General features: G+C 38.0%; 2 protein-coding genes across 9 annotated transcripts; one reads left to right on the top strand and one right to left on the bottom strand.

The window, feature by feature from the left end:
• Positions 1–54,767: 54,767 nt before the first annotated feature.
• On the top strand, positions 54,768–142,000 carry ATOSA (atos homolog A). Of its 8 annotated transcripts, none has more exons than XM_082647648.1 (13): positions 54,768–54,927; positions 56,244–56,359; positions 117,094–117,278; positions 118,230–118,432; positions 118,713–118,838; positions 119,616–121,464; positions 123,590–123,709; positions 126,902–126,981; positions 127,702–127,810; positions 131,352–131,510; positions 136,369–136,437; positions 138,756–138,955; positions 140,995–142,000. In XM_082647648.1, exons 2-13 carry the CDS (start codon positions 56,344–56,346, stop codon positions 141,146–141,148), a joined length of 3,270 nt encoding a protein of 1,089 aa, XP_082503774.1. In that variant the 5' UTR covers positions 54,768–54,927; positions 56,244–56,343; the 3' UTR covers positions 141,149–142,000. The 8 variants fall into 8 exon arrangements, with proteins under 8 accessions (XP_082503774.1, XP_082503773.1, XP_082503772.1 ...); XM_082647647.1 differs by lacking the exon at positions 54,768–54,927 and adding an exon at positions 55,381–55,779; XM_082647646.1 differs by lacking the exon at positions 54,768–54,927 and adding an exon at positions 55,381–55,907.
• Positions 83,357–111,736, bottom strand: LOC309818501 (translation machinery-associated protein 7-like; the record flags this gene model as incomplete). Its single annotated transcript, XM_082648243.1, is given in 4 exon segments — positions 83,357–83,403; positions 83,406–83,420; positions 83,423–83,575; positions 111,718–111,736. Coding segments are annotated over 4 exon segments (234 nt in total).
• Positions 142,001–144,179: the final 2,179 nt, after the last annotated feature.

The following is a 144,179-nucleotide window of genomic DNA, read 5'->3' as shown; positions in this document are numbered from 1 at the left end:
TCTTCTTAGCAGGCACTTCAATGTGTGTTGTGAACACTGCCAGGCCCCCCCTCAAAAAATTTGTACATGCCAAAATGGGTGTTTCGAGGTAGTCTTTTTTTTTTTGTCACTTAGAAGAAAGGCATTATTCTTGTTCTTCCTTTAATTTATTAAGTTTTTTTTTTTTTAAGAAAAGATTCCTTTGCAGGTTAGACCTGAAATTCCAAAGAATTTAAGACTTGTTTAATGTTTCAAAGCACCGGCATTTGTGAGAAGCTTTGCTACTTTTTTTTTTTTTTTAACCATTCCCCCGGGTGTGAGAAGTAAAAAGTATAAAAACCCAAAGAGACAAGCTAACTTGAATTTGGAAATCCTCTTAAGTTTCACCAAGTTTCTGAACTGCTTCAAGGCAGGGGACAGGGCATGGAGACACAGTTCCTTTCACAGAGCTAAGAGAGTATCACGGTTCCGTACCATACAGAGAAAGTCAAGCGTAAGGGGCAGCTGACCTGGCCCCTGCCTGTCTAGCCAACCCACGGAAGAAACAAAACATGATTGCTGAGCCCCAATGAGCAATCAAGTTTAAGAAAGATGTTTCAAAGCTATGTATTCCTCCCCACGTTTTTTTCTTGGAATCTACTACCCACAATTACTCCCTTCTCACCCCAAACCACCTCCCCACAACCAGAATTAGAAGAATTCTCAAATGTCAGAGTCCCAGGGGTGAATGAACTTCAGACTTATTTCAGTTCTCACTCTTCATCTTCCCACTAGTTTTCTTGTCCACACTAAAGATGGTCCCTGCCCCAGGCCCCCTTAATTGAGGCTGTTCAGATACTTGGCCCTGCTTCAGATCAGCACACATGAAGAATTCTCAGCTGACTAGGGCATCCTCAGAACACCCGGTGCCCACTATTTCGTTTTGTTTTGCTAAAATAAGTTGCTTCAAGTACATGGCATAAATCCATAGATGTAAATACTTTTTCTCCCAATACAAGAATTTTACCTTATTTTCTTTTGCAGGGGTGTTTGGGGTGGGGAAGGAAAGGGAGGGTTTAGACTTTGGGTCAAATGTTACATTTTCTTAGAAACATTTTTATACTCGTTATGTATTTTAATAGGGCAATAAATCTGCTCTGAGTTGCAGGATCATTCAGTGCTCTGTTGGTAAGCATTGATTAATTACTTGTTTTTAATACAAATGCTGTGCAGTGAATTATAGAAAGCCCAGGAAAATGGTTGAGGGAGTAGACTTTTACCATCAGCAATGAAACGCTGAACAGAGTTATATTCACAAGGTCGTATTTTCTGTTTCTGTGTGAGTCTCGATTTTTTCGTGGTATGTTCTGCATTTATTACATAATCATTGTGGGTTCATTTTACATTTGCCATCTAAACCAAATGACAAGTATTTTTTAACAAAATAAACTTTAAAACATTGTCTTCCACTTGCTTCGGTAGTTGTCTTCATATCTCCCTGTGTTTCCTGTCCCTTCTGAAGTCAGCCCATCTGTCACTCACTTAGACCTGTCTTTTCCCCCTCTTCTATTTTCAGTACCTTTGACCTTAGCTATTGTTTGAGTGTGACTCAGTTTCCCTGTTCAAGTTAGCTTGATGGTTTATTATGTAAGGAGGGTGCCTAAGACAATCATCAGGTAAAAAAAAAAAAAAAATTAAATTAAAAAAAAGATCAGTAGAGTAGAAAATCTTCCAAGAGCAGAGGGAGTTCTTCCTTAGCAATGAAAAAAAGAAAAAAAAAAGGTAAATACATAATTAAATAATAATTTTAAAACCTAACCATGAGGGGCTTAGAAGATTTTTGATAAAAGACAAATGTTGCTGTCATTTTCTTTGTCAATTAGAAAGCAGTGGTAGTTTCTACGTTGCATCTACATTTCAGACTAAATGATTATTGTACCCAGTTATGGTTGTTTGCTGATATTTTGTCTCTCTTTCTCTCTGTCCAATGCTTCTTCTGTATTTTTGTGTGTAGCAACAAAAAGTGTAATGAATTAGGCGTTATTCTGGTTTATGAGTATCTCCTGTACCTCATTAAGGTTTCTTTCATTTGTTTTAAGCTTCGCTACTGTTCTCACTTTATGCCGTGCAATATCAGCTGTGTTTGCTAAGCAAAAAAGAAAAAAAGAAAAAAAAGCAAGTGATGATGCCATCATGCTTTTCAGTGTTAAAATGTTTCAGCATTTATGTAGTCACCAAAATGTAGTAAATAAAATGTTGGATTTTCCAGCACTTTAAATTTAGACAATTCTTGCCTTCTTTTGTTTTTATTCTCTCTGCAATCCTCAGTGAGTGGCTTGTGGGTTTTCTTTGGAGGAAGGGTGAAGTTAAGAGGACAACAGGCTTGAGAACTCAAACCAGTGCCATGATTTAAAGAAAGATTAATTAAGGGGGAAAAACAGAAAGAGGTGTTCTCTAGTGGAGCTGGAGGACGTTTTTAAATGGAAGCGGGACGTTCTATTTATAGATGTTAGCCATTTATATTAACCTGATTGACCCTCGGAAGAAATGAAAATTATTATTAGAGAGGATGGCCTTTAAAATCCTGGCCAATAAAATAACTTGTGCATGTGTGTGTTGTATGTGTGTGGAGCTAGGAGAGGGCTGAGAAATTAGGACCCTCTTGTATTTTAATAGAGTATATACTGACTGAGTAAGAGGCCTGGCTCAGGGAAAAGAGAAACTGGGTTTGGAATTCCTGCTATACTGATTACTAGCTATGTGACTTTGGGCAAATAATTTAATTATTTAACATCCCTAAATCTCAGTTTCCTCATCTGTAAAATGGGGATAAATATCTATATTACAGGGTTGCTGTGAGAATTAGAAATTTGAAGTGAGTTAAGGTTAGCACAGTGTCTGGCATATGACAAATCTTCAATAAATCTTAGCTATTTGTATTATTTTTGGTAAATATCTTAAAATGCAGATTTTTTCCAATTTAAGAAAAACACTACTTTCTAAGTCAGGTTTTTTCATTTTTTAAATATAAGAGCAGGGCTACTTGATTGACATAATCCCAGTAATTCCATCATATTCTCCAAACGTAGGTGGGGAAAGCTGTAGAATGAAATTGTGAATGTGGCCCCTCTCAAGTGGTCCAGTGGGTTGACCCTGAAGAGGTCTCCATCTTAATGTCTATGTACCAGGACACTAGAAAGGAAAAAAGAATTACCTGTTGGGTGGACGTTTTTGAAGGGCAGGTGACTTTGAGCCTTACAAAGGAGGGGGAGACTTCTGTAGGCATCCCAAACACCGTCCCCTAAAGGCCTCAGCTGTAGAGTCCATAAGAGAGTGGAGTTAATTTGGGTAGATTTAGGAAGCTCCACAGGGAGGACCTAGGGGGATTAAAAGTCCCTGAAGAAGGGTTATAAATAAAGCCCAGGGGAGGGAAGCCAGAAGAAACATGGAAGTCTCCAGATGGGGTCAGTATTTCTCTTCGGTTTCACTGAAGCGCTGAAAATAGTGTGTGTACATACTGCTTGCAGATGGCAAACAACTATTTATAAATTTTAATTTATTTAATTTATTTCAATTCCTTCCAAAGCAGTTTTTCCTCTTTCTCCCCTCCTGGGCAGGGTCCTCACTTCCAGTGATTACACTTGTCAAGAGTATGATGCACTCAGTAAATGGGTTCACAGGCGTGAAGGAGGTGATGGGAGAGAATGTGCCTTGTTCTTTTCTCAGGTGTTTAAATTTTACCCAACCTCCAACCCTCTGACATGTTACTGAATCCGTGGGTAACCTTTAGTCAAATCGTTTCACCTGCCTTCACTAATCAAGGTCATTTCAATTGTTGCTACAAAAGACTTTCGTGTCCTCTAGGGGCCCGTAGCCTAAACAGTAAGATGTTTGCCTGAGTTGTTTTCCAGCTGTGTCTAGTTCAAGCTGAGCTGGTGAAGACTGGATAGGACCACCGACCCTCCAACGGGGTATGCAAGGGCGTCCACTCAGTGACCTTTTGACATCAGAGAGCCGAAAACTCCACCTTCAGATCATGCCGAGCACCTCCATTCGTGAAAGTGCTGAGCCCTGTAGTTTAGTTAACGCCTATGCAGACCCACAATTCCCACACCTTTTTCCAATCACCTCTTCCCATGCTACCCAAGCCTCAGACCGCCCTGCTTCATTATTCTTTATCCCATAAATACCACAAGCCCCCTGCTTTCAGGGAAGTGGGTCTGAAATTTGCTTTCCGGTCTCCTAGCTTGGCTGTCTTGTGAGTAAAACCCTCTCTTTGCTGCAAACTTTGGCATCTCAGCCCATCAGGCAAACCAAACTTGGTTCAGCAACAGAGCCACAAGAAGTTTCCACTACCAGGTCATTCACTTTGCTCCACTTGAATTTTAGTCAAGTTGCTGTGGTCAGGACCACAGTGTTTATTACATCAGCCAGTTCCTTAGAAAATGTTAAGCGGGAGTATTTTTGCCTTTGGTGTCTTCTTTAAGGTGTTTTGATTTGGAGTTGGGGGAAGGGATTAGGTCTCAAAAGCCACCTCAAAAAAAAAAAAAAAAGAAGAGGGCATTCCCAGGTGGTGCACTGGTTGAGAGTCTGCCTACCGAGGTAGGGAACACGGGTTCGTGCCCCGGTCCGGGAAGATCCCACATGCCACGGAGCGGCTGGGCCTGTGAGCCATGGCTGCTGAGCCTGCGCGTTCGGAGCCTGTAAAAAGAAAAAAAGCTATCTTTCCAAGACAGCAAGAATTTTGGTCATAGGATATGGCATCTTTTTTTAACCAGCAGCCTAAGAAAACAGCTTTTGAAACCAACACCTGGGGAGTGACATCAGCAAGATGCCCAAATAAGAAGTTCCTCACTCATATCCCCTCTTCAACAATAACAATTTGGCATCCATCCATGGAAAAAAGTGCCTTTGTGGGAGCTGTGGGATCCAGCACCATACACCAAGGAACCTGGGTGGAGTCTCGCCCACCTGTGCATTGGGTAATAGACATACAGACTTCAGTTGCAGCCGCGGACCCTCAATGGACTGTGAGCTGGCTGCACCCCCTCTTGGCTGTGGTCTAGGAGCCCCTGGAGAACACTGTCTTAGGCAGTTACCCATGGACAAGAGGGCTTTTGCTGAAGTCCAGGAGTCCAGCAGAGAAGTTCCAGCACAACATTAGAGCAAAAATAAATGAGATTGGATGCATTGGGGAAGGTAAGAGGTACCGTTTGACTTTAGTGCATCACCCAAAGCAGCAAAGCTCAGGGCCAAGAGATACCTTCTTGGCCTGTGATTTCTTCCACAGGGGAAAATGAGAGTATGTGAGTGAGCACCCATTTTCCCCAGCTGTGCAGGATGCTGCCAAAGAGGTCCATTTCTCTCTCACTCCATCCAGAGTACAGAATTGTGAGCTCACAACTGGGGTAAGAAGTGGCAGGAAGAGTGGCAGATAGGACTCTCAGTGGGCATTAAAATGATGCAGACCCTACTAACTACATCACAGACTCCATCAAGAAGCTCACCCATGATCTACTGGGGATGTCTTGCAGACAGATGGATCCCCTCCAACTGGCCATGGGCACCCCCAGCTTATTAAGGAAAAAATGGCTAAAAACTTACCAAACCTGGGGAGAGATTTAGACATCTCAAGTTCATGGAGCTCATAAGTCCCCAAACAAACTCAAAGAGCTCTTCTCTAGGACACATTATAATAAAACTGTCAAAAATCAAAGACAAATAGAGCATCTTAAAATAGCCAGAGAAAAGCTTGTAACTTACAAGGGAACCACCAGAAGGCTATCAGCGGATTTCTCCACAGAAACCTTACAGGTCAGGAGAGAATAGAATGATACATTCAAAGTGCTGAAAGAAAAAAATATATCAATCCAGAATACACTATCCAGCCAAGTCATCCTTCATAAATGAAGCAGCGATAAAGACTTTTCCGGACAAACAAAAACTAAGGGAGTTCATTACCACTAGACCTGCCTTATAAGAAATGCTGAAAGGCATTCTTCAAGCTGAAATGAAAGGATGCTATTTAGTAATGCGAAAACATATGAAAATATACAACACACCAATAAAGGTAAGTATATATTCAAATTCAGAATACTATAATATATAATATGGTGGTGGGTTAACCAATTACCTCTAGTATAAAGGTTAAAGGATGAAAGTATTAGAAATAACTTACCTATAATAATTTATTAATGAATACACAATATAAAAAGAGGTAAATTGTGACATCAGAAACATAAAAGAGGGGAAGTAAAAAGATAGAGTTTTTGTATGCACTCAAAGTTAAGTTGTTATCAGCTTAAAATAGACCATTGTGTTGATAAAATGTTTTATGTAAGCCTCAGGGTAGCCACAAAGCAAAAACCAACAGTAGATACACAAAAGATAAAGACAAGGGAATCAAAGCATACCACTATAGAAAATCATCAATGCACAAAGGAAGGAAGGGACTTCCCTAGTGGCACAGTGGTTAAGAATCCGCCTGCCAATGCAGGGGACACGGGTTCGAGCCCTGGTCCAGGAAGATCCCACATGCTGCGGAGCAACTAAGCCCATGCACCACAACTACTAAATCTGTGCTCTAGCCCGCATGCCACAACTACTGAAGCCCACATGCCTAGAGCCCGTGCTCCACAACAAGAGAAGCCAATTCAATGAGAAGCCCACGCACTGGAATGGAGAGTAGCCCCTGCTTGCCACAACTAGAGAAAGTCCGTGCACAGCAATGAAGACCCAACACAACCAAAAATTAAAATTAAAAAAAAAGTTAAATAAGTAAATTTAAAAAAAAACAAAGGAAGGGAGAAGAGGAGGAAAGGAACAGGGAACTACAAAATAGCCAGAAAAAATTAGATGGCATTTGTAAGTCCTTACTTTCAATAATTACTCTAATGTAAATGGATTAAATTCTCAAATCATAAGGCACAGAGTGGCTGAACGGATTTAAAAAAAAAAAAAAGACCTAACTATATGCTGCCTACAAAAGATTCATTCCAGCTTTAAGGAAACACATAGGCTCAAATTGAAGAAATGGAAAAAGATATCTCCACACAAGTTGGAACCAAAAGAGAGCAGGGCTACACTTATATCAGAGAAAATAGACTTTAACTCAAAAGCTGTAACAAGAGACAAAGAAGGTCGTTAACTCAAAAGCTGTAACAAGAGACAAAGAAAGTCATTGTATGATAAAGGGTCAACTCATTAAGAGGATATAATCATAAATATACATGCACTCAACATCAGAGCACCTAAATATATTAATCCAATACTAACACATCTGAAGGGAGAATTAGAAATCAATATAATAATTGCTGGGAACTTCAATACCTCACCGTCAAGAATTTGATAAACTCTGTGAAACAGTCCGGCTGGTTATGTAAAACCTTCTGTTATTTTGTGGCCCAATCAATTGTCCTAATCAAGGTTTATCTTCTCCCCAAAACACATGGCTCTCCATTGTAGTTAGGATAAAATTCATATTCTTAACATTCATGTTGTTCACCATAGCCTATAAGTAAGGTAACCATAAAATTTATCATCTAAACCCTATGCCAGGCAAACCAGGACACACAGTCACTTAAGATCCTGTGTGAGTGGGCCCCTTACTGACCTACTAAACATCATGCCATCTTCCCCAGGCTTTCCCTCCCAGCCCCAGCCTGCTTAGACTTTGAAGGTAATTCCTTTTGTCTGCAATGCTGTCCCTCCCTTTATCATGCAGAATTGCTCACTGATCTTCACAGCCCGGATCCTCTTCCTTTAAGTCTCTTAAACATTTTTTCCTCGTGACCAACTAGCTGAAATAGTTGGTTCCCTCCTTCTCATTCTCTAGCACAGCCTCTTGCCCCTTATCTCCATCACTCTTTTCTTAATTTTTTTTTTTTTTTTTTTTTTTTGCGGTACGCGGGCTTCTCACTGCTGTGGCCTCTCCTGTTGCGGAGCACAGGCTCCGGACGCGCAGGCTCAGCAGCCATGGCTCACGGGCCCAGCTGCCCTGCAGCATGTGGGATCCTCCTGGAACCGGGCACGAACCCGTGTCCCCTGCATCGGCAGGCGGACTCTCAACCACTGCGCCACTAGGGAAGCCCTCTTTTCTTAATTTTTATCCATGTATCTATTTGCCTGCTTTTGTCTGCTCCCTCTTCCAGCGCGCGCGCACACACACACACACACACACACACACACACACACACACACACACACACTCGCTCTCCAGGTGGGTGGACACCACATCTGGCTTGCTCTCTTGGGCATATACCATCATTCCTCCCAAAATATCTGACCATCACCATTCTTTCCTGTTGCTTCGATTTTACATTTGCAATCATTTATTTCATGGCCCCCTCTACAGTGAACTGACCAAAAGACAATTTCAGCGTTGAAATGTCTCTTAACTGTCTCAGGAACCTCACATGACACATCATGATGTTCTCAACGTATGAACTCAGAAAAGGGCATGTGACATTCTGATCCTGATCACAATCCACTGTGCCCAATCCAGGCCCTCAGGACCTTAGCATTTTACCCTGAGGAGAAACAGACTTGATAAGACAAAAGTAACAACCATGGAGAAGTTACATGGGTATCGAAAACGCTATGAGTTCTGAATGTTATCACTGGCCTGCATTGGCTGGCTTCTTTGCTAAGAGGGCACCTGGACACACCTCTGTGCTTGTGTCCCTAGGACAGGGGGATGTTAGAGTGAGGATCTCCAAAAAGCCACTCCTTCATAAAAGCAATGACAACACTGGCAAAAACTGTCAAAATTAACTTTCTCAGAACCCTAGAAATTAACTCACAGATTGCAACAATCTGAAGAACGTTTACTTAAGAAAGACAGCTGAATCTCCATAAGAACAGTGAAAACCAACAGCCTAGCAGCCACTGGAGAGGGCAGAAGGGGTTGGAGCTCTCCTCAAATGCCCTTCTTGGAGAATTATCATTATCTGACCTGTTGGGAATTTTCTAAGAAACCTCCTACTTTAGTTCAATAGTATGTAAAACTTTGCTTCCCTATAGCTCTATTCTCTCCTATAATGGTCAGTTTTATGTTTCTGGTCTGCAGTTATCAATCAAACACTAATCTAGGTATTGCTATGAAGGTATTTTGTGGATGCGATTACAGTTCATAATTTGACTCTAAGTAAAAGAGATTATCCCACACCGATGTGCATAGATGTCCAGATTCCCAGGAATCCTTCAGAGCTTTTCAGAACCCTTTATGGATATCTCATTCCCCAGCTTTTCCTTTTAAGTTTTTTAGTCAGCTTCTTTGTTTGCCCCACCTGCTGTCACTACCTCAAGCAGCTGCAACGTTAAACAATTGTACTTGACTCTTTTTGACAAGTGCCCCAGGGAAAAGGTTATTGAAATTGAGTGAGCTCTGAGTCAGGTGAAATTAAAAAAAAAAAAAAAAAATGCCCTGTAAATGGAGTTTTCATCAGCACCAGCACACTAACTGGTACATGGGAGGCTTTTAATACACTTTTGTGGATTTAATTAAATCCACAATGGCTACTCACAAACAACACACACACACACGTAAATACACAATAGGCAGGAGTCAGGAGATATGGGTCCCACTTGTGGCTTTTTTGTGTCTACGATCTTCAACAAGTTTCTCAGCTTGGTGCTTCTCAGACTAACGTGCACACACATCACCTGAGGTTCTTGTTAAAATGCATATTCTGATTCAACCTCTGAAGTGGGATCTGAGATTTAACATTTCCAGCTCCCGGGTGATACACACATTTGATTGTCTCCTCGGCCTATGCCTGACTCAAGGATTGCCCCATCTGTCCTCAGTTCCATAGCATCTATGGCTGCCATATACAGCTGTGCCCACGGGAAGGAGGGGCTGGGAAGTCTTTTTCTTCATATAAAGTCTACGTCTATCAGGCCAAGGCATTGGCTACATACTCTTAGATTTCCTCCTTACATAAATGGTCACTATAAAAAGAATAGAAAGATAATTTAGTCCTTCCTCCAGCAGTGATTTTCAACCAGGCATGATTTTGCTCTCCACGGCAACACCAGCAAGCCAAATTCAGCAACCTATAAAGAGGATGATACACCATGATTGAGGGGGATTTCTCCTGAAAATGCAAGATTAATTTAACATCTGAGTATCAATTCTTAATACAGTAAGGAACAAAATCCACATGATCACCTTAATGGAATGCAGAAAAGGCATTTGACAAAATTCAACACCTTCTCATGATGAAAACTCTCAACAAAGTAGAAGTAGAAGGGAACTTCCTCAACCTGGTAAAACACATCTATGAAAAACTCACGACTAACATCGTACTTAATGGCAAAAGACTGAATGCTTTCCTCCTAAGATCAAGAACAAAACAAGAATGTATAGGATCATCACTTCTATTCAAAATTGTACTGGAGTTTCTAGCTAGGGCAATTAGGCAAGAAAAAGAAAAAGGCATCTAGACTGGAAAGGAAGAGGTAAAACTATCTCTGTTCACAGATGACATGGTCTTGTATTTAGAAAATCCTAAGGGATCTACAAAAAAATTAATAGAACTAATAAGTAAATTCAGCAAGCTTGCAGGATACAAGATCATTATACAAAAATCAACTGTATTTGTATACACTGGCAATGAGCTATCTAAAAATGAAGTTAAGAAAAGAGTTCTATTTACATGAACAACAAAAAGAATAAAATACTTAGCAATAAATTTGATGAAAGTACAAGACTTGTACACTGAAAACTGCAACACATAATTGAAAGAAAAATATGATCTAAGTAAATTAAAATATGATAAATGGCAGGGAAGATGAGCACAGGAAAAGATGCTCAGCATCATTAGTCATAAGGAAAATGCAAATCCAACCCACACGGAAATATTACTTCATGCCTACTAGACTGGCTATATTAAAAAAGATAATAAGTGTTGGCAAAAGATGAGAGAAATTGGAACCCTCCTGCGTTACCAGTGGGGATGTAAGGTACAGCCACTTCAGAAAATGAATTGTCAGTTCCTCGAACTGTAAGTCTTAGAGTTACCATTTGATCCAGCAATTCTACTAGTAGGTATATAACCAGAACAACGGAAAACATATGTTCACACAAAAACCTGTACACAAATGCTCATAGCAGCATTAATCGTAACAGCTAAAAAGTGGGAACAACCCAAATGTTCATTAACTGGATAGATGGATAAACAATGTGTGGTATGTCCATGTATTGAACGGTTATTCAGCTATAAAAAGAATTGATACATGCTACAACATGGATGGACTTCAAAAATGTTATGCTAAGTGAAAGAAGTCAGACACAAAAGGCCAAATATTGTATGATTCCATTTATATGAAATGTCCAGAATAAGCAAGTCCATAGAAAAAGAAAGTGGATTAGTGGTTGCCAGGGCCTGAGAAAAAGGGGAAATGGGGAGTGACTGCTAATGGGTACGGGGTTTCTTGGGGGGGTGATTAGAATGTTCTAGAATTAGACAGTGGTGATGGTTGCACAATATTTTGAATATACGAAAAACCACTGAATTGTACACTATAAAAGGGTAAATTTTATGTGAATTATATCTTAATAATTCTGTTATTTCTAAAATAATGAGGCATGTCGAAGGGCACAGGAGCAGACTTCAGAAGAGCTCCCAAAGGCTTCAGTTTGAACAATCTGAACTACAAAATAAATAATGAGAGTACTGGATTATAACCCATACAATAAAATAAATATCCATGAGTTTATACTAATATAAATACATAACTGAATAAATAAATTAATGGGAGGAAGGGACAGCCTTTCTCTACAGTAGAATTCCAATTAAAAAAATGTAGGAGAGACTGAAATAGATAATCACCACTAGCCAAACTCCACCCCACCGTAATAAGTGCTGCAGACAACAACAATTGATGAATGCTAAAATCAATAGGTAAAAGTATGATGAGAAATTGGATACATGCAAAACCTCGAAGTATCTTCCCAGAAGATGCTTACTAATTACAAAGGGGAAAATAGTAACTTTACAGCAGAGAAACCTGACAGCTCCTTAACCAAGAGATCAAAGTTAGCATCACTATTTATAAATAAGGCATATCAACATCAGTACCCCACCCAAAATATATTTCTTCAATCTAATCATGAGAAAGTATCAGACAAACAGAGGAACATTATACAAAATTAACTGGCCAGTACTCTTCAAAAGTGCCAAGGTTGGGACTTCACTGGTGGCGCACTGGTTAAGAATCCGCCTGCCAGTGCAGGGAGCATGCGTTCGAGCTCTGGTCCGGGAAGATCCCACATGCCACAGAGCATCTAAGCCCATGTGCCACAACTACTGAGCCTGCGCTCTAGAGCCCAGGAGCCACAACTACTGAGCCTGCGAGCCACAACTACTGAAGCCTGCGTGCCTAGAGCCCATGCTCCGCAACAAGAGAAGCCACGGCAATGAGAAGCCCACACCCCGCAACAAAGAGTAGCCCCCGCTCTCTGCAACTAGAGAAAGCCCGCACGTAGCAATGAAGACCCAACGCAGCCATAAATAAATAAACTTTTTTTTTGTTTTTTAAAGTGTTAAGGTCAAGAAAGACTGAGGAATTGTCACTATTGGAGAAGACTCAGAAGACTTGACAATGAGAGCTCCTGGACTGGATTCTGGACAAGAAAAAGGGTATTAGTAGGAAAACAGTCAAAATTCAAATTAGGTCTTTAAAGTAGCTAAAAGTATTGTGTCTATGTTAGTTTCCTGGCTTCAGTAATTGCACTATGGTTATGTAAAATGTGACTATTAGACGTAGCTGAATAAAGGGTAGACAGAACTCCCTGTACTATTTGTGCAACGTTTCTGTAAGTCTCAAATTATTTCAACATAAAAGGTTTAAAAACTTTGCTTTAAACAACTTTGCCCAAATTCATTTTTCTCTGAAAGTGCAGTTGTGGACCCCTTCTTTGCTTTATAGGTTGCTAACAGAGTAACGTGAATAGCAGCAGCCCTGTCACTTACAACAAAGCACCTTGTCTTGGAAACCCTAGGTCTTAACGTTTTCCGGGACACAGCTCCTTAGTTATATACATTTTGGCCAGTAGGTGGCAGCACTTGACCAGTGTCTCATCGGCCAAACCCAGGAAGAACGAGCGATGAGATTGAAGAGAGGGAGGTGAAACAATGAGACGCCCTGGACACAGGAGGTAAAGGTGACATTGTCATTATTTGATGTACAGTCACTCTAGGGTGATCCATTTTTATGGGCACTGAAATGATGAGGCATGGAGGAAAGAACTTGTAAACAGTGATGTAAGGCTTGGAGGCAAAATCATCCACTCCACCCTATCCCTACTGTCTCCCACCCCAGCCTGGAGCATCAGGAAGAAGCCCTCCACACTGCCTCCACCAGGTGCTAATGCCACACTATTGAAAGGACAACAACGGGTGACTTTGCGAGACTTTTAAAGAATGAATTACAAAGAAACTATAAATCATTAATAGTATAAAAGTTTAATAATTTTAAAATAAGACTGTTTACCAAATTTCTTTTTGGTTTTTCTGAGAATGGTGGGCCTGGAAGGAACTCCACTCATTCTCTTTCTTCTCTCTGCCGACTTCTCTCCCAAACCCCAGAACTGCTCCCATCAGAGTCTAACACCTGACTTCAGTGTCTCAGCCATCTTTTGGTAGTCGCCGAACTCCAGGCGGTCAGGAGAGACCACAGGCAGCAAGTGCCAGAACTAGGACTTCAAGCCAAGACTTTGATGAGTCCATTTCTCCTTCCATGCGGTGGAAACTCATCCTAAGGCCCTGCCTTTCATGTGTGAAGGCGTGGGCTCCCAGGTGACAGGGGTGGGATGATTTCCGGTACTGGGCACCAAGGGTCCCCGATGAAGCTGAGCTGTGCTAAGATGAACTCTACCTGTAATTGTTAAAATATATATATATTTTGTTGTTGTTGTTGTTTTGTCTTGTTTTTCTTGGCTGCACGGCATGCGGGATCTTAGTCCCCCGACCAGGGTTCGAACCCGCGCGCCCTGCAGTGGAAGCGCGGCGTCTTAACCACTGGACGGCCAGGGAAGTCCCTAAAATATATATTTTAATAATACTTTAGATTCTGATTTTTCTAGACTGAGAGCTTTTCTTCCTTATTCCACTATCCAACCTGACTAACCTTTTCTTTCCCCCACTGAAGTGGGAGGATGGATAATGGTTGTGAAACATAAAACCCCAAAATTCTGACCAGGGCTTCCTGCTGCTTCTGAAGCTTCTCCCAGAGTGACCTCAATCACTAGGCCTGAAACCAAACAAACAAGAGAAATCTATTTAAAGATACCCTTCATACCACACCTAATCCATAGCCTACTGCTAATGGACAGATGGACATCGTGCTGCCTGCTCGGTGAGCACTCACCACCTGGCCTCCTGCAACTGCCCCCCCCCCCCCGCCTCTTCAGCAAAGCAGCAGGTTAGAAGGATGTGTGGAAGGACATGGCCTTCAGAATCAGCCAGAACCAGCAGGGACCTCAGCCTGAGAGATATTAGGACTGACAAGGATGAGCTTCAGGAATCAGTTCCAGTAGGAGCTGTTCTTGAGTTTCTGGTCCAGTCCAGGTGGAGGCCACCAAGGGCAGCTGTCTCTACGGGAGTCTCAAGGTCTAGTCCAAACCAGCCATCACAGAGCTGGAGGGCCCAGATCACAGGTAATCCATCTCATTGGCGCTGCCTGAGAAAGGACTCCTTACTTAGAATGTCAAGGCGCAGACAATTCTGAGGTCTGTCTGCTTGGGGGACACTGAAGTCCCACACAACTCAGTCCCCGCAGTTCACTTTGACCTACAGCAGACTGAGGCCCAGCGCACAGGTTGCAGTCCCAAGCCTTTTGTGCTGCCTCGGAGCCTCTTGCCACATCTGCAGCTGAATGTGACAGGATGTGGGTAAGAGGGCTTGACGACTGTGATGCAACAATCTCTGGCTTTACATAACACATGCCTGCTCTGCTGAATGTGCAAAACTTAATACAAGAACTCAACCCCGCAAAAAGGCAGCTCAATAAAGGCAGCCATGCTTGGCTGCAAACACAGCCCACAGTGCCCTGGTTGCCAGTGGTGGCACTTGTTTTAACCAGAACAAAAGTGAAAATGTAGCCCAGCCCTATTACCCTACCCTGATCTGGTAACCCTCATTTTAAGAGATTCAAGGTCTGGGGGAAACAAAAAAACAAACAAAGAAAAACAGTTTGTTAACTTCAGTACACATCTTTTAAATATTTTATTATTTAATTTATTTATTTATTGGCTGTGTTGGGTCTTTGTTGCTGCCTGTGGGCTTCCTCTAGTTGCAGCAAGCTAGGGCTACTTATTGCGGTGGCTTCTCTTGTCGCGGAACACAGACTCTAGGTGCACAGGCTTCAGTGCACAGGCTTCGCACGTGGGCTCAGTAGTTGTGGCTTGTGGGCTCTAGAGTGCCGGCTCAGTAGTTGTGACGCATAGGCTTAGTTGTTCCATGGCATGTGGTAGCTTCCTGGACCAGGGCTCGAACCCGTGTCTCCTGCATTGGCAGGCAGATTCTTAACCACTGTGCCACCAGGGAAGTCCTGACATCTTTTTAAAATAATGTTTTTTTATAGTCAAAAGAATATTTTCACATTTAGCCAAATTAAATTATATAATTATATTCCTTAATATATAATTCCCAGTTGAAATTCAAATTTCTCAAATTGTCCTTAAAAATGTCGTTTAAAGCTGGTTTGTCTAAACTAGGATCCAATATAACAGGATCCTACATTGCACCTACTCTTATGTACCTATTGTCTCTTAATCTACAACATTCCCTTTTCTCATGCTACTGACTGACCGTTTGGAGATGTGGGGGTCAGTTGACCTGCAGAATGCTTGCCTCCTGGGTGTGTCTGATAAATTCTTCTAGATGTGGTTTGCTTGTTTCTCTATCCCTCGACTTTCCTGTAACCTGGAAGTTATACCTAAAAGTTAAAGATTCAGGTGAAACCTGAATCTAAATGTATTTTATAAAATGGAGAAAGTGTCCCACAGAAAAGCTGAATGGCATAAATGACAATCATATATTACATAAAGTATCACACGTGTATGAAATGGTACCGCTCAGTTAAGCCACCTTTATCTTAATCTCATGAAACGCAAAACCTACTTACTTATCCATTGTATGGATGGGAATCTACTTATAATTTTACCCCTAAAATCTTGTAAGTCACAAACATGTGGTCAAATATGACTTAGAAGATAACATAAAAGAAATCAGGAGGGCTTCCCTGGTGGTGCAGTGGTGGGAGTCCGCCTGCCAATGCAGGGGACACGGGTTCGTGCCCCGGTCCGGGAAGATCCCACATGCCGTGGAGCGGCTGGGCCCATGAGCCATGGCCGCTGAGCCTGCGCGTCTGGAGCCTGTGCTCTGCAATGGGAGAGGCCACAACAGTGAGAGGCCCGCGTGCTGCAAAAGAGAAAAAAAAAAAAAAGAGGTAGCCACAAGATTGATTCAGAAACCAAAAGTCGTACATTGATAATTTTTGCCTCAAAAATCTTACTGGCATGCTTCCATACTTGAATTTGAATGCTGTTTTAAGTTAACAGTTTATACAGTAATCAATAGTTGGTAGGATTTGCTCCAAGTATTGAAACTACAATGTCCCACTATATTTTTTTCAGATGTAAATTTAAGCAAATCTTCCGATATCATTATATTTTGAGATCACACACCCTAAGTGTGGGACATAAATCTACGTGGCAACAAGCCAGTAGATACATCTACCAGTGGATCCATCACTCCTGGGACGTGGGGTTGGCCCATCCCTGAACTGAAACCCAAATTGCCCTGACTGTATCCCTGCAACCATCTACAGTAGCTTCAACTTCCAGAAATCTGGTTTGGAGCTTGTGCAGATCTCCTCTCTTTCCTCTCCCTCAGGGGTCAAACACTGAGCCAGAGCAGTAACCCATAGACCATCTTTCCTCCTCAAAGCCCTGGGAGAGAGAGAGAGCCAACCTGTGCCTCCCCAGTTTACCTCTAAGAAACCCAAAGCTGCCAGCACAGTCACTAAGCTTCCCAGCTCATTCTCTTCACCAGCATTGTCACTGTCAGTCATGAAGTCAGAGATTTTCGTCTTCCCCACTGAACCTGGTACAGGTCAGATACCACTATTTTTTTACTGAAGTATAATTGATTTACAGTGTTGTGTTAGTTTCAGGTGTACAGCAAAGTGATTTATTTATATATATATATATTCTTTTTAAGATTCTTTCTCATTATAGGTTACTACAAGATATTGACTATACCTTGTATCCCTGTGGTGTACAGTAGGTCCTTGTTGTTTATCTATTTTATATATAGTAGTGTGTATCTGTCAATCCCAAACTCCTAAATTATCCCTCCCAACACCCCCACTATCCCCTTTGGTAACCATAAGTTTGTTTTCTACGTCTATGAGTCTATTTCTGTTTTGTAAATATTGAATAAGTTCATTTATATCATTTTCTTAGATTCCACATATAAGTGATATCATATGATATTTGTCTTTCTTTGACTTCACTTAGTATGATAATCTCTAGTCCATCCATGTTGCTGCAAATGGTATTATTTCATTCTTTTTTATGGCTGAATAGTATTCCATTGTATATATGTACCACATCCTCTTTATCCATTCATCTGTAGATGGACATTTAGGCTGCTTTCATGTGAATGAAAGTGAATAGTGGTGCAATGAACATCGGGGTACATGTATCTTTTCGAATTAGTGTTTTCATCAGATACCACTATTGATGGGAGAGAGGGAGGCAAGGAATTTCAGATCAGATGAGGGCAGGATGCATGTTTCCCAATTAAACTTAATAATGTAGGAACTATGGAGGTGACACATTAAACAGAGATATTTCATTCCTTCCCAACTTTATACCAATAGTGAAGGCCTTTTAGATTACTTATGGTGGCTACCGTCTCAGAGAGCTCCTCCTGTGTGTGGTCTGTGTGTGCCTCATGATCTCCAACACCCAAAGTAAGGTCAAATGGAATCACAGGGCCATGTCCACACTCACACAATGTGCAGGAATATAAACATGTGACCCTCCGCATCATCAACGCAGCATTTTCTAAGCCAAAATTGTGTACTCAAAATTGTGTTCTGGGTGTTGAGAAAATACCATAATGCATGAGATTTTCCCTGCCCTGAAGAAAAGTATAATCTTATCAGAGAACCAAGACTAGCAACAGGAAACTATTTGAAAACAGTGAGAGATAACATTTCATCAGAAATCATAACTTAAATCAGAGAGACCAAAGTGGCAGAAACTATAATGCATCCTGGGGTATATGGTCTAGGGAGAAGCATTTACTCTTTTTGGACCTCAGTTTCCTTGTTGATTTTTGTCTTGTTTTGTTTTTAGGTAAGCATTCTATTAATCCCTTAGCATCTTTTGAATGATCCTGGGATGCACAAATATAACACAGTATGTGTCAGCACTTTGAAAAATTCTTAGTACTATTCTAATGTAGGGCTTTATTATTATTGCTGTGATCGTTGCCATCATGATTATGATTACAATACTTGGAGCTCAGAGAAAGGAGCGGTCCTGGTACTCAGCGAAGCCTGCTCACAGAAGGAAGTGTCTGGAAACCTGAGCCAGCCTGGAAGGATGTGCAGGATTCAGAAGGGGCACGAACACCTCGGGGCGGCAGGACAAACAGTCAGAGCAGAGGCAAGGAGAGAATGTGAAGGATGTGAGACATCAATCAGGTGCCCACTTGGCTGCAGAGGGATTGCTGTGGGGAGGAGCAGAACACATATTTGGATGGATAAGGAGACTGACCCAGGGCAGACCTTACCATCACGGTAGAGCATGAGTCCTGCAGCTAGAAGGGGAGAAGTCAGCATTTCCATCGTTCAAGACTAGGGGTTTGCTTAGAAAAAGCAAAGAATATTTACCAGTTCAGATGTCCAGAGAATTAAAACGCTCATTCTACTACCCTTCCCAAGCACCGTCCTGTTCTTCCAAGTGAGTGTATCCTTTTCCTGTGGCTTTAGTTGTATCCAGCCCAGGGCTTAGCAGATAATTAGTATCCTGAATCTAACTGGCTGAATTGAACCCATGCCACCTGTATTATCTTTCATCATCACTGCCACTGTTGCTCCCTGGTTCCTTTAAGTTACCAATGACCTCATTCGATGCCAACCAAGGGTCACTTCTTTGTCTTCATCCTTGACCTCTGCCGAGTCTGTGCCTGGTCCTTACTCATGCCACGTGTTCACAGAAGACTGTATTGTCTGCTTGGCGCTGGGAACAATTCCATCCCCGATTCCCAGGCAAACAGCTTCAGAATTCTGCCTGAAATTTAAACCACTGAGACATCTACACCTGTAAACTAGTGTTTTCCTTTAAAATTCAAACTCATCCAAGGTAGCTAAGGAGGGCTAAGATTCACACTTCATTGTTAATTATTTTAATTAATTTATTTTTCTCCTACCGTCTACCTATGAGCTGCACTTAAAGGAATGAAGGAATGCTTGTTTTGACAAGTTTAGAAGGAAGGAAAGGACATCTGGAAGATGAAGGAATCACAGGGCAGCAGACTGAAGAGTAGATTGAGGATAACAAAGATGAATGTAATTTTCACAATTTTTCAAACCTCAGCCTTGCCGGTGCACATATATCCAGGTTCCCCCTTCCAGCCCCTCACCCCCACTCCAGGCTTTTCTGCCCCGACAGCCTCAGAAGGGAGAGGCAGCTTCCAATAAAAAGAAATATAAATGACTTTATTCCCTCAAACAAGTCCTGTGGGGTTCTCAGGAGGGACTCCTTGGCTCCTTTTCAAGATTGAGCTCAGAGTTTCAGTTGCAAAGCCTCCAACTACAAATTCCATCTGCCGCCCCCGACTCACTCACCCATGAGCAACAGCGGCTCCTGATTCAAACTTGGGCTCATTTAAAAATATAACTTTCAGGACCCAACTATTCTGGAATGTTCTTCGGAGAGGTTAAGACTGAGTCACATGACAACCGAGGGAACACTTCTCTCCTTCTTCTCATGCTCCATTGTTGACCCCTAAAATAGTGACTTCTGCCCACACTTTGTCCTCTCAGGGAAGCGAGAAAGCTGCTCCCAGCTCTGCCCTTTGGGGAGGAGTGACTGATATGACCTGGCAGATGGGGGTAAAGGTCACGCCACTGGCTTGCTCCCTCTGGCTGAAACCTGCCTGCACATTCTCCTCTCTGCCTCTGTTCCCAAGAGGCAAGCAGAGATGGGCAGGGGCCTGCCTTCTGGAGGCCAAGGTCTCCCGGGCCTCCTGTCTGAGTCTGATAGGGAGTGAGGGCAGAAACTCCCTTTCCTGCAGAGCAGTTCCCTCCACCCACAGGTAGAGCTGAAGGCCCTACCCAGGCCACAGGTGCAAGCTGTGCTCTCTAGTCCAGCTTCAGCATTAGTAAAGGTGTGGTTTTATTCCCACTAGATTTGTGTGCCTATCTCTCAACTGATTCAGAGCCTGAAGGGAGGAAGCATGGGTTTGACTGGCATCCCTAAGATGTCAATGACAACTTGAGGAGACGTGCTTGGCAAAGAATTCTACCCCCTTGCTTCTCAGTGCCCCCTGAAGAACAAGCATCTATTCTGATACATTTTCTTAGCGATCTTGCCCGCCCCCCTCACCTCCACCCCTAGCCTTCACCTTCCCCGTCCCCATTTGGACCTGGGGTTTGTCAAATGTATTCTGTGGGCCAGAGAACACCTACAGGTGGAGATGAGGACCTAGTCATTCACAAGTTATATTCTGTTCCACTCCCTTCCAGTGTCCTACAGGCTTTGATTTGGGGTACACCGTGGATCACCAGGGTATTTCAAATGCTCTAAGAGCCCGCACCCCAAGATAGACTTAAGTCCATGTGGTTTCCTTGCGTAGTTATCAACATTAAGAGAAAGAGTGGACCATTTTAAAAATCCTTACTATCCTTTAGGAAAAACCACTGTGGGAATACCATTATTATTTATCAATGGGACCTTTCATAACCCTAAATATTTTTACCTTTCAAGCAAACATTTGATGGGTTACTTTTAAAGAAAGACACTTTTTGTTTCTCATATTACAAAGTGGGTTTAGAACAATAATTCCAGAATTCAATTACATTGTCAGAGTTGTCTGACACAAACTATTATTGCCATGGCTCATAAAAAGCAATTAAATGAAAAAAAATAACCATTGTTTTTATGACTGAAAGGTTGGCTAGTGAGCTGTCATGACCATTTTCCAATTAGAATAATTATATTCCATCTACATATTTTCCACCTATGATTCAGCTTGGATTGACCTGTAATAGGAAAAGTCATGTCTCAGACTTCTGAGGACTCAGGCTGAGTAAAATACCACCCCATTCTACTCTGGCAGTGGACTTTAAAAATTAATAATAAAGCAATTTCAATAGCCCTATTTTGTAGCTGATCAAATTCTAAGCCATAAAAACTATCAAATGAAGTTAATTTGTATACCTTGAGGTAACATAATATTTAAATAGAAAGCACACATTTTCCTAAAGTCTATTGCTCTAAGATATTGCTGTTAATAAACATTTCTAAGCAAAAGTATTCTTATATCTGATGCTTGGAGCAAATGCTTAAATTTCTGCACTATTATGAGTACATATGAATGGGTGAAAATTCTGGTTGAAAATCTTTGAGGAAGGGTTTTGCTCAGTCACACAAAAAAATCATACATGCTGGACTTCCCTGGTGGCACAGTGGTTAAGAATCCATCTGCCAATGCAGGGGACACAGGTTCAAGCCCTGGTCCAGGAAGATTCCATGTGCCACGGAGCAACGAAGCCTATGTGCCAAAACTACTGAGCCTGCGCTCTAGAGCCCATGAGCCACAACTACTGAGCCCGTGAGCCACAAATACTGAGTCTGTGTGCCACAACTACTGAAGCCCGCACGCCTAGAGCCCGTGCTCCACAGCAAGAGAAGCCACCTCAATGAGAAGCCCGTGCACTGCAACAAAGAATAGCCCCCGCTCGCCGCAACTAGAGAAAGCCTGCGCGCAGTAACAAAGACCCAGCGCAGCCAAAAATAAATAATTAATTTTACAAATATTAAAAAAAAAATCATACATGCTCACAAAAATCTGAGATTTCCTAGGTCAGGGGGTTCGCCCCAGCTCCACCAAGAACCCAGGACTGAAAATCTGGCATCTTCTGTTATCGTCTTTCTTTTTTGTTCTCCCACATCTTGGTAGTTTCTAAGAAGCTGGAAATCTTCCCTGTGTGATCTTCTCAACTGCTGTCTCTTTTTCGTTCCTTTGGTCACAGCCTTGTCACCCTTCACTGCGACTTTTGCAAGAGACTTCTAACTGCAGTGCCCTTCTTGGACCCAGGCAAAAGGGGCCCTTGCCCTGGCCTTCCTCTGGCTGTGCCCTCCTGCACAAAGAGGATACTGCAGAGCTGAGGGAGACACCACTTCAAGTCCCAGCCCCCACTTCCAGGCCACTGTTGGAATGCTATTGTCCTAGAATTTCTTGTCCAAATAGTCCTAAGCCTACTTCCAGAGCCTGTGCAGGCTTTTTCCTGGCATCCATCCTCCTAGCCGTGAATGTTGTAACCAGTATGCACAGCCCTGGATCTAAAGGGTGGCCTGAGGGTAGCTGTTTGAGGGGGGTGTGGATGCGCAGTTTGGATGTGGGAGTGGCAGTCACAGAGCTGGAGCATCTCAGATGAAGAAAAGGGGATGGGTGCTGGGGCAGGGCTGGGAGCCAGGGCCAGCTCTCTCTGCGATACTATATTTTGATATGAGTTTCTGAGAATTTAAACTTCAAACCTGGCTCTTCAGATTGTTATGAATGGGTATTTGTCAAGATCGGAAGATAAAACATAATTTATTTAACAATCGATCAGTTTTATCTGCAACTTTTAAATATTTTGACATATGGTATATGGGTCTCTGGACTCTTACCCCAGTCTTACCAGTATTAGAAACAGGTCTAACTGGTCTCCCTACACCCAGAATTTTTTTTCTTTTTTTTTTTTTTTTTGGTTTTTGTTTTTGTCTTGGTTTTTTTTAGAATTAAAATTTTTTATTTATATTGCAGTATAGTTGATTTATAATGTGTAAGTTTCAGGTGTACAGCAAAGTGATTTTAGTTATATAAATATATATACATATATCTATTCTTTTTCAGATTCTTTTCCCACACAGATTATTACAGAGTATTGAGTAGAGTTCCTTGTGCTATATAGTGGGTCCTTGTTGATTATCTATTTTATATATACTTGTGTATCTGTTAATCCCAATCTCCTAATTTATCCCTCCCCCTCCCCCACCTTTCCCCTTTGGTAACTGTAATTTTGTTTTCTATGTCTGTGAGTCTGTTTCTGTTTTGTAAGTAAGTTCATTTGCATCATTTTTTTAGATTACACATATATGTGATATCATATGATAGATATTTGTCTTTGTCTGACTTACTTCACTTAGTATGATAATCTCTATGTCCATCCATGTTGCTGCAAATGCATTATTTCATTCTTTTAGATGGCTGAGTAATATTCCATTGTATACATGTACCACATCTTCTTTATCCATTCATCTTTCTATGGACATTTAGGTTGCTTCCACGTCTTAGCTGTTATAAATAGTGCTGCAATGACACCCAGAATTTTTCAAGACAAACATTAGATCCTCCAACTCCTAAGCACAATGGTGAGGCATCAGTGGTGTGTTAGGTTTTACCTCTAAGAATCTTTGGAAACGTGCTTTGAGGTTTTGCTCTCAATTATTCATTTTGTGTCATTTACAAAGACGTAAAAAGAAAGCAGCTACTTTAAATGACTAATTGCATTGGTGAGTCCATCAGCATCTCAAACCAATCCAACTACTAAGGAGTCCAGAAAGCTACATGTGAGCAGAGGGCAAGTAAACCAATCGACCAACCACATTTGCATAAGCCTCCGTATAGTACCTTACCTCATTTAACCCGCATAACGCAGCTAGGGTACTATATCAGTCCCATTTGTGGATGAGAAAACAGGCTTGGAGAAGGTGAGTGAATTAGTAAGTTGCCTAAAATCATACAGCTAATAAATGGCAGAGTCTCCTAAGGCCTGATTCCAAACTCTTGCTTCTAAGGGGTACAGGATCCAGACTTACTCTAAGACATACAGTTGCACTTTTTATATTTGGAGAAACTACCCTAGGAAAGTACATTTGGCTTCCACTTCTGGTTTGGCACAGACAAATGTTTCTTGGGAAAGTCATCCAACAGAGGTAGGCCTCAGTTTCCATCTTTGAGATAAAGGAGTTAAAGTAGATAATCGCTAAGGTTTCTTCCAGCTCTGTGGTTCTTTTACAATCTATACCCCAGATTGCTTTTCACATTTGTGAAAGTGGCCCTGAAACCCAGGCGACACGGTTGTGTTATATTAATGAATCTTTATCAAATGGCCCCAGTTGTCCTCCGTGCCCCCAAGTGAATCAGATCAGCTGGCAGCAGTTTAATCAGAAGTTAAAAATGAACATTGAAGACAAAATGACAAACCAACAGTACTTTTTTTGATGCTGTTCCCAAACACTTTTAAGGACAAGACAACAGTGTTACAGTATTACCACAGTGTACTAGTTCCAAGGGATATTAATAGGATTTCCTTGAAAAGCGATTTTTTTGGTCACCGTGTTAAACAATGTCAAACAGGTTTCTTTTGTGGAAATCTTTTAATACTTACATACATTATTAGCTATTAATATCTGGGAAGATTTCTCATCTCCAGGAACTAGTGCTCAGAACGCAGTTTTGCAAAACATCTTTCTAAAGCATTTGGGATCTACTGATTGTTTTCAGCACCCCAGAATTTACCCCCAAAGCAAAGTGTAGCTTTTGGTGACGGCAGTATGTACTAGACGTGATAGAAGATGACCAGGCCATGTGTTTTCTGATAAACCTAAATGCAAGAATGTCTACACAGCAGTTCTTCAAGTACTCCCCTAGGAGATGATATCCTTATGCAACATCCAATCAAATTCACCATGGTAAGTGGTAGAATGATGCTGGTTGTTTTAAAAGTTCTACGAGTGGTCTTTTGAAAATGAATTCTGGATGGGATGTGAGCCACAGAAGGAAATTATTCATCTATTATTATTTGATGGTCATACTCCTCATTTTCTGAATCAAAAACAGCTTCACTCGTGGACATTTTTCATCAAACTTAACCTCTTATGACTCTTAGCTATTTTTGAAGTCGAATCTACAACTGTGGCAGATTGTATTTTCCAAAGATGTCTGCAATAATCCCATCCCACGTGCTTTTCCTGCCATGAGACCTTGAGCCAGATCATAAAAATGTCATACACTTCTGCCTTGCTCTCTGGGGACAAACAAGTCCTGCAGAGAGACCACACTGAGAGACCACGTGTAGGTGTGCCTAGCCAGTGGCCCACATCAACTGCCAGACATATGAGTGATGATGTCTCCATCTGATTCCGGCCTCCAGCCATTGAATCACCTGGGCCTTCTTCCCAGCTGAGGACCCAGAATCACAGAACAAAGACAAGTTGTCCCCGCTCTGCCCTGTCAGAAGCCCTAACCCACAGAATCCACGAGCATAATAAAATCTGCTTCTGCAGATGCAACCAACCACATGTCGAAATATTTGGAAAAACAATTTCCAGAAAGTTCCAAAAAGCAAAACTTGAATTTGCCCCATGCTGGTTAACTATTAGCACAGCACTTACATTGTATTAGGTATAGTAAGTAATATAGAGATAATTTAAAATATACAGGGCTTCCCTGGTGGCGCAGTGGTTGAGAGTCTGCCTGCTGATGCAGGGGACACGGGTTCGTGCCCTGGTCTGGGAAGATTCCACATGCCGCGGAGTGGCTGGGCCTGTGAGCCATGGCTGCTGAGCCTGCGTGTCCGGAGCCTGTGCTCCGCAACGGGAGAGGCCACAACAGTGAGAGGCCCGCGTACCGCAAAAATAAAATAAAATAAAATATACAGAAGATGTGTGTAAGTAATGCCATTATGCCAAATACTATGCCATTTTATGTAAGGGACTTGAGCATCCATGAATTCTGGTACCCTGAGGGGTCCTGGGATCAATCCCCTCTTGGTTAACAAGGAACAACTATATTTTAGGTCTCTAAGGTTCAGGGTGGTTTGTTTGACAGTAACAGTAACTAAACAACTCCCAAAGGATATAATTTGTTCCTGCCAAGGAAATTCAAAAGAATGTGCTAGAGCTTCCCTGGTGGCGCAGTGGTTGAGAGTCCTCCTGCCCATGCAGGGGACGCAGGTTCGTGCCCCGGTCCAGGAAGATCCCACATGCCGCAGAGTGGCTGGCCCTGTGAGCCATGGCCGCTGAGCTTGCACGTCCGGAGACTGTGCTCCGCAATGGGAGAGGCCACAACAGTGAGAGGCCCGCGTACTGCAAAAAAAAAAAAAAAAAAAAAAAAAGAATGTGCTAAAAAAGTTTTACTTTATGAATCTTTAGGATTTGAGATTTATCATCCTAGTATCTTAGACCCCTTTATATTGAGGATTTTTGGATTGGTGCTTAAATCACCAGCATCTTAGCATTTGAATTTCCCCAAATCATAGTTTATTTGTCTAACAGAAAATTTCCAGGGATTTCAGAATACTAAAACTCGTAGCGCGTCCAATTCAATGTCTAGAAGCAGGGCTCATAAAATCAAATGCCTTCAGGGGCCTGAGAGCTGAAAGAAATGAGTCCAGTAGAGACTCGGGAGCCTGGGGGAAACTAGAGAGTTCCAACAAAATTATTGGTTGTAACTTCTCCTAGAGGAAAGTGACCTGTTCCCAACTTCCCTTCTAAAACTTTAAAGTTTACCTATTGCAATGCCTGCCTTATGCCAGATCTCTTTTACAATCTCCAAAGGACACTCAGAGCCCTGGGTCATCCCCAGAATCTGAATTCTTTGGATGTTGAAGCATGGATTCAAAGGTTATTGTCAAATTAAACTCCCTGAGACTGCTAAATACGCTGGTGCCACAGGGCAGTCTTGATCAGACACCTCAGCAGAATATTAGTCTGAGAACTAGAAATGGATTGTTTGCTCCATGGAATTTCATCAAGTTTCCAGGAATAAAATCCTTTTATCAATTCATAAATGTGACTCAGCTTCCTGAGAATTCTGGACTCTGTGACTGACAGCTTACCTCCTCTATCAACACGTCTGGTATGTACATTTATAGCAATCTGTGAACAAACAAGCAATTTCTTGTTTATTGTTTTAAGATACAGTTTCACTCTTTCTGACTTACTTCACTCTGTATGACAGTCTCTAGGTCCATCCACCTCACTACAAATAACTCAGTTTTGTTTCCTTTTATGGCTGAGTAATATTCCATTGTATATATGTGCCACATTTTCTTTATCCATTCATCTGTCGATGGACACTTAGGTTGCTTCCATGTTCTGGCTATTGGAAATAGAGCTGCAATGAATATTGTGGTACATGACTCTTTCTGAATTATGGTTTTCTCAGGGTATATGCCCAGTAGTGGGATTGCTGGATCATATGGTAGTTCTATTTTTAGTTTTTTAAGGAACCTCCATACTGTTCTCCATAGTGGCTGTATCAATTTACATTCCCACCAGCAGTGCAAGAGGGTTCCCTTTTCTCCACACCCTCTCCAGCATTTATTGTTTGTAGATTTTTTGATGATGGCCATTCTGACTGTCATACAGAGTGAAGTAAGTCAGAAAGAGAAAAACAAATACTGTATGCTAACACATATATATGGAATCAAAAAAAAAAAGGTTCTGAAGAGCCTAGGGGCAGGACAGGTATAAAGATGCAGACGTAGAGAATGGACTTGAGGACACGGGGAGGGGGAAGGGTAAGCTGGGACGAAGTGAGAGAGTGGTATGGACATATATACACTACCAAATGTAAAATAGATAGCTAGTGGGAAGCAGCTGCATAGCACAGGGAGATCAGCTCAGTGCTTTGTGACCACCTAGAAGGGTGGGATAGGGAGGGTGGGAGGGAGACACAAGAGGGAGGAGATATGGGGATATATGTATATGTGTAGCTGATTCATTTTGTCATAAAGCAGAAACTAACACACCATTGTAAAGCAATTATACTCCAATAAAGATGTTAAAAAATAAAAGATACAGTTTCAGCACTATTTACAATGGTCAAGACATGGAAACACCCTAAATGTCCATGACAGATAAATGAATAAAGACAATATGGTATATATATATATATATACACACATATATATATATAATGGAATATTACTCAGCCATCAAAAAGAATGAAATAATGCCTTTGCAGCAACACGGATGGACCTAGAAATTATCATACTAAGTGAAGTAAGTCAGAAACAGAAAGACAAATACCATATGATATCACTTATATGTGGAATCTAAAATTTGATACAAATCAACATATCTACGAAACAAAAACAGACTCACACACATAGAGAGCAGACTTGTGGTTGCTGAGGGGGAAGGGGGGAGGGGAGAGAAGGAATGGGAATTTGGGATTAACAGAGGCAAACTATTATGTATAGGATGGATAAGCAACAAGGTCCTACTGTATCACACAGGGAACTATATTCAATATCCTGTGACAAACCATAATGGAAAGGAAAATGAGACTATGAAAAGGAATATATATATATGTATAACTGAGTTTCTTTGCTGTACAGAAGAAATTAACACAATATTGTAAATCAACTATACTTCAATAAATTCTAAAAAAAGATACAGTTTCAATTAATTGATTATTATTTTAATAGTTGTCTTTCCTTCTAGACCTGAAGCCTCCTTGAGGGAACCTTTACCAGTCTTGTTTGCTGTTAATATCTCCTGTGCTCAGCACAGCAGCTGGCACACACCAAGTACACACTAATACTCAGTCAATGAATGAACAGTGTCCCATTCATTTAGCCAGTGAAGGTACATTAAACACCTACTGTGTCAGGTATTAAGCTTGAAGGTGGGGATAATATTATGAGCAATACAGGCCCAGCTCTGCCCTCATGGCACTTAACCATCTAGTGAGGGGAGGGGACTGGAGAAATACCCAAGTAAACAAAGAAACTCGATACTTTCAGGTAGTGCTAATAACGATGAAGAAAATCAAACAGTGTCCTGTGGCTGAGGGGAAAGTCAAGGGAAACCCTTAGAAAGACTGTTACTCAATGAGCTGACTAATGAATGAGGGGGAGCCAGATGTTTACGCAAAGGGAAGAACAGTAGCAGTGGGATGAATGTTCCAGGCACAGAAATAGCCAGTGCAAAGGTCCTGAGGCAGAACTCACTTGGTTTATTTATGGGATATGGTTCATTGAGAACACAGTGTAGCCAGAGCACAGTGGAAGAAGGTCACATGGTAGGGCAACAAGTGGAGATGTTGGCAGAGGCAGAACAGGAAGGACCTTGGAGGCCATGATAGAGTTTGGCTCCAGGGGCTGCAGAACAGCAAGCTGTTAACAAGAGTCAAAGGAGCTGGTCGGCCCAGGCCTGTCCCTCGTGGACCTAAAATGACATATAGATACACATACAACAGGAACAGAAACTACACTAGTTACAGCTGCAATCTCCCAGGTTGCAACCTCTCACACCAGGCCTCTGAACTTTAAGACACCTGACCTCGCTGCTGCCTTTCTTTGGGATCAGCTGCCAGCAATACAACTCACTAGCTCCAGAAATTTAGAGGTCTGAGTTCTTGTGGGGGCATAATTGTCATTATCATTACAACAATAAAAAGCACCCTGAGCTGATTTATTGTAGGTTGAACGAATCAGGCTGAAATATCAGGAACTAGGCATTAACAACAAAACTACTTGGGGTTAGCAGCTGCGACAGTCCAAGAGCCCCCTCCTCCCTCAAGCCAGAGCTCCCAGCCTCTCTAATGAACGGGTCTCCCCCTCCTACACGCTCCGCCCTCTGCCTATTTACAGCTGAAGCAGCAACCTAGGCGGCTGCTCCTGTCTCCAGACTCCCAGATCCTCATCTTATCTTCTGTGGCAGGGAACACTCTGGCCTCTGTGAACAAGACCTAGTGGGTATGTGTCTGGAGAAAGGGGGGAAGAGGAGAGGGGGAATGGGTGTAAAAAGATAAGAGATGGGAGGTTGTGGTTGCGGCGATGTGGTTGAAGAGACTAGGCAAGGTGAAGGGATTTGTAATCAGATGAGGTTAGAGTTATCTGGAATATTCAAGGGGGATAAAGTAGAAATTGGGTACAATCTTTGGAAGGGTGAAAGGGACCTGTATACATTTTATGTTAAAAGGTCAATGTGAAAAATAATCCGTAACTTGTCGTGTTATAACCAATAGCTTGGTCCCTTAAGAGAGACAGCCAAATTCGAGCTTTGGGGCAAAGTTTCACAAATTCGCGAAACATTTTATGTGAACTTTTTATTTGATAGTAACCGCGCTACTGTGCAAAGGCCAATGATTTTGCAATGATAGGTGACCAGCAAGAGCCATGCAGTTTAATACATACTGGGAAAGGGGTTCCAGGCCAGTTACCATGCCAAATGTGAGATTTCAAAATAATCAATCATGAGATTTGGAAGTTAAAAGGGAATTTAGACATCCTTTAATCTAGAGGGAACAAAACTGACCCACTTGCCTGAACATGTTTTGCATGTGAAGGGGTTCAGGCAGGCACGCTGTCTCCATTGGCCCAGTCCTCACTGCTCCCTAACACTCACCTCACATGAGCCAGCTTCAGGAATTGTGGTACTTGGTTGGGCCCTGGAGGATTTGAGGTTGTGACACTGGTCAACTAAGAAAACTCATGTTACTAGGGAGGAAGGGAGAAGTCTCCAGTAATATGTCAGTGAAACAATTAGCTATCTGTGAACAATGGATAATATGGGGGTGAATGACCTAAGGGTTAATTTTAAGGTAAGAGGCTTGAGGAGAATTTGTTCAGACCAATTGGAATAGGAAAAAATTATACAGTTTTAAATCGGTGCTAGTCTTGCTTTCCTAAAGCAGTTTAACAGAAACTCTCTCTTCAGTCCCAACTCTTTTGTGAGGTAGATTTTACAAATATAACTATAGCCACTTTACAGATTAAAAAATGGAGGCAGGGCTTCCCTGGTGGTGCAGTGGTTGAGAGTCCGCCTGCCGATGCTGGGGACACGGGTTCACGCCCCGGTCTGGGAGGATCCCACATGCCGTGGAGCGGCTGGGCCCGTGAGCCATGGCCGCTGAGCCTGCGCGTCCGGAGCCTGTGCTCCGCAACGGGAGCGGCCACAACAGTGAGAGGCCCGCGTACCGCAAAAAAAAAAAAAAAAAAAATGGAGGCAAAGTGCCTTAATTTAATACTCACATCTTGATTCAGAAAATCCTCCAAAACCTGAGATCTGTTATGAAGTCAGTCTGATAAGCTAGCTTCGTAAATCGTGCAAGCAGGAAAGTTAGTGTCCTGCAGTTTAATAGCAATGACCCCGTCAAGTGTTTTGGTCCTGAGAATCCCAGGATTAACTTTCCAGCAAATTATAAAGGTAGTAAAGATCTCTCTTCTCCTGTTTCTTCCCTCTCTTTACATGTCAGGAATTTCTTTCTTTCTTTTTCTTTTTCTCAATGCCTCTCTTTTCCAAAACAAGAAAATCTCTTCCTAGTTTTTTCTTAGTCCTTTAGAGTTGTGGATTGTACTGATTCATGAACTGATTATACAGTAACATGAATGCATTTCCATGTTTGTGTTACTCTGGCCAATTATTTGCATTTGAACACTTTATTTCAAAGAGAAGATTTTTTCTCTACTTAAAGGGTTAAGACTCAGGTGAGAAGTTTATTTTGGGTGAGGAATAGGAATCAGGAAGCGGCCTTTACTCTCAAGTCTATCTGAAAATGTACTTGATTCACTTTTCGGAACCTGAAAGAAAGTCCCCTTCCTCCCTTCCCTCCCTTTTCTGTTGAGAAGAGGCTGGTTAGGACATGTAAGTGAGAGGAGAAGTTTCCGGAAGGGGTATGCTGTTCTGGTTGAAGAGTCATAGTACCCCGAGCTGCTGAACAGGACTGAGAGGCATTAGCCTTCCCTTCCTTTTGTTCATTTTTCATTTTCTCCTATTTAACATTTCTCCTAAATTAACATTCACTAGAATTTCCCGAGGGTAACTACACTCCTTTTTTTTTAAAAAAAATTTTTTTTGAAGTATAGTTGATTTACAATGTTGAGTTAATTTCTGCTGTACAGCAAAGTGATTCAGATATATATACATATACATTCTTTTGTAATATTCTTTTCCATTATGGTTTATCATAGGATATTGAATACAGTTCTTTGTGTTATACGGTAGGACCTTGTTGTTTATCCATTCTATATGTAATAGCTTACATTTGCTAACCCCAAACTACCACTCTACCCCTCCCTCAACCCCTTTTCCCTTGGCAACCACAAGTCTGTCCTCTATGTCCGTGAGTCTGTTTCAGTTCCATAGTTACGTTCATTTGTATCATATATTAGATTCCATAGATAGATAGATAGATTCCATATCTGTGATATCTATGGTATTTGTCTTTCTCTTTCTGACCCCTTTCTTGAAGTCCCAGAAAACATCCCTAGGCCTCCTGTGGTTCCACCCCCTGTTGACAAGGTTTCTATGACACAGAGCTAGTGTAGAGATGGGACTAGGATTTTCCTGGCTATCCAAAGCAAAACTGCTCTCAGGAGTATATGTCAATTCCAATCTCATATACACACTACTGTATTTAAAATAGATAACTAATAATAATCTACTGTATAGCACAGGAAACTCTACTCAATACTGTAATGACCTTTATGGGAATAGAATCTAAAAAAGAGTGGATATATGTATATGTATAACTGATTCACTTTGCTATACAGAAGAAACTAACACAACATTGTAAATCAACCATACTCCAATAAAAATTAATCTAAAAAAAAACTGCTCTCAGGGGCTCACATATGAAAGGCAAATGAATTTAACAATATTAAACAGACTTTTATTTAACTTTTTTTTTTTTTTTACTGAAACGTTGTAAGAATAGTACAGAGAACTTCTGTGTACTCTGTACCCAAATTTACCAGGGTTTCAACATTTGTTTTATCATTCTCTCTCTCTCTTCTCTCCTTCCCTCACAAAGCCCCACCACTATTTTGCAATTTTTTTTCACCCATTGGAGAGCAAGTGGCAAATATCATGGGCCTTCAGTGTTTATTTCCTAAGAACAAGGATATTCTTTTACATAACTACAATATAATTAACAAATTCCAGAAAGTTAATATTGATAAAATAATCTAATCTATAGTCTATATTCCAGTTTTGTCAATTGTCCAAATAATACTTCCTTCACCATATAAGATCATACCATGTCCGTAGTCTCCTTTAATCTGGAATAGTTCTTCAGTCTGTCTTTGTCTTTCATGACACTGACCTTTTTGAAGAATGTAGGCCAATTATGTTATACATTCTTCAATTGCTTTATCTAGTGTTTCCTCACTAGAATTCAAATTATGTATCCCCAGCTAGATCATTACTTGGTGATTTTGTGGTCTCCCCAGACTATCACATCTGGAGACACATGATATCTGTCAGCATTTATTGGGTGATGTTAATTTCAACCACCCAGTCATTGTTTATTTCTTCACTATATATTCATTGCTTGTACCCTTGCAGCCAATCAACAATCTTTGGAGACAATAAGACCATACAAATACCCTGCTCCTCATCAAATTTTCCCACTAGATTTAGCATCCACTCTTTTCCATGATGGTTGCAAAATAGTAATTTCCCAGTTATACCACCACTGACTCTACATTTATTAAATGACATTTGTTGTAAGAAAGAGCTTTCCCTTCTATGACACTCTTTGTTTGTTTACAGCTTTAGTGATATAATTCACCCTTTTGAAGTATACAATTCAGTGGTTTTTCTCCTTTTTTAAAATTATGGTAAAATATACATAATATAAAATTTACCATCTTAACCATTTTTAAGTTATAGTTCAGCGGTATTAAATACATTCACGTTGTTGTGCAACCATCACCATCATCCGTCTCCATAACTCTTTCATCTTATAAAACTGAAACCCTATACCCATTAAACAATAACACCCTTCTCCCCTCCCCTGAGCACTTGGCAACCAACACTAATACTCTCTGACTTTATGACTTCGTCTACTGTAAGTACTCTCAGTGGAATCACATGGTATTTATCTTTTTGTGACTGGCTTATTTAACTTAGCATAACGTCCTCAAGGATCATCCATGTTGTCTCATATTGCAGAATTTCTTTCCTTTTTAAGGCTGAATAATGTTCCTCTGTGTGTGTGTGTGTGTGTATTTACAACTTATACATACCACATTTTCCTTATCTATTCACCCATTGATGGACACTGGGTTGCCTTCAAGTTTTAGCTATTGTGAACAATGCTGCCGTGAACATGAGTATACAAATATATTTTCCAAACCCTGCTTTCAATTCTCTTGACTATACACCCAGAAGTGGAATTCCTGAATCATATGATAATTCTATTTTTAATTGTTTGAGGAACTGCCTTACTGTTTTTCACAGTGACTATGCCATTTTACATTCCCACCAACAGTGCACAAGGTTTCAATTTCTCCACATCCTCACAAACACGTGTTGTTTTCTCTTTCTTTGGTAGCAGCCATCCTAATGCGTGTGAGGTGGTATCTCATCATAGTTTTGATTTGCATTTCCCTAATTATTTGTGATGTTGAGCATCTTTTCATGTGCGTATTGGCCATTTGCATATCTTCTTTGGAGAACTGTCTACTCAGATCTTTACCCATTATTGAACTGGGTTGTTTGGTTTTTTTCTTGTTGAGTTTTAGGGGCTTTCTATATATTTGGGATATTAATCCCTTATCACATATGTGATTTACAAATATTTTCTCCTACTCTGTGGGTCACCTTTTTCTTCTGTGGGTAGTGTCTTTTGATACACAAAATTTTTTTAATTCTCATGAAGTCTAATTTGTCTGTTTTTTCTTTTGTAACCTGTGCCTCTGGTGTCAAAATCTTGCAAGTTCTGAATCTGGCTGGTGGGTAACTGAGTGTACATTGTACCATTTTCTCTATGTGTATGGGATTTTTCTCCTGTTTCACCCTCCTGGGCTCCCCAATCCTGCTCTGCCCACCCTGGCTCAATCTTTCTGGGGATAAGGTCTGTCTCCCCGCTGGAAGATGAACCCCATGAGGGAAAGGCCTGGGCTGTCTCTGTTACCACCTTGTCCTCAGCATCAACCGGCACAGTGTGACAAATTAGATGAACCAGTGAATGAGTACCTTCATTGTGTAGAGAAGTCATCATGTCAATTGAAAAGAAAATACTAAATATTGTGTATCAGATTTCTACTTTGGACCAGACTTATGTTAACTGCATTATATTATTAATAGTTGTGATTAGTAGTAACGACACCAAATAATAGTTAATCATGACAAGCCATGAAATTACTTGCTTTTCTCTAAATGCTCCACCCCCTTCAGTCATACTCCCGCCCCCCATGCTCACCCTCCGGTCATATTCCTTCCACCTCTCCTCCATTTCCAATTCTTCATCCATTACCCTTTCCTCTCCCCCTTAAGAAGTAGAGGATTTAAACAACACAATAAACCAACTTGATCTAACAGACTTACACAGAACACTACCCCAAAACAGTAGAACACACATTCTTCTCAAGTGTACATGGACATCTTCCAGGGTAGACCACATGTTAGGCCACAACTCAAGTCTCAATAGATTTAAAATTAAGATATCATACAAAGTATCTTCTTTGACTACAAATGAGATGAAGTTAGGAATAAATAACAAAAGGAAAGCTGTTTATCTATTCACATGATAATGGGCATTGGGTTTTTCCAGTTTAGAATTACCACAATTAAAGTTGCTATGAACATTTGCACAGAAACTAAGACCCAACACAACCAAAAATAAAAATTAATTAATTAATTAAAAGAAGGTTCAACATAAAAAAAAAAACAAACAACTTCTATTTTCATTCTCCCTTTTACTCATCCAAGAATAACTTTCTTATTTTTTCCACTGGGTCAACCACCAGTTTGTTTTGGACTATATTAAAACCATTTTCCAAATGGCTTTGCCATGGTTTGAGTTTCCCTAAACACTACCACTTCTGCAGATATGACCAACTTTATTTTACTTAGTGAGTGATAACGTACATGCAGCAAAGTGCATAAAGTACACAATCTTAAGCATATAGTTTGAGTTTTTACATACGTATACATCTGAATAACCACCATTGAGGTAAAACTGTAGAATACTTCCTGCAACCTATGAGATTCTTTTGTGTACTTTTCATTCTTTTCCTTGAAGGGTTAATCACTATTCTGACTTCTAAAAACATCTATTAGTTTAGCTTGCTCTTAAACTGTATGTAAATTGAATGACATACTAGAATTTTTTGTGTGTCTGGCTTCTTTCATGCAACACAGTATCTATGAGATTTTTCCATCTTGTGTTGGAGACTTTCATTTTTAATTGATGGGTAGTATTCCGTTACATAAATTATCATAATTTATTTATCTGTGTGATGAATATTTGCATTGTTTCATATTTTGGATATTATAAATAAAGCTGCTTTGAATATAATGTACAAATTAGAGGGCATAGGCATTTCTTTGGGGGATAAAAAATGGAATTGCTAGGGCTTCCCTGGTGGCACAGTGGTTGAGAGTCCGCCTGCCGATGCAAGGGACACGGGTTCGTGCCCCGGTCCGGGAGGATCCCGCATGCCGCGGAGCGGCTGGGCTTGTGAGCCATGGCCGCTGAGCCTGTGAGCCATGGCCGCTGAGCCTGCGCGTCAGGAGCCTGTGCTCCGCAACGAGAGAGGCCACAACAGTGAGAGGCCCGCGTACTGCAAAAAAGAAAAAAAAAAAAAAAAGGAATTGCTATATCCTAAACCAAATGCATATTTAACTCTAGTAGAAACTAACAAATGGTTTTCCAAAGAGATTGCATCATTTTGCAGCTCCCACCGACAGTATATGAGATTTACATCCTTGAAAACCCTTGATATTGTCAGTCTTCTAAATCTTAGCCTTTCTGGGGAGGGAATAGTGGTCTCTCACTGTGGTTTTTTATTTTTATTTTTTATATTGGAATATAGTTGATTAACTATGTTGTGTTAGTTTCAGGTGTACAACAAAGTGATTCAGTTATATATACATATATGTGCGTCTATTCTTTTTCAAATTCTTTTCCCATTTAGGTTATTAGAGAATACTGAGCAGAGTTCCCTGTGCTATACAGTAGGTCCTTGTTGCCTATCTATTTAAAATATAACAGTGTGTACATGTTGATCTCAAACTCCCAATCTATCCCTCCCCACCACCCTTCCCCCCTGGTAATCTTGTTGTGGTTTTAATCTGCATTTCCCTGATGAGGCATATAAATCCCTGTTGAGCTTTACTTATGTTTATTGCCCACATAGATATCCTTGTTTTCCAAATTCCTGTTCAAGTCTTTTGCCCATTTTTTTTTTAATTGAGTTGGTTGCCTTTTTTCTTATTGCTTTATAGGAGTCTTTTTTTTTTTTTTAAGGTGGTCTGAATCCTTTGCCAGATGTATGTATTGCAAATATCTTCTACTCTGTGACTTGCAAGCAAATTTATTTATAAGCAAATGGATTTATGATATGATTAGAACAATAGTTTTAATCTTTTAAATCTTTTCTGGCCTTGAATGCTTTTGGAAGTCTGCCTATGAAGCCTATGAATTCCTAAGAATAAATTCCTAATAATAATAATTTAAAATGTATAAATGAAACTACATAAGAATTCAAAGGAATCCAATAATCTTGAAATACAAAATATTTCTAAATTATGGCATTTGTTCCATTTATTTATTTATTTATTTATTTATGGCTGCGTTGGGTCTCCGTTGCTGTGCGCGGGCTTCTCATTGAGGTGGCTTCTCTTGTTGTGGAGCATGGGCTCTAGGCACGTGGACTTCAGTAGCTGTGGCACAAAGGCTCTAGAGCTCAGGCTCAGTAGTGTGGCGCACGGGCTTAGTTGCTCTGCGGCATGTGGGATCTTCCCAGACTAGGGCTCGAACCCATGTCCCTTGCATTGGCAGGTGGATTCTTAACCGCTGCGCCACCAGTGAAGCCCCATTTGTTCCATTATTGGCATGTAAAAAGACCTAGTGGTAGATCTAATAATTATCATAATTTCAAAGTAGGTATGGCTATAAATGATGTCTTGAGATATATGTTTCAGCTTTAATGTGATACGAAAATGTCTATAATTTCTGTTGACAATAGTCATGGGTTCTACCATTACTATGGTTTGTTGCTTACATTCATAACTGAAAGAAATACTAAATTTCAGTTAGATGTTAGTAAAAATTAAAATGTTCTTTTCTCACCAAGCTCACAGACCCAGTGAGTTCTATGTGTGCATCTCAGATGAAGATTCTTTGTGATCAGAAGGATACCATTGCTGATAGGATAGACTAGAAGAAGGGATAAGCTAGAGGCAGGGAGACCATTTCAATGGTCCAGACTAGTTTGAATGGAGGCCATTGTAGTGGGGTTAAAGGCAGTGTCTACTATTCGGAAATAGAATTGAGGTGTGTGTGTGTTGGGAGTAGGTGGGGCGATGACTGGGAAAGCAGGAGAGAGCCCTGACTAGAGGAGTTCACTGAGGTTCGGAGACTGGGTAAGAGGGCTGTTGGCAGTCCAAGCCACTCTAACTCTTACCTAGATTGCAGTAATAACCTACTAACTGGTTAGTAGTGTCTGTTTTTATCCCCCCCAGTCTGATTTCAACAGAACAGTCAAAGTGGACTTTTAAAATGTAAGTAGGATTACATAACGTCTCTGCTCAAAGCCCTGCAATGACCAAAGTCCTTACAATAGTCCTTAGGGCCCCACATGGTCTGAACCTCCGTCCTCTTTCTGACTTCATCTCCTACTGTCTCCACTTCCTCTCCTCTCCCTCCCTCCCCATTCATTGTTTCAGATACAGCTCCTCTTCTCAAACAAACAAGGGAATGTTCCTGCCTTGGGCTATTGCACTGACTCTTTTTCAGTCTGGGACAGTCTTCTTTAACCACATGCTAATTCCCTTAACTCCTTCAAGTCTTTGCTCAAACCTCTTCAAGTCCTTTCTTCCTTAACCTCCTTCAAATCACACTAGTGAGGCCTACCTTGACAACCCTATTTGAAATAGCATCTCTGTAACCAAGAAGGACCCTATGGGGCCTTTCTGGGACAGACCCCTCCCCCATATCCTCTGCTTTAGCTCCTCTCCGAAATTCCTAGATAATAGTATCTAATACATATTTCCTGAGTTTTTCAGATGTTAAAACCACTACCTCATGGAAGAAATTAACTACTTGATGATCATAAGAATGTAGCCCCCAGGCCTACTGGCACCTAAGAATTGATAATGTTAACCCCTGTGAAACCACTTTGTTACCTCACCATCAACCAATCAGAGAATTGTGCACAAGCTGATCACATACACTGGGACACCCCTCCCTCACCTTGCCTTTAAAAAACGCTTTCTTGAAACCCTTTGGAGAGTTTGAGGGTTTTGAGCATGAGCCACCTGTTCTCTTTGTTTGGCACCATTACAATAAACGCTGCACTTTCCTTCAACATAACCCAGTGTCAGTAGATAGGCTTTACTCCACGTGCGTGAGTGGACCCAAGTTTGGTTTAGTAACATTTCCTCAAATCCCACTTACTCTGATTTATTTTTTTCCTGCCTTTTACATACTGTATCACTTATTCAATTTCTTGTCTATCTTCTCTCACTAGAATGTAAGCTCCATGAGAACAGAGATCTTTGTTTTGGTCACTGTGGTCCCAAATATCAAGAATAGTGGTTGAGAGTCCGCCTGCCGATGCAGGGGACAAGGGTTCGTGCCCCGGTCCGGGAAGATCCCACATGCCGCGGAGCGGCTGTGCCCGTGAGCCATGGCCGCTGAGCCTGCGCGTCCGGAGCCTGTTGCTCCGCAACGGGAGAGGCCACAGCAGTGAGAGGCCCGCGTACCGCAAAAAAAAAAAAAAAAAAAGAATAGTGGTTGGTACACAGCAGATGCTCAACAGATACTGTATGAATGAATAGGGGATGGTGATGCAGCTCTAAAAAAGGAAAGGCAGGAGAGAAGTAGAAGCTTTCAGGAAACAAAGAGAATGTTATTGATTTAATATTTTAAGGAAGGATCCGTGGGTCATCCTGGTGGATACCTGGGTGGTCTGGAGTTCGAGGGAAAGGACTATTGGTACAGAATTTTAGATTTGGAAGTTGATCAGCATGTGGGAGATAGCTGAAACTTGGGCTTGTTCATAGAGTACCTGTTGACTAATGACAGAAGGAATTTGGGAGGAAAAGTAACACTTAAAAAGTAGTCAGAAAAAATGTGACCGCAAAACAAAGAACACTAGAAAGAGCTATCAGAAAACGTACAGTAATTATTAAATTTAGCAGTGGAAAAGTATGGTAATCCAGGGAAATAGGACAAAATATATTTCAAAATTAGATTTTAAAAACGTGTAATGGGTTTTTCTCATTCTGTGAAACAGTGGGGTTTTGTGTATGTTACAAATGTTTTGTTTCAGTATTGTTTGTATTTTGTACCTGACCTAACACAAAGGTGCCATATCAAATTTCTATGAATTCTTGAGTCTCAGAGGAGAAATGTTAATTATATGCTTTAATTCTAAGCAATCACATATTTAAATTGTACTCAGTTGGAGGTTTAAGTGTAAAATGCAAAGAGACTGATGTGAAACGTTGCAAAATTCTAGGTAGTATTTCTTTAGAAAATGTATCAAAGTGACGAGTAGTCACATTATATAGTGCACTTAATTTAGAGAACTCACCTAGAGTCTTTGAATAAGAGAAAGGAGAGTTAGGTATGAGAGAGAAGAGTGCAGGCACTGCTATCTGCCATCCCCCTCAACTAATATCTTTTTCTATGTGAGCATGAGAAGTAAGGCTTGAAGAGGTGATTCCATTAGCTGGTATTAGTTTTCACATGCTCTTAGTGTAAGCATTTCACTGTATTAAGTGTAATTCTAGGGTTTCATGTAAACTTTTGTAATCAACTTGTCAAATTCCATTTAAAAATCTTGTAGAGATTTTGATTGAGGTTGTATTTAACTTATAGATTGAGAAATCTTTGTGCGTGTGTGTGTATGTGTTTGTTTTCATGTTTATTTTACAGGTAATTTGTAACAATTATAGAAAAATCAGAAAATACATACTATAAACATAAAGAAGATAAAAATCACTTAGATTGATTGAGGTATTTTATCTTTAAACATTGAGTCTTCCTATCCAGGAACATGGTCTGTCTTTCCAGCTATTTAAATATTTTATGTCATTTTGGTTTTGCTGTTGTTGTTTTCCCATGTAAATCTTCAACATTTTTCATTGGGTTTATTTCTAAGTGATGTAATGGTTTTGTTGCTGAAATGAATGGCTTTTTCTAATAGATTTTTTTCTAATAGATTTAAATAAATAAATAAAATAGACATTTTCTAATAGATTATTGTTGGAGTGTTAGAAGCTATTAATTTTTCAAATGTTGATCACATATTTGAACATGGTACTAAATTCCCTTATTTGTTCTACTAGTTTAACCATAACCTCTGAAATAGTTTTGTTTCAACCTTTCCATTTACTTGTATCTTATGTCTTTCTTCCTGTTTTAGTGCGTTGACTAAAGCCTCAAATACAATAATGAATAGTAATGGTGGAAGTAGATATTCTTATCTTGTTCTTTCAAGGGGATGCTTGCTTTGAATGTCTCACTATTAGGATGATGCTTGCCATAAGGTTGTGGTAAATTCTCTATAAGGAAGTTTTCCCGTCTTGTTAGCTCTCTCAGGCATTTTGATAGGAAAGGTATTAAATTTTATCAAGTTCTTTTTTCAGCATAAGATGATCATTTGGTTTCTATTTCTTTAATCAGATAGTATGGTGATTTGTATTAATAGACTTCATAATGTTGAAGCAGTTCTGTATTTCCAGAATAAACTCTCTTGTCTTGATGTGTTAGTCCTTTAATATACTGCCATATTCTGTGCTAATACTGTATTTGGGATACTTGCTTCTGTGTTCATAAATGACATTTGTTTCTTGTGGGGTTTTGGGGGGGAAACAGTACTTTCCATTTTGGGTTGTTATCAGGGTTATGTTGGTCTCAGAATGAAATAGGAAGCTTTTTATCCTTTTCTTTGCCCTGGACAGTTTGTATAACAAAAGAATTACCTGTTCTTCAGTGGTTTGGCAGAACTCTCCCAAACTCTTCTGGGCCTGTTATCTTTTTTGAAGAAGTAGATATTTGACTAACTTTTCTATTTCTTAGATGATGATTAGTCTAGTCAGGTTCTCTACCTCTTCTTGATTCCATATTATAAGTTTATATTTTCCGTAAGATTATCCACTTCGTATTAATTTTATAATTAATTATATAAATTATGTAAATAAAATTTTGTGCTAATTAAATTATCTTCTGTAGCTGTGGTTATGTCATCTCTTTAATTTCCATTGTTGTCTGTGTTCTCTGCTTAGAGCTGCAGACCTTTAAACTGCAACCTATTGAATTGAAGACAACAAGAGATAATTTCCATAGCATTACTATAGCAACCAGACTAACTCATACAGCAATTAGAAGTTCAGGGGCTTAGGGGTTTGAGTATCTTGGAAGGTAAACATGAAAAAGTTTTAATGGTAATATATAACTAAGAGTATTTCAGTCCCTTGATGCTCCAAGTAAAATAATAGAGTGCGAGAAACTCTGAAGAACTTAACAGTGTTCCCCCAACTCTCTACTCTCACTGGACCATCTTATCTCCACTGAGAAAGACATTCACTCTTAATTTAGTCAGCCTAAGAAATATAGCATTAAAATTTTTTGCTTGACTATTGAGTTACCAACAGGATGCATCAATGTCAACTCCTTGAGATTTCAGTTTCACCAAGCACCAGATTCCATCTTCTCCATTTTTCTTCAGTCTAGTTTAATGAATCACCTATACCTTTATTTTCAGCCGTGTTATCTTGGGCAATCCATGCCATTAATTTTCAGTTTATCTTTTATTTAAGGCAAAGAAAAATGTTCAGCCTTTCTACTTCAGGACTCACTCTCATTTATAGGTGGCACGTTACCACTGTTGCAAAATACTGGCATACAAATGTCATCACTTTATTCTCTTTGGTTGATTTCTATATACAAGCCTCATCTTGTTACTATACTTCTGGCTCTACTTAGGGGCCAGGTTCTAGTTAATAGTTTATAGTTTTGTTAACCCTGATTTCTGTTGTTTGCTCTGTTTCTAATATGGTAAATCTTAGAAAGCTCTGAACTGTTATTCAGATATAAATGTAAGTATCCTTAGACCAAAGTATTAACACAAGTATTAATGCTATACCCTTATCAACGTCATATACTTGGAAAACCATAAATATTTAAAACAAGAAAAACAACTGTAGATCACAAGCTTGTGAGACATATTAAGTTTAGGTTTGTCCATATAGTACATATTAAGACCCAAGTAGTCTACGTATTGCAGGCTAGACCATAGCACCATACAAGAAGGAGTCATGTCAATCTTGTTTACTACTAAATTCCTAATGCTAGTACACATCTGGCACATAGTAGGTAATCAGTACATATTGTTGATTGAATAATTAATTGATGTGTGTAGGGACCCTAATTCAATAATGTATCTCAACATTGTTACTCACGATAAAAAGCAATGTAAAATTATGTTAGATGCTTTCAAATTTCAAGTATCAGCGATCTTCAGATTGCCTTTGTTATAGGGGTTTATTGGAAGGATTCATGGAGCCATAAAAGGAAGATTAAAAAAAATCCCAACAGGTATACAGCCGACTGACCATCATTTCCATCATTTGGGACTGGCAACACCCCTAGCAGCCTAATTGCAGCTCTTGGGTTAAGAGCAGTTAATGCTCTTTCAGAATTGGGTGTCTGTTGCCCCCTTTCCCATTGTTCACCATTAAGGAGGCCTCTGTGTTTGCTCAGCTGCCACTAACTCTGCATGTCTGAAGTACATCACTACCCTCCCACCACCACCATCATAATGAATATGATTAGCCAGTCATTAACCAATATAATGGTACTCCTGCTGGGCTTAGTTCTCTAGCACTGAACCACTTCACAGGTCACTTGCCAACCTATACAGTGTTGCCTTCAGCTCAGGTAATGATCCTTGGTTCAGTCACCTGTGGCAAAGGGGGTAAGGTCACATGGCAAAAGGGGGGCCACAAATGAGGCAGGTACCCTGAGGCAGTTTGCACGGCCTAGTACTACCTTACTGTTAAAAGCAATAACCGGGGACTGTCCCATATCAATATCTAACAATCCAGACCGCCACACGAGTTGTAGTTTACATTCACATTGCCACATCTTTGCTGTGTGGATTTCATTTACTAGACAAGCCATCAATACCCAATCACGTTTCCTAGAATCACCATGGTGTATTCTGATGAAGAGACAGAAATGAACCATGATTTACTGAGAGAAAAATGTCATGTATATAGCACACTGAAGAGAAATTCAATATATGGGCACTTATGAATAAGAGCTGGGGAGGGTTTTTTCTGGTTTTTCATATGTGACACTCCTATAAATCAGAAAACATTTCTGAAGTACTTACTCTCAGAAAAACAATTTCTGTGAAATCTCTGCATGTTGGATTTTGCTGGTGCACTTCATGAAATCAAGGATAATGGTGTTTCTGGGATATAGCACAAATGATTTTAAATTCCCAAAACATGTGCTCATAGTAAAATATCAACTGTTCTCAGAATTATGCCACACTGACTGACCTGGTGTAAAGTAGTGATCTGATTCAAAGCACTGGTGCTGTGAATTTCCCAACTATGGGTTATTTTCTGAATAGACAATGAGTTTAATTGGACCCAGGCTACTGCTACTGCTGTCCATCTGTTAAAACAGTTTCAAAATTGTTTCTTCTGTTAAGGGTGACGTGATTGCTAAATCAAAAGAATATTTCCCTTACCTTATTTGACTTCTCCGCAGCAGCCACCATTTCTGAGCACCTTCCTTCTTCCATCCCATGATAGCACCTTCTTCTATCCCATGGAGTACCCACCATTCGTTATGGTGATGGTTTCTGAGCACTACGCATTCAGATGAGACCTCATCCCCAAGCTTCAGAGCAGAATTTTCCTCTGCTTTCATACTGTCTGTCTAGATGATTACAGGTTTTTCAAACTTAATGTATCTAAATTAAATACATTATCCCCTGTTGCCCACCCCTACCCCAGCCTTCAGTGGCCATCTGATTTTTCCTGTCTAAAAGTACATGGTGATTCATCAGCTATTCTGAGCCAGGGTAGGATGGCGTGGGAATGCTGCCCTCTCTCTCTGCCTACAACCAGTCACCACCCAAATTCTATCAGTTCTATCACCTAAACCTCTCTCCAGTCTGTCTTCTCTACTTTATTCCCACTGCCAGTGCCTTAGTTCAGGTCTGCATACTCTCGGGGTCGGGCAACTGTAGTAGCTTTTTTTTTTTTTTTTTGCGGTACGCGAGACTCTCACTGTTGTGGCCTCTCCCGTTGTGGAGCACAGGCTCCGGATGCGCAGGCTCAGCGGCCATGGCTCACAGGCCCAGCCGCTCCACGGCACGTGGGATCTTCCCGGACTGGGGCATGAACCCGCGTCCCCTGCATCACAGGCGGACTCTCAACCACTGCGCCACCAGGGAAGCCCTGTAGTAGCTTTTTTGCCACCATCTCTTTCCGTCTCCATCTTCCACTTTGTTGCTGAAGCCATCTTTCTGAAACAATCTAACTATTCATTTAAAAATCCTTTATAGTTTTCTGTCATGCACAAGGTAAGACGCAAATTCATTGCTACGGCTGTATTGGTTTTCTAATGCCTCAAAAATGCTGTGTAACAAACCACTCCAAACCTTAGTGGCTTAAAACAACGATTCATATTCTCGGATGTATGGGTTGGCTATGGTGGTACTGCTAATCAAAGCTGGAATGATCTGTGGGTCATGTGAGGTGGCTAAAGTTCCTTCCATTTGTCTCTCATCTTCCAGGGACCTGCAGGTTAGCCCTGGTATCTGTTTTTCATGGAAATGGTAGAGGCACAAGAGAGCAAACAGCTAAGGCCTCTTAAGGTCTAGCTCAAAACTATCATGTTAGCCTCATTCTATTTGTCAGGGTAAGTAGTGTGGCTGAACCAGGATCTGGGCAATGTATTCTGACCTATTACTGGGAGAGACTGCAAGTTACAAGGGAAAAGCATGGATACCTGGAGGGATGAAGAACTGCGGCCAATGGCAAAAGGGGTGGGGCTGTCTGATATTGTACCTATCACTTTCATTTAACTTTCTTGAATCTGACCTAATATGGCATCTTGAACAAAATATATTCTATCCTGCCTCAGTAACATGCTGGAGTGACATGCTAGGAACAACTTCCCCCATCTGCATCCCACCCCATTTTGCTTGTCTGATGATGACTCCTTCATGCTCCAAAGCATAGCTAATATGTTCCTTTTCCTTCCTAAGCAACTCCTTCTCCTAGAGAGAAGCAACTTTCCTTCTTTGTGACAGCTGTTTTCTTTATGCATGAATTTTTTGCTGCTATCAAATAAATTGCAGTTATTTATTTACATTGCCACCTCCTTTTTAGATTAATAAAGCTTTTGGAGTGTAAGTACTTGCTTTTCTGGCCTCTTTTTCTCTAGAGCCCGGCAAAGTATTTGGCATTCAAAATTCAATGAATGCCAAATTGAATTAAACTTATGTTAGACAGAAATGACGTTTTGGAAATAAAGACCAATTACACTGAGTTGCAAGTACAGAATTTTGCCTGTGAAATTTGGAATAAGAAGGCAGCTAATGTTCTCTTCTCTCTGAAGCATGGCAGAATGAAATTATTAAGATATACACAGCAGGCAAATAAAGGAATCACTTCTAGAATTCTTTTTATGCTGCATTGAGCTTTTTGGTTCTGGCAGAAGCAGCAGAAATTTGATTTGAAAAATTATATTACAAATTGTTCTATCATGCTCTATCAATTGCACGTGAAGAATTTAGTTTCAGTTATGAGTTTTCCCATTTGTAAAAAGGAGTTGGAGATTTTCTGCATTATTTTTGTACAGTCTTACACTCTTTTTTCTTTCTTAAAAACCTAATAGCATAATAACCTAAGATTGCTTCTTTAAAAACTTTTGGAATAATAAGACTCTGCTCAAAATACTTTTTCTGAAATATCTAATCATTTAGTTTATCACATACATTTTTAAAAATTGGAGTATAGTTGCTTTACACTGCTGTGTCTTATCATACACATTTTGAAACAGAGGTCACTGTTGTTGTTTATATCTACATTCAAGTCAAATGGTCTGGATTTTTTTTTTTTTTTTACAGTGAAAAACACTGTCATAGAATTCGCATTAGGATGCAATGAACTGATATATTCTGATGAAAAGATTTAAAGGACCAGTAACTTGATTTATATTAGACTTAATGTCTCTACCAGCTCATGGAGAGTTTAACTGAAATCCACCCATCACTGCTTCTGAAAATAGCTCACACTGTTTGGGGGCAAGATAGTTCTGTGTGTGATCCTTTAACAGGCACAAAAGGGAAAATAATTTCTATGAAAACACTACTGAATTTAACATGTGTGTTTGGAAGGGTCATTCACTACTGTGTCTACTATATCTAAGGTATGCTCTCACCATTTTGTGGTGCGTTCAAGTCTCATTACGATGCATAGAAATTTTGTGTGTGTGTGTGGCCTCACCGCTATGCTTGCAGGATCTTATTTCCCTGACCAGGGATTGAACCCATGCCCTCTGCAGTGAAAGCACCAAGCCCTAACCACTGGACCACCAGGGAATTCCCATAGGATGCATAGAACTCTTTTTTTTTTTTTTAATTTTCATTGGAGTATAGTTGCTTTAAAATGTGTTAGTTTCTACTGTACAGCAAAGTGAATCAGCTATATGTATACATATATCCTCTCTTTTTTCGATTTCCTTCCCATTTAGGTTACTGAAGGGCATTGAGTAGAGTTCCCTGTGCTTTACAGTATGTTCCCATCAGTTGCCTATTTTATACATAGTATCAATAGTGTATATATGTCAATCCCCATCTCCCAATTCACCTCCCCTTCCCCCTTGGTATCCATACGTTTGTTCTCTACATCTGTGTCTCTATTTCTGCTTAGGATGCATAGAACTCTTGATAGGACTAGAGCAAGCAGTAAGTTCCCTTAGCCCTAAATTTGAACTGCTAGAAGGCATCACTTGGTTGGGGAGCATAGCTGATTTTCAAATGTCTTTTGTGTTGCTGCTACTAAGCTACCAAGTCCTAGAGCAGTGTTGTCTAATAGAAGTATTATGTGAATTACATATGTAACTTTACATTTCCCAGTAGCCACATTAAAAATTTTTTTAAAAGAAACCAAATCTATCTAAAATAGGATCACTTCAACACATAATCAACATTTTTAGAGTATTAATATTTTATATTCCTTTTTTTATACTTTTCCTAAGTCTTTGAAATCTGGTGTATATTTCAGACTTTCAGCACATTTCAATTTGGTTGCTAAATTTTCATTAGAAATAATTGATATAGTGCCTTGGTCACACTCTCCCTGTCCTACTCCAGCTCCCTCTTTTCTACACCACCCTCCTGCCCAGCCCTCATTGGTCTAGCAAACTTCTGCCCCCATGCCCAAATTCAAATCTTACTTCTTGCAGCATCCCTTATCTCCCTCATCTGTTTTCTCACAATGTTCATATTTTGATTACAATAATCGTCACATCACATTCTACTATGATTTTTTTAAATGTTTCATCCCAGTTGAAAGTGATCTCATTAAGAGCAGATTGTCATATTTATCTTCATACCCTTGGTGCCTAGCAGGTGCTGAGCCTGAAAAATGTTGGTTGATCTATTTATGTGAAATGTGCAACAGAGGCAAATCCATAGACAGGAAGCAGAGTTGTGGGTACCAGGGACTTGGGGGAGGGAGGATGAAGAGTGACTGCTGAATGGTGGGTACAAGGGTTTTTTTAGGGCGTTGGAAATGTTCTGGAACTGATAGTGGTGATGGTTGCATAACATTGCGAATGTTCTAATTGCCACTAAACTGTACACTTTAAAATGGTTAAAATGGTGAATTTTATGTTATGTGAATTTTGCTACAATAAAAAATTTTGTTGAAAAAAAAGAAATAATTGATCTATATTTATATTTCCTACAATTTGCAGTTGGAAAAAGTAGATTCATATACCTAAGTTGTTCCAAACATACTTACTTTTCTAATCATGGAATCAAGAACCAGTCATTCAGTTTATATTTAAATTAAAATGGAAAACGCAGTTTCTCAAGTTTCACTAGTCACATTCCAAGTGCTCAGTATTGGCTGGAGTAGTTCTAGAGAATAGTGATGGCCTCAGGTCTTCAGTAATTACTTCAGGCTTTGTGCCCAGTTTGGTGTCAGTCAACACAAGAAATAAAAAGGAACCCGAGGTCACAGTTCATCTCTGCCCATAAAAAGATAAAAAAATATATAGTATGTGGTTTTAACATAATAAATAAAACATGAGTTCATAGAAAAGACAGATGGGTGTGTGTGAGTGTGGGCGTTAGAAGGCATTGTGAAGTAAGATTTTGGGCCCTGAAAGTCCACAAGGGTTTAGATAGGAACTGGGGAGGAACATTTTGTGGGGGAAATGGCAAAAGCCCAGTGGCAGGAAGATACAGGGTTTAGGAGGAAAACCAAACTATATGGGACCAGTACTAGGTGGTAGTTAAGGACATAAGCTCCACAGTCATGCTCCTTGGGTGTGAATCCTGGCTCTGACACTTCCTAATTGCTTGACTTTTGGCATGTTATTTAACTTCCCTTTTCCTGTTTATCTGATTATAAAATAGGGATAATAATACTTCATGGGGATATTGTGAGGATTAAATGAACTAATACCTATAAAGCACTCAGTATAGTGCTTACTACTTAAAAGCTCAAGAAATATTAGCTGCTGTTATTAACTAAGTGTGACTATTTGCTCTTTGGAGTTTACATATAACAAACCAACCACAGCCATTCTATTTAGAACTTATATCTCAAAGCACTGAGCTTAAGTTTACATAAACCAATTTACATTCCAAATGTGCAACCATTCTCAAATGTTTCTGAGTATTAGTTTCCCCATTTGAAAAATTTGGAATAATTTAACCTACTTTATCATGTTGTAATGGAAATTAAATGAGCCCACTTAGGAAGCAAGCTGCTTCTACTTATTAACTGCAGCCTTGGGAAACTTACTCATCTCAGAGCCCCAGTTTCCTAATCTACAAGATAATATCACCCTCTCAGGATCAAATGTATAATATATGTGAAGTGCTGAGCACAATTACTGTCACAAAAATGAACAATTATTTTTAACTTTTGAAAAGATCTTAAGTCTTGATGGCTCAGAGACCTCTAGCAGCTCAGCAAACCTTCAGATGAAAGGTTCCCATGGCTTGAAGTTTAGAAGCTTTCATATTTCTGAGTACTATAGTCACTTTCTGCAAGCAGGAACCAGAAAGAATCATTTTTCACTTCCTTATACCCGTGGTTAAAGAAGGTGGACAAACAGGAGTCTCAAAAAAGAACAGATCAGCCAACCGATTTAAAAGAAGGTGGAGGGTTGCTTACATGAGAACAATACCTTAGCAACGACTCCATGACCTTTCTCCCTTAGGAAGAAATGAACTGTAATAAATATGACTGAACAATCAGAAACAATTTTGGTACAGAAAAGATAGCGTGACTTTCCTCTTGTTGCTTCAGGAACTAAAGGTACACAGTTTGATATTTTTTTACTTACCTTAGAAGATTTATCTATACATTCCAGTTAATTCTACTAGTCTTTATTTCCACAATATGGTGAAAACAGATCTACCAATCTCCATATCTAAAACAGTGTATTTTCATGTGATGATTCTCAACCACTTATTATTCATGATCATAAAGTTGTTCTTTTGTGACACTAGAGAGATTTTCTTCACATTTCCAACTATTTACTGTAATTTTTATAGAATTAAAGATCTCCATGATTTGGTGACCATTCAGAATCTGGAAACTTTAGAAAACTTGCAATATCAGCAATGCAACTTACAGGCCAAGAAAAAATTATGGCAATATTCTTTGCTGGAGTTTTATATTAGTTTCCTAGGGCTACGGTAACAAAATACAACAAACTTGAGTGGCTTAAGACAACAGAAATTTATTCCCTCACAGTTCTGAAGATGCAAAGGACAAAAGCAAGATACTGGCAGGGACATGCTCCCTCTGAAATTTCTGGAGAAGAATCCTTCCTTGCCTCTTACTAGACTCTGGTGGCTCGTGGTAACCTTCTGCATTCTTTGGCTTGCAGCTGCATCATTCCAATCTCTGTTGCCCGGTCGCATGGCCATCTTCCTTGTCTCTCCTCTGTCGTCAAATCTCTCTCACTTTATAAGGACACTTGTAATTGGATTTAGGGCCCACCCCACTCCAGCATGACTACATCTTAACTTGATTACATCTGCAAAGACCCTAACTCCAAATAAGGTCACATTCACAGGTATCAGGGTTAGAACATCAATATAGCATTTTGGAAGGCACAATTCAACCCACAACGAGCTCCTACTATTATAAGACAATACCAAAAGTATAATGAAAACTTATCCTTCATGTATGAAGTTTGTGCCACCCACTGATTTCCCAGCTCTCTATCTAGCTTTATCCCACTAGGGAGTAAATGCCAACTGGTATTAGAGGTACAGTTTGTGGGCATGTACAAGAATATTTTATTGGTGAATACAAAGGTTGACATGTATTGAGCTCCTACTCTGTACCAGGTCCTATGCTTGGTGTTAGAGATACAAGAAGAAAAATGCACCAGTCCCTGCTTTGGTGGAGCTCATTCTGGTAGCCTGGACTGGTTCCATGACCTTGGTAACAGTAATAGCCTTGTACTAATAAAGTGAGCAAACCAGTAATCCTCATCACCTTAGTTAGTAAAACACCTCCATTAAACACACAGTTTTGTTATACACTGCCCATGTCAGCAAAACATATCAAAATTGAGGGGATTACCTCCTAGCTGAAGATGAGCTAACTTTTTTGAAGTTAATTACTCAAGTCTTTGCAACACTAGGGGAAAGCAAAATGGAGAGCAAATCAGATGCAAAAGGGGAAAGGTTCCTACCAGCTGTTTTTTAAAAAATAGTTATTTATTTATTTAATTTTTGGCTGCTTTGGGTCTTCGTTGCTGCGCGCGGGCTTTCTCTAGTTGCGGTGAGAGGGGGTTACTCTTTGTTGCGGTGCACAGGCTTCGCATTTCAGTGGCTTCTCTTGTTGCGGAGCATGGGTTTTAGGCATGCGCGCTTCAGTACTTGTGGCTCACGGGCTCTAGAGCGCAGGCTCAGTAGTTGTGGCACACAGGCTTAGTTGCTCCCCGGTATGCGGGATCTTCCTGGACCAGGGACCGAGACCATGTCCCCTGCATTGGCAGGCAGATTCTTAACCACTGCGCCACCAGGGAAGCCCCCTGCCAGCTGTTTTGACTTGCTTTCTTCACCCAACACCTCACCAAGCAGGAACCAGAGATGTTTGTTTTGCTTGAGTGCTCCAAGGTGCAAACACACTTTACCACCAACACTTAGAGTTGCCATGGTAGGTAGGTCCTTATTTCCAACCATTCTACAAATGCTTTATACAATTACAGGATTGTTTTAGAATTAGAAAGGAAAGAGATTATTTACTGCCTGAGTCCAAACCCCTCATTTTTATAGGTTAAAAGAGGCTGTAGAATGTGACTTGACCTAGGCTATGCAACTGTAGTAATCAATACTGTAAGCTCCATGAGAGTAATGACCCTGTTTTTGGTGACTTTTGTGCTCTCAGAAACTAGCATATGCCTAGCAGACAGTGAGTGCTCCATAAATGTAGGCTGAGTGAAAAAATAATTTGAAAAATGAGTCAAAAATACACCTCTTTTAAAATATTTTTCCACTACCATAATGATCTCCAATTTTTCAACAAATTTAAGATTCTCAATAAAAAGCTTCAAGGTAGTCTAACAAATGTTCAGACAGCATCATTTATCCATGTGCTGTTAAAACCTAATTGTTTAGGGCTTCCCTGGTGGCACAGTGGTTGGGAATCTGCCTGCCGATGAGGGGGACACAGGTTCGTGCCCCGGTCTGGGAAGATCCCACATGCCACAGAGCGGCTGGGCCTGTGGGCCATGGCCGCTAAGCCTGCGCGTCCGGAGCCTGTGCTCCACAACGGGAGAGGCCACAGCGGTGAGAGGTCCGTGTACCGCAAAAAAAACAAAAAACAAAAAACAAACTTAATTGTTTAAAAGAGAATTGTTTTCCAGATTATCCAATATTCTCAGCTTCTACTCTCAACATTTTTCTGGTCTTTATACCTCTTGCAAATTCGGCAGAGGAAGAGGAGCTAAATCACAAATCTTGCTGCCTGTTCACCCAGTAAGCCTTTACAATAGCTGTTATCTGGTCCCAGCTGTTGTGCTAAATTTAGGATTTTGGATTATCTTTAACTGCTCTTTCTGTCTCCCATTACCAAGGTTAATTGAGAAGTGATGTTAGAACAAGTAAAGCTTCAGTTCATAAAAGAAACTACATACTACAGTATTCTGTAATATCAAAGTCAAATCCACTGGGAGTTAACATTTGCAGCTATTACATAAAGGAACTGTTGCCATTTGTCAGAAGTTTCATCTTCAGGATGCCAGAACATTTCCCATGAAGATGAATGTTACCTTCCTAAATGTTCTGTCCTGTTTTGATTAGTTGCAATCTTAGAGTTAAGGTTTTTAATTGCAGGTGCATATGTAATTTTACTGTGCATATGAAAACATCCAGAAAATACTGTTTTCTTCATAATAAAAATTTCATGTATTTAATAGATCTGAGGCAAAAAAAATGCAATCCCAATCTTGTAATTTACAAAAACTTTTCTGATGTAGAAGTAAACATACTTCCTGTAAAACTTTGGAAACCTCAGAAGAGTACAAAGACTAAAGTAAATCACCTTTAAACCTAACCTAGTACTTGCCTGTTGTGATTCTTGTATGCAAAATTATTTCTTAAAAAAAAAAGGCTTTTTCTAAATGAAACCAAAGAGGATTGCAAATTTTGTACTTCTCTTTGTCTCTGTTTTGAGCTCACAACCCCATGTGTACTTTGTCTATAAACTGAGTAGCTAATAGCTTCAGCCCTTGTTAGGATTGCTTGTTTTAATTACAGTAGATCCTTGTCATCTGTTTGTGTTGAAATGATGATACAACATCGCAACACGAAATGTCATCATGTCACATTGTTATAGCACAACAACAAAATTACAGCTCCCTAACAATAACACGGTGTCAAAAGTGTCCTCCTGCCATGAGTCAGTGTTTTAGAGGCTATAAAAGTTATTTTTAGCACAGTGAAGGCCTCTAGAGCTTGGGTTCCGAATCCTACTAAAACCCCTGGTGATTTGAAAAAAATCTGGTTGGGGAGGGTTTTTGCTCTTAAACTCCCCAATCCCTGCAGCGTATGGCTGCCCACTCTCCTGTCTTGGCCACATTAATTAGACCCGACTTCCACCGTGCACTGCAAGCCCCTTGGGGCTGGGTCACAACTCTGCGCCAGCATCCAGTGTGGAGGAGGAGGAGGAGACTATAATTATCCTCCACGTCTGGGGCAGGCCCTCGGATGACATCTCCCCAGTTACCCTGTGCTCTAATAGCGCAGCTCCGGTTCCTGGTCCCAGAAGCGCCGCAGCCAGCTCGGAGCGCAGGCAGGAGGCGAGCGCGGCCAAAGCGCCGGGCGCCTTTCGGGCCTCCCGGGCTCCGCCGGCCCTTCGCAGCCGGCAGCACCAGCAAGGGAACCCAGGCCCCCAGGCTAGCGCCCCGGGGCGCGGGGAGCGTTGCCATAACAACCGGGCGCCCGCCGCGGAGGCCGCCGGGGAGGAAGTGACGAGCGGTGGGTTGGCTGTTGTTGGGACACGTGACCCGGGCAGTGTTTTGACAGGGCAAACTGAAGAGAAAGAACAGGGCGAGCGAGGGGGACCGGGAGCTGGGGCTCCAGAGCTAGAGGCAGCGGGCGGGCGAAGAGCTGGCAGAGGCGCGGGGCGAGCGGGCCGGCCGGGGCGACGGGCAGGCGAAGCCCGGGGGCAGCGGGGCTCGGGTGCGAGTCGGGCAGGCAGGGCGAGGGGCTGAGCGCCGGGAGCGGAGCGAGGCGGCGGCCGAGGCGGGGGTGGATGGCCACAGGGGCGCCGGGGAGCCGCGTCGGGCTTGTTGTCTCGGGCCCCCATGGTCCTCTGACGCAGCCCCGGGGGCCGCTGCGCGCCACATTCCGCTCTCGCCGGCCCTGCGCCTCTCGGAGCCTCACGTCTGAGGTGGGAGTGTGATGTGAGCCGCTGGGCGAGCGGCGGAGAGAAGTGCCAAGAGGAGGAGGGATTGGGACGGGAGAGGAGAGCGAGTTAGTCAGCAGAGGTCGGCCGAGGGAGCCATGAAAACAACTCTCCGGCGGGGAAAAGGGCTGGCGCGGCGCTCCGGACGGCGTGGCTGAAGGAAATCAGGGCCGCGGCGGGACGGAAGGGGGCCGCACGGGCAGGCTGCGCCGAGCAGGGGCGAGCGCCCGGCCGTAAACACCTTCCTGGGAAGACTTCGCAGGGCCGGGGGGTGGCAGGGGCGACCCGGGACAGCCCAGTAGAGTTCGTTTGGGACTGGGGGCTGGGCACGAGGAGATGACTCGCGTTTCTTTCTGACCCTCTCATTGTGTCAACTTGGCCGCGGTTGAGGCAGGAAGACTAGCCAGAGGGTAACTACACAGGTGAGGCCCGGCGGGGCGGGCGGAGCTGTAGGCGAGGCGCTTGGGGTCTTGAAGAGTTTCCTGCGCCCAAGTCACCAGGTCGGAGCATTTCTATACCAGCCACTGCGGAGGTGCCACTGTTCCCAGCGGTATTTTTCTTACAAAGGGGTTAGTTAGCTTGTGTTGTTTGAATCCTTTTTTTTTTTTCCCTGCCTGTACCTTCAGGTTATAAATAGGTCTTCCTTTTGGTTCCGAAACACTGTGTCAAAGAAGGACACGTTGGCCTGGAGAGCACAGGGGCGGGGAAGAGGGGTGCTTGGTCCGGAGGAGATGGGGGAGGGCGGTGCAGAGTTTTGCTTTTTTCAGACCTGCGGATGGTGCTGTCACCGCGCTTAGTGCCAGGGAGAGGCCTGTTAGCAGTAGTTTTCTTGCAAGATCGAGTGTTGAGGGCAAGACCAGATTAATTTTATTTTGATGTCTTTTAGCATTTTAAAAACGGAGCAGTAGCCACAGAATCGGCGGCGAGCCTGTTGAAAGAACCCACACGTGTATTTCACAGCACCTTGGGTGGAAATTGGCGTGAAGATGAAGCCAGACCGAGGTAAATAATTGATTTAAGTAGGATTTTTTTTTTCTGTGCCCCATTTTAGAAAAGTTAACCTAGTTCTGCGGCAGGATCAACTCTCTGTGAATTACATATGATTATTTGTTTCTGTTACAGATTCCAGCTGGTAAGGTAGAGAAGGGCGCATGGAAGAGTTAGGAACTAGATGGGAGAATACATTCTTCAAAAGTGTCTTCAAAGTATTAGTTTCAAGAGATATTAAAAATGAAATTGCCAAGAACAGCACGTGTATCTTTTGCCACAATACTTGGTATCATTTTAGAGTTACATTACTCATTTTTAGGTTCAATCTAACTTCGATTTTAAAGAAGTTTAAAAGTTTTTTCAACTTGAGAATTTGATCTTGATAAACTGAGAAAATTTAAAATTGAGTTCACAAATATTATTTGTCATTGCTGATTTTTGTGCTTTAGGCAAACTCTAAAAGTTTGCAGAGTACTCCAGGGCTTTGTCCAGTATATCAGTATATACACAGGGCTACTGAAATCCCTATAATAAGTAACTGTAAATGTGCCATTTCCTTAATAAACCTGTATTTTCAGGACTTATGGGAATAATGCATACACTGTGTTTCTCAAGGATTTCAAAGGAATTGAAAACTCATTTATCAATCTGCTTTTGATTGGCCATTGCAAGGACCAACTTTAGAAGGTTTTAATATAGTGGTAGTAGGAGTTTGTCATATGGGAATTTGAGTCCAAGGAACATTGTAGGAAGAGGATTAATGTATTTGGAAGGGAGTTGGACTAGATGACAGAGTTCCTTCCAAATCTGAGACTTTCAGATTGGAAATGTTAATTTATCTTTATGAATTAGATGCTTATTTAAAAAAAGATATGGGAGGGCTTCCCTGGTGGCGCAGTGGTTGAGAGTCCGCCTGCCGATGCAGGGGACACAGGTTCGTGCCCAGGTCCGGGAAGATCCCACATGCTGCGGAGTGGCTGGGCCCGTGAGCCATGGCCGCTGAGCCTGCGCGTCCGGAGCCTGTGCTCCGCAACAGGAGAGGCCACAGCAGTGAGAGGCCTGCATACCGCAAAAAAAAAAAAAAAAGGGAAATTCCGTGGCAGTCCAGTGGCTAGGACTCCGTGCTTCTTCTGCAGGGGGCACAGGTTTGATCCTTGGTGGGGGAACTAAGATCCCGCAGGCCTCGACATGGCAGTCAATCGATCAATCAATAAATGATAATTTAAAATAATAAAATAAAATAATTTTAAAAGATATATATTAAACTGGTTATTTTTTCCATATATTTTTTCAAACTGGATTAGAAAGTCAAATTTTCTTTTCTATTAAAATACATCTTTGGTAATACTGTCTTAAAATGCACTAGAAAGAAGTGGAGAAAGCCATACTTAATTTAGTGGATTAGTTTAAGTGTTTGGTTGTTTCTTAAAATCAGCTTTGTATGAATTAAGTATTAGCAAGAATATTGTTACTAAGCAGGTTGCTTGTGTAGAATGCCAAGTTTAGACTTTTAGATTTCATCTGTGACTTTGGAAAGATGGCACCAAGGTCGGTAATTGCATCTCAAAATAAACAAGCAAAGAAAATCAGAGTTGCTCTTTGTTTTTTGTTTTTGTTTTGGTGGTTGTTGCAAAAGTCGCTTTAAGGTCCTACACAGGTTTGTTTGTTTGTTTGTTTATTTTAAAAATTTTGGCTGTACCAGGTCTTTGTTGAGGCACGCGGGATCTTTTAGTTGCCTCATGCACGCGGGATTTAGTTTCCTGACCAGGGATGGAACCTGAACCCCCTGCATTGGGAGGGCAGAGACTTACCCACTGGACCGCCAGGGAAGTCCCCTAAGCAGTTAAAAAAAATAGTATTTGCACACAATCTCTATTTTAGCCAAAACTAGTACTAAACACAATAAAATGTTATATATTAATGTAGATTACTAGGAAAAGTAAATACATTTATGCATCAAGACTCCTAAAAAGGAGACTTTTTTCTCGTTAAAATTGTAGCTATCTTTAGCATTATGATGTAAAAATGAGGTGATTGAAAGTTTAGTATTGTGACTATATTTTATAATATGAGTCTTTAGGCCCATGGCTTTCTTTTGACCAGGACCTAGAGTAAGAAGTATCTTTTACTTTGCAAAGTAGTATAGAAATACTGAAATAAACTTCACAAAACATACTTACTCGTACTATGTGCAGTGTGGTCTTGTACTTTCTGTTCTATTTCTGTTGTTAAAAATTGCTTGCATAATCCATTGAATTGATTTCTTGACCTGTGGTTGGCAAGGCACAATTATGGGAGAGCTTGACAACAGTAATACTTCACTTTTTCTACATTGGTAACTAAGAAGCTATTCTATATGAGTTAATTTTCTGGCTAACTGAAACTTTACTCTTCAAATGCCAAAAATATTTTCAGTTGTAATTATGATATGTGGACACAGATTTTTTTTTTCCTCTAGCTTAAACCACTTCAGCCTATTTTTTTTAAGATCTGATTTTTGAATTCCCATGCTGTCAACAGTCTTTGTTGTCAATATGCTTATTCTTGTCTCCTTTTAATTTTACTGCTTTTAGTCTCTGGGATAAAGAACTAGATAACCATGCTTAGCACTGAGTTCTCTAAAAAATGAGAATAAATAGGAAAACCTTCAGATATTCACTCAGAAGCTAAGAAAGTATACGAATTCTAGTGTAGAAACTGTGAGATATTTGCTTAGTGGTATACAGCTGTGCTTCAGAAAGTTTCTAAGTGCAAAAGGACCCTCTTATCCTACATGGTTGCATGTGGTAGTTGGTTGGCTAATTTAAAAAGTTTAAATGAGGAATCAGAAAAAATAACAGCCTTAATTATTTCATTTGTCTTTTGGTGTAGGCTCAAGGCCCTTTTTTGAGGGGTGAAATGGGGTCTGTTTTTCAGAGTTAGATATGATCTTCCCTATGTAAACCACACCAAAAATGTACACCTAAGATTTCTACTTTCAATTTCTTTAAAGTGGAATAAGACTGCAAAAAAATCCAAGGGTGGAATATTTTACATTTAAAAAGTGTTAAATTCTTTTTTAATGTTTCACACAACTTTATAGGTGTCTGTGTACACCAGGAATTACAAGGATATTTGTGTAGTCAACAGAAATTTGTTTTGGGAGGAGAGAGAATATATATTCATCAAAATTATGTTCATCAAAATATGTGCTTTCCAAAGCATTCAACGTAGTTTTCACAGAAATAACCTTTTTGTGCATTCATTTCATTGATTTATATAGTTTTAAAATAAATTCACATAAGCAGATTTGGGAAGAAACACCAGATACTACTTAAGCATACAACTCAACTAGTAGGAGTAGAAGTGTGCAGGCAACTGGAAAGTAACTTATTAGCTGCTCATGTCTGTCAGTTTGCTTCTATGGAAGATATGGAAAGCATTGGACAATCTTGCTAGTTGATTAAGTGAAAATTAAAAGACCTTCTACTGTACTTCCAGATAATTAAGATGTTACTGTACAATGGCCATGTTTCACAGTAGTCAATAGGATTTTACTATAGTCTGAGGTAAATCTTTTTTTTCCTCTTTTTTCTTTTTCTAAATTTTTCAGCAGTTATATAACATTACTTGTGCAATGCTGCCAAAGATGAGTCTTTGATGTTATCATTAGCACAGGTTTTGGAATCAGACCTGTATTTGTATCCTTGTTCCATTACTTGCTAGCTGTGTAATCTTCATTAATTTCCTTTATCTTTGAGAGTCTCAGGTTCTTTGTCTGTAAAATGGGGATAATTCCAACTTCTCATAGTTGTTAGAATGAAATACGACACTGGTTGGCACATAGTAGGTTTTAAATAAATGATCATTACCATGTTAAACAAGATATTACAGGTGGTTATATGTTGGTCGGTTATAAAATATGTTCAACAGAGGTAAAGAAATAGTCAAATGTGCAATAACCTAATAGTATCTTGTTTCGTTTTGCATTCATAACCTGTAACCTGCTAAGGCTCAAGCAGATTTAGTAGGCTTTTAATGTATAGTTATCTGAGAAGATACAAAAGCTATGAAAGGATGTTTGATGTATGTGTAATTTATTTCTGTGTCATTTGTTATTACAGTTACATCTTAACCTCTATATGTAGGGGGTGGCATGGGTGGACCAAGCTTCCTGGAAATATATTTTTAAATTCTGACTAGAGCTGGGCAGCTGGAGAGGTTAAACAATGTTACTTCACCTTGTACTCAAGGATGTAAAGTTTGGATCTGATCCTAGTTAGATATTGAATGCCCAGTGTTTCAAGAGATTTCTGAAGTATGGTCTTTGCATAGAAGCAATTAAAGCATTTTATGTTTTTAACATTTAATATTTATTTATGGTATAAATGTATGGTATTTATAATCTTGTTTGTTTTTGAATGCATATTTTTTCTATAAAAATATTTTTCAAAATAATAGAATATAAGCTTATGTTTTGATTTCAAAAGTCCCAAGGCGGGCTTCCGTGGTGGCGCAGTGGTTGGGAGTCCGCCTGCCGATGCGGGGGGGCGCGGGTTCGTGCTCTGGTCCGGGAGGATCCCACGTGCAGCGGAGTGGCTGGGCCTGTGAGCCATGGCCGCTGAGCCTGCACGTCCGGCGCCTGTGTTCCGCGGCGGCAGAGGCCGCGGGGGTGAGAGGCCCAAGTACCGCAAAAAAAAAAAAAAAAAAAGTCCCAAGGTTTCAGAAGTCCCAAGTTCATGGTATTGTTCAACAATTTAAGTAGAATCAACATCTTTTCAATTTAAAAGATAAATGTCAATTTTGCTATGCTTTATGCTTTGGTTAGAAACAGTTTATTCATCAGACATTTCTAAGAATGTTGTCTGAGCTTATCAACTGTTATGAAAGGTTAAGGCCTATAACATCCAGGAAATCATCAAGGCATTAATAATTCAAACATACTTTGTTTCAATTCATATTTGAACACATATTGTAAGTCATTTATAATTCTTAAGAAAAAACTATTAGTGCAAAACCTGTTCCACGAATAAAATACCAATTTGATTTTTTGAGGTTAAAACTGAGAGGAATGCTTAGTTTTTTCCCTCTGCTGTAGATTGAATACTTGTGTGCCCCCAAAATCCATGTGTTGAAATCCTAAGCCCTAAAATGATAGTAGTAGGAGGTAGGGGCCTTTGGTAGATGATGAGGTCATGAGGGTGAATGGCATTAGTGCCCTTATGAAAGAGACCCAAGAAAGTGCCCTTATCCCTTCCACCATCTGAGGTTATAATGAAAAGACAACTGCCTAATGAGAAAGCTGGTCCTCACCAGACACCCAGATCTGTTAGTGTCTTGATCTTGGACTTCCCAGCCTTCATAACTGTGAGAAATAAATTTCTGTTGTTTATAAGCCACCTAGTTTATGGTATTTTGTTATAGCAGGCTGAATAGACTAAGAAACCCCCTTTTTGATTGTATTACAAATTTAGGCTTTAGCTTTAGTATTGCGATGGCTTATGAACTTGCCTAGAGTATAATGCAAACCATTTTAATCTCAAGCAGTTCTTCCTGGGCAACTGAAATAGGAGGAAAGAAGTGGTAAGGACTAGAAAAAAATAGCATGGGAGTTAGATGTGTTGCTTACTTGCTAAGAATAGTTCATTGTTAGCCAGTGTAAGTCAGACAATACGAATGACAGATGTTAGAGGAAAAGAAGTGTTGACTAGATTAAATAGATCAGGCTTTTGCTAAATTCCCGGAGTGGAAGTGGTGTGGTACTATTACTAATAACAGCTAACTCTTCTACATACTATGTGCCAGGCACTATTCCAAGTAGTTTATATAGGTAACTCATTTATTTATTTATTTATTTATGTGGTACGCGGGCCTCTCACTGTTGTGGCCTCTCCCGTTGCGGAGCACAGGCTCCGGAAGCGCAGGCTCAGCGGCCATGGCTCACTGGGCCCAGCCGCTCCTAGACCGGGGCACGAATCCATGTCCCCTACATTGGCAGGCGGACTCTCAACCACTGCGCCACCAGGGAAGCCCTATATGTAACTCATTTAAACATCACAATTGTTCAAGGAATTAGATGCTATTGTCATCTCCATTTTATAGATAAATGAAATTGAGTCAGAGAGAGAGGTTTGGTAACTTACCCAAGGTTACGCAGCTAATAAGAGGGCTAGCCCAGATTTGAAATAAGCTTGGGTACATGCTCTTAACCCTCTGACTTGTAGGAGTATGTTATATTAAAGTATTATAAGATATTGGGACCAAATTTGTTTTAAAATAGGCCTGAGGAAAATGAAAAACAGATTTACTAATTATTGTGATCTTGGAAAACTGTATATCTTATTTGTGCCTCACCTTCTTCATCTTTACAATGGAGGAAGTAATAGTACCTTGCCTTAGGGTTACTTTGAGTAAATAAGTTAGTGCATGTAATGTGCTTAGAACTATGGCTGGGATATAGTAGACATTCAAATGTGAACTGCTCTTGCTACAATTGGACATATTCTAATTAAGAAGTCAATCATTTAGGGAAAGCTGGGGAGGACAAAAGAAAGGGGCTAATTAAGCTGTATATGTTTTGTATACTCCCTGTGAGCTCAAGTCCAAAAATGACTACTGTTGATCTTTCATCCATTTACATTGATGGGTCTTGACACATCAGTAGCTGTCAAATAATTGCTGGCTTGATACAACTTCTGAGATTCAGTACTAAAGGGCTTGACATAGAGGTTCCCTATGTTTTTGCCTGTCATTCAGTAAGAAGGAAGTGATTCAGTGGGTGGAACACTGTCATTTCTTTGAAGGATGAGAAAAAAGATAATTGGAAGGTAGAATTGAGAGGCTAATGTGTACATAGGGAGAGTGACTCAAAAGCTGATTTCCTTTTCAAAAAGTGAAGAAACCCATGGGGCCTAAGCACTCTGTATTATGAACAAGTATAGAAAAAAATTAGTTGTTAAATGAAGAATATTTATATTCATTTATTCTTTTGTCCTTCTCAACTTTGCACCTAATTATGGTAGTATTTTTCCCCCATTTAAAGCTGAAGTTTTTAAAAACTGAGGGAATGTTAAACTTAGAAATTCTAACTTAATACTGACTTTTTTTTAAATGAAAAAGCAAAATTGTAGTACTAGGAAACAGTATTTCTTTCTTAGTAGGTAAACCAAAGTCAATTTGTTAATACTTAATTCTGTCTTTGCTCAAATGGGTGAAAAATCTGACGTTGATTATGTCAGACTTTCTTTTTAAACTGAAACAGGATGGACTGGCTAAAAATGCCAGTAGCTAGTCAAAATATTAGACATTAATCCATGTGTAATACCAAAGACAGACCTAGCAATAACCTGAGTTGAGATTTCTCATATATTCCTTTTCATATAAAAGAAACTCATCCAGTAAAATTATAATAAGGCTTTTTGCATCTCTTCCCGTTGTTCAGCATGCCCAGTGCCATTGGCCAGCTTTTAGGTTTTTGATGACCATTCACAGCCCTGTGTGCACTATTTCCTCTGCCTAAAAAGCCTTTCTCCCTAGTTATCACATGGGTAGCTCTTTGTCATTCTTCTGACCTTGGTTTAAATATCACTTTTCAGAGAGATGTTCTCTGACTACTCTATTTAAAGTGCTCAATTAATGCTAGCTGTTATTATTATTTATTAAATTAGTGTCCTATGTTGTTCTGTGTCTCCGCAGTCTGTTTCCTTCATAGCATTTACCACATTTTTTTTTTTTTTTTTTTAATCTTTGGCTGTGTTGGGTCTTCGTTGCTGCGTGCAGGCTTTCTCTAGTTGTGGCGAAAAGGGGATACTCTTTGTTGTGGTGTGCGGGCTTCTCGTTGCGGTGGCTTCTATTGTTGCGGAACATGGGCTCTAGGCACACAGGCTTCAGTAGTGTGGCTTGCGGGCTCTAGAGCACAGGCTCAGTAGTTGTGGCGCACGGGCTTAGTTGCTCCGCGGCATGTGGGATCTTCCCAGACCAGGGCTCGAACCTGTGTCCCCTGCATTGGCAAGTGGATTCTTAACCACTGTGCCACCAGGGAAGTCCCGCATTTACCACATTTTGTGATTTTTTTCTTTGCTTATTGTCTGTCTCCACAGCTTGATTTTAAGTTCCATGAGGACAAGAACCTTATCTCTTGTTCGCAACTATATTTCCATCACCTAGCAGATAGCCTTATACATGGTAGGTGCATAGGAGGTGCTTAATATATATTTGCTGAAAGAATGAATCACTAGTATATCCCAATATTTGTGGAGCAAATAGGAGTAGAAGCAGATGATTAGCAATCATTGATTGTTTTAGTGTCACCACCTGAAATTCTCTCACTTTAGGAATTTGTTTGCATTATTGACTGTTAGTCTATTATCACAACTTTATACCTAATTAACAAAAATAGATTTAAGATATATTTGCCCGTAACTTACCTTAAAAGAAGGTTATATTTAACCAACAAGGACCTACTGTATAGCACAGGGAACTCTGCTCAATATTATGTAACAACCTAAATGGGAAAAGAAGTTGAAAAAGAATAGATACCTGTATATGTATAACTGAATCACTTTGTTGTACACCTGAAACTATCACAACATTGTTAATAAATTATAATGTAAAATAAAAAGTTAAAAAAGGTTATATTTTTAAATTGATTAAATTGAAATAAAATGCTGTAAAATAAGAAGTAGGCAAAAGCTGTTTGGTATAGGTGGTCCCCAGTTTATATACATCTACTTAACAAATGATCCACACACAGACATCTTCTGGTAGCTCTCTGCTCTCCAACCACCATGCTGAATTTGTTCCTGTTACTATTTCTTTGAAAGAAAGAGAGATTAAATTTGTTGGATAACTTCAGATTTATGAGTATAAGTAGGATAAAGACTCAAAGGATTTAGAGTTTAGATTTGGGGCTCATTCTGTCACTTATAGGTTCTGTGACTTGGGTCAACTTCCAAGCCTGTTTTCTCATCTGTAAATTGTACTGGGCTCAAAGTGTTGCTTCTGAGTTTCAGGTAAGATAATGTGTCAAAGAACTTTATAAGGTGTGAAATGCTATATATGTTGACTGGTTTGCTCTATGGACAGGATCATCTGTACAGATGAGCAAAGGGCCAGGTGCTCCCAAGTGTATCTTAGGTGGGTTCATTCTGTCTAAAATTATCCATTCACACAGTGCCTGGTTTTTACTGTTTTTAAAGTTTCCCCTTGTTATTCTGATTGAAATTACACCAACAAGAGATCCATTTAGATTAATAAATGTATATTTAATTATACATTTTTCTGGATTATTGAAATAATGGGCATATTTTGTTATAAAATTAGTTCAAATTTCAGCATGCTAAAAAGGAAGAGTTAAGACCCTAAGGCTTTAGGGTCAAACTTAGAAATTCTAACTTCAGCACTTATCAGCCAAATGACCTTGAGCAAATTACATAACCTGTCAGAACTTCAGTTCATTTTGTTCTAATAACATCAACCTTAAGGATTGTGGGAAAGACGAACTGAGAACCTATGGTTCGGCACCTAGCTTGTGCCTGGCACAGGATAGAGATTGGTGAGTGTTTTATTTCCAAGGATACACAACTTGGATCAGCTGCACTGAGGAAATGAATGTTTCAGTACTCTGTTGTGAAAGTTAATCATAAAAGGCATAAGAGATCGATAGGCCCTTATTGTTTGTCACTCTGAACCTTGTATTCTGGAATATACAACTAGAGGAACTCGAAACAAGTACTGAACTACACATCTGTAACGTGCATGCAAGGGGAGAGGGAAAGTAGGTAATTGGAGCACACCAACTATTTCTGGGTGATCATACACCATTAAGAGCATTTAGAGCAGCGTTAAGGCAAAGAGATTCGGGTGGGGGTGGACACTAGAAGGAGGTTGATGGAAATTATTAGAATGGTCAGATGGTGCCCCAAATTGCTTTTTTCTTTATTTTAGAATATAAGCTAGGATTGATTTCAGTGCTTGGAGCATGGCCCTTCTGCATCTGTGACCCAGAATTTACACTTGTTCCATGATGCTGTAAGAAATGGGCTAATAATATAGGTTAAGAAACCTTTGGTAGGCTAGCCTGGGAATCTAGTCATAACTTTTTATAATTGTTATTTATTTATTTATTATTTATAAATAATATTTATTCAAAGTATGACTTTTATTTGGACTTTAAAACATCCTTTTTGAGAGCACAACTAGTTTATAGTTAGGAATTAACATTTTAAATTAATATGAAGTTCCCATTTGTTATTTTCCCACTTATTAAACTTATATATTCTGAATGGAATTAAAATTTGATAACAGTAGCTGAAATCGGGCCATTTATATTGATAAAACTTTACTCTGACATCTAGAGAATTCTTTTACATTTTTTAACCAAATCAGCCATTTTCTTTTGTGAAGACATATCATGGTTTGTTGCATTATCCAGTGGGTCACTTCTACTTAAATTCATAATAGTAGGAGAATGTATAACTTTAGCATTCAGTATTGGCAAATTGCTTTTTTTTAAAAACGTTTTGATCTTTTTTTTTTGGCTGCGCTGTGCGGCTTGCGGGATCTTAGCTCCCTGATCAGGGATTGAACCTGAGCCCTCAGCAGTGAAAATGTGGAATCCTAACCACTGGACCGCTAGGGAATTCCAAGGTTTTGATCTTAAAAATAACTTTAAGTTAAAGCTCTATATCATATTCGGTATACTTCCCCAAATTTTTTTGACATACAAAAAAAATTTTGATATACAAACAAATTTTTTGGTATACAATAGAGTTGGCCATAGGATTTCTTTAAACTTCCGTACATTGCTTGCTCTACTTCAAACCCACAAGAAAAGTTGGAATCATACAGTTAACATCCAAATACTTTTCATGGATTGTAAACATCTTACCACTTTTGTTTTATCTCTCTTGAGTGGGAGGTCAGTAGATAGGTAAGTGGTTAGACAGACAGACATAGGGGCTTTTTTGTTTTGTTTTGTTTTTTGTTTCTATAAATTGAGAGTAAGTGGCAGACATCATGACACTTCAACCCTGTGTACTTCAGTGTGGAACTGGCTGGTAACAGCATGTGAAAGCTGATTGTGTACATTTCTTCCCAGCTCTGCATCAAGTTGGTTGCTTGAAATCAGCAATGGTACCAGCATTTACACCATGGAAATTGGCAGTGCTACAAACCAGGGCTTTTTTTTTCCTTTGCAGAGCCAGTCGTTAAACATTTACCATCATACCACTGTGTGTCTCCTAAAAATAAAAACATTCTCCTACATACCTGCAATACAGTTATCCCACCCAAGAAATCTATTGGCACAATGCTAATATCTAATATACTGTTTATATTCATATTTCTCTAGTTGTCCTGGTATTGTCTATAGTCATACTGCCTTTTAAGGAAGTAAGTTGCTTTCTGTTACAGAAAAGGAGTTAGACCCTGATGTTTGAACAACATTTAGAAAGCTTTTGGAGTACACCATAAGAATATGTAAAAGTACAAGTAAATAAAATGATTGGCTTCTGGAAAAAAAAATTAGGTCATGTAAATAGGACAGTTAATTAAGATTTTAGCAGATTTTTCCTTATTTTATTTAGCTTTAAAAAAAATTACCTGGACTAAGTAGATGTAAGAGGAAAATGAGTATTGGTGAAATTCTAAGACTTTTTCAATTGAAAAAGAATTATATTTTAAATTATTTTTGCATTGGGAAGAATTCCATTTTTAATCCTGAAGCTTCATGCTACCTATCTGACCTCATTTTTTGGTACTCTCTAAGGTTCCCTGTACTCTAGGCACATCGATCTTGCTGTTCAGTCACCACAAGCACATTGGCACCATGGAGACTTGGCATTTGCTGTTCCCTTTTGGAATATAAGTCTCATGACTGTCTTTTACTTCATTTGACTTTCTGCTCAGTTGTCAGCTCCTCAAAGAAGCCTTCCTAGATCATCCTATCAAAAGAGTACAGTTCTTTTATTGTCTGTTGACTCTGCATTACTCTTCATAGTCCTTACCACTGCTTGACCTGCTGTTCTATGTTTATTTATTTGCTGTTTTTGTTTTTCTCCCAATAGGAACGTAAACTTCAAGAGGGCAGGGACTTAGTGGTGTTTGTCCACTGCTGTGTTTCCCCATGCATGGACTGGTGCCTGGCATTTAGTAGCTGCTCAATAAATATTTGTCATTGAATGAATGCTTGCATGCATTTTAATATCTTTGTGGTGCAGCATAAAACTTATTACTGGAAAACTTTTTGCATTATTTTTCTGTGATTTGTTAGTTTTATAACTAAGAATTAATTCTACAGTGTCCATTTTTGTTTCTAAATGAGAATATTTATTCCCACTTCTCAAGGTTATTGGAAGGATCAAATGAGATAACTACAAACAAACAAACAAACAAACATAATACAAGATATTCGTAACTGAGTACAGTAAATGGTAAAAGTAATGTCTACTATCAGAGTTTGTAGGGAATGATTAATTTCAGCTGGGATGATTAATTTCAGGGCAAAGCCTGTCTTTTGGCAGAGACAGCAGCTGTATTGAGCCTTAAAAGTTTGATTTGGATAGATGGAAATTTTACAGAGATTAAGAGGGGGAAGATTGGAAGAGAGGACATGAGCAATAAAGATGTTTGAGGGCTAGCAGGTATACTAATGTGAATTGGAAGGGTTACTTAGGAATGAGGGGATTCGGGTTTTGAATGTCAAGCTAAGGACTTTGAGCTTCATTCATTCGATAGTGGGGCACCATTAATTACTGTTTTGTATGATTAAGAGAACTTTTTGGAAGAATAATTTGGCAGTACATTTATATAATTTCATTATAAACCAGAACAGAGATTATTGAATGTCTGACAGTCTTAAATTCAGTTTTTTAGCCCTCAAAATTACATTATTACCTGGTATTATAAAAATTACCTGACACTCATGTCTACTGTTGGCTGTTTTCTTCTCTATATGTTTTTCCCTTCACCACCATTTGTTGTAATATATGAGGGATTAGTGTGTATTGCCTTTTATGAAAATTCTTGGGAATATTAAGATGGCACACAATACCATGGCTATTGTTTTATGATATTCTTTGGTCAGAGTAGTAAACTGCACAGTTTATTTTAAAGTAGCTGTGTGTTAGAACAAATAAAGGGGAAAAGAACAGGATGAAGTTGGAGATTCCTTCTCTCATTCCAGACAATTGCTGGGAGAAACTTAATGAACTCTGTAGGATTAGAAGCCCTTGTACCTCCCAACTGCATGTGAGCATTAAGAGTAAGGAGATTCCCCACAATACTGATAAGCTTTTCTAGCTGTGTTAAGGAGAGAATGAACATATATCTTCTCCACTACCCAACCAAATAAACACTTTTCACACCAAAGCTTCAAGAAAAAAATTTTGGTTATAAGAGGGGTTTGTTCAGCAGTGTATTGTGGTAGAAAGAGCACAGCAGGAAATCTTATTTTCCATCATTCATAACTCCTTTCTTAAAAATTGTTTCTCTGGGCATGTATGTTCTTAAGTTGGTATACTTGCTCTTCAGAAGTTGGAATAAGGAACATACCTGTGCCTTTGAGGAAGTACACTCAAATCTTGGTAGTTATTCTGTTGGTTGAATGATAGTCCTGGAGACATGTTTCTATAGTCCAGCATATAACAACCCTGGCCTGTGCTGTTTCTTGTAGCTTATGTTGCAGAGTTCAGGGATCTGCCAGGGGACTCTGAATGACTAACAATGAAAAAAAAATCATCGGGTTACATCGTGGTACAGATTAAATTCCATTATGAAGAGCTCAGGACATGAAAATGCTTTTGTTATTCTGAAATTACTCTAAAAGTTATGCTATTGCTAGACAACAGATTTGGAAAGGTCCTTAGAGAGTGTGAATCTCTTTCATTTTTACAGTTGAGAAAACATAAGGCCCCCCAAAAAAGAAGTAACCTCTCTAACTACAAAAGTAAAACTTAAATTACCTGCTAGCCAGTTGAGTATTTTTCTGTACTCTGTTACCTCTAGCAAGATCACAGTTGCCTCTAGGTTCTGGCATCAGAAATGACATCATGATCATCCAGCCTTCCTCAAGGAACTTGAAAGAAACAAAGGCTAGGTGATTATATTTTAACATTCTTCTCAAGTAATGTATACATACTTTTAAAAGAAAGTCGAATCGTAATACATAGACTCAAAGTGAAAGAAATATTTAATCCTTGAAACTGGGTTGCTAAAAAGAGAAAGGAATATAAAGAAATTAGACATAACGCCTAAAATTTAAAAGTCAAGAAATAGTGTAAGCTGCTTATTAAGAATTATAGAGGAAATCCATCTTTAGTTTTGTCATGTGAAAAGCAGGGCTAGTAATAGTGCCTAAATAAAGGACTGTCATAGTGGTTAAATGAAGTAATCCATGTAAAGTGCTTAGAATAGTATTTGATTCTGAAGAAATATTCAATAAATGTTACCTATTATTGTTAATACATTAACATTTCTTCAACAAGTAAGGTAAGTACATGTTCTAAGTGCTCTGAAGGAAATATACAAAGGTTAAGAGGGTGACAACTTAGGGCAGGGAGAAGACCCCTTTGGTTGGGATGATTAGCTAAGGCCTCTCTGAGAAAGTGAGGTGAGAACAGGAGCTAGCTGTGTAACGAGTGAGGAGAAGAACATTGCAGGCCAAGGGAGTAGTATGTACAAAGGTCCTGAATTTAGAAAGAGACTGGCATGCTTTAGGAAATGAAAGAAGACTAGGACACATACCACAATTTGGGCTTCCTTCACTAGAGTATTTGTTCTCCAAGGGCAGCACAGCATCTGACTTCTTCCCTCACACCTGTTATGGTGCTGGGCTCAGAGCTGGCATTTATTAGATGTTTGAGAAAACATTTAAGTGTCTATTGTGTGCTTAATCACTGTCAGTGCTTTGTGGGTGAAGACCTGATCTTTCTTTCCCTTCCCTTCAGACAAGAAAGCTAGGACTAGTGAGCTGCATATGGTAACTTATTTTTTTTAAGGACATTTGAAAAACCTAATGCACAGTTGTAAAGTATTTCAGATATCATAGAATATCATAAATTTTATATTTTGACTCAGATCAGTGAGTTTCATGGAATAAAAAATTTACATTAAAAAATTAAGTTAACCATTTTATATATCTTTTTTTAAACCATTTTATATATCTGTTTTAACCATGAAATTCACATTTTCTTGGGGGATGGGATGGATTAAATGCTACCTGGGATGGTCCTGGTTTTATGCCTGTTGCGCTTGTGTTCAATCCTATTTCACAGTTGTCTCCTTTCACTCTAAATGTGTCATTGTTTGGACAAAGAATTTATGTTCACCCTAGTTATTAGCCATTTTGTTGTCCTGCTAGTGCACTCAAATCTTGTCTTCCATTAACTTGTATTTTATTCTGTATTTAGCTAGCTTAAATATAGCTCAACGCAGACAATTTGCCTCAGCTGTGTTCTGTAGGATATTGCATCTAGTATTTTATAATTTATGTGGACTCTTGTACTAAATCAAGGGATTGACAACATGGAATGTTTGCTTTGATTTGGTACAAAACACCTGGACTTTGTTTCAGAAATTCTTGATCTCTAAAATGTTTCTACCAAAATGCACATATTATAGCAAAAAAAATATTTATTCAAAGTCATCTGAATTCTTATGAACAGTGCCTTCTGTAATAAACTTTAAATTAGTGATTACATAGTATATGGATAAAATGACTTATCATTTTTAGAATTTACTGTTAAATATGATAAAACTTTGGACAGTTAGATTCCTTTCCCTCTCTTCTCCTGAAACAAATATTCATTGAGCACCTCCTATGTGCCTGGCACATATGTGGTAGAAATATAATCATGAGCAAGAACTAACATGATCTTTGCCCTGTGGAACCTGTTGTCAAATGTAGTCTTTCCTGACTTTTTTTCCCTGAGTCAACAGACAAATCAGGACTGGAGTGGTTACCCTGTGCTGTTTTGGAAGAGGTGCAGGTGGGGAGTAGGGGAACTGGCCCAGAGGAAGAGAGTATCAGGTGGCCTGCACAGACTTGTAGAACTTTGACGTTCCACTACCCTTTTCTATTTGTGGTTGTCTCAAATATTTTTGGTTTGAATATAGGGGGTATGTATGTATGTGTTGGTTGTTCTGTTTTATTTCGTTTTTGAGAATAAGGAATGGAAATTTATTCTCAGTAAGTGCAGGTTTCAATTGAGGTGCTTAGTTCATGAGGTCTTGTTGATTTTCCCCTCTAGGCGATGCAACTAAAACCTTCCTGGTCTAAAAGGTTAGAAACTATTAAGGTATGCAAAGTATAAGTACTTTGCACTGGCTTGCTGGGTAAAATAATTGTGTAAACTGAAATTGTATTGAAAGTGGAAAGCTTTGAGAGGTTGACTAGCATTTGTGTGAAGAAAAGGCTCTCCCTCTACACAAAAAAGTGTATTTAGTAGTTACAGAATTCATGCATTCTGGTGGTAAATCTCTAGCAACTACTTCTTTCTCAAACTAGGTAAAACTTAATATCAGCCTTTAATATATGCTTCCAAAGTCCATGTTGGTTGAATGTGATAAGGTAGAACCAAAGACCTATTTGGGAAAATTAAGGGGGTGGTGGTAACTGAGAGGCAGTATCAAACGGAGCAGTAGGTTAAACATTTTTTTGACTGCCCACAAAGACAGCTGAAGTTCCTGCCCTATAACAACATTCCCTCCTCCTAAGCAAAACTCATTACTCAATCTTGCGCACGCAATGGTGGCTCATCTTTTCTTTTTCCTGTTTCATTTAAAAAGAAAATGATACTCCCAGTCCCTTAAATTAATTTCACATTTAATCCTGCAGATTGTTTTAGCATTTAGAAGAACTAGAAAGACCTGGGTTAAAATTCTGGTTTTGTCACCTGCTCTATGTAAGCTTGATCAAATTACCTAACTTCTCTGAGCTTCAGTTTCTTCATTGGTTAAAATTGAGATAATAATGGTATTCATTTTATAGGTTTGTTGTAATGACATAACTTGAGTAAAGTCGTTGTATCAGGCACTTAATAAACACAGAATCAGTGGCTATTTTTATTCTCTCCGAAGTTTGTTAGCTTAGGAAACTGGGAGTGATAATAATGGTGAATCCTAATCAGAGGAAAAGTAATTCAGTTTTAGATACATTAGAGTTTGCAGTGATACAGGTAGCCAGAAGAGTTGTTATATCATTTGGAAACAAGACTATATGAAATAGTCTGAAATTAGCAAAATTTTTAAAAATGCAAGTAAATTATTAAAACTTTGAGGGCTTAGCAGTTGAGTCTTAAAGCTACATGAGGTTGTCTTAATTCCACATAACTAATTTACTTTACTAGATTTTTGTTAACATTCTCCAAAATTTTAAATGCAGAATCTGTCATTTGTATGACTATTGGCATAATTAGTAGAGGTAATGACATTACCAGTGATGGCTAGTTGTGGGGAAAAAAAACAACAACAAAACAAACCAGGACTTGGAATTAAACCTGGGTTAGGTGATTCTGTTTCTTCATTCTTATTTCACAAAGTTGTGATCATCTAAGGGACAAGTAAATGTAAGATACATTATCTGTATGGAAATACTTTTACTAAAATATCATTTTATCAGAATAAAAAACCCTTGATTGGTTCTAGGTTGATGGTATGAATCAAACATACCATTCTTTATAATAGCAGAAGGTTAACAACGTCCTAGATCATATCTTTAAAGAAATATGGGTATAGGTAAAGGGGAACCCATGTGCATCCTGGCACATATTTAATAATGATGATAGGGGACTTCCCTGGTGGTGCAGTGGTTAAGAATCTGCCTGCCAATGCAGGGGACACAGGTTCGAGCCCTGGCCCGGGAAGATCCCACATGCCGTGGAGCAATGAAGCCCGTGCACCATAACTACTGAGCCTGCGCTCTAGAGCCCGCGAGCCACAACTACTGAACGCACGTGCCACAACTACTGAAGCCCACCACCTAGAGCCTGTGCTCTGCAACAGGAGAGAAGCCACTGCAATGAGAAGCCTGCACACCGCAACCAAGAGTAGCCCCTGCTTGCCACAACTAGAGAAAGCTCGGGTGTAGCAATGAAGATCCAATGCAGCCAAAAATTAATTAATTAATTTTTAAAAAAGAAAATAAATAATGATATTTTTATTAAGACCAAGTACTATAGGATATTAAAAATGGATTCTTATACCTGATCTTGATACTTATTAAATCTGACTAGTGTGTGGATATTATTAGAGTGTTTGTCCACTAGCTTAGATTATAAATAATCCCTGTTCTAGCTCATTTTAAACAATGTAGTATGAGTGATGCCAAAAAACAGGCTAGAACATTTTCTTCTCTCCAAGATCTTAGATTTTGTAAACAAGGCTCTGCTCCTGGAACTAATGTAGGTCATCATAACCCCAAATCTTTTGAAAGATGAGAATCCCAATTAAGTCTCTTAGGTACATTTTAATATTTTAAATTTAAGAAGTGTTTTAGCTCTTAAAAACACAGTATGTTTGGATTGTTGTTTGGCCACTTGGCTTATTGGTACCCTGTCATAATAAATACAAATCACTGGATAATCATTTCAGCAATAATGATCACTAGGAATCTCCATGTGAGTGGAAATTAATATAGCTTTTTATGGCTTAATTTATCCCAGTAGTGACCTGACAGCATAATTTTTGAATAAAAACTCTGATTTAATTAGAAAAACCATAAATTTCCCTAATTCCCCAAACTGTAAAATTTAGTTTTGTTTAGTCTTTCTTGCAAATAAGTTAGTGAGCTGTGAAACGTGTCGTCAAAATGACATCATTTAACGAACTTAAAAAATATCAGTGTCGGGCTTCCCTGGTGGCGCAGTGGTTGAGAGTCCGCCTGCCGATGCAGGGGACACGGGTTCGTGCCCCGGTCCGGGAAGATCCCACATGCCGCGGAGCGGCTGGGCCCGTGAGCCATGGCCTCTGGGCCTGCACGTCCGGAGCCTGTGCTCCGCAGCGGGAGAGGCCACAACAGTGAGAGGCCCGCGTACGGCAAAAAAAAAAAAAAAAAAAAAATCAGTGTCATAAAAATCTTTCTTTGGTAGTCAAGATTTAAATTTTATCCCCACTGTTATTAATATGGGATACTACTGATGTATTGCCCTTTATTTGTTGGTATGTGTATGTGTGTATGCATGTACATTTGCTCTTTAGTAACATCTTATGGAACTGATGTTTGCAAAAGAAAAGAGGACACTTAAATTGCTTGAGAGCAAGTATTGGACTACATGGTTCATAACTCTTAGAGAAATTATTACTCCCACTTTACAGATGAAGAAAGAGACTGAGGTAGGTTAAATAATTTGATAGCACAGCTTGTTAAGTGGAAAGAACTTGAACCCTAGACTGTCTGGCTCTTCTCCATTATGTCTTGCTGCTTTAAGGGATCTTTTTCAGTAATTACACTGGATTTTGTGCAAACATGTTTACTGTGCCAACCCGTAGAAGACTGACCACCAGGGATGACAATATCCTATTTGTGTAGCATTTTGCTGTTTTCAAAATAATTGTTTCTTGTCCTATTTGATCCTTGCAACATACCAATATTGCAGGCAAAAAAAAAAAAGAAAAGAAAAGGAAAAAAAAAAGATTCCTGACTTAGACGTGAGCAATTTCAGAGAAGTGCTTAAGATCACAAAGCTCATTAGTGGTAGAGTTCAGACTAGAGCCCAGATCTGTGGTTCCTGGTTCAATGTTCATTTGTATAATACTCCCTTTATACTTTCTCTGAATCAGGTATGTGTTCTGTGACCATAAAGTAGTGAAGTTTTACAGATTGAATCTTTTATTGTGCCTTCACTATTGCTACAGCCTGGCTCCCTGTTTAGTAGTCAAATCCTGTTTTTCTGTATTATAAGTAGTGTATCAATGACAGTTCTGAGGTGTAATGGGGCTGTAGTGGTGGTTATTGAATGAGTAATAAGTGGAAAATGTTAACTTGAGATTTCTGTATTTAAACTTTATTCTTACGTGATGCCATATTTATCTTATGGAAATGTAATTATGAAAGGAATTGTTAGGAGCACACATATTAGATTTAGGAAGACCTACTTCCTGGCTTTGCCCACTTAGTTCTGCTTACTTGGGCAGGTTACAAGCCGGTTTCCTTATCTCTCAGGATAGTTAACTACCATAGAGTCAGAAGAGATGGGCATGTAAAGAAATTAGCCCCATGCCTGGCCCGTGGGCCTACATATATAGCAGCTATATAATCTTTACCTTTGAAGGGTTATTTTTTCCTTCTAGAAGGATATCTTTTTGTTTAAAAACTGTCCAAGCTAGCATGGTTATATCTAAGGTATTTTAAAAGTAGATAGTTTCCAATTATTTCTGCTAACAGAGGACACAAATGATCTGAAACAGTTGATAATTCAAATTTTTCCATTTTATATTTGGAATATGTACGTTAGAAAACTCTTATGGAAGATCTGCTTTCCTATTTATTTCCTACATTAGTATAATATAAATAATTTATATTTCTTGAACTGGTCTATGGAGAGTACAGTTATGACCACGCTGGGCAAAAAGGGGCTTTTTCATGGTTAAGTGTTGAGAATTGAGAACCTGAGACTAGCACTTAGTATAGCATTTTATATTATTCAGATTCTTTTTTTTTTTTTTTTTTTTGGCTGTGCTAGGTCTTTGTTGCTGTGTGCAGGCTTTCTCTAGTTGTGGCGAGCGGGGGCTACTCTTTATTGCGGTGGCTTCTCGTTGTGGAGCACAGGATCTAGGCGCGCAGGCCTCAGCAGTTGTGGCTTGCAGGCTCTAGAGTGCAGGCTCCGTAGTTGTCGCGCACGGGCTTCGTTGCTCCGCGACATGTGGGATCCTCCCGGAGCAGGGCTTGAACCCGTGTACCCTGCCTTGGCAGGCAAATTCTTAACCACTGCGCCTCCAGGGAAGTCCTATTCAGATTCTTAACTTGTAGACTGTTGAGATTATTTATAGCTTTGTGTACCAAGATGACCCAGGAAAAAAAGCAAGCATTCTTCAGAGTTATATAAAGTGCCATTTTGAAATTTATTTACCATTTAGAAAACTGGTAGCAGAGGAGGCATTTCACTAAATAAATCTCTTGGTTGGATTTTACTTTTTAAGGTGGCATGTCTCTTGGAGTTCATTTTATTCACTTATAATTACATATTTCTGATTAAAGTTAATATTTTTTCAATAAGTTCTCTTTGTAAATGTTAATCAGTAGTTTTAGATTATAGAAACAGGCTATCATTAGACTTTAATTAAAAAGTTTAAGAATTCTAACTGAAAGGAAGTATTCTAAAACAGTTTAGAGATTATATGTTCTTGTTTTCAAAGATATAGGAAGAAGTTAATTCTGTTTTTGTTTTTGTTTTTTTGTTTTTGCGGTATGTGGGCCTCTCACTGTTGTGGCCTCTCCCGTTGCGGAGCACAGGCTACGGACGCGCAGGCTCAGCAGCCATGGCTCACGGGCCCAGCCGCTCCGCGGCATGTGGTATCTTCCCGGACCGGGGCACGAACCCGTGTCCCCTGCATCGGCAGGCGGACTCTCAACCACTGCGCCACCAGGGAAGCCCAGAAGTTAATTTTGAATTATAAAGTTATTCATCCAAAAATTTTAAAAAATTTATTTCCTTTGACTTCTAGTTGTATGACTTGAGTAAATAAACATTTAGAGCTGATTTTCTTATTTGAACAATGCCGATAATGATACTTGTATTTACCTCCCAAGGTTATGAAATCAAATAAAATAGTATGTGGAATATAAATCAGGCATGGTGTTAGGTAAGCAATAATGTAGACAGATGTAGTACCTCCCTTTAAAGCACTTACAGTGTAGTGGAGGAGAATGTCCAACCAGTCTTTTTGCAAATAATTATTTAACGTTCTGTGAGCTAAGTACTAAGAAAAAAGTACAGGGAGCCTGAGACTAGTCTTGGCTCACAGAAAGCTGCCCTGGGGAAGAGAAATTTAATGGAGACTTATCAATGGAAGGGGTTGTGGGAGACAAGTCCTAGCAAAAGAAGAATAGTATTTGCAAAGACCCTAAGTTTTGAAGAGACTTAGTAACCAAAAAAGCAGTCTGGCTGGCAAAGAGCACCTTTTAACCTTCACAATAATCCTGTGAGTTAACTCCATTTTATAGATTAAAAAACTGAAGCTCAGAGTGGTTAAGTAATTTGTATAGTGTCTTACTGTTTGTAAATGGCAGATTAATATTTTGAACCCAGGTTGGTCAGCCTGACTCCAGCGTCCTTGTTCTCTCTACTATGCCATTCTTTCTCCGAGTCACTTAGCTCAGCGGTTATTGTGCTCCTAAACACATCTTCTCTCTTGTTATTTCTCAGAGGGCTTAGCAGCTCTCCCTCTGGCTAATTGTGGAGGCAAGGATCAGGTTCTTTCCTTACACTAAGGTAATAATAAGATTTAACTCTTACAGGTTATATCTCTTGTTTGTATACTGTAGAACTCCAGAGATCCTAAAAGCTTTTTCAAGGGTAGGAATTTTGTAGATTCTGGGGCTGATATGAAACTGCAGTGTTGTTTGTAGCCTCTCATTTAAAAATAGCCTCATGGTGCTCATGGGGTGCTTTAGTAGTGCCAGCATTTCCATCAGCCTCTCTGCCCTACCCACAAGACACTCCACATAAACAAAGATCTGAGTAATAAACAGCATGCTTCTGCTGTTGCCTCTGCCTACTCTCACAAACCCCTCCTGTATAGAAATCCTAATGCCACCACTAATAATGCATTTTATTGGAAGAATGCAAATTAAAAGTGTTCCATTGCTTTAAAAATTTGAAAAACACTATCCTAGCTTGTGTGAAGTTCAAGGGAAATATTTCCTAAATGAGGAATTTTTCCGATTCTTCATATCTGTTTATCTCCTACTACACTTGCATTGACTCCCCCAAACGTCTTCGTAAATTGGGGATGGATTTTTGTTTTTGTTGTTAAAGCTTGTGGAGATAGTGTAGATTGGTACATTGAAGCCCAGTATTTGAAACCTAGGGGTAAAAAAATTCCTATGCCTTCCTGTCTCCAGATACTTTTATGATAGAGAAAATAAATTAATCCAGGCTCAGTGTCGTTGTTTTATATTTTATGTCATTGTCGTTTATGTAAGAAGAGATATTATTAATGCAGATACCTAGTTAAATCTTTTATTGTTGTCAGAGTTTATTAAGCAATTATTTTTTCCTTTTAAAATCTTTTTCTAAGCAATCTGTTAACCTCAATTTTTCTTGCCCTCTTAAAAGGCACTGCATAAATTTGAGGGAGGACTATTTTTAGGCCCTGTCTCATTTTAACTATCTAACTGGTCCTGCGTGATTTTCTTGGAATTTGTGAACTTTGTTGTAAAGTAATTCATAGTTCTAGGTAGATGGAGGTTGATGCTTTATCCTAATTGTCGAAAATTTTTGTATTCTTTGTTTTCAGAGGGTTTCACTTGGTAGAGCCTGATTTACTTGAAATGCGAAGTAATAAATTGATTCCCTCCACTACCCCTCTTTGTCCTCAGTTTTATGTGAAACACTGAAGTAAATGTTTGCCCTATGAATTTCTCTCCTTTTTAAAAGCACCCAGAGATGCACATTTTAGGGACTCATGCTAGAATACTTTGTCATTATCGTTCTCCTGATCTTTCCTTTCACGTTGCCTAAACACAGCTGAGTTGGTAAGAGGAGCAAAGACAACAAGATACCGCTGCCAAGCAGACAGGAAGCTGTAGTGGACCTAGCGAGCAGGGGCGGCAGAGCGTATCCTCCATCCAATCAGCTGTGAGTGCTGTTGCTATGTGAGCTCTTACTCTGCTGCCTTTGTGAAAAACCTTACACAGAGGGAAGCGGAATCAGCACCCACTGCTGAACATTTGTTTTAACCACTGCAGACATCTGGATCCCTCAGTTACTGACTGTATAGCTATTGACAGCCAGAAGGCAACTTATTTTACACAAGGATTCCAGTATGGTTTTCAGTGGAAACAAAGGGCTTCACAGAGAAGGTGTGTAATGAAGTGTTTTCAACGGCTTTATTTTTAAGCTTCCAATTTTCTGTAGCTGTTTACAGTTGTAGTGTTTGATTTGCGTGGATTTTTAATAAATAGGTCCAGGAAAATGATCTCAGGTTGAAAAACATTGAACTTAGGGAATTTTCTTTAGCTTCATATAGCCTGTTTTCTTTGAACAGCATTGCTTAAAAGATTTTTAAAATGCTGATCTGAACAATGAGTAGGGAGAAAAGAAACCAAAATACAATATGCTTACTTTAATGGGGAAAAAAATATGATAAAAATGAGAAAACTGGGACGAGAATGAGGTTTAGACAGAAGTATTAACTGTACTTGGGGGTAGGAGGTGTTTTTAAAATAAAAGCTATTAAGGAGAATGTATTTAATATAAGTTACGTATTTTTAACTGAAATTCATTGTTTCTGAATTTGACAGAGATTGTCAGAATTTAGCTTAGTGAGAATTTTGACATACTTTTGACATGGTGTCTTTCTATAAAGGATTTGTGAAGATGCTACCTCAAATTGTATAACCTCTTAATTATTTGATCTGTTGGCTAGTACTTCTCAGTTCAGATAAAGGATAGTAGTAAAATCCAACTGCAAAGGTAGTGGCATGTTCTATTAAATGTCCATATAGAAAACTGAAAAAATAAAGGATTTTGAAGACAAACCAGAAATGTTTAAGATAATATTTTAAAATTAAAGTAAACCTTAATTAAATATAATAATTCCATATCTGACTTAGTTAATACTGCAAATATAGTACAGTCTTATTAAATTGAACCTAATTCAATTTTGTAATAATTGAACAGAATATGGGTTACAGTTTATGAGATCTGGAAAAACCAGTTTATCCAACTAATTATAGGCAAGTTTTAAAATATCTTAGATATAAAGAAAAGTTTTACATAATTTCAAATACTGTGAAATTATATTTCATATAGTTGATTTAGCTAATGATTCTTTTAAATTAATTAAAGCAGAACAGAATACTAATTAGTATATTACCCATTTATGAACAATTTTCTTTTGCTTATCCAGTTTCACCCAGTTGTGTAAGTGGCTCCTTTTTAATTCACTAGGTAACTTATGTCTGAATAAAATTAATATAATATAAATTCCAAGTTAATATTCAAGCTTTATTTTTTATCTCTACAAATGATATATTTTGGAATAGGATTGGTTTTGATATTGTTGTTCTCTTCAAGAAGTGCTTGTCATTAGGAAGGGGTAGCATTATTTTATAAGAGAGGAGAGATATATCTTTTCTTGAAAAGAACTCAAAATACATTTCATGCTTTTGCGCCCATTACTGATCATTTTTAAAGATACATATATATTTATAGTAAGTTAAGGATTTCAAATAGGAGGTGAAAATTTACAAAATAAATTGGCCTTAAACGTTAAAAAAGTGTTTTATGTGAGCCTACATGTTGCTAAACTTTAAAAGACTGGCATTTCTTAGTTTTTTCAGTTCGTTACGTGTACCCCCAAACTTGAACTTGGTAGGAGTTACAAAAATTATGGCAAAATAAGGAAAGCTATTATAGTTTTTGGACTTGGTGGCCTTTGCAATATAAAGCACTCATTTGCAGAAGAGGAGCTATGAGAAGGGCAGGGATGGGAGGCAGAGGTATGCTGAGTAGACCCAAGATCATCAAATGTAGCTCTAACCACATGGAAGTCAATCTAGTTTCCATTTTTTTTTAGCTATCACTCTCATCAACTACTATTTTATTTTTTAATATACAACCACAAAAACCAAAATGTTGCTTGAACTGGTTTACTACTCCCTTTTCCTTGGTTTATTTCTTAAGAATTAACAGACTTTCCAAGAGCAGGGTGATTTCATTCATATGCTGCAAAAATAAAGGTACATGATATTGGCAAGAAATTTGGATCTACTGTTGTGTCACACAAGAGCTTTGCCTTGTGTTGCAGGAGGAATAGTCTTGGCAGAATCCCAGATTTTATTCCTGGGCTCAGCCCCTAAAGATGGTTCTTACACGTCTTAACACATCTGAAAGTTCCTCTGGTCAAGGCTAGTGACACTGCTAGCATATTTCAACTCTTTGAATTTATCTGTTATTTGACAATAGAATTTTAATTGTCTTATTCTGTGCCAAATCTTTAAATTAACTATACTTCTTTGTACTTGAAAATAGAAAAATACTTCAGTTCTCAAAAATAGTGATTTCTTTTTTCTCTTAGCCACTTGATACAGTAGCAAATAGAAGTTCTTATATTTATCAGATACAGTGTGATTGCTGTAACAGATTTTATTTTAAATAAAATAATTTTTTTTGTTTATTCTTAAATAACCAGGCAATAATATGAAAATAGTATTTCATTTATAGTTCTTCAAAAAAAATTCTGTAATTTAAAATTTCAGGCTGGGAAGGGGTAACAATCTGAGTATTTCTTTCTCTTTTGGTCTTTTATGAAAAATCATTCCTACAGCAAGTATTATCCCAAACGTTTGATTCCTACAGGTATGCTCTAAGTGCTCTATGATACAATGTTTCTTTGACTCCTTCTTGCAGAAATTCCATCACTTGTTCATGTTCTGAATCCAAAAAAGATTTGATTATTATAGTCAGCTAGGCAGGGAAGTTTTGTCTTAACAGCACTTTCTTTTTTAATGATTTTTTTTTTTTTTACAAAAGTTTATTCTTAAATGTACAATAGGTTTCAAGACAACACTTCATTCTAGCTATAGGTGGCAACAGATGTTATGGCAGGGAATCCAGATGTTTAATCCAGATGTTTAAACAGGAACGGAATTAAGGATCATCATTGCCTCAGGCACAAGGAACAGCTTACTTTTTTTTTTTTGATAAGTAGACATATTTGATAATATATGGTAGCAAATCTAGATTCTCATTTCTTACCCCTGCCCCCCACCCCATAGATTGTTGTTGCTGCTGCTGTGTGCACATGTGTATGTGTGTGTGTGTTGTTCATTAACTTGCCTGGACACAATACGTGGAGTCTAGAAATAGCTTACTTTTTACCAGATTTCTTAATTCCACCTGTGCCCAGGGGGCCTTTCCTCGACCTTTACTTATAGCTCCTCGAGTTTCTTTTGCTCCTCCTTCAGTTTCTGCTTGAATGCCTTATCTTCCTCATCCATCTCCTTGGTTTGCATCTTGGGCTGCTTCAGGGGCTTCTTCTTGCCACTTTCGTGGCCCGACGTGGCACCTGCCGCCCCTTCCCCAGACCCTGCCACCAGATGCCTCTTAACAGCATTTTATCAAGCATTTTCATGTTGCAACAGTGTTATTGCATAAACTATATTGCTTTTGCAAGAGCATAGTAAATCTTTTTTTTTTTAATCTTCAGATGCCGTTGTATCTAAAATCAAAGACCCAAGTTTTAAAAAACATAGTCGTTTACTGTACTGCTTGAATCTGATTATATAATCCTTTGTGGTGAGGCTGAGTTATAAGTGGTAGTATGATGACTGTTACTTGAGAAACTGGAAATGTTGCCTTGTTGCTCACTGGTCTCTATTTTACTCATTTAAAGACTTCTGAACATCAAAGGATTTGAATTATAAGGTTTATGATAAGCACAGGGACATTAAAATTATAAATTACAGGAAGTAGTCAAGATAGGGTAGAAAAAATAGCCGGGCCCTAAGGGTCATACATAGTTGGGCCTCAGATTTTGCTGTAGGCATCTTGTCATCCAGAGTATGAAAGGGGAACTCCGCCAGTTATTTACAATCATTGTTATTTATATAATTTTTTTTGCTAAATATTAACCATTCTCTTTTCTTTAAAATTATTCTACATTTTTAAATTCTGAGAATTTTAAGTATAGTTTTTTATATTTTTCCCTCTAAATTTCACATATGCAGATATACTTTTATGCAGATGTCTCAATTTACTTTATGACCCAGAAAGTTGTGGAAGTTTGGGGATTTGGGCAGAAGAAAGGGCAAGGCTGATAGGGAAGTATGCGACTAAACCTCTGAAGAAAGATAATAGTCAATAATGGCAAGGAAATAATGAGTAAATGGGAAGATAAATGAAGAAGAGAAGGCAGAAAAAAATTTGTTTGATGTAGTGTTATTTTTGGTGTGCGTGTGTGTGTGTGTGCACACCTGTGTGTGCATACAAGTGCCCACAAGTGCTGGGCTGACTGACTAGAGTTGGTAAATCCACTGGGGATTTGTTTACCGGGAAGTAACTCATTTCTAACTTTTCTTTTGAATTCCTCAACTAGGATTGGGCTAAGGGTGACCTTGTATTTACCACTCATTGATGACAAGGGACAAGCCAGCTGTCTGGAAGCCAGAAATTAAATATTGTCACATATGTGATGAATGTAACAGTTTTGAAATATAAGAACTTACAGAATAAAAATCTGGTGGTGTAGGGCTAAAATTTGAAAACTCAAACTTCTAAGCCAAAATGTTCAGAAAATGCTCTTTTGTCATTTTAATAAGTACACAAAATTTCAGATTCTTTTCAGCTGAGCACAGTATTTTCATTGCTTTGGGTGGTGATAATTTTAAGTTATTTTGGGAGAGAGGGTTAATCTGGGTTCCCATCCTGGTTTTCATATTTTCATCAAATGCTAAGATTTTGTGATTCTTATGTAAACTATTGTTTTTTTATAAATTTATTTATTTTATTTATTTATTTTTGGCTCTGTTGGGTTTTTGTTGCTGCACACGGGCTTTCTCTAGTTGCAGCGAGCGGGGGCTACTCTTTGTTGCGGTGCGCAAGCTTCTCATTGCGGTGGCTTCTCTTGTTGCGGAGAAACGGCTGTAGGTGCGCAACACAGGCTCTTAGTTGCTCCGCGGCATGTGGGATCTTCCCGGACCAGGGCTCGAACCCGTGTCCCCTGCATTAGCAGGCGGATTCTTAACCACTGTGCCACCAGGGAAGCCAACACAAACATATTTAGTCTTCCAATTTGCTGAAGATAAAGTTTAGCTTACTGAGGATTAGAGAACAAGCAAATGTAAAGAAAAGACAGTCTCTTGCAAGTGTACTCCATTTTTTCACTGTCAGTGCATTCAGTGGTACTGCCCAAGTGGCTTCTGCATTGGGTCCAGAGACTATTTCACATCTAACAAAAAGGGTAGGAGAACCTTTTTAGAAATAAGTATCCTGATTTTACCTGATTGCATTGCATTGGTATATTTGTTTACCTTAAATCATTTTTTTCTGAAAAATGTCCACACAGAAAAAGAAAAAAAAGATTGCTCTATGTCATTGTTTCTCATTTAGGGTACTAACCCTTTTGAGAATCTGCTGAAAAGTATCAACCCTCTTGCTAGGAAAAAAAATGCATCTGTGTATATACATACATAATTTTGTGGAAAATATCCAGAGGTTCATAAATTCTCTTAAGTTAAGAAATCTTGTTAAACATAATTTGCCTTTAGTCAGAGAATAAAGGCATTAATTTTAGAGAACTGAGGTTTAAAACAAACTGGATAAGAACTTCAGGATATGTATACGAGCAAAGTGTTAAGTAGTGAACATGGGATGCTGTTTTGTAACTTCTGAGGAGGGGGAAAATGTTCTATCATGTACTCTGTACATTAATACTCTTGCAAATGGATTTGTCCTAGGGAGTACCCCATATTCCTGCGCTGACTCCTATATTCTGGATGGGCTTCTGGTAAAGAACCTAGTACAAAAGGACCAGGCCTGGAATGTAATATCTAGGTCCCCAGCACCTACATATCATCTCTGAGTTGCAGACTGAGATAAGAGGAGACCTAAAAGACACCTCCTATGGCCTTAGGCTTTTACCTGGATGCTCTTCCAGAAATAGCTCTGCCCTAGAGATGACAGGTCCACTGCAACAGATGTTACCTAATTCCATCTTTGTTCAAGAGAACTGAGCAGAACTGATCTTAGTGTGTATGTGCAAGTTTTCAACTCTTAACTAAAAACAACTCTCTATCCACTTTTTATTTGTGCTGGAGTTTTAGGGTTCACACATACCAACACACAGTCAGTGGAAAATATGAATGTTAAGAGTACTTAAAAGTAGGAATCATGCATGTGGTAGAGGGAAGGAGGTTGAAAGGACAGGATGTATTTTTGGGGACCAGCCTATGTTGTAACCATATTCCCACGAGATAAAAATGTAAGAAAGACTAAATTAGGTTAAGCTTGAGAGTAATTTTGGAAAGTTATGTGCCAGTTATCTGGGATTAGGAAAGCTGGAACAAAACAAAACAGAACTAGAATAGTGGATTGTTGCTTTTTTAGCACAGGGTCATCTTTTGAGTGTATAGCTAAATCTAGAACTTGTGGTTTTGAGAGACAGGACTTTGTTTCCTTTTTTTTAAAAAAAATAAATTTATTTATTTTATTTTTGGCTGCGTTGGGTCTTCGTTGCTGCGTGTGGGCTTTTCTCTGGTTGCAGCGAGCAGGGGCTACTCTTCGTTGCAGTGTGCAGGCTTCTCATTGCGGTGGCTTCTGTAGTTGTGCAGCACGGGCTCTAGGCACACGGGCTTCATAGTTGTGGCACACAGGCTCAGTAGTTGTGGCACACTAGCTTAGTTGCTCAGTGGCATGTGGGATCTTCCTGGATCAGGTCTCGAACCCATGACCCCCTGCCTTGGCAGGCAGATTCCTAACCACTGCGCCACCAGGGAAGCCCAGGACTTTGTTTCCTTTTGTGGCAGTATTTTCTCAGCTTTTTTGTCCCATGGTTCTTTCTGCACGTGGTATGGAGTGATAACACCCTATATGGGAATATAGGAATATTCCTACAAAAGTGGAAAGGACAATATTTTCTACTTGAGGATTTTCAGGCCCTGAAAAAGTGGTGAATTAGGCTTAATGGTTTACACAGAGCACAGAGAAATTAAAAAATAGGGTCAGTGCAAGTAAAAAGGAAATGAATAAAATCTGTGTAGCTCTAAGTTTGTGCCTGTGCATCTATGATACGTGGCTAAAAGCACAGTTCTGGCAGCCTGAACTTAAGGAGGCAAAACAAAAGAACACCTCAGTAACACTGACTAGGTCTAATTCTTTCTTTCTTTTTTTATTTTTTGGCCGTGCCACACAGCATGCGGGATCTTAGTTCCCCCACCAGGGATCGAACCTGTGCCCCCTGCAATAGAAGCGCCGAGCCCTAACCACTGGAACACCAAGAAATTCCCTAATTCTTTCATTTTAAATATCAGGCCTTCTGGGAGCTTTTTCTGATATCTGAGATTGAGTTCCCACCTAAGCATTCTAGTAACACCTTTATTATCTATCAGGCATCACCCTGAATTAGACTATCTGAATGTGCTCCATAAGACTGTCCTCTACTTGAAGGCATTCTCCCATTGCCTTCTGGAGAAGAGCTGGATTTCACTTGAATTTTTTGACATGCAGATACCTCTTTTTTCCACTCTTACCTTATAGCCAGTCTTTAAATTACTTAAAATACAGTTTTCTTTCTAGAGCTTAAGTTGCCCCCAACTCATCACATAAGCAATCAATAGGTTGGTATGATGAATTCTCTGTTATCCCTTAAAAGACTGTTGAGGCCTAGAAATTCCAATAACCAATACGGAAATTAGAACTCAGAAAGTACTCTCTCTTTTTTATTTTATTTTATTATTATTATTTTTTTTGTGTGGTACGTGGGCCCGTCACTGCTGTGGCCTCTCCCGTCGTGGAGCACAGGCTCCGGACATGCAAGCTCAGTGGCCATGGCTTACGGGCCCAGCCTCTCCGCGGCACGCGGGTTCCTCCCAGATCGGGGCACGAACCTGCATCCCCCACATCGGCAGGTGGACTCCCAACCACTGTGCCACCAGGGAAGCCCCTCTCTTTTTTATTTTTTAAAATGAAAATGTTTTTGTCCTGGGCTAGAGATGTGGTGATTACCTAATGCAATTTCTTTATTTTAAAAACAAATATTTCCTTGTCCCGTTTAAGAAAATTATATAGATAAGGGCATTAAAAAAAAAACTCACAAAAACTATTTCAGTGCAAAATGTCAAATCCAAGAGAAGAATAAAATGATAATTATCTGGAAAGGGTAACAGCAAGCCTTTATCACTTTAACCAGAAATAAGCTGAAATAGGCAGAAAACAAAATATGATGGAACATTAACCATTCAGTATTTCAACAAGTGTTTGAGAGCTTCTTCATGCTAAGTGCTGTGCTGGGTAACTGTAAGAGAGTTGGTCCTTGTTCTCATGTAGCTTAGTGGGTTAGAGAAGAGAGGCAAATAGTGATTTATTTTTATCTGTGCTAAGTTTTAGGAAGGAAAAGCATAAGGTACAATGAGCTCTTCTCCTAAAAACAATAAAACATCATGGGAAGGTATAATAGGACCAGATGAGCTGAGATAAGACCTAGGGAAGAATTGTGTATTTAAGCTGAACTAGAGCTCATTGCATTATTTCATACCCTGTTCTTTTTTTTTTTTTAAACATCTTTACTGGAGTATAATTGCTTTGCAGTAGTGTGTTAGTTTCTGCTTTATAACAAAGTGAATCAGCCATACATATACATATATCCTCATATCTCCTCTCTCTTGCGTCTCCCTCCCACCCTTCCTATCCCACCCCTCTAGGTGGTCAAAAAGCACCGAGCTGATCTTGCTGTGCTATTCGGCTGCTTCCCACTAGCTATCTGTTTTACATTTGGTAGTATTTATAAGTCCATGCCACTCTTTCACTTTGTCCCAGCTTACCCTTCCCCCTCTGCATGTCCTCAAGTCCATTCTCTCCATCTGCATCTTTATTGCTGTCCTGCCCCTACGTTCTTCAGAACCATTTTTTTTTTTAGATTCCATCTATATGAGTTAGCATATGGTATTTGTTTTCCTCTTTCTGACTTACTTCACTCTGTATGACAGACTCTGGGTCCATCCACCTCAGTACAAATAACTCAATTTCGTTTCTTTTTATGGCTGAGTAATATTCTATTGTATATATGTGCCACATCTTCTTTAGCCATTCATCTCTCGATGGACACTTAGGTTGCTTCCGTGTCCTGGCTATTGTAAATAGAGCTGCAATGAACATTGTGGTACATGACTCTTTTTGAATTACGGTTTTCTCAGGGTATATGCTCAGTAGTGGGATTGCCGGATCATATCATACCCTGTTCTTTTAATCTGTAGAACTTTGATCAAGTGGTAAAGTTAAATTTTTAACTTCATGAGAGTAGAGATTGTTAGAAAATGTAATTTTAAAAACCCATGCACAAGTGTAACAAACAAATCTAATTTTGAATGAACTTAATAGCAAATTCTTTATGAAGAAAATTTTTAAACTCTTCCAAAGAATATTTTAGAAGGCTTGTATAAATGGTGAGATTTGAACCTTTAAAATGCAGTTTTAAAAAAGTTAGTTGAGGTCTTCCCTGGTGGCACAGTGGTTGAGGGTCCGCCTGCTGATGCAGGGGACGCGGGTTCGTGCCCCGGTCTGGGAAGATCCCACATGCCGCAGAGCAGCTGGGCCCATGAGACATGGCTGCTGAGCCTGTGTGTCTGGAGCCTGTGCTCCGCAAAAAAAAAAAAGTTAGTTGAAGTGATTTTTGAGTCACTAGCTGTAATTTTTGGGACTCATTGGTAAATTAGTGGGGTATCAAGAATGGAAAAGCAGTAAGAGTATTAGGAGAGTTGGAGCACAAAGGATGAATCACCTCCTTACCACAAAGTTTTTCCATGGTGTGGCTTTAAGAATACTGGAATAGTTGGAGAGAATGATTAAAACAACCGAGGTGGGGCTATGAGGCTTGCCAGGAGGGGAGTGCTGGAAACAAGAAAATTATGGTGATTCAGTGGAATACGGAGGGGTGGGATATCTTGAGGTGGCTCTGGGAGAGAATAAGATCAGGTGAGCCAGACCATTGGATGCATAAAGGGCATTAATGACAGATAGCGTCCTTATTTTACCTCGTCTCTCATTGCTTCTCTTTATGCAACCAACGCTTTGGCCAAACTGGGAATGGTGAGGGATCAGATATGGGAGATTGTTAATAGAAGCAGTCAGACTTTACTTATTGGAGGCGGGAGAAAGGGAGGAGGCATAGATAATTCTAAGATTTTGAGTCACAGAAAGCAAAAACAGCTGTAGTTGGGACAAGTTTTGTACTCTGACCAGCACCCCCATGATTATTTTTAGTTTGTGGTAGGCTAGATGTACCAGAATCAGTCTGTGCTTGTGGACAAAGTGGTACTGACAGTAAATGGGATGATAGTATTTTATAACTCCAAAAATTGGCACATGTAGAATCAGATATTATTTAAATTGGAAGGGGCCATCTAGTTTCACATTCCTTCATTTTACAAGTGAGTTTGTGTTTAACTGACCTTTCCCAAAGTCTTGGAACCAGTTCATGACAAAGCTGAAATTAGAATCCAGATCTTCTGACTTCTAGTATAGCATTTTCATACTTTTTGCAAGTTATTATAAAATTTTTTTCATTTGTCCTCTGTTTTATTGAGAGATCTGTCAATTTCAAGATCTGTTACAAGTATAAATGTTAGTGTTAAGATTTATTTAGCTATCAAAATTTAGGTAAAAGATCTAAGTTAAATATGGAATTAAAGCATGTTGGCAAGTTTATCTTCTAAACAGATGATTTTAAAATAATATAACAATAAATAATTGCTTGATGATAATAGCTATGCTCGACTGACGATAGTTCTAATTGTGTGTATACTGGCTGAACTAAAACCAGTTTAATCTGGTTCTAGGAAATATCCTGTACTTGGCTGATTGAAGTTGACGATAATGACCACAGAGTTATCCAATAAAACGTTAATTAAAAGCATTACATTAGCATTAAATCCCCCTGCTTGATCATTATCTTTATCAAAGGATACTGTCTTTGGCAGAGTTACCCATTTTAAAGGGGAAATAGAGCAATATGAAACTGCCTTTGAGGAAAAAAATTAGAGAGAAAAAAGTATTGTTTTTTTTCTTACCAACCTTGTATATAGCAAGGTGATATCTTTACAATAGCCATTTACAGCTAAACTGCAACTTCCATTCAAAATAATTGATCTCCCCACATTTGCACAGAGGTTAATGAATGAATCCACTTGAACAAACAAATGGTTAAAAGGGTGGCATTGTCTCCCTGCTTCAACCAGTTGGATCACTGAAGGAACCAGTGGATATTCTTTCTTGGTGCTATTACATCATCTCATTTTCTTTTTGGCAAGCTATCTTTCTCATTGACTTCTGGTCCATTGCCCCCTTTTTTTTAGAATTGGCAGTTTTCCACTTTTGTGGAACATGGTCTCTACCCTCCCTATCATTGCTCCTTCAAATGATAGACAAGCTTCTCAGGCTGATTGAAGTGGGAGCAGTAGAGAGAGAAAGAGGAAGAACCCCCAGAGAACTGTAGTTGGGCTCTTGGTTATTATTCACACAGGGCCTAAAGTCCAGTAGTTTTCAGGGTAGTAGTAGTTGGTTCCCAAAGACTGGTCCTCAGACCTGTGCTAGTCTAACATAAGCTTTTCATTTGTCCATGGCAAAGATGGCAGCCTTTCTCAAGAGAGACTCCTTTTTCTGGATCATGACTGTTAAATTTTTGTTATTTCTTTTATGAAATGATGGTGAAAGTAAAAAGATAGATAGATAGTACTGTTTTTCTTTCTAATTTTGCTTTTAAGAAGTAAAGTATTTAAAAATCTTCAGAAGCTTTAGAGAGCTTATTTTAGCAAACTTTAGCAAACTTATTATAGTTTTTTATATTGTCATTGTTTCAGATCATCTTTATATCAGTTTATACATTATTGAAAAAAGTCTTAAATATAATATTGTATGTATTGCTGTTTAACTTAATGGATTTTGAGTGCATTTTTCTAAATAATATAATTATTTTAATGGCTGTTGGATATTCCATCATGTTGACATAACATCACTCAAACCATTTTTCATAGATAATTAAAAAAATTATTTTTAACTTTACTATTATAGTAGATAAAACATGGATTTTCAACATGGTTTTAATTGATATTTCTTTGCTAGAGAGAGTAAACATTCCTCTCTATGTGTTTACTCTTTTTATTTCACCTTATGTGAATTCTTTCTCTTTTCAACTTTTGAAATAGTAAGTTTAATTAAAATAGCATATAGAATAATATAATATAAATAGGAACACTTTGTCAACCATATAGTATAGAAATATTTTCCCTTTTTTATAAATTTATTTTATTTATTAATTTTTGGCTGCATTGGGTCTTCGTTGCTATGCACGGGCTTTCTCTGGTTGCGGCGAGTGGGGGCTACTCTTTGTTGCGGTGCGCAGGCTTCTCATTGCGGTGGCTTCTCTTGTTGCAGAGCACGCACTCTAGGTGCATGGGCTTCAGTAGTTGTGGCACGCAGGCTCAGTAGTTGTGGCACGCAGGCTCAGTAGTTGTGACTTGCGGGCTTAGTTGCTCCATGGCATGTGGGATCTTCCCGGACCAGGGCTCGAACCCGTGTCCCCTGCGTTGGCAGGTGGATTCTTAACCACTGCACCACCAGGGAAGTCCCCTTCTACCTTTTACCTTTAAGAAATATAAAAAGAAATATATAAAATTTAGATTTAAAACATTTTAATCTGCCAATATTTTCCTTTGTGTGTATTTTTCTCTTGCCAAGCTGAGAAAGGTCTCATTATTCCACAGGTCAAATAAATACATATTGAATATTCTGCTAGTTTTCCCCGTTAAAATTTAGATGTGATTCTTTTTACTTGTGAGGGATTTATTTTGATGTATGATCTAAAGTGCTATTTCTCAAAGTATGATTCAGAGATCACCTGCATCAGAGGCATAGAGCTTTCTTATTAAACACGCAGACCTCCTGAGTCAGAATCTCTGTGAGTAGGACCTGGGAATATACATTTTCTGCAAGCTCCTAAGATGATACTTGTATTAGGATCCTATTTCTGCTGTAAGAAATTGCCACAACTTTATGGCTTAAAACAACATACATTCATGGTCTCACAGTTCTGGGGTCAGAAGTTTACAATGGGTCCAGAGGACTGTCTTCCTCCTTCTGGAGGCTTTAGGGGAAAGTCTGTCTCTTTGACTTTTATAGCTTTCTAGAGGCCTCCTATTTTCCTTGGCTCATGGCCCCTTCACCAGTCTTCAGAGGTAGCAATGTAGCATCATCTTTCACCTCTACCTCCTGCCTCTTTTTTATAAGGATTTGTGATTATGTTGGGCGTACCAGGATAATCCAGGGACCCCTCCCCCACCATCTCAAGATTAACTTAATCACATCCTCAAAGTTCCTTTTCAATGTAAAGTTACATATACACAGGTTCCAGAGATTGGGACATGGACATTTTTTGGGGGGTCATTACTCTGTCTACCATAATATTTAGAAAAATTAAAATTTGAGAAACACTGGTGTATGGTAGATACTCAATATTTTTCCCTTAATCACTGTATATATATTTGAACTGTTATTAAATAATATTGTTGTGTCTTGGAAAGTTTATATAAGATAGAGGTCTTAAAGTTTTATATATAATTAGTCATCTTAGGAGTTCTCTATTTCAGTAGTCTTTTAAAAAATATCTAGCAAAGTAAAAAGTTGGTAATGCTCTAGTTTTTATGGTAGGTATTTCTTATCTGTGATTTTAAAATCCTTTAAAGGCATGTATCTTTATTTGATTCTCACTGCCCCCTCCCCCAGTTTTGAAAAATTTGATTAAAAATTACAGTAATAGTACATGGTGTTTGAAAAAAAATTCAAACAAACAAAAAGTGTATAAGCAAATAGGGAAAACTCCTTACCTCTTCCTATGCCTACTTTCCCAGGGATAAACAGTATCTATAGTTTTGTGCTTGTATCTTTACTCTTTCTCCTGTCCTCATGTAAGTATATATAATATTAGATGTCTTAAAACTCTCGCAGGCTCAGCGGCCATGGCTCACGGGCCCAATCGCTCCACAGCATGTGGGATCTTCCCAGACCAGGGCACGAACCCATGTCCCCTGCATCGGCAGGCGGACTCTCAACCACTGCGCCACCAGGGAAGCCCTTAAAACTCTTTTTAAACAAAAATAGGATCATACTCTCTCTATATAATTGACACACAGCACTGTATAAGTTTAAGGTGTACAGCATAATAATTTGACTTACCTGCATCATGAAATGATTATCACAATAACTTTAGTGAACATCCATCATCTCAAAATTAAAGAACAGGGAAAAAAACCTTTTTTTGTGTGATGAGAACTCTTAGGATCTACTGTCTTAACAACTTTCATATGTAACATACAGCAGTGTTCATTATATTTATCATGTTGTACATTACATCCCTAGTACTTATTTATCTTATAACTGGAAGTTTGTACCTTTTGACCACCTTCTTCCAATTCCCCCTTCACCCACCCCTTGTCTCTGGTAACCACAATGATCTCTTTTTCTATGAGTGCATTAGTTTTTTGTTTTTGAAGTACAGTTGACATCCAACACTATATTAGTTCCTGTTGCACCAGCATAGTGATTTGGTATTTATACATTTCAAAATAATCACCATGATAAGTGTAGCTATGATATGTCACCATACCAAAGATATTACATAGTTACTGGCTATATTCCCCACACTGTACATTTCATACCCATGACCTATTTCTTTTCTCCCCCCACCCCCTTCCACTTTGGCAACCAACCCCCTTCCACTCTGGCAATTTGTTCTCTATATCTATGACCCTGTTTTGTTACGTTCGCTCATTTGTTTTGTATTTTAGATTCCATATGTAACAGAGATCATACAGTATTTGTCTTTCTCTGTCTGATTTATTTCATTTAGCATGATACCCTCTAGGTCCATCCATGTTGTTGCAATGGCAACATTTCATTCTTTTTTGTGAGTAGTATTGCATTGTATATATAAACCATAGCTTCTTTATCCATTCATCTGGGCACTTGGGTTGCTACCATATCTAGCCTATTGTAAATAATGCTGCAGTGAACATAGGGGTGCGTATATCTTTTCCAATTAGTGTGTTTGTTTTCTTTGGATAAATACTCAGGAGTGGAGTTGTTGGATCCTATGGTAGTTCTATTTTTAGTTTTCTGAGGAACCTCCATACTGTTTTTCATAGTGGCTGCAGCAATTTACATTCCCACCAACAGTGCCCGAGGGTCCCCTTTTCTCCATATCCTCACCAACACTTGTTATTTGTTGTCTTTTTGATAATAGCCATTCTGACAGGTGTGCCAAGTATGACTTTTTGCCAACTTCAGAATAATACCTGAGAGAGAGAAAGAGATCTTAAAGATTTTATGAAAAGTTGAAAGCCTCCTTCTTATATAATGGAACTGAGATTTGAATCCATTCAGTCTTTCTTCCAGGACTCCCCACAACTATTTAAGGGAAAAAAAATTTTTGAACCAGCTGACATAAGTTATTTTTTAATTACATTGTAGAAAACTGAACTCAGTATAATTTTCTTATAGACCTCGTACAACTATAAAACCAAAATGATTTTTAAAACCTAAGTGCAGGCCATCATCAAAAAGTCTACAAACAATAAATGCTGGAGAGGATGTGGAGAAAAGGGAATCTCCCTACACTGTTGTTGGGAATGTAGATTGGTACAACCACTATGGAGAACAGTATGGAGGTTCCTTAAAAAACTTAAAATAGCTACCACGTGATCCAGCAATCCCACTCCTGGGCATATAGCCGGAGAAAACCATAATCCGAAAGGATACATGCACCCCGATGTTCATTGCAGCACTTTTTACAATAGCCAAGACATGGAAGCAACCTAAATGTCCATCAACAGAGGAATGGATAAAAAAGGTGTGGTACATATATATAATGGAATATTACTTAGCCATAAAAAAGAAGGAAATAATGCCATTTGCAGCAACATAGAGATTATCATACTAAGTGTAGTAAGTCAGAAAGACAAATATCATACAATATCGCTCATATATGGAATTTAATTTTAAAAAGATACAAATGAACTTATTTACAAAACAGAAGCTGACTTACAGATATCGAAAACAACTTATGGTTACCAGAGGGGAAACATGGGGGAGAGGGTTAAATCAGGAGCTTGGGATGAACACGCGCACACTACTATATATAAGATAGATAACCAACAAGGACTTACTGTAGAGCACAGGGAACTCTATCCAATATTCTGTGATAACCTATTTGAGGAAAGAATCTAAAAAACAATGAATATATGTATCTGTATAACAGAATCACTTTGCTGTACACCTGAAACTAACACAACATTGTAAATCAACTCCAATAAAATTAAAATATTTAAAAAGTTTTTAAAAATTAAAAACTAAGTGCAAATAAAACTGTAGAACCAGTAAACTTTAAATCATTATGATGTGTTACAAAGTTACTGGTCAAAATGTGACTATCGTGATTGGTATTATGGGCCAAGTCCTTCTGAGATGAACGTGCCTACCGTACTATGGCTTGATATTTGCTTGTCCCATTTGACTCATTGTCAACTTTTGTTGGTACCCCAGACCACCATTTTGCACACAATATAAAAACATCATCTGTGTTAAGTCCACCTCTCTCACTAGCCTAGAGCTGTTAAAGTCGTGTTATTTAAACACCAGCAAAACTGTAAATGTAAATCATAATAGTACATATGAATATAGCACTGACATTATAAGGCAATCCTTGATTATCATTGTCCAGGATGTTCCAGGCTAGGTTTTTGCTCATTTTTTGAGATTTTCATTGAAAATAAATCACGTGTTAAATTTGGAGAAAGAGCTGTCAGATCCCCAGAATGTCCACAGACCCCAGTCTGAGAACCACTTCTACCTCAGTTATATATTATAAATGGATATTTGAAAATTCACAGCTATAACTGAAAATGTAACTCCAGTGTACATATGTTAAAGCGGGTCTCTTGCTTTTTGAATGTCACCACTATTTTCTCCATGTACCACCTTGCCTAATATCCTCATTTTCTCCCCTTGCTTAGCCTCAAGCTTCCAATTAGAGCAGTGGTTCTCAATCCTTGTTGCATTAAAATTACATTAGAATTACCTAGGGAGCTTTTATAAGAATATAATATCCAGTCTTGGATGTGTCCCTGGGTTTTGTTTCTGTTTTTTGTTTTGTCTTATACTTTGTTTTTAAAGCTCTCCAGTTTGTTCAATGTGCAGCTGGAATTCCAAACCACAAGATTCTAGAACTATTGAAAATTTCTCTCCAGATACTTTGGCTTATTAAGGAACAGTAAGACTATGTATTATATAAAACTGCTTACTGTATGCCATGTTGTCCAACACAACATACTGTTACCTCATGAAATCATTGATGCTATGAAATAGGTATTACCTCCATTTTTCAGGAAAGTAAAGTTTAGAGAGACTAAATAAGTTCCTTTGGGCTACATCGTTATTAGCAGCAGAACCAGGATTCAGATTGTCTGTTAACCATGATCTTAACCACGAAACTATAAATATCCAGTCTTATTTCACCCTTTTATTACAATATAGATTAACCAGTCACTGTTAAACACACACTTTGATGAAGGTGTTTTTACTTTGAATAATGAATGTACATAGTTAGACTAAAAATATATAAGCGTAAAGTATGAATGCAGTTCATATGAACACCTGCAGCTGTAGCTCTCTCTCTTTTTTCCCATTCAGTTAAGAAGTTTGTTGGCGAAATGATTTCATTCTCCAAGGTTGGATTTCTTCTCAAAAGAGGCTGAAAAACATTCAGTTAGTTAGCTCACTTTGTTTTCAGGTCTATTAAGAAATACTGCATTTAAATCAGATTCTGATTAAACTTATAATTTTAGGATTACCATATTTGGTTGATTTTAGCATGCACATTTTCTATATTTTAAATCTTTGAAATCAGAAAGAAATTTGTTTCTTACACTTTGATGCACACTGTAGTTAAATTGGCAGATTTTTCTTTCTTAATGAAAGATAAAATAGTCATGTATCTTAAAATTAATGACATCTTAGATTTGATGAATTAACAATAGTGGTTATATATGAATGACCATTCCATATATAATCAGGCTATTTTTGGAGGTAAAACAGTGTGATGTATTCTCAGTATCGTTGTGAAGATTAAATAAGATAAAATAATCATCATAGTATCTGGCACATAGTAAGAGCTTAGGAAGTGTCAGCTGTTATTATAGCATTGTAAATACTAGTGTTATAATTGCATGATGGATCCACAACCACAGACCAGGGAAAGGTGTCCAAGCAGTCTTCAGTTTGTAAGTGAAACTTATTTAAGTTATTTCCTGTAGGTGGGTTCTTTTATAAACAAATCTGACTGGCATTAAATTGATATTTCCAAGACTGCTGTATTTATAGAATGCTGAAAGCCATCATTATACAATATACTACACTGTACTGCTCATTAAGGACTCTTACTCTGGCATATTCTCAAAATACAGAATTTAACATAGGTATTCAATAGTCTAGTCTAGGGGAATTTTGTCCAAGAAGCTCAGCACCAGAGGTTATATGAGAAACAATATTATTGTCAGTAGACTTTGAGAATATCAGTTATAATAAGAACTGTGCTTCCCTCAGTCACTTAACTTCTTACCTGTAATACAAATTAAATAGCAAATAATGTTGCAGAACATTATTTCAGTTCTTTCAGTAACTTACACATTTTTTTCAGACCCTGAAGACTTTTAAGTATATTCATACTTATCAGGCATTAAAATGCTTTAATATAAAACATGAACTATGTTAATTTAAGTTTGTACAGAACGTCTTTTTTTTTTTTGATCCTGGGACAGTGATAGCTCATCTGAGATTTGATAATTTTCTTTTGTGCTTCTTTTGTTGCTTTCTACTATAATTATTATTATTATTGTTTTTTGTGGTATGCGGGCCTCTCACTGTTGTGGCCTCTCCCATTGCGGAGCACAAGCTCCGGACGCGCAGGCTCAGTGGCCATGGCTCACGGGCCCAGCCTCTCCGCGGCATGTGGGATCTTCCCGGACAGGGGCACGAACCCACGTCCCCTGCGTCAGCAGGTGGACTCTCAACCACTGCGCCACCAGGGAAGCCCCTGTAATTTTTGTTTTTGTCTTCATAATTCATGCTTCCTGAGGGAAACTTCTTAAGTACAATTTTGGGATAAGTGAATAGATTATTTTCAGTATTGATTTTTATTTTTTTAAATCTGCAGAAAGTAAAAAAAAAACACCAAGAATATTTTTCTGGCATTTTATAGAAGGGAAATATTTTTTAATTAATAAACTTTTTTTTAGAGAGAAGTTTTATTTTTTTTTAAATATTTATTTATTTATTTTGGCTGCCCTGGGTCTTAGTTGCGGCATGTGGGATCTTTTTTAGTTGCGGCATGTGGGATCTTTTTTAGTTGCAGCATGTGGACTTCTTAGTGGCGGCATGCAGACTTCTTAGTTGTGGCATGCAGACTTCTTAGTTGCAGCATGCATGTGGGATCTAGTTCCCAGACCAGGGATCGAACCCAGGACCCCTGAATCGGGAGCTCGGAGTCTTACCCACTGGACCACCAGGGAAGTCCCTAGAGAGAAGTTTTAGATTCACAGCAAGACTGAGCACAAAGTACAGAGTGCCATATACACTCTGTTCCCCACACATGCACAACTTCCCCCACTATCAATACCCCATGACACAGTGGTACATTTGTTACAGTCGATGAATCTATATCGACACATCATCACCAAAAGTCTATAGTTTACATTAGGATTCACTCTTGGTGAAATACATATATATTTTTTTATAGCATTTTACAGGAGGTATTTTTTAACATATGGCTATTTTTTTAAATTTTTTATTGAAGTATAGTTTACAATATCATATAAGTTTCAGGTGTACAGCACAGTGATTCAGTTATACGTATATATATATATGTATAGTCTTTTTCAGATTCTTTTCCCTTATAGGTTATTACATAGTATTGGGTATAGTTCCCTGTGCTGTACAGTAGGTCCTTGTTGGTTATCTATTTTATACACACTAGTGTGTAACATATGGACATTTTTTAAAGTATGTATTTTTTAACGGTTTCTTTATTTTATTTTTTTATTTATTAATTTTTTGGGGCACGCCATGCAGCATGCAGGATCTTAGTTCCCTGACCAGGGTTCTAACCCATGCTCCTTGCAATGGAAACGCAGAGTCTTAACCACTGGACCACCAGGGAAGTCCCCATATGGCCATTGGTAGTATAGGTAGGGGCCATAGAGTGAGGAAGAAAAGTGGCTAGAGCTGTTTAGGTGGTGCCGTTTATAGGACTCCATTGCCAAGTTTTTGGCTTGGGCAGTTAAGCATCGATAATGTTAGACTATATAGGGAACTCAAGAGAAAGAGCAGATTTGGGTTTGGAGATGTATAGGTAGTAGGGGGGAGTAGAATATGATGTTGTACTTAGTGAATTCTACATGTATTTATCATTACTTTTGTTTTTCTTTTCCCCTTATTCCTCACTCTTTTCTCAGTTTTCTCCTCTTGCCCCCACCTTGACTTCATTAAGTAGCCATGCCCTCGAACAGAAGGGGTTTTTTTTCCTTTGAGTAAGATTAATTTAATGAATCAGTGTTTGGCATACCTCACTTCTGATCATCATGACAATTATGTAAGATGGTTGGATAGTTATAATTGCTAGGGATTCATAGTACTAACTACCATTTCTCCTTTCCAACTGCAAGTATATACACACATGATTGATGGTATCAATAGAATGAGAAATAGAGTATCACTTTATTAAACCAGGCATGCACCCTGTGGTTCTCCAAGTGCAAGGATTCTGGAAACCCATTTATGCCTGGTATTTTTACTCCCTCTTTTATTAATTGAGAACACGTAGGCTTTAGGCACTGGCTCCAGCATGCCTTATCTAGAAATCTGGAACAAGGTGCAGGACTACACCCTCTGAGTTTCAGCAAAGAACAGGAAATATAGAGGCAGATTCCTGGCTTTTATCCTTGATGTATTAGTCAGGTTGGGCTGCCATAACAATATACCATAGACTGAGTGGCTTAATCAACAGAATTTCATTTTCACACAGTTAAGGAGGCTGGGAAGTATTAAGATCAAGGCCAGCTGATTTGGTTTCTGGTAAGTGTTCTCTTCCTGGCTTGTAGATGGATGCCTTCTTGATGTGTGGTCATATGGTCTCCCCTTTTTTTAAAATTAATTAATTTATTTATTTTTGGCTGCATTGGGTCTTTGTTGTTGCACGCAGGCTTTCTCTAGTTGCAGAGAGTGGGGGCTACCCTTCGTTGTGGTGCACGGGCTTCTCATTGTGGTGGCTTCTCTTGTTGAAGAGCATAGGCTTTAGGCGCACAGGCTTCAGTAGTTCTGGCTCTTGGGCTCTGGAGTGCAGGCTCAGTAGTTGTGCAGTGCAGGCTTAGTTGCTCCACAGCATATGGGATCTTCCCGGACCAGGGCTTGAACCCGTGTCCCCTGCATTGGCAGACGGATTCTTAACCACTGCGCCACCAGGGAAGCCCTTATGGTCTTTCCTTGGTGCATGTGCTTGGAAAGGGGGGAGGTGGGAGGGGAAGGAAGAGAGGTAGAGAGATTTCTCTTTTCCGCTTCCTGTAAGGCCACGAATCCTATTGGTTTACAGCCCCACCCTGATGACTTCATTTAACATTAATTGCCTTCTAAAAGCCGTGTCTCTTAATACAGTCACATTGGAGGTTAGGGCTTCAACATATGAGTTTGGGGGTCGGGGGAGGTGTGGTGGGACACATTTCAGTCCATACACTTGGAAACCTCACTTCAGAGTAAAGAGGTGGTCCAGTGACTATTGAAATCACACCAGTTATTTACTTCCAAAATATTTAGAGATTTTCCAGCTATCTTTCTCTTACTGCTAATTTAATTCCATTATGGTTGGAGAACACACTTTGGATGATTTAAAACTATTTAAATTTATTGAGACTTGTTTTGTGGCCCAGAATATGGTCTGTCTTGGTAAATGTTGTATGTGTACCTAGTAAAGTGTGTATTCTTCTTTTGTTGAGTGGAGTGTAATGTAAATGCCAATTAGGTCAAATTGATGGTACTGTTCAAGATTTTTATGTTCTTACTGATTTTCTGTTACTTGTTCTATTGATTATTGAAAAAGTGGGTGTTGAAATCTCAAATATAATTGTGGATGTGTCTGTTTCTTCTTACAGTTCTATCATTTTTACTTTATACTTGTTGAAGCTATTTTCTTAGGTACGTAAATGTTTAGGGCTGTTATGCTTTCTTGATGGATTGGCCTCATTATCATTATGAAATGGCCACCATTATCACTTGCAAGTTCATTTGCTCTGGAATCTGTTTCATCTGATTACTGTAGCCACTCCAGCTTTCTTTTGGCTAGTGTTAGCACTCACTTTTAGCTTATTTGTGTCTTTATATTCAAAATGGATTTCTTATAGGTAGTATGCAGTTGTGTCTTGCTTTTTTAACCAATCTGATAATCCTTGCTTTTTTTTTTTTTTTTTTTTTTGCGGTACGTGGGCCTCTCACTGCTGTGGCCTCTCCCGCTGTGGAGCACAGACTCCAGACGCGCAGGCTCAGCAGCCATGGCTCACGGGCCCAGCCGCTCTGTGGCATGTGGGATCCTCTCAGACCAGGGCACGAACCCGTGTCCCCTGCATCGGCAGGCGGACTCTCAACCACTGCGCCACCAGGGAAGCCCAATCCTTGCTTTTTAATTAGACCATTCACATTTTAGGTTATTGTTGATATGGATGGGATTAAATCTGTCATCTTATTATTTGCTTTCTATTTGTCCCATCTGGTCTTTGTTCCTTTATCCTTCTTTTTCTGTCTTCTTTTGGATTGACAGTTTGGGGGTTTTTTTTGAATAATTTCATTTTATCTCCTTTGTTAACTTATGGGGGTATGTTTTGTTTGTTTTTTCAGTAGTTACTTTAAAGTATGCAATAATTAACTTGTCACAGTTTACCTTCAAATACTTTGAAGTATTTACCTTCAAATACTTCAACATTTCCTTTAAATAGTTCTATTTAAAAGTGATTTAAAAACAAATAATAAATTATTTTTTATTTACCTACATATTTATGATTTCCAGTTCTCTTTGTGTAGATCCAGATTTCCAAATGGTTTAATTTTCTTTCTGACAGAAGGATTTCCTTTACCATTTTTGGTAGTGAGGGTCTGTTGGTGATAAACTTGTTTCAGCTTTTCTGGGTCTAAGGTTTTTGTTTGTTTGTTTGTTTTTCAGGAATTCCAGGTTGACAGTTTTCTTCTTTCACTCCTTCTCTATTTCTCCTGAGCTCACCTTCTTTGTGCTACTCTCCCTTGTCTGGTACTCTGCCCTGTGACTCTAGCCACCTAACTTCCCTTTCCCTTAGTTCTTTTGTGCTCGATTCAGGGAGACTGCTGGATTCCATCTGCCTTCTCCTTCCCTGTCCTTCGGCCTGGAAACGTTCTCCAGGCATTAAAGTTGGGCAGTTTAGAGCTCACCTGTTTATTTTTCTCTCAGAGATCACTGTCTTACACTGTCTGTTGTCCAGTGTCTGGAAACAGTTGTTTGTATTTTGTTGTGGTTTAGGTGTGTGGGTAAATCAAGTCCCTAATACTCCATTTTGACTGGAAATAGCACAGTGACTACCAAAATCAAACCAGTCATGTCAGCCATCCTACTGGCCTTGTGGAAGAATTCATAAAATGGATGAATATAGAAATCATGCGTTTCTCCCCAGTATGTTCCTTGGTGGAAGATAAGAGTTGTGGTAAAGTCCTGCTCTCCCTGTGTACAGAGACCCAACCCAGGTAAAGGGAAGAAGTTCCTTTCTCCCCTGACACTTACCATTATCATTGTATAAATGAAGAAATTAAGTGACATGCCTGAACTTGCCCAGGACTGTCCTCACTGGATCCTACTGTCTTTGTGAAAACAGTAAAATCAAATTCTGCAGTGAATGTTTTATGTATTGCAGTTACGAAATAGTTATTAAAGGTTAATTTTATTTTTAGATCTTTACATGAATTTTAATTTTCACTTTGACCATCAGTTATGTTGTATATAACCTCATTTCATTTCTGGAGATGGGAAGGTTTTATGCTTCATGGCATTCCTTGGATCAAATACATTATGAAGGAAATACAGCCTGAAATCAATAATTAATTTGTATTCTGGCCCTTTGTATGAAAACTTTACTAAGAATGTCTTCTGACCATAAAGAGCAGTGAATTTATAGTGGGTTTTTAAATATTTGTCAATAAATAAATAAATATTTGTCAACTACATGAGGTTTGCTGTTTAAGGTTAAATAATAACTGAAATTTAATTTGATAATTCCTACCATAGCAGTGTATGCCAGAGATCAAAGGGCAGAGTCTTTTTTTTCTCAGAAATTTCTCAAAGAATTATTTTAATTTGCCTAGATTCACTCAGTATTTGAATTTACATCTACTTGATCATAAAACCAATTTTTTCCTCGAAGTTAGGCCACAGTTTAGAACCATCACAGTTCTATAGAAGAACATAAAATTTTAATATTTCAGGTTTAAAATTCACAGTTATAATTTTGGCTTATTATGTGTCCTTTAGAAAAATTAATCTTTAAGATCATTTATCTAAAACCAACAGAAAAATTATTATAAGCAATATGGTTATCAAACAATAAATCATCTCTTAGTTACCAGAGAAATAATTAAGACAGCAACTTGCCTAGGTTACAGTTAATATTTTATGCTCACTAAATTGAAGCTCTGTACCTTTTGAACACTATTGTGAACTGAAATCCAGATTGAATTGGCCTTTTCTACTTTAAAATGTTTTTAATCAATGGGTATACAACTACCTAACAAATTTGGGGCTCCTTTTAGGGGTGCTAGTAGAACATGTGTGAGAAGACAGGGAAGCCTACTTTGCAATGTTTGAAAGATGGGAGTTTAGGAAAAGAGTCTAAGGAACAATTAGAACAGAAAGTGATGGCTCCCCTGAAAAGTTTTTCCCTCCCTCATCTGTTCAGCTTCCTCTAACTCTACTCTTACTCTGTATACTTTATTTTTCCTTTTATATTCCCCCCCCCGCCCCATCTTATTTTCTTGTTTATTCTTTCTTCTTTGTCTATTTTGTTTCTCCCTGTCCCTTTCCTCCTTTTTTTCTCTTTACTTTGATCACAATTCTTAGTTACTTATCCTTCTATTCTTTTCTGATTGTTTTCTTTAAAACTTTCCTTATCTCTAACCAAATTACTGTGGTTGAATTGGTAAGGAGCCAGGAGGGGAATGTGGATGGCACTTACATATTAGAGGCTTTGTGTAGTTGGGAATTCGGATTGTAGAGGAAAAGATGTCTGTTATGGCAGCCAATTACAGTCCTCTGGGAAGAGAGTCGCCTTGCAGAATTGTGTGAAGTACAAGCTTTACCTTCCTTGGCTTCTGGTGAACTCTATTTACTCTTCTGTGCCTAGACAATATCTATCTGCTAACAACTGGGTGAAAAATTCAGTAGTAAGTATTGCATAAATTAGATTGAATTTTTTTTAATGAACTCACCAATTGTTTTACTACTATAAAGAGTTGTTTCTTTTGTGTTATGCCTATGTAGCACTTTTAGTTAAAAATTATTTTGATGGAAGATATGTAAATACTAATCATAAATGCCATATTTCTTTGTTATGCAAGCTTTTAACCTATAATATAATCATCTGAGCAGTTTAAATGGCATAAAATATATGCCTTTTTTAAAGTTTTAATATAGTCTATGATAGTGTTTTAAAAAACTACATAGCATTGTATTTTTTGTTACTGTAATTTATTTAATAGTTGTGGTAAACAAATTCAAATTGGTAGGTGATTGCTGTTTTTTATTATGCAATATTTGCAAAGGTGGGAAAAGGGTTAGTACTTATTACTTGACTGTAAGTAATTTAGGGAACATAGGAACTCAGTATGGGCTGAGTTCTGAGTACACAGGCTTGTCATAGCTCATATCAAAGGAGCACCTTCTATGCTTCCAGAATTCTCTTATGTTCTTTTTTAGTTTTAGAACTAGAACTGTTTGTCTTTTAATGTTATTTAGATCCTTGTTTCAAGAAGTTCAAAGTGCTTTAGAAAATACTATTAATCTTAAAATATCTAAGAATGATGGAATGAATATTTTATATTGATTTTGTTCACAATAATTAAATTTTTGTGTATATATATGAAAATTTCAAAACACCAGTTCTGAGCCTGTTAGAATGTCTACAAACATGAGCAGTTTTAGAAAAATTTAAGAAACATTTTGGAGCATTGAAAATAATTGAAAGTCCTAATTCTCACCCGTCAGATCACTAAGCCTGCCTTCCTTTAGTCCATTTCCATTGGTTATACTAGTTGTGCTAATTGTTAACGATAGAGAATTAGTGATTAGAGAATTAGCCAAGGCTTTTCCTTTGGTCTCTGAGATTTAGTGTGAAGATATCTGTAAGATCTGACCCTCAAAAATTACCTGCTTTCAACATTTTAGAGAATACACTATCAGATGGCAGAACTGGCTGTCAAATTGGAATGTAGGAAACAAATTCTCTTGAGATACTGATGATTGAGGCCCAGGAACATACATGAATATAATCATTTTAGTGGTGTGTGTGTGTGTGTGTGTGTGTGTGTGTGCGTGTGTGTGTTTTAACAACTCTTTATTAAAATGTCAGTGTGAATAAGTTAAATTCTGTTTTTAAAAAAACGTAGTAAAATAAAAGCTAAAAGAACTTCTTGTGCATTGCCTGATGTCCTGGCACCTTCAATCTGCCATTTGTTAGAGGGCTAATAATCTGAGGTCACTTGTCCTATAATACCTGAATTCTTCAGAGTTGGTCATACTTTAACATAGATCTCAAGTTGATCTGCAACTGAGATCTTATTAATTAGTTAAATAACTACACTTTAACCACTCTTTCATTTTGCTTATGTATTCATTGAGCATCTCCTATACGCCAGGCACTGTCCTAGGCACTGGTAATAGAATGATGGATGTGTTAGACCTGGCTCCTGCATGCCTAGAGTTTATAATCTAATTAGAGACAATCGGCCATTAGAGTAGATTAAGAATTGCAGTAGGAACACATGAAGCTTATGAGAGGATTTCCCTCTGTGTCTGCTTCCCGCCTGAGTTGAAATTTAACTGAAATCAGGGACTAGAAAAAAGTTGGCAGATTTTCAGTTTCTCCATTGGAAAACACACAGTTTGTAACAGTGTACTCCTTAGTTAAGGTTTTTAACCCGTTTCCCTTCCCCCTTTGGTTTTCCAACTCATTCACAACTCTTCTTTTGCAGCTTTCAAAGTGTCAGGTTTAGTTTGGGTAGCCATGGCATATAGGAATCCCTATCAGATATAATAGATATTGAGGAAACAGTCCTGAGATAGGTAAGCACCTCATGTCTCAGTGGTGAAAGACAGGGTTCAGAGTGGTTGCATGAGCAGAGAAACAAAGAAAATTCTGTCAAGATTGCAGAATAGTAACCGTGTAAACTGGGAAGTCCAGTTAGAATTCAAAGGAAAACAGAGATTGGGAATTAAACATCAAGATGTTTTACAGTAAGGACCAGAATCAGCATTCACAGGCTGGATAACCAATACAGAATGAGCTGTAAGAATGATCTTGATGCTAAGCCAACAAATACCTGAGGCTGAGTCTCCATCCATTATTCTTTCCTGAGCCAGAATTGGAATTGGACTAATTGGGGAGTAGAGTTTAGGTAGGCACCCTGGATGAGACTTGGAAATAAGTCCTCAGATTTTTAACATTTTATATACATAGGAGATCTTGATTTAAGGCCTCACGTTACCATTATATTGCTCTGTGTGTCTGAGCTGTCACTTTACTCTCTGAAGTCCAATTTCTTCATCTATAGATTAATGAAAATACATACTCTTGAAGGTTCCTTTGAGTTCTTACTCCTGAATTCTATACAAAAGCCAAGACTCCCCCCACCTCGCCCCACTTTTTAACTTATCCCCTGTAGTTTTGCCCACAGAAGCTGCTTATTTTTCTTTGATGACAGAGGGACCAAGTTTGGTTTTAATTAACTCTAAGTGGTTTTGAATGCACAAAACAGAACATTGAAACATTTTATTTATAAGCAGATGTAATTGTACAGTTTTGCCAAGCATTATAAGGATAATGTTTTTAAGTGGGATATCCTCTTGCTCTTTCTGGAACTGCATGATCCAGACCTTTTCCATGATATCTAAATTGAGAAACCTTTAAACTTGGGAGACATAAGGAGAGAAAGGAATAGCTGTCCAAATTCTTTTAATACCAGGAATCCTTGAAGATATGTCTATCTGAGGAGATTTCTAGAATCTATGCCCTGAGTTGGTAGGGTAACCTCTACCCTAAAAATGAGTCTTTTTTGTGTGAAATGAAAAATAAGAATGAACTTTCATAATTGAGAATTATTAAGAACTATTGGTAGTGGAAAGTGGGCTCCTACAGATGGTTCTCTACTTACTGATACTGTTTGTGACCTTGGGCAAATGATTTTACAAATTTAGTTTTTTCATCTGTAAAATGAGAGAAAAACCTATGCCTTCGCATTTATTTTTGTTTTATTTCATTTTGTAAAATAAATTTATTTATTTATTTATTTATTTATTTATGGCTGTGTTGGGTCTTCCTTGCAGTGTGCAGGCTTTTCATTGTGGTGGCTTCTCTTGTTGTGGAGCATGGCCTCTAGGCGTGTGGGCTTCAGTAGTTGTGGCTTGCAGGCTCAGTTGATCCGCAGCAAGTGGGGTCTTCCTGGACCAGGGCTCGAACCCGTGTCCCCTGCATTGGCAGGAGGATTCTTAACCACTGCACCACCAGGGAAGTCCCTATTTTATTTTAAATTTAAGAAACGTTAGATGGAAAATAAAAGAAAAAAGAAACAGTATGGTGCTCACTATGTGCCAGGCAATATTCTAAATATTTTACAAATAACAACCTATTAACTACCCTCTGAAGGTCAATACTGCTATTATTGCCATTTAATAGATTTTTTAAAAACTAAGGCAAAGAGAGGTTGTATCGCTATAACTTGTACAAAGCCAAACAACTAGCAAGTAACAGAACTGTTTGCCTGGCCTCAGAGTTCATGTTCTTAACTATTACTTTATGCTACATCATGAGAATTAAGATGAGGAAGCACTTGATAAAACACTCCACAACTCAAGATGATAATGATCATCTTTGTTTAACTGAATGTTTGTATTACGTGACAATTAAAATTTATAGCCAATTTTCAAAGAGCTAGATTATTATAAAAACATACACATGACTTTGTTTTTCAGATAGAACCTCAGAATATTCATTGTTTTAATCATAATTTTGAATTTTGGTGGTTACTGTAGATGTACAGCAGAAATACTTGGTTGAATTTAAACCACACATGTCTAGAAAGCTTTTAAAGTCAGTCCATGATAAGTTTGTTTACAGATCACTTGCCTTTTTCATAATAGAGTGCTGAGGATTTTTTAAAATTCAGTTTAAGCTTTGTTGTTGGCTAACAAAAACAGAGAATATTTTTGTGTTTGAAGGTACTCTTCTGACAGTGGAAATATTTATGTGTCACTAGTATTAATAAAATAATAGTACAGATATAAAGTTGCTTTCATTTATAGCCACAGCCACTATTTTTTGCACTTGTCATTAAAGTCAGCTTTGTCTTTTATTCTCTGCTTAAAGACTTCTCATGGTGTATAAGTCAAGTTGCACTAGGAATGAAGAAACCTGGATTTCTCCAGTATGCATACTGCATACAACTTTAAGCAAGAAAGTTAATGTCTTTTTACCTTACTCTCTTCATCTGGAAGTAAGGTAGATTAGGCCACATGATTTCTAAGGTCCTTTACAATTCTCACTTAAAACAGAAACACTCAACACATACCTATGAGATTGGAACATATAAATGAGAAACCAAAAATATTTCAATGTATGTAGAACTTAACCCATTAGGAGATAAACATCTATGAAATATTAAGAATATTTTTATAAAGAAATGGATGGGTTAGTGTAACTCTGGAAGTGCCTGCAGTTGGGAGAGGGTTGGCTAAAGTTAGCAGTACAGAAAGAAAAAGCAGTGGTACAGGGTGAGAAATGAGTAGAGCGTGGTATAGACAGCAGTTTGGGTAGAACACAGAGAGCAGTAAAAGATGAGATTAAGAACCAGAGGTGGGTGGAGTCTTAAGCAGGGTCACCTCAGTGTATAACTTCAAGAGGCAGTGTTCACATCAGAATCTGGCAATGCCCAGCCAGAGTAGCTACCTCTGTACAGTGGCGCTGGCCCTAATGTCAGGCTTAAGAGTTCACACTGGGTTTAATAGGAAGTTAGGGAGCCAGTAAAACAAACAAACAACAAACAGAAAAACTTTGAGGAATGTGATGGAATGGCATTAATCTTCTTTCGGGAAGATTAATCTGCATCAGGGTGCAAGATGAATAAAAAAGGGCCTAGAGTCCTAGACCATAGCTAGGAGACTGGTGTAGTAATTTATGTGTAAAGTAATAGGAATCTAACTTGGTAACTGTTTTGAGGTTAAAAAGGAAGGTTTAATTTCAAGAGAAATTTGAAGAACAAGTTAGTGACTTGTTCAGTCACTGGATTTTAGGACCATAAAGAGGGAGAATCTCCTGCCCCTGTACCATAGACTTAGAAGGGAACTTCTCTTATTCCCTTTTGGGATTTGGCGACAATTTTGTATGAGTGATGATTTTGCATGTGTAATACTTATATTGTGATACATGAATTGCCATTGTGTTAAGAGAGGACTAGGAAAGTAGGCTTTTGTATTTATCATCTGTACCCTTCAGAATAATTGACAATGTATGTCACATCTAATCTTCCATCATCACCACCTACTGAGATCGCTATTGTCAAAGTCACCAATGACTTCCTTATTGTCAAATACAGTGGTCATTTCTTTGTTTATATTTTATTAAACCTCACTAGTGTTTAAGACCATTGGCCATGCCCTCCATGAAACATTTTTTTTCTCGCAGCTTCCATGATACCATACTTGACATATACCAGCTCCTTTTGCTGGTTCATCATCTTCTAACAGATCTCTACTTCTTAGAGTGCCTCTGGCCTTTGTCATGAATACTCTCTACATGCTTCTAGGTAACTCTTCACTCTAAATACTATCCAAATGCCAATGATTCCCAAAACTATATCCCCAACCCTGGAAAACAACAACCTCCTAATTAGTATACCTACTCTGATTCTTTTTCCCCTATTCTGTTATCAACATAGCAGTCAGAGCGATCATTTAAAAAAGTAAATCAGATCGTGTCACTTCTCTAGTTAAAACCCTCCAGTGACTTCCCATTGCATTTAGGATAAAATCTGAACTCCTTGCCCTAGCTTCAAAATCCTGTGTGATGTAGTCCCTGCCCACCATTCTAAACTATAGTTCTTACCACTTTCCCTCTCTGCTACTGCCATTCCAGCCTTACTCACCTTTTAGTTCCTGGGACATTACTCCTTTATTGTCACCTTAGACCCTCTGCTCAGAATGCTCTTTCCTCTGATTTTTGAATTGCTTGTTCCTTGTTCAGACCTTGGCTTAATTAAATGTTATCTGCTCAGAAAAGCCATCCCTCAACAGTTAGTATAAAGCATTTACATGATTATTCTCAATTTTTGCAATTATAGCATGGCACTTAGCACCATCTTCATACCTACATACTGGTAATATCAACTGAGAGTCCAATTCTCTGAGCATAACCTCTTCTACTAATTCTTAACACCCTTTCTCAGATTCATCCATATGTTTCTCATATTATCAGTTTGAGGTGCTAGTTCTTACCTAATTATTTTTAAAAGATTATTTATAAAGAGAAAAAAAGAAAGCAAAGCAAAGCAGAAAAGTGTTTCAAACTGCTAAGTTCTAATTTTTCAACACCAGAACCAGTGTGCTGTTACTTACGTGTGTCTTCACAAATTCCTCTACTGAGTAACCAGACTATGATCTCCTTAGCAGGGGTTTTACAAAACAATAACTCTAATTAAAATATATGACACTATGTAATTCTTTTATTTACATATTATTTTTCAGTTAATAGGCTTTATCATTTATCTAATGCCAGTCAGAGAATAGTAATTTATTTAAAATTTAGTTTATGTGTTTGTGTGTTTGCTTTATAGGACTGATAATATTTTGTTGCATGTATATCTTTCTATGCATGTGTAATTCCACAAACACATGATCATAACATTCTTTTGAGAGTTGTGTTTCACTTATGATGTAGATAATCTTTCCTTGTCAAAAGTAGATCTATATCATTATTTTAGATAAAACTGTACCACAGTATATTTAACCAGTCCCTTTTTGTTGGACATTTAGATTGATTACAATTATTTTTGACTGGTATAAACATTTTAATAAATATCCTTCAACATTCATCTCTGTGTACTTGTTCTATTATTTCATTGGAATAAATTCATGGAATAATTTTTATTCGTATTATTAGATTGTCCATCATAAGTTTGAAAGGACATTATTTTTAGAGAAACTTTCTTTTTGGCAATCCCCCAGGGGTTCTCATGCTTCTCTTGCCATTTTATTCCATATATGAGGGGGGTGCAATCTACTACCTTGGCAGGCTTTAGAAGTACATTGAACAGTATATACAGCAGCCCAATGGTAGGAAGGACCTTCTTCTGTTTCCTTGAGACAGAGCTTTGAAGTATCCTAGGTTTTTGTTTTAAATCAAGGATCCAGAGGCACCACCATTAAGTGTTTATGATGAGTTCTGATTGAGAGGGGCTCCTGGTTAGGGCCTCCCAAGAAGGAAGTGGTGGTTCTGGTCTCTCCCCTAGGTTTTTTGTGAAGTACTTCTGAAGAACAGAGATTCATAGACTCTTAAGGTTGAAAGAACCACTGCAAGTCTAATTCAGTTTCCACTTGACAGCTAAATCCCTTCAACCACACCCCTGGCAATTGTTTATCAGTCTGTTTGTGCCTTGGTGATGAAGAATTTACTTCCCAAGTTAGTCTGTTTCACCTATGGGTCATTCTGATTATTTAAGGTTTTCCCAGTGGCCAAATTATTAACCTCTTTTGTTGGAGAGAACAGATGAAGAACTTTAAGATGGCTGAACTCCGGAGCCAGAAGAGTGTGCCACAAAAAAGGAGCTAGTCTGGTCATGGCTTCTAGTCCGACTGTGGTGTAAGCACTATCCTCATTGAGGTTTTGGGGGCAGAGGGACTATGATTTGATTGATTAATTCCCACTGTCAATTGTCATTGATAGCCTGTGACAATTTATAACATCCTTTCTGTTCTTTTCAAAGTTATATTTTACATCAAATAATTTATCTCTTTTAAAATGTATAGCTAGTAGGTAAGCCTTAGCAGCCCGTATTTGTCTAGATTTGCAGCACTTTTTGTTTTTGTAAAGAGTAAATTGTTTTCAGAGACCCAAAAATTATACCTTATTTCTTGAGTAAGCTATGTCCTCAAAATATCGTCGGATCTAATGAATTTTCTTTAGTATGACATAAAATTTCCCAGTTCCTTAGTCATATTCTTTATTACAGTAAACTCTGCGCTATGGCAGAGGTTTTAGAGATTGAAATTATCAAAATTTTAATAATGCAACTTTTCTAATGACTACTGTGATTTAGTATTCTCATTTATTAAAATTCAGACACTCATAAATTTTTCCTGACAAGTTCCTAAAGGTTGTCATCACGTAACAGTTCTTTAAAATTTTTATTGGAGTATAGTTGCTTTACAGTGTATAACAGTTTAATTTTTATCACTTTAAACTTGGTAATTTCTAGTATATGAGTAAGCCATTTCCTGATAGGGTTGTTTTTTATTTTTTTACAGTAGCTCCTTGTTAATTATCTATTTTAAATATAACAGTGTGTACATGTCAATTCCAAACTCCCAATCTATCCCCCTCCCCACCCTTCCCCCCAGTAACCATAAATTCATTCCCCCTTCCCACCCTTCCCCCAGGTAACCATAAATTCATTCTCTAAGTCTGTTTCTGTTTTGTAAGTAAGTTCATTTGTATCATTTTTTTTCTTAGATTCCGCATATAAGTGATATCATATGATATTTGTCTTTCTCTCTCTGACTTAACTTCACTTAGTATGATATCTCCAGGTCCATCCATGTTGCTGCAGGTGGCATTATTTCTTTCTTTTTAATGGCTCAGTAATATTCCATGGTATTATATATGTACCACGTCTTCTTTATCCATTCATCTGTCAATGGATATCCTGCTAGGGTTTTGGAGATAAATTATAATTTAAAAAAAATACTGCCAAATATATATGAGACATTACTTAGGCTGTGAACCATCCTTGGTACTCACATGGAGTAACTGACATCTTGACATCATTCAGCTTTCCATAGTGTAAGAGCCACTGCTCTGCCACAATTCTTAGCTCTGCAGGATTACCCCACAGTCTGAGAGAGGGAAAAGGATGAGCCCAGAGAAATCTCCCGGGAGCTAAAATCATCCCATGTAGCCAGCCCATGGCAAGCCTGAGCTAGCCTTGAAAACCCACAGAACCATCAGAGAAAGGTCTGAATGGATTTGTTTTTATGTCTTTTGCTTCCCTCTGAAGGACACCATGGTTTAACTCAGTGAGTCCCAGGAGACCACAGGAGACCCTTGGCTTATGACCTAATTGGTTCCTGGAGGAAAGTTGAAAGTTGAGACCTCTTTTTTTCCCCCAGTTTGGCACATTATTATAAATTATGGTCCTTTTCCTGGAAACAAATCCTGTACCACAATATTCCAAAATATATTGTTAAAATATATGTTGAATACATATTATTTATATTTTTACAAATGTCTATTAAAGTATATAAAGGCAAAATTTGTAGCCACAGTGAAAGGAAGCATGTGTGGGGTAGTTAGGGACTCAGATTCTAGAACCAGACTTGTGTAGGTTCAAATTTCAACTTTGCAACTTCCTAGCTGGGTGATCTTGGGCAAGTTATTTAACCTCTCTATGCTTCGGTTATCTATAAAAATGGTGGTAATAGTCCCTTCTAGAGGTGCTTTGAGGAGTAAATGAGTTAATGTATAGAAAGTAGTGAGAACTGGCAATGCCTAACAACATTACTAAGTGCTGGCTGTTATTTTATATATTGCAAATGGTCATTTTAGGGACTGAATGGTCTTAAAATACCAGCTCAATCAAGTTGGCTCTCAAGACTCCTTCTTTTCCTGGTAAGGCCTTCCTGAGGCTAGAAATAGGCACTCGTCGTCATACTCTTCAAGGCTATTCACAATCAGGCTCCAGTCCTGCCTTTTCTACACTGTTTTTGTACAAATGCTCCGCTCAAGTTGCACTTTCTCTCTCATGGTTCAGCTTAACATCTACCTCTTTGGCAAAATTTTACCACTGTTATCTGAACTTCTTTGGAATTTATTATATGCTTCAGTGTTCTATTGTTTTAAAAAATCGTCCCTGAATCAAATCCTCTGAAACTATTAGCTATGTGCAGTACAACTTTGTGTCCCCTTGTCACCTACTACAGTGTGCTAGGCACTTAAAATATGTGTTGCTTAGCTGGCAGAGATAAGAGAAAGCAACCTTTTCAAGTTTGCACTATAAATTGAATTTCGTGTGTGCATGTACACATGCATGCATGTTCAACCTGCATAGCAGGTTAACAGTTTTAAAGACTAACCGTGCTTTTAAAATTGGAGGACTTGTGAAAAAAATTTAATTTAATATATCTAAGTGAAACATCTGCAGGTTAGATTGTTTGGAACTGCCTAGTAACCAAAAAATATCACACTTCATATATTGCAATACAGGCCTGCATCTCCTGTTGGATAATTATAAAATTTCTTCCTCTGAAACTACTACCACTGCATAGCAAGGAAAGAGAAGGACCCTGTGGCTGTGAGTGTCCACATCACAGAATTAGGGCTCTAAGAACAAGGAACTAGTTAAGGAAGGGAGAGGGAGAGAAAGGGAGAAACATACATTTGTATCTGCCTCTTTTTCTAATATTTAATAACAGTAATAAAACGTCTTAGCTGAAAATATTTATATGACCTAATAAGACATTTTGACCTTTTGGCTATTGGAGAAGTTTTGTGTGTGAAAACTATTGTATTTGATGTCCAAAAATATCATTATCTAAAAGATTATAAATGTACTCCTAAATCTTAAACATTTTAATTGAAGTTTATGCCGTAATTTTAACCGGCTTTGTCTTAAATGAAATTTTGAATTATCCATCATCATCTGACTTCTGTACCTTGTGAATTAAGAGTTTATTGGGTTTTTTAAATAAGTTTGTTTATTTATTTATTTTGGCTGCGTTGGGTCTTCGTTTCTGCGTACGGGCTTTCTCTAGTTGCGGTGAGGGGGGGCTACTCTTCATTGCGGTGCTCGGGCTTCTCATTGCAGTGGCTTCTCTTATTGCAGAGCACGGGCTCTAGGAGCGTGGGCTTCAGTACTTGTGGCTCACGGTAGTTGTGGCACATGGGCTCTAGAGCACAGGCTCAGTAGTTGTGGCGCACGGGCTTCGTTGCTCCGTGGCATGTGGGATCTTCCCGCACCAAGGCTCGAACCCATGTCCCCTGCACTGACAGGCGGATTCTTAACCACTGCGCCACCAGGGAAGTACCAAGAGTTTATTGTATTTTAATTGCCTCACTTTTATTCTCTTTTCACTCTTTGTTAGTGAATATACTTGAATTTGGGCTATGGTATTAGTTATTTTAGACATAAAAAAATGAGTTCTTGTAAAGCAGTTATACTCCAATACAGATGTTAAAAAAAAAAGAGTTCTTGTCAAGAATACCTTAAAGCAAGGACCCATCTTTCTTTCTTTCTTTTTTTTGATACCAGATAGTCTGGATGAATATTTTGAATATGATGCAGAGGAGTTCTTGGTCTCTCTGGCCTTGTTAATAACAGAAGGACGAACACCTGAATGTTCTGTTAAAGGTCGGACAGAAAGTTTCCATTGCCCTCCAGCACAGTCCTGTTACCCAGTAACTAGCAAACATGAATGTAGTGATAAGCTGGCCCAGGTGAGAACTGTGTTTTGAATGTTTTTTATCGTTTATATAAACCTGTTTAAATTCTGTCATTGACTTTGTTAAATCACAATTATAATGTTCACATTTAAGTATAAAATTGGTCACAACATAAAGAAAAGGTACTAATCCTGAACTGCAGCTAATAATTTTGGCTGTGAACAAGGCTCTAAAAGGCTTTTCCATCAGCAGGCAGGTGGGCAGCCAGTTTCATACCTGCCTCCACACACACCAGATTTAAGATTATCTTTGTTACTATGAATTAGCTTTTCTTTAGTTTTAGTCTCAGCCCCGGTTCATCAACTTTGTGTTCTTGTTTATTTAATAGATTGATGTTCATAATTATTTTCCCCACATTAATCACTTATATCCCTCCCCTTTTTAATGGGAGGATACTTTTTGCTATCATTAATGTTTTTGTAGAATACTGTTAAAAATATTTATTTTGATATGTAGCGTATAATTTGCTGTAAGGATTTTCCTCCCAGTTAGTCTCTTAACTGTAGTCCAAAATTTTAAACTTCTAAAAATGTTGTCTACTTTGAGTGTTTAATGAAAATGAGTTTTTAATATTTTGATCTTAGAATGAATCTTTCCTCTAATTAATGATGATGTAATTAACAAATGAGGCGAGGCTGGGCCATCTTGCGGCCTGTCAGACATTGGGCATGGCAGTTCTTTTTCCGCAAAATAGAGCAAAGATATCCTCCCCGGAGAAAATTTGCATCATAATTGTTGTTTGCTACTAATCCCCACACTCTAGAGCTCCTAGTGCTGATGCATTGTTTAATGAGGAAACCTAAATAGGCAGACAAGCCTGAGCTGAGCCCTGCAATAGGCAACTCATTTTCATACAGATGTCTGCTTTACAATTATATTTTTCAAATTTAAATATAAAATTGGGTGGGCTCTTGAGCCATTTTGCTTATCTCCATCTTCTCCAAGTGTCGCCAAGCCCGACGAACTAGGTCTGAGGTCGCATTATTGTGGAAGAATAACCTTCCAATCATGGTGGAAGTGATGCTACTACCAGATTGCTGCTACAGTGACGATGGGCCCACCACAGAAGGGATTGATCTAAATGATCCTGCAATTAAGCAAGATGCGTTATTATTAGAAAGATGGATATTGGAGCCAGTTCCTCGACAGTAAGTTGAACTGAGTTTGAAGTTGTCCTTTGTAAATCAGGTTTTCCATTACTTTCTATAAATTATTTTAATAATATATCATATCTTTGAGTCCCTCTATTTATGTAGTAAAATTTACATATTTAGTACTTATGTGACTTCAAATGACACTGGTAAATGCACTCTTATACTCTTGAAAGCACATGTCCTGAGTGATATGTTTATTTCAGCTTTTATCTTTCTAAAATTTAGCCATTTTGTACTTGTTGACATTTAGATGATGCTTTTTTACTTCCCTTAGGAGTGGCGATCGATTTATTGAAGAGAAGACTCTCCTATTGGCTGTCCGCTCATTTGTGTTTTTTTCTCAATTAAGTGCTTGGCTGAGTGTTTCTCATGGTGCTATTCCACGAAATATTATTTACAGGTATGTCTAGGAAAGAAAAAGGACAATGTGTATTCAGCTACAGTGGTTAGCTACTGAATGACATTTTACCTTTTAGGCAGTTTATATCCTTCATTTCTAAATATAAGTGGACAAAATTTACTGAAATTAAAAATTAAAAACTTTACTTGTTTTTCAAAACAAGTTGGAGAAATTTAGATATGACTCAATATGCATTTTGCTTCTTGGGTTAAATCTGGTGTAGAATAGTTTTCAGAGAACTTTTTAGCTTACTTTACAGAACTAACAATGAGAATGTACCACCATTATAAATAAAGTGGAAAAACTTTCTGGGTTGCTGAATTTCCATAATGGTAGACTTAATTTTTAGATCCTGAAAATTATAAACACACAGGCTGCTGAACAACTGTCTTAACTGTCTCTTTAGGCAGGTGGCCGTGAGATAGAGAGTATCTCTTAATCACCATGCGCAACAGAATTAGCTGAATCCATTTATTTAGTAGTAAATGGAAAGTCCTTTTTTCTGTTTTGACAACTAATTTTAAATTATAGTATTTTTGAGCTTTAATGCTTTAATAGAATAGTGTTCTTAAAAAGAAGATGGTCTCTATTCCAGGTATAATCTATTTATGTTGGTTTTGTTAGAATGACATGCATGGTAAAGTAGGTTAAAATAAAATCTCTATAGTAATTAATGCAAACAAAGGTAAGTATATGACTGTTTAACATTTTTTAATAACATATAATAATGATATGTTTTATAATCCATTGATTCCATTTTTTTCTGTGTGATTCTAGAATCAGTGCTGCTGATGTAGACCTACAGTGGAATTTTTCACAAACTCCAATTGAACATGTGTTTCCTGTTCCCAATGTGTCTCACAATGTGGCCTTGAAAGTCAGTGTTCAGTCCTTGCCCAGACAATCTAATTATCCAGTTTTGACCTGTAGTATTCACACTAATATTGGCCTTTTTGAGAAAAGAGTTCAAGACCATGAACTTAAAACCCATCAGCACCGAAATTCTACTGAAGCAGAGCAATGTAGTACAAACAGTTCACAGCGTCTGTGTAGCAAACAAACTTGGACCATGGCACCCGAAAGCATAATATTACATGCAAAAAATGGCACAACTCCAGAATATACTGCAGCTGTCAAAAATGTCAAACTATATCCGGGCACTAGTGGTAAATCTGGCTATGGAACATCTCAAGGCAATATTCTGGGCTTCAGTGGTATAGGAGATAAAAAGTCACATGAAACATCAGTGAGAACTTTAAAATCATTTTCAGTGATTGATTCTAGTGAATCTAGCCGCCAGAGTTCCTGGCAGTCAGTTGGTGAGACTAATCCTTTAATAGGCTCTTTAATTCAGGAGCGACAAGAAGTTATTGCAAGAATAGCTCAGCATTTGATTCATTGTGATCCAAACACTTCACATGTTTCTGGACATCCACTTAATACACAAGAATCTAGCTCACTTAATTCAAAGCTTTTCCGGGTTTCACAAGAAAATGAAAATGTGAGAAAATGTAAAGAAACGTTCTCCATTTCTTTTGGTAATCCAGCGCTCACCTCCTCAGAAGACACCAATGAAGGGAAAATTCGAGTAAAACCAGAAACTCCTCGAAGTGACACTTGCATTTCTAATGGTCTTCATTCTGATCAGTCTGTTGGTGAGATTAATCCTTTGATAAGCTCTTTACTCCAGGAGCGGCAAGATGTCATTGCAAGGATTGCTCAGCACTTGGAGCACATCGATCCAACAGCACCTCACATGCCCCGGCAATCATTCAACATTCAGGACTCCAGTTCAGTTCCTTCTAAAGTGTTTAGGAGTTCCTATGAAGACAGAAATTTGTTGAAGAAAAACAAGGATGACACCTCTGTTTCCATTTCTGATACAAAATTTTCCTTGTTAGATAACATCAGTGAAGGGAAACACTTAACACCTAATAAACATTTTAGTTCTTTTAAATGCAATAGTAATGTCAAGCCTTCTTTGAAACCTCAAACAAGAAGGAATCTGCATCGGAACAATCCTAGTGAAATCCAAAGTACATTTCAAGAGACACAGAACAAAGCCACTGGTTTAATGAATCCTTCAAATATGTCTCTTTGCAAAGAAGATAACTTAGATTTCACAATCAGATTGGAAAACACACTTTCTGAGTGTCAATTTAAGGAACAAGAAATTGACAATGAAATCAATAAACAGTATTCAAAATGTAACAGTATTGACAAACAGATTTGCACAAATAAGTATAAGGACAAAATAATAATAAATGAAAATTATAATCCAGAATCTTTTAACAATCACCAGTTTGATCATTCAAAAAAAAATGACTCGAAAATAAATGTTACTGTGTTGGAAATGTCTGGATATTTGAACAAACATGCAAATGAGTGCTCAGATAAAGACTCAAAAAAGCCTAAGTCATGCGAACAAAATACTCAACTTAATAGTATAGAAAATTACCTCAATAAAGATAGTGAAGGTTTCAAATGCAAAAAGCCAAACCAATTAAACAATGAACAGGATAAGAAAGAAGATCCGGTTGATGAAAAATCTCAAAGCTGTTCTCAGAGGAAGAATATAAAAGACTGTTTGTTTACGTGTGAACGCCTGAAAAATAAAGAGGTATTGGTAGGTAATATCTAACATTTCAAATATAATCCTCAAACATTTGTTATGGTTTGAACTTTGTTTACAGGAGATCTAGTTAGGCCCAAGATGCCCATTATCTATAGAACTCACTGTCTGATATAATAAACATCCTTGTAAATAACCCGCCCACTTCGGAGCAAATGCTAGGTAAATTCTTCCTGTTGCCTTTTTTTGTTTATTTTAATACTGTGAACAGTTGCTGGAGAGTAAATAAGAGTCAGAAATGAAACTTGTATCATTAGCTTAAGGTATTGTTTGATAGCAGCTCTGGCCTAGTACAAGCAGTGTGCCCATTGTGTTATGCCTAGGAATACCTACAGTGAAATCACTGGGCTGTTGGTCAGAATACCCAAGTTTCAGTCCTGACAATTTGGTCCTTGAGTGAAGCTGAATAAATCACGTAACTTGTAAAACCCTCAGTCTCCTCGATTTTAAAATAAGAACGATGAATATCTTTTGCTTATAGTTGTGGTGATAATCAAATTATAGATCTTTAAACATTTTGTAAGCTTTTAATGCACTACCTAAATCAAAGATATTTAAGTTAGTTCCATTTTATTTGTCTACCAAATCACTTTTTAACTTTAGAAAATTATTACTAGGCTTAAATTTCCTTTATTTTTCCAAGAAGTATCACAAATTTATATCTCAGTTATATGGAAAACTACTTAACTGCCTCGATCCAAATCTGAATGACCTTGATTCATCTTCTTTATCATACAAATTAGTTTTGCCGGACATTAGAGTCTTAAAAGTATGCCATGTTTCCAATTAATATTTTTCAACAGACGATCTCTTTCTAACACATGGGTTTAATCAAATGACAGTTTCCAATTTCCTAAAACTATAATTGTCACAAAAACCTACCCTGGCCTTAAGAATACTAGCTTTTCACGATCCTTTCTGGTACCTAATAGGGAGACTTACTTTGACCATGGTATTTTTCAAGCCACTAAGATTTGTTTTTTCATACACTTACTTTAAATATAATTATATAGCATTTACTGGGTGCCCAGGCACTCTTCTGAATGTTTTATACATGCTGGCTTACTAAATCCTTTCACTACGCTCTGAGGTTAGGCGCTATTACTAACTCCAGTTTACAAATGAGAACTCTAGGCCCAGAGAGGTTAAGTAACTTGCCCAAGGTCATAAAGCTAGTAAATGGTAGAGCCAGGACCCCAATTATTCTTCTCTGATTTTTATTCATGTGTTTTTATGCATTTTTTATTTCTGGGTATAAATTTGCCATTTTAAATTCTTAAGAATTAGTCTATTTCTTATATCACTTCAAAAACATGATACTGTGACTGTGTTAAGTATATTTTAAAATTCACATTTAAATTTTTGTATCATGCTGTACCAAATTATATTTTCTGAGAATGGCTCTTGCTACTGACATAGTTTTATATTTTAGAATATTTTACTAATTTTTTTCTGTGAGTTTTTTTTTCACAGATTAAAAGAATTGAATATTAGCTTACTAGATGATAGACTGAGTTGTTTTTTTTTTTAAATAAACTTATTTATTTATTTGTTTTTATTTTTGGCTGTATTGGGTCTTCATTGCTGTGCGTGAGCTTTCCCTAGCTGTGGTGAGCGGGAGCTACTCTTGGTTGAGGTGCAAGGACTTCTTATTGCAGTGGCTTCTCTTGTTGCAGAGCATGGGCTCTAGGTGCACGGGCTTCAGTAGTTGTGGCTCGTGGGCTCTATAGCACAGGCTCAGTAGTTGTGCACGGGCTTAGTTGCTCCACAGCATGTGGGATCTTCCCGGGCCAGGGATTGAACCCCTTGTCCTCTGCATTGGCAGGCGGATTCTTAACCACTGCACCACCAGGGAAGCCCAGACTGAGTTTTGATAAATATGTTGATAAGGCAATTGTGTTTGGACATACTTTTTTTAGAATATTTGAGTTTATTCATCATCTTAGAAAAAACTCTTAAACACTGTTTTTTGATTAAAGTGTATATATATGTGTGTATAGATAGTTATATAGGTTGTTAGCTTTACCACCAAGGATGTAATATCTCAGTAGATGTTAAGAATAAATCTAGAAACAAAAAAATTTTAAATATTGCCATTAAAATCTAAATCTTTTCCTAGCAGAGAACTATACCACTTAAACACTCAAGTGTCTGGCAGAAACATAATTTTCATTCCTTGGATGGAACCTCAACCAGAGCCTTTCATCCTCGAACTGGATTGCCTCTTCTTTCCAGTCCTGTAAGTGTTTTTCTCTTATTTTATGTTTAGACTTGCAAAACATGTAAAATGTTTGCAAATCACTTTATCCAAATTTTAATTGAAAAAATTTAAATACCTTCAAAATAAATTTCTAGTGGGAAAACGTTTTAATTTTTGATACATTTAATAGCTAAATGTTAATATGGAAAAAGGCAGAAAAAATGAATAAAAATGAATTTATTGTATTAGGATTATAAAATTTCTCTGAAATTCTTTTGTCCAGCATATTAATTCTCACTAATGTAAAGAAAATACTTAGTGTAAAGTGGATTTTCTCTAAATAGATTTGTATCATAGTACTGTGGCTGGTTGACACCACCAGCTGAATCATCTGGGAATCAAATTTGTGGCTGTCTTTGACTTGCGACCTGTACAGTTAATCGTCTTATTTTGAGACGTTTCCCCACTCTACATTTACTAATAAATTTATAGATCTGAGTGTGATGGTTAAGAACCTCGCTTTGGCATCATGCTGACTTCACCCTAGCTGTGTGACATTAGGTGAGGAATATTGTCTCTCTGAGCCTCAGTTTCCTCATCTGAAAAACGGGTGATAATGTCTACCTTAGTGTTGGGAAGATGATTAGTATCATTCCTGGTAAGCATTTGATAGTCGCTAAAGCTGCCATTTCAGTTAAACCAGAGGTAAGCAGTCAATATCCTAGTAAACTAAAAACATGTTTATTTTTGCTATTGACATAATTTTTGTTTTTATGTGAGTTTTTTTAAGTAAACTCAAAGCATGCAATATCTAGCATATTTTCAAAAATTAATTCTTGAATAAGAGATTTAGTTTTAAATTTGTAACTTGGACCTTAGGTGTTTATTTTAGGGAAGTTGAATTCTAAACAATTTAAAATAACCCCAAATGTTTGACCTACGTATGAGGTGCTTTCAAAATGCCCAAGTGATGAGGAAAAAACTTACAGCATCATGCTGGTGTAAAAAGCACTACAGACTTCTGTTCAATGTGGTGGACTGAGTTAATACAAGAAGATCCTTCCTCCTTCCCAAACACAAAAATCCTGGACAAAATATCACACAACTTTTAAATACATAATATAGTGTAAGAGCAAGAAAGATAAATCTCCGAAACTAACTTGGGGCAAATTATGACCTTCTAGGATATCTAAATCTAATATAGTGCTAGGGTTTAATGCTCCTGCTGGATCAGGAGTCAGGTCTACACCGGTCGTAGCTGGGACCTAAAACCAAACTCCATAAAGCCAGAAACAGGTGAGGACTGCCATTCTAGAAATGGGAGAAGAGAAAAGAAATCACCTATTTACTTAAGGGGTGCAATAGGAGGGATAGAGTAGATGGGAAAAGAAGCCCCCAAAAGAATTTGGACCTAAGCCTAAGTCACCCATGGTTAGGGGGTTCTGAATTTGTGCTGTCTATGAGAAAACATGAAACTATCCCACATCTATTACCCATGGCACCAAGGATTTATTTTCATGGAAGATAACTCTTACTGAGGATGATCTCAGGGGAATTAAAATTACAAAGCACCTTAAAAGAATCAGCAAGAAGAAGTGGGAAAATTCATATTTAGGAATGCTGTTATCAGAGCAACTTGAAAGAGAATCAGAAATAATTCTTTTTAAAATGTTTCAAGACAGGGAGATCATCTTGGTGCTTTGTGTCCATCTAGAGGGGTGGGATAGGGAGGGTGGGAGGGAGGGAGATACAAGAGGGAGGAGATATGGGGTTATATGTTTATGTATAGCTGATTCAATTTGTTATACAGCAAAAACTAACACAGCATTGTAAAGCAATTACGCCAATAAAGATTTTAACATAAATAAATGAATGAATGAGTGAATGTATGTTCCAAGAGATAAATGAAGATAAAGACAGGGAACTGAGATAAGAGAACATGTGGGATTGGAAAAATAGAAATTAAAAATATGAAAAATATAATTGAAGTGTACACACACGTGCGCATACATATACACATGGATTAAATGGTGGACTGGAATCAGCTGAATAGAGATTTAGTCAATGGAGAGACACGTATTAAGAAAGCACCTAGAATAAAGTGCAGAAAGGAAGAGAAATGGTAAAATATGAAAGAGCCCTGGAGGATAAAATGAGATGTTCAGTATAAGCCTAGTAGAAATTCCAAAAGGAAGGCTAGATGACATGAGGAAAATGCAGTATTGGAAGAAATGAAAGTAGAAAACTTTCCTGAATTGAAGACATGAGAATTTGGATTGAAGATTTCACATTAAGTTCTAACTCCAAAATATAGAATGGTGCGCTTGTACAACTCTCAAAAATATTGAGGTTTTTTAGACTTTCAGTATCATCTGTTTCTTAGTCACAAATTAGACCAATCACTCAGATACTTATACATATTTAACATTAATTCTAGAGACAAATCCGTCTAACTTGTATGTTGTATGTGATTTTACCTTTAATTTACACTTGGGTCTTTCATTTTTAGATTATTTTTAGCTAGTTGGTGGTTTGTCTTAAATGTAATTTGTTATACAATAGTGGTTAAAAATCCACAGTAGTATTTTTCAAACCTATTCTCTGTGAAGCCCCAGCCAGGGTTCTTGGAAATGTGCAGTCGGGTAGGGATGGTTAAAAGAACAGTAGAATTGTCAGGACCCCAGACTCCCATCGCCATTTAATTCTTTTTTTCCCCCTTTTATTGTAAAGCTATTAATCATTTATTCCTACCCCCTCAATACAGAAGTATATAAAGTAAAAAAGTAAAAGTCTTATTATGTTATATGTTGGGATTACATGTAAGATTTGGTTTTAGAAAAAACTGGTTCTGGTTCTTAAAAAATCAAAACCGAGGGAATTCCATGGCGGTCCAGTGATTTAGACTCAGCGCTTTCACTGCTGTGGCCAGGGTTCAATCCCTGGTTGGGGAACTAAGATTCCGAAGTGCGGTTGGCCAAAAAAAGAAAAAAATAAAAACCTAGTAAAAGTGCTTTTATTAATCATCTTTTTTTCCAAACTAGTTAATAAAATGAGGACATAGGGACAATATGTAATAAAGAGCATGATTTTAATAAGCTGTTAGGAGAGAAGTTTTATTATTTTTTAAGATATGCTTAGCTTTCATTTGAAAATTGTTCTGTCAATTCAAGAAAAAACTTATAGTCTTCTGAAATTCTTTTGAAACCTAACAAGTGATTATTTTAACCTTAGGTTCCTCAAAGAAAGGCACAATCAGGTTGCTTTAATCTGGATTCTTCATTACTGCATCTGAAAAGCTTATCATCTAGAAGGTATTTATCTTAAAATTCATTAGTGTATATGAAATAATCTTGCACAAAATTCTAGCCTTTCACAGTAAATAATGTTGACTCTGAAAATCAAACTTTGAACAGGAATCCCATTTTTCAGTTTATCATTTTCAAGATGATTTCACACATACAGTTATTAAGGATGAGTGAGGGAGAAATTAAGATGATGAGTAACTAACTATACAGTAGTCATTATGATAAACAAACACTTACATTGGTTTTAACATTTAAGTGGGTTTGTCTGTTTCTGGTCATTCACCTCCTCCTTTGTCTTATACTCCTTTGCAAAAAAGCCTTGGCAATTTGTTCCATGTTGACAAATAATACTCTCATTATATTCCTTAGTCACATAAGTTTGCCTTTGTATTCTAATTTTTAACTTAAAATGAAGATTGATATAGAAGACTGCATTACAATATTATATATTTCCAGTAGATGCTGCTATGTGATATGTTATAAATTCCACCTTGAAACCTAGGATGTTATTTATATTCTTTATCAAATATTATAACAAAGATTATAAAATCTAATCAGGAATTTAAAATGAGATATTTCATATCTTAAAATTTGGTTACATTAATTTTTTATTATGGTAGTTTAAGTAAAATTGATCAGATCCTCCTAATTTAATTTGTACAAAAGTGAATTAGAAAATACTGTTGTTAATATGTCCATTTGCTGATTTGTTCTTTTTTTAAATAGTCCTCGACCATGTTTAAACATTGAAGATGATCCAGATATTCATGAAAAACCATTTCTGAGTTCTAGTGCTCCACCTATAACAAGTCTTAGTCTCTTAGGAAATTTTGAGGTAATGTTTTTTGAAACTATTTTAAGAGTTGAAGTTTCCTAACCTAGACCCATGGTGTCATTTATGTCATTTGTTCTTAAAAAGGAAATAAATGGATTATATTTTTCTAAAGCCTTGAAATCACCTCCTTTCCTTTCCTTTCCCTTTTTCTTTTTTCCTTATCCCTTTTTCCTTTTTTGATTTCCCTTTTTCCTTTCCTTTTCATGAGAAGTAAAGTTGGGAGAATTGTTGGCAGTGACATTTTAGAATTGGGTAGCTGGTGGAGGAGATGCAGGACTTAGGTGAAATCAGGTTGGATGGAGGTATCCGTTACTCGAGCTGGAAAGTAGACTTGACCACACCTTCTTACCTGGTAAAACTGGCTCTGGGACCCAGGAAGGATGATGGTGGGCTGATAGCAGCTGATTCATGATCAAGGAGGCTGATTTTCAAAATCAAATAGTTCTTTGTACTATATTTGCAACTCCTCTGTAAATCTAAATTTATTATAAAATAAGATTATTTTTAAAAAATCAAATGGTTAAAGGTCTCTGATACATGTGCTGCTTTATTTAATGACTCTTCTACTTGGGATCAAGTATATCAAGTGTTTAGTTTTCTTCAATTAGAAAACAATCTTAAACATGAACCTGTAAATGACATTAAAAAAAATTTTTATTGGAGTATAGTTGATTTACAATGTTGTGTTAGTTTCAGGTGTACAGCAAAATGAATCAGTTATATATATACATATATGCACTCTTTTTTAGATACTTTTCCCATATAGGCCATTACAGAGTATTTAGTAGAATTCCCTCTGTTACACAGTAGGTCCTAATTAGTTATCTGTTTTATCTCTTTTATATATAGTAGTGTGTATATGTCAATCCCAGTCTCCCAATTTATCCCTCCCCCCCTTTACCCCCCAGTAACCATAAGTTTGTTTTCTACATCTGTAACTCTACTTCTGTTTTGTAGATAAGTTCATTTGTACCTTTTTTTTAGAATCCACACATAAGCGATATCACATGATATTTATCTTTCTCTATCTGACTTACTTCACTCAGTGTGACAATCTCTAGGTCCATCCATGTCACTGCAAATGGCATTATTTCATTATTTTTAATGGCTGAGTAATAGTCCATTGTACATATGTACCACATCTTTTTTATCCATTCCCCTGTCAGTGGACATTTAGGTTGCTTCCATGTCCTGGCTATTGTAAATGGTGCTGCAGTGAACATTGGGGTGCACTTATCTTTTTGAATTATGGTTTTCTCTGGGTGTATGCCTAGGAGTAGGATTGCTGGGGCATATGGTACTTCTATTTTTTGTTTTTTAAGGAACCTCCATACTGTTCTCCATAGCGGTTGTACCAATTTACATTCCCAACAGTGATTTTAGGGAATTCCGTGGCAGCCCAGTGGTTAGGACTCCATGCTTCCACTGTAGGGGGCATGGGTTGGATCCCTGGTTGGGGAACTAAGATCCTGCATGCTGAGAGTTGGGGCTAAAAATATACATATATATATAAGTGTTTTTATATGTATGTGTGTGTGTGTATATATATATATATATATATATGTATGTATGTATGTGTGTATAAACATATATAATCACCTATGACCTTGCTCAACTTGCTTATTAATTTTATTGATTTGGAGGGGGTGGATTTTTGTATGTAGATTCCCACATCATCTACAAATAGGGACAGTTTTATTTCTTACTTCGTAATATGTATGCCTTTTATTTCCTTTTCTTGTAGTTTTGCACTCAGTAGGGCCTAACATGCATGCTAGTACAATATATTCGTTTAAAGTCACAAAAATCTGAATAAAGTCATAGACTACATTGGATCATTGACCTTATCCATTAGCATTTTTGTGCTCTTTTTCTGAAATTTTCATACATCCTTAGAACATTTTTCTTATTTAAGAAACATTTATTGAGTACCTACTATGTGTCATGTTATATGCTAGGAATATAAAGCTAAATAATAAACTGCCTGCGTTAGAGAAGTTTACAGTCTGCTGGAGAAGTTGGACATATAAATAATCTATAAACCGAAGTAATTAGCACTGTAATAGAAATTTTCTCAGTCTCCATATATTTGTTCTCTCTGCTAAGGGACTGGGAAAGTTTTACTAAGGAGCTGTCATTTGAGCTTAGTTACAAAAGTTGAGTAGGAATTTGCCAAGTAAATTGTGTGAGAAGTGTCAAGGGATTCTAGACAAAGGGAGCTACATGTGCAAAGGCATATGTGTAAAAGTAGTAAAAGAGCATGGTGATATTGAAAAGCATCATCCAGAACTGGAGTATAAGACTGCGTGCAAGTGAGGAGAGCTGTGGTAAGAGATGTAGGGTGGGCCTTACATACCATGCTGTGAATATTTGACTTCATCCTGTGGACATCAAGAAACACAAAGTTTTTAACCTGGTGGGTAACGTAAGACTTTTTTTTTTTTTTAAAGAAAAACTCTGGCAGTAATACAGATGATACACTAAAGATGGAATAACTAATTAGAGAGTATTGCATTTGTTCAGAGGAGAGGTTATGAGGGTTTGAGCTAGGTTACTGGTGTTGAGAGAGCTGAGGCTGTGAGACTGAGAGGTCCCATCAGCAGGGTATGGATTAGATTGATTGCAGGGCAGGAGGGAGATATAGAAGGCTCGTTGTAACATAGGTCTCTTGGTCTGGTCTTTTTGACACGGGACTTGAGAATTGCTGATGCCACTTTCAAATTTAGACTCATGAGGGCTTGGAGTGTTTCTTTTCAAAGAATTACTGAATCAAAGAAATGTTACTCACATTTCTTGATGTATGCATATATATGTTGATATATGTATAGGAAAGAGAGCTTGTGAAAGGTTTAACATGTTTCTCATACCTGGAAAGATAAACACTAAATTGTTAAAAGTGGTTTCCTCAGCAAATGAGCTTGGGAGAGATGGATAAGGAGCTTCTCTGTTGTTTGTATTTATGTACTTTTAAATTTTTCCCAATGTGTGTTTACTGTTTTTTAAATTAAACTAAACAATAAAACATATGTCACATCCAACAACAATTTTTAAGAGGCAGTTGTTTTTCAGTTAAAGTTATGAGTACTTGGCTTTCTGTTTTGATGGAACTTCTGTATATGACCTGTTAACAAGTTTTCAAGTGCTTCTCTGTGGCTAACAGTAGAAATATACTCTGAGGAATAAGAAAATTTCTGATATTTTACCTGCTCTGGTAGAGCATATTTTCTTTACAGAGATAAGAATAACTCATTAAACCATTATATCAAAATAATGGTGAAAAAAAATAATGGTGAAGTTCAAAGATAGTTCAGTGTGGGTTGGAATAGTAAGGAGGCCAAACTTTGTAAGGTGGTAGAAGATTGATTTGGGAGGGGGTTGATTTCAGGTCAGATGAACATTTGAAATGAGGGCATGGCAATGGCAGCGACCACTTTTGTAGTGCCAGAAAGCATACTAACATATTTCTTTAAATAGAAAGAAGGAATGAATGTGTTAACTTTTAAATTTTATTTCTTAAAAATTCTTTTATTTTGCCTTCCAGGAGTCTGTCTTGAACTATCGTTTAGATCCTCTCGGCATTGTTGATGGCTTTACTGCCGAGGTAGGGGCAAGTGGTGTTTTCTGCCCCACTCATTTGACTCTTCCAGTTGAAGTGTCATTCTACAGTGTTTCTGATGATAATGCTCCCTCTCCTTATATGGCAAGTATTTTTAATTGTCTTCTTCTGCTAAAATCAACCATCTTAATGACAAATACCTTTAAGTTTAAAGAGATTTAGTACTACTTTGGTGCAATGCTTGAAAATATAAAGCATTTCCTAAGAGGGGATTGAAGGCTGCATAGAGATGAATATGCCAAAATAACACCTCACAACTTCTTTCTGAGCAAGCTCTAATAACAGATATCCTCTATTACATTTGAGGATTGTGCTGAAAATTTACTTGTTTCTATGTAATATGAAAAAATGATAAAATTTTGATTAGTGACACTGTGATTCCATATCTTGCTGAGTTCACGCAGATTCTCAAGTGCTTACTGGGCACTCTAGTCCTAACAGTGTTGCCTTCACTATGATCCTCATCTCAGTAGAGTTTAGGTAAAGATTTGGTGACGTACGGCTTTTGTGATGCGCTTTCACCCCCTTTCTCCTGTTTGGTTTATCTTTGGACCATTCTTTTTCCAATCCTAGGGTTCTTTAGAATACTAGCTATTTCTGACTCCATGCCAATGTTTTAGTGGAGAGTAAAATAGCTAAGAGGAATAAGAGCACTGTCTTGAGCCTTAGGATCCTATAATTTTATCTTTCCCATCTTTTATTCCAGTGGATTTGAGGATGAAATAAGCCCTCAACTGCAAAAATGATACCAAGTCCTGGTGTGTGATTACTATCAGCCCTTTTCCAAAAGACAAGTTAGTGGCTAGCAGTGCAAGTCTGTAAGAAGTTTACATTGATGGTATAAAATATGGAGTCAGATCTGGGTTTTTATGTTAGGTCTTACTTTGAGAAATACAAATTGCAGTAGGCATAGAAATATACAGCTCTGGTCTTGCTACTTGAATTTCCTAACTTATCTCCTGACCCAATTGCTTCCTTTCTAATATCCCTCTCCCCCACCTTCTAGGTTCCTCAAGGACATTAGCAGCAATGTCTTTTGTTATTAATAAAAACTATGAAAAGCAAATTCTGCATAATTGAGAAACAACAGAGGAAGGGAAGTTACAGTTTTTTAGGGACCTAAATGCAGTCTACTCATTATTGATGTAGTTTGTTCACGGAAGGTTGTTAAGCCTTATTCCATTCTAAGGGTGAAATTTTAATCAAGAGTCTGATTGGTGTTTCATACTTTGATCTAAAAAGCACAGTGGTGTCATTTATTCAAAGTTTTCTTTTTTCAATAATAATAACACTTGTGGGTCATAATTGTAAAGATGCATAACAGTGGTTGTTATAAAAAACAGAGGCCCAGTTCTTCACAAGCCTACCCAGTTATCACATATACCACTTGTTACTCATTTACCATAGTAAGATGTATCCACTTTCCAGTATAATTTTGAAAAAATAACTGTTAATTTTAGATAATAAAATGGAAAATATCATTGAGATAAGCTCAATACCAGAAAAAATGTGTATCTTACTGGAATGCTTACAATATTAGAATATAGCTATAGGGCTTCCCTGGTGGCGCAGTGGTTGAGAGTCCGCCTGCCGATGCAGGGGACATGGGTTCGCACCCCGGTCCGGGAAGATCCCACATGCCACGGAGCGGCTGGGCCCGTGAGCCATGGCCGCTGAGCCTGCGCGTCCAGAGCCTGCGCTCCGCAACGGGAGAGGCCACAACAGTGAGAGGCCCGTGTACCACAAAAAAAAAAAAAAGAATATAGCTATAAAGATGGCCATTCTGCTTTACTGGGACATCAAGAAGTCTCATTAGTTTCAGGTATTCTATTGGCACATGGTAATAAAGAATGGAAAGATAAGATCTGAGGTCATTAGTGTACAGAGTCCCTGATGACCATTAGGATGAGTTAGAAACAAGTAAAAGAGTGAATTGGCTGAAAGTCAGCTCAAAAAACTATCTTTGAGTGAAATTCATGAGCAAGAGGTAATTTGAACTATGCTTTAAAAAAGCAAAATAACATTAATTCTTGACCTTGGTTGACATCTAAAAAAATAAGGATTAAGAGATAAAGGATTTAGGGGGAAAGTGGGGGTCGGGGGTGGGATGAACTAGGAGATTGGGATTGACATATATACACTAATATATACAAAATAGATAACTAATAAGAACCTGCTGTATAAAAAATAAATTAATTAAATTAAATTTTAAAAAGAGAGAGATAAAGGATTTTATCACTCTGTCTCCAGAAAGCACACACAAATGATCACAGATTTTGAATAAATATTGAAAAGAGTCTAAATTAGGTTAAGTTAGTCTATCCTTTAAGAATCTTTTTCTTACTTTTCTCTGATAATATTCTTTAATAAATTTTCCAATATGTAATTGTTTTTACTCATTAGGAATGGGTTCCCTTTACAAATGACCCAGTCCAAATCTTAGACCACGGATCTTTCCTACTGTAAATTAATCAAATTAATCTTATTCGGTAGGGAGTGTTATTTGTATTTTGGTAGTTTAGTCTGTTTTCAAAGGTCTGATCATGTTTTGATAAGATAGTACATATCACAGACCAGTGGAGCTGAGACACCAAACCCCTATTTGTTACTCTAATAATAACCTTGGGACCTCTCATGACAAATTATACAAATGACTTGCAAGGGTGAAATTTTAGCACAGAGAATTCTGTCTTTGTGGAGTAGAGATAGTACAGGGCTTTTCATTAAATAATTCCTTTTAGACTAGCTCAAAGCCATACAAATGTCTCTCTCCAATCCTATGTCAGTAGTAAAAATGTTCTCCAAGTGTTACGTAATATGGCAACATTTCACTGTTTAGAAACTATTGCACGGTGGAACCAGGCAGAAAGGTCTAAAGCAGTTTTGCCCGTGGCAAATTCATGGTATGACTTGCTTTATGATCATATTAACAGCACTATATATTTTATATATTTTCTTCTATTTATAATTAACGAAATTAAGATATACCTCCTTCAGTTTTACTTAGCTTTGCATATTCTCTATTCCCCAGTCACTTGAGAATTTTTTGTGTAAGATTTTGACCAAATTTAGTTCATCTTAATCTACCTATTCCATCCTAAAATGCCAGAAGAAAATGTATTTTTCTTCTTTATGTTAAATACAGTAACTTTCTAGGTGGAAATATTAATATGCCAACCAATTAAAATAATGAAATTTAAAAAAAAATAATAAATTTAATAATAATACAAATAAAATTCCAAATACTTTCCCAATCCCTTCAAAATTCCTAACTTGCCATTGCCAATACTAGTCTTATATTGCTTAGAAATTATTGTTGTAAAGTGTTGCCTTAAACTTTGAGAGGTTTTATCCATATTCTTTCTTTATAAATTGATTTAGTTACTGTTATTATGTTCTAAAATCTATTAGAGTTGTATTGTGTTAAAGGAAGTAAGTGTAGGCTTGGTAGTAGATTTTCCCTCACCAGTTTTCTTATATATATTTAGCGGAGGATGGCAAGGAAAAACAGTAATATATTGCCTGGAGCAATGTGATTAGAAAGGTAGCTATTATTTAGATATATTCTGCTTTTTCTTTCTGGAACTAGGAAGAAGAGGAGCATTATATACCATAGCATTTTTTCATGTAGAGAAGATTGTAAGAGAAAAATTATTAAAACTTCATTACTGTGTTGGTTAGGGATGCAGTTTGTTGATATGCTGTTTTCATGCTTTAAATGACCATGTAATCATATTTGTTAAGAACCACATATGTCTTTTCAGTGCCCATTTCCATGAACATTTCCCATTATTAACGTATTAATTTAATATTCTGATTGTCAATTGCTGTTCACTTGGAGATTAGGTATTCACATATTAGAGTCTGGCCTTCCCTTTTACCTTTGTCCACTGCTTTCTACCCCCCACCGCCTCCCCTGGTCTGTCTTTCAAACCCAACAAATGTTGCCTGATGGGACAGTCCTGTTTTATATTTACTTTTACATAAGGTTGACACATTTTGGCAGGTACAGTGTAAAATGATGGGATATGAGTTGTAGAGCATGCAATTATTCTACTTAACTACTCAAAAGAAAACTATTCACCCAGTTAAATGAATCAGCATTTGTTTCTTAAAGCCACCTAAGAATTAAGTATCACAGTCACCACCTGTAGTAATTTGGTCATCCTGGTTATCTAGAAACTTTCACACATTCAGTCTTAGCTTCCCGTGTTTTAATTTATACTGTTCGTCATTGTTTCAACTTCTGCAGTGATTACAGCATCTTTCTCAGAAAACTATTTTATATAATATGGCAGTGCCTCTCAAACTTTAATGTACGTATGATATCATCTGGGGAATCTTGTTAAAATGCAGATTTGATTTGGTAGGTCTGGGGAGAAGCCAGAAATTATGCATTTCTAACAAGTTCACAGGTGATGCTGATGATGCTGGTCTGTCTCTAGTCAGAAGTCCATATGTGTATATAACAACTCAACTTTCTGACTGAAGAATTGACTTCATTTTTGGGAAAGACTTAGGATCAGTCCTCATTCCTGAGTTTCTGTATGTCCAAAGACCAATAAATTGTTTTGCTTCATTTCCCTGCTCCCACATGGTACAAGAGAATAATCCTGTCATCTCCCTTTATTTCCTTTTTAGTTAAAGAACTTCTCACTTCTATATCTTATATCTTAATATTAATTTCAAGCAGTATGGTCATTGATGTTATGTATTGTTTATTGAAGCATCTCTTGGAAGAACAGTAAATTGTTTCCTAGTGAGGTGGGATCCTCACTATTTCATATTCATAGAATGTATCTCTATTAATTCAATGTGAATGTTTTTCCATACAAATACAATTCTGAAATGTTAGTAATTACATGATTTATTATTCTTATTTTAGTCTTTTATGTATATATATGCATCAGTTTGTACTCAGTTTGTCTTCTTTTATTTCAAGGGTGTGATTACTTTAGAGTCCCTTGGTAAAAGGGGTTATCGAGTACCTCCTTCAGGAACAATACAAGTGGTATGTGTTTTATAGCCTACAATTGCAATAATCATTCTCTCACATACATATAGAACTTAGCCCTTTCTCCTGCTACTGCTGCTGCAACAACTTTGGTAAGTAACAGTGGGGCTGCAGCTTTGTTTGGAGTTTCCCTGCTCTGCCTCAGGAATGACCATTTGGGGACCTCCATAAAAGGAAAGCATTAATAAGCTAATCAAGGTGAATGCTTTAGAAAAATAGTGTATGACAGTTAACATAATTTAAATAGAGCTATTTTCAGTATAATTAGAATTTAGATTACCAGTACCTTCTACTTAATATAATAAGCCGGACTGAGATTGACCTATGTAAAAGGAGACCCCAAATATTAGTATTGCTTTGTCAGGGAAACATGGGAAGCAAAATTATATTATCCCTACTGTAATAATTTCTAAAATTGATTTAATGAGACGGTTACACAAAGCAGAAATGCAGTCCGACAGATGTCAGGGCAAAGAATGCCTCTTTCCTTTTGGTCTAGGTGTAGATCTAGTTTTGGCTTAGGAGAACTCTTCTAGCCCAGAGCAGTAATCCTTCATCATCCTTGATCTAGGGTTCTCAGAAGAGTAATTTTATATCGAGGCCAGTTTGTGATTGAGTTCATCTCCAAGTCAGACCCAGGATAATCCTGTAAGCGCGCAAGTCTATTACAGTGTTGGCTCTTGCAACTCTTGGAAGGAGTCTAGCTGAGATTTGTCAACTGTACCTCAATAAAGCTGAAATTAAAAAAAAAAAAAAGAGTCTAGTTGAGTTCCTCACACTAAGGATCTGGTCTAATCCAGCAAGCCTTTTGATGACCTTTGGCTTCAGTGTGATCAGTGCTTCGAAGGACCACTTTTACTCATCTTCGTTGTTCCAGTATAGCGAAGAGTCTGTACATTTGTTTATTTCGTATCACACAGGAATGAAACATAGTACTAGGCAATATATATGCATGTATGTATTGCAGTATGTACATACGTATAAATTTTACCAAGGAAAAATCACTGCATTTTAAAGTAAGATTTTTATGTTGAATGTATTTCTTGAACTAAAAGAGTGATCATCTTCTGATCTCTTGCCTCTGGCTCTGTAGTGCTTGTGAAAGTGTGGGTCACTGGAAAGCTAGCTATCAGGTGTCATAATAATGAGGCAGAAACCCAGAGGCAGCACATTTACCCCTTGTTTGAAGACTACCAACTCTACTGGCTATTTTAAATCTGAAATTTGAATATGTCTTTCATTCCTTGTATAAATTTAATTATGTATAAACATGGCTTGAACTCCTGGCTTGCTAGTTGTTGTGGTTGTTAAATGTATTATTAGCCTTAATCTTAAGACTCACTAGATTTCAAAAATTGGATCATAATATTGATATATTTCTCATTTTGATTCAGTGAGTGATGTCCAGTGCCACGGATGAGCTTCTGAAAGCATGGGCACCAAGTTACCTATTGATGTGTTGGTAATTTGGTTAAAGTCAAATCAGCAGCTTGGAATTTTGTTTAAAAATTAGTACTTTAAAAAATAATATTCCTTCAGTTATTAATGGCCAAGTAGCAACTGAATTTAATTTCAGTCTATTATGATATTGATGATGATTAAAAAAAAAGTCTAGTGTCACTGCAGTGTTTGAAATGAATCCAACTGTGAGAACATGAAGTATTACTTAGCCTACTTTGTAACTAATAATAATGAACTTTATTTTCTAAACCTGGAAAAATTTCCAAACAAGAAAAATTCTCTTTTTTGAGAATATATTTTAAATTTTATAATAACCATATGTACCTGAAACATCATATCAAAGTCTAGTTTTACCAAGATTTTATTTTTTTATTTAAAAAAATTCTATTTATTCACTATTAAAATGTGAGGAAAACTAAAATTCTATTTTGAGCATTTTTCAGTTGACTTATTTTAATAAAGCTAGTGTTTGAAGTAGTTGAACTGGAATGCTTTAATTCAGTGAAAGTGTATTTTGCTTAGTCTAATGGAACCATTTCTTAAAATATGAACAAGAGTAAATGTTATGTATTATCTATTATTAATATGACATTTGTGACTAAAGATTTTGATTTGTTACAGGAGTTTTTATTTCTTTTATTTCTGTAAATAAAAAATCTAATTGAACCATTAAAAAATATTGAATATCATTTCATAAACTTCTGAAATTTTATTAACTTTATTCCCCCAAACTGAATTATATCCACTGGGATTAATTTATTATTGAAAAGCCTATTTTATTATTGGCACAATCATTTTGAATCAAATGAACAAATCACTGTTTTTAAAGAATAATTTCTATATTGTTTCTTCAGACCTTATTTAATCCTAATAAGACTGTGGTGAAGATGTTTGTTGTGATATATGACTTACGAGATATGCCAGCCAATCATCAGACATTCCTACGACAAAGAACTTTTTCTGTACCTGTTAAACAAGAAATGAAGAGAAGTGTTAATAAAGAGAACATCCGACATACAGAAGAACGGTTATTACGCTACCTCATACATCTGAGGTAATGTTTCAAATGAATATGAAAATACGTTACTTTAGAAGAAAACTCTAAAATTTTTAGTTTATTTTTAAAAACTGTCATTCTAACTAGACGAGTACCCCTTGGAATTTGCTTAACTTCGACACTCTTTATGATAGGCCAGGATGCAGAAAACACATGGCATATCTTCCTTCAGTCATTACTACTTGTTGAATTAGGGGAGTTTTCATTTATAGCTGTGTAATGGAAACTATGTTATAGCAAAACAATGCTAATATATCTGGGGGAAATGAAACACAGTTGTCTAAACCCATGCTGTCCAATAGAATTGTAATATGAGCCATATATATAGTTCTATATTTTCTAGTAGCCACATTAAAAAAAGTAATAAGAAGCAGAGGTTTAATATATTTTATTTAACCTAACATATTCAAGTGTTATAATTGGAATATGTAATCTATATAAAAATTATTAATGAGATATTTACATTCCTTTGCTGTACTCAGTTTGAACTAGCCACATTTCAGGTGCTCAGTAACCACATGTGGCTTGTGGCTGCTGAGTTGGACAGGGAAATTCTTAACTTTCATTTATTCATTCATTTATTCAACAAACATTGATGTGTCCAGCATGCTTCTAGACTCTTGGAAACAGCAGGGACAAAATCTCTGTTCTTATACAGCTTATATTCTGGTGATTCCATTAGAAATATATTTTCCTCAGACTTTTACTACCCAGCTAATAGCTCTAGGTTGTGAGAAACCATTTGTTTGCTCTTGAGGTCCATGCTTCCAGCATCATAGGGTAAGGTTTTTAGCCCTGAAATCCTAGTGTAGTTCTTAAGATCAATGAGCAAGTGTATTGCTTAGAAGAGAACTCAGTAGCCCTTTGCCTGTAACTCTATTCCTAATAATAATTTTCTGATGTTGTTCATAAGAAGTCCTCAATCACATCAGTGACAGTAATTCATCTTAGCTTAACTGCTTACTCCAAGGAGCCCTATTCATCAGGAGGAGGTAACTTCAATCTGTTACAACAGCCTTAGCCATATATAACCAACATTCGCCAAAAAGTCAACTATCCCAGCTTTTGTCATCTCCACATAATGATTAGATACCTTAAATGCTGTGAAGAAACTGCTTTAGAAGGCATGGCATAATTCCCAAAGCTCACCATGTTCTTCTTCAGATTGAGAAGGTGAAAAACTGCAGAAAGAATCAAAGAGTGAGCCAGTCTGAGGTCTGCTTTAATATATACAACTGACCACCAGATTTTTCAGCTAATTTGGGAATAAAATCCACAAACCCAGATATTTCTGCTATGCAAAGGGAAAACTAGAGAAATTAACACTAAAGGGTATGTTTGACTATCTGCCAGTTAAGTTTATGTGATTAAAGCCTCCAACCCCCTGTATTATGCTGTAAGCTGTTAGCAGAGGATAGAAACAGTTCCATATACAGCTTTGGTAACCATTTTCATTTCACTGCTAACTTTCCTCTTGGTTTCTAATGATGATTAGGTTTTATTTAGCTAGCCACTACTGGTGGTAGCAGTCCTTTCTCATCCTGTGATTGTCTCAAAACTTGATAGTTTTCTGTGGTGACTTTCCAAGTGTGGAATCCATTTTAATGTACTCAAAATTGTAGGAGGGCAAGTTGTGTGAAATGGGTCATTCTTTGTAGCTAGAAGATGCCCAAATGTAGTGTAATTGGCTGACGTGAACTGAAAGTGCATACTACAGGTAAGGAAAGGTGCATGTGCTGTGGTGTCAGGGATGTAGAGTCAGATTGCATGTGAAACCCAGATTTACAAAAAGAAGCACCTCTGTCATTGTAAGAGGGGAAAGGGAGTATGGAATGTTTAGGGATAGTGAGGGAGAGGCACTGAAATAGCAGCAAGTGCTTTGGCAATATAAGACTTTAAATATCTTGTTAAAGAGGCACTGTTAATGTTGTAGCAAGACTAATCCTTCCTGCTTTCAAAATTTAATTACTCAGGTTTGTTTGTTTTAAACACTAATTCCCTGAAATGAAGCATCATTTTGTTGTTTCTTTGTTTAGGTTCCAGAGTTCTAAATCTGGAAAGATCTACCTCCATAGAGATGTACGGCTCCTGTTCTCTAGAAAGTCGATGGAAGTTGATAGCGGTGCTGCATATGAACTCAAATCTTACACTGAATCGCCAACAAACCCTCAGTTTTCACCAAGATGTTGATAAAGAGTGACAATTTAAAGTATTTGCTCAGTACCCAAGTTTGAAAGTAAAAAATAGCGTAGAAGGGAGTGTACCAAATTAACAAGCAGGAGAGTGGGTCCTCTCCTGTTATCCTGGACCAGTTTTTATGAAAGGATTCCTGGGATGAGATCCACATATTCCAAGGAGACTGGAAACACTCATGTCCTAACCCTTTTTGTACTGTCAAAACCACTTCACTGGACTTGTTGCAAGAGCAAACCACCCCCCATCCCCCCACCCCCGCCACAGTTAGATTAGCGTTTACACGTTTCGTTTCTCAGTTATTTAATATTTAATGTTTTCCTTACTACTCAAGTGATGTTTGTCTTTAGTGTTCTAATGTAGCACAAATCCTATGTAAAATCATACTATGTATTTTTGACATTAATGTTGAAATCTGAAATATATGCACAAGTCTTTTAATTTTGTGTGATGTGTTTTAAGTACTATTCATTTAAGTTATTGAAAATGAGAATGAAATGTTGAGCTTCTTTCAAGATTAACGCACTATGCAAGCATGTGTACTTTTTATATCTCCCAGGTTTAGTTTTTACAACACCCCATCCCGGTTGCTGTCTCACACAATAGTCCTTTAACATGCTGTATCGGCAGTGCAACGCGGAGTAAGCTGCTTCACATTCCCTTAGCAAGTTCAGATCATCATGCCCATTCATATTCCTTCTAGAATCCCTTATCCCCAAAACAGTTCTATTTTTTCCTTAATCACTACTACAAAGGCTTTACATTAAATTGCTGTCCCATTCTAGAAAACTTTTGCAAATTGTTAAAAGAATATGTACTTTGAAAACAAATTAGTATTTATATTGTAAATATATGCAAGAAACAAAGAAATGTGTATTTGGCTTTTATTTTTAGATGAGACATTTATATGATTGAGTGAATTTCTGGTACCGATCAGACAGTTTCTATTCTAGCTTTACAGCTGATAAGAGGGGAGAGATATCTTGAGCCTTGTACCAATTTATCACTTTCTCATTCACAGTCACATGGAAGGCATTTGGCAACTGGGAAAACACTGAGTAAAGGAACATGATTGAGCGCATCAAAAGTCTTCCCATCCATCCCCCTCAGAAAGAGGAGTGGTTTTAGATCTTTGTACAGGGACAGTGGGCAACAGCAGATCAGTTAACAAGGCACAAATACTGGGAATGCTCACACAAAGCTGTGAACGCAGGTTAGAAAATACATACGGTTCAAGTAGGCCAGACCCAGGAGACCTGGGAGTCTAGAACCAAGTGAGCAGTCTGGAATTTGGGAGATGGGAAGGTCTTTACTTTGGCACTCAGCTAATGGATAGACTATACAAGGCATATAAGAGTGTATACCTGCAGGCTGTGGGGTGCTCAGCAAGAAGCCTCTTATAAAGTCCTTTTGAAACACCAGCTTAAAGAGAAAAGTCTATTTACACTCCACGAAAAAAAAGTTTTCAGTGACACAAATTTATAAAGGTTTGTTTTTAATCTTTAGGTGTGTGGTATCAACATGGAATTAGGACCCATAAGGTTTGGATTATAGTCCTAGCTCTAATGGTATCTGATGGAACTGACCTTTCTGGCTCTGTGTGATTGAGAAAATGGGGTGAGAGTATCATTAACGTGTCTTCTCTTCTTAAAGTGTCATCTAATTATTGGAATATGTATTTCAATACATGTATCTAGACTTTTAAAAAAAATTTTATTGGCGTACGGTTGATTTACAATGTTAGTTTGAGGTGTACAGCAAAGTGATTCAGTTATACATACACATATATCCACTCTTTTTAGATTCTTTTCCTATACAGGCCATTACAGAGTATGGCAGAGTTCCCTGTGCTATACAGTAAGTCCTTATTAGTTATTTTGTATATAGTAGTGTGTATATGTCAATCCCAATAGACTTTTTATATATATTTGACAAAAGTCAATATTGATAATTTTATATAAAACTCAGAAAATACCAAGTATTTAAAACATCAAAATGCCTTTATTTAATTTAAAAAAATGTTATTGCTGCTTTGACCTCTCTAGTACTCCAAAAATTAATGATGTATGTGTATGCAGGTGTCTTTTTATGTGGATACGACACTGCAATCTTTCTAGAATTATTTCTAGTACCTGGTTTTCCACGTTTCTGGGCATTTTAAAGAAAATTTCCAGAAAATGAGTGAAGCAGCTGGATGCATCTTGTGCTTTTCCTAGCAAGTTTGTGCAAGGGAAACAAGTACTGACATTTTGTCCATCTACTTCTTAAGGCCTTTTTTGTCTGTGTTCTTTTTCCCAGTGAGGTATGGTGACCCAGCATCTGTCTGCTCTCACTTGCCCTGGCACTATCTCTATCATAATGGTTCTTTTTCTACCCTTCTTTTGTCATAGGCCGAGACTTTACCACACTTCCTGTGTGGCTCCTCTTCGTACTCACAGATTATGTCACTACACTGAGAGTTGGCTTGCAGGTAAAGACAACCAACACTGCTACCTGTGACAGATAATAGAGATCTCACTTACTGCAGGCTCACTTGGCAGTTTTGCAGACTAACAAAATGAGTGATAACTTCTTTTTAAAAGGAACCCCAGGACACAAGTAACCTCCGGAAAGTCCTTGGAGATTTTCTTGTCAGAAGAGAATGAAAAATATTAATAAGAAGTGGTGACAATGGGGACTGGCTGCAAGGCACCCAACAGAAGGTTCCCTCTCCTGTCATTTTACCCCACCAGTTCTCTCTCATTCCCAGAGGGTTAGAGAAAGGAAGCAATTTCTCCTTCAAAAACTTCATCCTTGGGATCCCCACTCTCCCTAGTCAGTTCGTGAGTGAAGCAATGATTTGTTTTTAAATTTAATTTTTTTAATTTATGCAATACATGTTTACTATAAAAATTTTTTACAGTACATAGTTATGTAAAGTAAATGTGAAAGTCCCTCCTTCAATCCACCTTTCTAGCTATCACTTTACAGATGTGGTGGCTCTTAAAATTTTAGTATATGACACTCCACATGATCTACTAGACCTGGG

The sequence above is a fragment of the Grampus griseus genome (genome assembly GCF_964374135.1).
Source record: "Grampus griseus genome assembly, chromosome: 2".
Lineage (NCBI taxonomy): Eukaryota > Metazoa > Chordata > Mammalia > Artiodactyla > Delphinidae > Grampus > Grampus griseus.
The sequence above is the reverse complement of the archived record's forward strand: the minus strand, read 5'-3'. Positions and strand labels throughout refer to the sequence as shown.

Coding starts and splice junctions, on each gene's coding strand:
- ATOSA (XM_082647648.1), top strand. Junction 121,465..123,589: donor TGAAAAATAAAGAGGTATTG/GTAGGTAATATC, acceptor ATCTTTTCCTAG/CAGAGAACTATACCACTTAA. Junction 131,511..136,368: donor ATGCTCCCTCTCCTTATATG/GCAAGTATTTTT, acceptor TTTTATTTCAAG/GGTGTGATTACTTTAGAGTC.